General features: G+C 39.8%; 4 protein-coding genes and 2 long non-coding RNA genes across 16 annotated transcripts; all 6 read right to left on the bottom strand.

Moving 5' to 3' along the window:
• Positions 1-4,591: 4,591 nt before the first annotated feature.
• Positions 4,592-10,159, bottom strand: LOC131257682 (uncharacterized). Of its 4 annotated transcripts, XR_009177542.1 has the most exons (6): positions 9,727-10,063; positions 6,802-6,838; positions 6,306-6,427; positions 6,103-6,166; positions 5,099-5,263; positions 4,592-4,906 (listed from the first exon to the last, which is right to left on the bottom strand). XR_009177542.1 is itself a non-coding variant. In XM_058258475.1 (5 exons), the coding sequence occupies exons 1-4, from the start codon at positions 9,955-9,957 to the stop codon at positions 6,104-6,106; spliced, it is 453 nt and encodes a 150-aa protein (XP_058114458.1). In that variant the 5' UTR covers positions 9,958-10,063; the 3' UTR covers positions 4,592-4,906; position 6,103. The 4 variants fall into 4 exon arrangements, 3 of the variants coding, with proteins under 3 accessions (XP_058114458.1, XP_058114459.1, XP_058114457.1); XM_058258475.1 differs by lacking the exon at positions 5,099-5,263; XM_058258474.1 differs by lacking the exon at positions 4,592-4,906 and having other exon boundaries at positions 4,926-5,263.
• A 16,366-nt stretch (positions 10,160-26,525) lies between these two features.
• LOC131257681 (brassinosteroid LRR receptor kinase BRL1-like) lies at positions 26,526-31,086 on the bottom strand. Its single transcript, XM_058258473.1, has 3 exons — positions 30,718-31,086; positions 30,538-30,629; positions 26,526-30,429 (listed from the first exon to the last, which is right to left on the bottom strand). The coding sequence occupies exons 2-3, from the start codon at positions 30,568-30,570 to the stop codon at positions 26,779-26,781; spliced, it is 3,684 nt and encodes a 1,227-aa protein (XP_058114456.1). The 5' UTR covers positions 30,571-30,629; positions 30,718-31,086; the 3' UTR covers positions 26,526-26,778.
• Positions 31,087-54,460: 23,374 nt separating this feature from the next.
• LOC131257675 (putative disease resistance protein At1g50180) lies at positions 54,461-60,483 on the bottom strand. 3 transcript variants are annotated; one of them, XR_009177536.1, is made up of 3 exons: positions 58,707-60,482; positions 56,898-57,023; positions 54,461-54,882 (listed from the first exon to the last, which is right to left on the bottom strand). XR_009177536.1 is itself a non-coding variant. In XM_058258469.1 (2 exons), coding segments are annotated over exons 1-2 (2,655 nt in total). In that variant the 5' UTR covers positions 60,304-60,483; the 3' UTR covers positions 56,900-57,022. The 3 variants fall into 3 exon arrangements, 2 of the variants coding, with proteins under 2 accessions (XP_058114452.1, XP_058114453.1); XM_058258469.1 differs by lacking the exon at positions 54,461-54,882 and having other exon boundaries at positions 56,900-57,023; positions 57,650-60,483; XM_058258470.1 differs by lacking the exons at positions 54,461-54,882; positions 56,898-57,023 and adding an exon at positions 58,232-58,408 and having other exon boundaries at positions 58,797-60,483.
• LOC131257673 (disease resistance protein RPP13-like) lies at positions 55,355-77,401 on the bottom strand. 4 transcript variants are annotated; one of them, XR_009177535.1, is made up of 3 exons: positions 74,602-77,401; positions 70,131-70,319; positions 69,679-69,978 (listed from the first exon to the last, which is right to left on the bottom strand). XR_009177535.1 is itself a non-coding variant. In XM_058258460.1 (2 exons), exon 1 carries the CDS (start codon positions 77,299-77,301, stop codon positions 74,641-74,643), a length of 2,661 nt encoding a protein of 886 aa, XP_058114443.1. In that variant the 5' UTR covers positions 77,302-77,401; the 3' UTR covers positions 55,355-55,665; positions 74,606-74,640. The 4 variants fall into 4 exon arrangements, 2 of the variants coding, with proteins under 2 accessions (XP_058114443.1, XP_058114444.1); XR_009177534.1 differs by having other exon boundaries at positions 69,736-69,978; positions 70,126-70,319; XM_058258460.1 differs by lacking the exons at positions 69,679-69,978; positions 70,131-70,319 and adding an exon at positions 55,355-55,665 and having other exon boundaries at positions 74,606-77,401.
• A 14,952-nt stretch (positions 77,402-92,353) lies between these two features.
• LOC131257680 (uncharacterized) lies at positions 92,354-93,186 on the bottom strand. Its single transcript, XR_009177541.1, has 2 exons — positions 92,936-93,186; positions 92,354-92,777 (listed from the first exon to the last, which is right to left on the bottom strand). It is a non-coding gene; the product is annotated as an uncharacterized LOC131257680 (long non-coding RNA).
• A 795-nt stretch (positions 93,187-93,981) lies between these two features.
• Positions 93,982-95,786, bottom strand: LOC131257679 (uncharacterized). 3 transcript variants are annotated; one of them, XR_009177540.1, is made up of 4 exons: positions 95,716-95,786; positions 94,878-94,956; positions 94,440-94,779; positions 93,982-94,135 (listed from the first exon to the last, which is right to left on the bottom strand). It is a non-coding gene; the product is annotated as an uncharacterized LOC131257679 (long non-coding RNA). The 3 variants fall into 3 exon arrangements; XR_009177539.1 differs by lacking the exon at positions 95,716-95,786 and having other exon boundaries at positions 94,440-94,550; positions 94,642-94,779; positions 94,878-95,644; XR_009177538.1 differs by lacking the exon at positions 95,716-95,786 and having other exon boundaries at positions 94,878-95,644.
• Between the last annotated feature and the right edge of the window lie 31,104 nt (positions 95,787-126,890).

The following is a 126,890-nucleotide window of genomic DNA, read 5'->3' as shown; positions in this document are numbered from 1 at the left end:
CTCTCCCAAAGTAAGTCTTCTCCTCCACTCTCTCCATTTTTTCCAGTGAGTAGCGTCCGTTTGAGTAGCGGAACACATCCGAACTCGACTTGAAAACTTAGCTCAAACTCGGCTTAAACTAGCTCGAACTGGACTGAGCTGCTGGTCGAGCCAAGCACGAGCTACTGTTCCAAGCTCGAAGGCCAAGCCGAGCCGAGCACGAGCTGAGACTCAAGTTGTCCGAGTCAAGCATGAGCTAAGCAAAGCTCGGCTCGACTCATGTACACCTCTACCCATGACAAATCCACTCGTCCATCAGTTTCTAAACATCACAGTAAGACAGGACTCCAAACATCAAGCATATCCAAAATTCACATACATGCACCATATATAGAGTTGTATACAAACCGATCTAGCTCAGTTAGCTCGCTCGAATCAACTCGGAAAAGCTCGACTCAACTCAGATCAAAACTGTGTTTGAGCCGAGTCGAGCCAATTTTATTGAGCTCGAAAATTTTCGAGTCGAGTCCGAGCTGGACCGAGCTGGACTCGACTCAGAGCTTGAACCCGACTCGATTCGACTCAATTTTTTGACTAGGTATATATATTACAAAACATTTAAAAAAAAAAAAAAAAAAAAAACCCTAGCCCACTTGATTCTAGGCCGTTCTCCAGCACTCGACCCTAAAAACCCAAATCCACTCCAGTTGTCCAGCAGCAACGCCCAACCCAGACTCTCTCTCTCTCTCTCTCTCTCTCTCTCTCTCTCGCCGTTCTCCAGCGCATGAACAACGACTGGCGACCACTCTCCTCTCCTCTTTTTCTCATCGTTCTCCATCGCCCGAATGGCGATCGATGGCTACTCTCCTATACTCTCTCTATTATTCAGCGTCTGCCTAGACAACCGGCAACTGAAAGGTACTCTCCCCTACTCTCCTCATCTCTCTATTTTCTAGTGTTTGTCTGATTAACATACCCTACCTAACCACTGGCCTAGTGGCAATATGGGTCAATCAGATAGTCAGACCCCACCCGAAAACTCGAACTCAACTCGAACTAGACCGAGCTGTTGACCGAGCCAAGCCGAGCTGCCAATCCAGGCTCGATGACTGAGCTGAGCCGAGTCGAGTTTGAGCTGAAGTACCTTGCTTGCCGAATTGAGCCGAGCCAAGCCGAGCCGAGCCAAGCCGGGCAAAGTTCAACTCGGATCGACCCTGTACACCTCTAACCATATATAACTGTGCCCACACATATATACACAACATATTGCTATATATAACACCATGTATGTTCAAGAGATGGACATGTGCCACCCACGTCTTCAAAAAAAACCCACATGTGCCACATAGGTTAGAATTAATCTATGAGTATATATGGGATGTCTACACATGCCGACATGACTGATATGTACAGGAGCACACATGTTTGCTCATACAAGATGTTTGGTACAGAATCTTTAACAAACAACAGACAATACAGCAAAATAGTTTAAACATACAAGCCTAGTGGATCACGTTAGTGGGGCCCACAACATCAGGATACACTTAACATCTAGTGGCCAATCTAATAATACACATCAAGTTAATATTTTATACATCAAGCCAATCTGGATCTTTCAATTCATATGCCCTAAGGTGCATAGAGCATAGCCACACAATCTGTAACCTTAATAATCTATTTTTCGGTCTTTCACTTTGGAGTGCTGATCATTTTATTTTCAGCCGTCCATTTGATGGCTGCCAATTTGGTGGTTATGATGAACGGTCTAATTTGGCATGCATGTAGACCATAAATAAGGAAAGCGAGTGTAGGCATCTTTTGACCCTGCCCTAGTTGAAGTCCCTGTACCACGTGAACTAAATAATCAAAACCGTTCATTTGATATTTCAAACAGCGAATGGGCCAAAATACAGTGTTCACACTGGTTGGACAGACGTAATTAATTAATTGATAGAATACAAAACGGAAAGTAAAGGACAAAAATAAACAATGGCTTGCATTCAAGGACAAGCTACCTATTTATTAAATGGTTAGGAAGATCCAATCAAGTAAACTTTAATTTTCTAAGTGATAAATGAATCCGGGCCACTCATCAGATGGGTCACCGACAATACAGACATCTTTCTAACTGTTTTTTTTCTATTTTTATTTTTTATTTCTTCAGACAAATGGTTCGCGTCAGGAGTAGGCAAGCCTAATTTTGGGCTGAGGTATGTTCACAATCACAGATAGTCAAAAAATAAAACATTGCCAGTAGTCAACATGCACCCATCATGATGTATGTGTTTCATCCATTTTTAAAGATCATTTAAGGGCTCGATCCCAAAAATTAGAGATATACAAATCTCAGGTGGACCACACCACAGGAAAACAACAGTGATTGGATATCCACCATTAAAATCATCCTAAGGCCCGCTGCACTGTTTTTTTTGACATCCAGTCTGTTGATTAGGTCATACAGACCTAGATAAAGGGAAAAAACAAATACCAGCTTGATCCAAAACTTTTATGGCCCCCCAAAAGGTTTTTAATGGTTGACGCTCATTCAACACTGTTTCCTGTAATGTGGTCCACTTGAGATTGGTATATAACTAATTTTTGGTCTCATACATAAAATGATATGTAAAAATATATGGACGGCATGGATGAAACACATACATCATGGTGGGTCCCTCAGAGCACCGACCACCAGCCATTGGCTGGTGGCAGGGGAGGAGCCAATCCGTTTCCCCAAAAGAGCACCAACCAAACGGCTGGGATCGTTGGATGCAGGATAATTCTCAGCTCAAGGTTCATAGACCCACCAGATGAACAGCCCGGATCACTGATTTGTGAGCCCCACCAATTCCAAAGACAACACTAAATCGCTGCTAATCCTACATGCCAAAGCATACACTCAGACTGCGGTTATGATTGTCCCAACAACCTGCAGTTTGGACATAGTTCATCTAGCTTAGGTATGAGGACCCATTACAAAAAAAACAAAGAGGCCTGACTTCATTGAGCCCCCAACAAATCAAGACCGTTGAGAGTTCCAAAAACACCACGTAGATGGCTTCTGATAAGGATCTTATTTTTTTCTACAATTCTTGAGGGCCCTAGCTTTAAGTGGACCCAATTCTCATGTGAAGGTTATAAATGCGTTTACTCATACAGCCTTCTCTTCTCCAAGTTTGCAGCTTCCAATACACATGTAGCCAAGCTTGTATGGCTAAGGACCAACATTTACCAATGTTTTCAATTGAAGACCCTGACCTAACAAAAATCTGGGCCATTCATCCAGCGTGCCCATGATGTACCTGGCACAACAATCAGGCCCGTTTGCAAATTGGATGGGCCACATAGCGTTTAGAGACTTAAGGAAAAAGGCAAACAATCCACACTCAATACGCATATGAGGGCCACATAGCACATCCACCAGTGGGATCTGCCTGATGCACGATTAAGATCGCACGTGTGCCACACCAGAACATGTGAGTCAATTCCCTTAGTGGGGCCCACCTGAAATTTGGATGCGCCTGAAACTTGGTCTGACCCCTCATCCAGGTGGGACACACATAATGGATGGGCTGGATTTGTGAACCACATCTAGGTGGGCCCAACAAATGATTATGAATGTTTTAATGGAGGGTAACCCCTGTCAACTTTTGTATGTGGTGTGGCCTACAAAAGTCACGGATTGATTTGAATTTTAAGCCCGAGGCCCACCATGGAATGATGCATCTGACTGATGGGATAGATGTTCAACACGCATCACGGTGAGGCCCACACAGCTCGACCTTATGGGAAGTTCCCATGAGCTCGACCGCATAGAACCCATATATATATATATATGTGTATATATATATATATATATATATATATATATATATATATATATATATATATATACACCCCGGACGGATTAAGTGTTTTATCTGCGCTGTTAATCGTTTTTCTCGAATCATTTTAAGTTATGATGCAAAATATTAGGCAGGTACAAGTCTTAAGTGGACCACAAAGTAGGGATTGAACGTCCACCATTAAAAAGTTCTTGGGAGCTGGAGAAGTTTCGGATCAAGCTTATATTTGTGTTTTCACTTCATCCACATCTAAATGACCTTATTGATAGGTTGGATGGTAAAAAAACATCACAGTGGCCCTCATAAAGGTTTCAACGGTAGGTGTCATTATCACTGCAGCTTCCTTCAGTGTGGTCCACTGGACCCGTGGACCTGCCTTTCTTTGGTAAATAACTTAAAATGGTCTAATAAAAGTGATTAACGGCGTGGATAAAATACTTACAACACTTTGGGCCCCACAGAGCCCTGCCCGGACAGATTACCGTCCATATATATATATATATATGGGCTTCCTGTTTTGACCTCATCCGTTAGAAGCCCGCTAGGACTCGAACCCAAGTCACGCATAGGGAGAGCAGTGAGGGTAAGGTTGGCAATGGGCATGGTGACTCACCAGACCATGTGAGACTGGCCCAGCTCTGGACTGAGCTTGCACCTCTTAGGTTGGCCCACCGGGTGGGCTGGGGAATGGCATTAATTGCACCGGCTTGGGCTCAGGTCCTTTTAGCCTGGCCCGACTTAATGTGCACATGAGTCCTATGCTACAGATATCAGTTTCAATCACTTGCCACATCGCATTTCGAATGTTAGTTTTCACTTTTCTCATTGTCAAGTTCTTTGTGCATGTACAGTCCAACTGATCAATGGATGGATTAGGAACACTCACCTTCAGAAATAGGGATTTACTTGTGCTGATCCGGCGAGCCCAAACCCATCCCATTGCCTCCCCTATAGGAGAGCCGGCGTTGTAACTAAATGCACAATCCATGTGGTGACTTTCCACCTTTCACATGAAGAAAACCGATTGTCATTTCCCAGGCTGGCTATCATCTAGAGATGTGAGCTCATATTCCCTACCATCTTCACTGCACATTTAACATATGTTAGGGGTGATCAGGACCGTTCAACTGGTGGGTCACCAAATGGGTGGACCATAGCACAAAACCAGGCCACGAAGTTAGCTCATACATGAGCAGCACAAAGGAAGAGTACAGGAAATATTAGCAAAAGAAAGAAAAACCAAGTAACAGTCCCCAGTCAATGGTTGGAAATCATACTAATCAGGCAGCTGGCATTGTCTTATCACCCGCATTCAAGGACTCTTTCAAGGTAGCAATTAATCGACTTGGGAAAATGGATATCAAAAGGCTTGCTTTACAGCTTTGCATGAGCCCACCAAAGATAACAAGCATTAGACAGTCAATGCACAAAAGATCTGTACCCTGGAAGCATAACAAGCTATTAAACCAAAGACACAAATTTTAATGCCGAGTGCAGTATCAACCATCTTATACTAGGGAGAAATGATCTGGCGTGCGAGGGTCATGCACAATGATGGCAAAAGTCCAACAACATCCAATTCCCATCTTATGATTTGAGTAGAACCCTATCAGACAAGTCATTACTCAACTTGAGTCCTGTTATACCCACCATTACTGATAGATACACCCCTTCTACCAACTTTCAGTAATGCAATTGAATAGAAGTTGTACCATTACAATACTGATGATTCATAGAAGGGTGTGTTAGTCAACCATGGTGGGTATAGATAACAATTCCCAAACATGAAAAACAAGGGTCTAAGGTTCTGTGATATTTACTGGTCTGCAGATCCACATTCTCCTAGAGGCTGAAGTAAGATAATGGAAATGCTGCTAATATTTAGCTCTTTCCATTATCCAAATGTTATGGTTTTTCCATATGAAAAAGGGAATAGAGTAAAGGCCACATTTGGATCCATCTATTGGTCAATCCAGGATTGGCCAATACTTGCATTTTACACTGAATTCGTGAGAAAAATCAATTTAAAATGCGTGTATTGGCCAATCCTGGATTGACCAATACAAGGATCCGAACGGGCCCTAAGTAGTTGCATCATTCCATGGCTCAAAACCCCTCTTTCCAAAAGCAAGGGATCACCATTGAGATAGGATAACAAAGAGGAAAGTTAAAAATGAAAATTTCCACCATCTTATTTGAAGAAGAATCCCATAGATAAAGCTCTTGTCGATGTATTAAATGAAGAGATTACAGAAGTTATGTGGAGGAGTTTATTAAGTACCTCAGAAGTTCTCAGGGCTGTCATCTAATTGTTTTTCATCTTCTATATCCACCTCCAAAATCTCCTGAGCAAATTAAAAAGTATTTTATTTCCGGTGTACCAAAAAGCAGTAAAACAGCAAGCAATGCAGCTAGCAGACTCCTTACATGTTCTTGCAAAGTAGCAGAACTTCATCTAATTATGGCAGGGAAAGAGTAACTTACAGGGATTCTATTTTTCAGGTAATTACCAAGCCTCGCTAAAACCATGGATCGCTGGTGCCAAAACCGACCTCTGAGGGTGAGCTTCACAAAGGGCCCATCCACTTCAGCGAGCTCAGCTTCTCCTGAAACCCTCCACATTCAAACCATGGTTTGAAAACTTTATAAACTTCAGCCAAGTGCAATGAGGATGGAATCCCAATTCCCAAGCCACACAAAACTCAGTTTGAGTACTCCAATGAAATGACAAATCTTATGACATTATCTGACTTTTTAAGTCTTTTGCGTACTCAGTCAAGTTTTTCAAGTGTGCGGTAATGTTTTTGTTGGGTCTTAAGAAATCTGAGTCTGACCCTGACCCTTAATCATAGTCTTGACCTAGTTGAGTCAACTGGGTGAACTTTCTATGCTATTGAGTTTTAAAGTACTGATTCAGTAATCATTTTTACACCAGAAATACCAAGCAGAAAAATCTTTGAACATGTAGCTCAAAATTTACCTGTCATGCCAACAGAAGTATCAAATATCTGTGCAAACTGCAACACACAAAACATTCAAATACCCTTAAAACCTTTTACCAAAAATCCTTATAGGAATAAAATTCATAATCATAAGACTGATGGTGACAACAACAAACCGTTGCAGTTTCATCAGGCATAACAAATCCAAGCACCAACAAGAAAATATCAGAACATTTCATCTCCTAGTCCTAGCTATAATGATGCCAGTTTCCTATATCTCTAATTGAGAAAATTACTAACTTGACTTCTAGCATATTAATCATTCTAAAAGGAAAAGCATATGCTAACTTTCACATATATCCATTTCACCTACAACAAAATTCTAGTGATCGGTCCATGGGAACATCAATAACAGATAAGGGAAACCTAGTTTTGTGCTAGAAATGTTAAAATATGAAGACGGTGATGGACGTTTCACTCTAGATAAGATATATTTAACCTAATTTCTGACGCAGGGAAGGACGTGAGGTCGAGCACCGTCTTCCTCAAGAGGATAACTATTCCGAATCCACGGAACTTCTCTGGACTCCTCACAAAGACTTCCTGAATCCACGAGGAAAGAAAGCAAGAAAATATAAATAAATTCTAATTAATTCGAAATTAATTGATGAATGAATAAAAACGAGTTCACAACCCTTTAAATAGGGATACCAAGCAATGGGAGAGAAATCAGAATCAAAATACGACTAAAACTCCTAGAATTCGCGACTTACTATAATAGTAAACTTACTATTTATAGACGGCTGTGATGTCTACTAGTGCACAAGGTTTTCAGCCAAAAATAGTAAGTGTCCCATTTGGCTTGACCAAGCTGTTCTCCTAATTTTTCTAAGCTCTTTTCACGTTGGGCACAACTCCTAAAGCCCAACGGATGAAGATTAATAATCAAACTAAAACTTACTATTTATAGTAAAAACGAAAGAAATGACCATCAATCTGGCGGTATTTCGCAAATCTGGCTTGGGCAACCTAGCGTAGTGGGGTTGGTTGGCTAAAGTAGCTCGTTCTACCCCAAAATCATATATTTTACATCCGATAACTCATTCCGGATTGCGAGATACGCCTGATTTAAGGTCCGACGGTCCTAATCACTTCTGTCGCCAACCGGGCCTTTTCTTATCCATCTTGGCCATGTAACTGTCCGCGACCCTCTCTACAACAATTTCACACAAGAAATGGTTAAAATTCCAGGAAACAACTGCTATCTGATTTCATCCATCAAATAAAAAATTACTTGAAACCTAATTTCACACGAGAGTTTAAGATCTCAAGGAAATGACAGATATTTACTCCAACCATCAGATCGGCTTACAGATATGCAATTTTGACATAAGAAACATTTGGCAATCAACATGCACATCTTTGTGCAAGCACAAGTGACAACTTGGCGCACGTGTACAAGATCCCAGCCAGGCAACACAGTAGGTATGCATCCTGGTCCAAGAATCAGGCCAGTTCACTCATTAGGTGGGCTACAATTGTACATTGAATGTGGGTCATCAGCCAGCTGTCCATTTCTTTCATATGCATGTCGCCCACCTGATGAATGGACTAGCCTGATTTTGGGGATGGGAGATATACACAGCAAGGCTCACCACCCACCAGATGAACGGTTAGAACATGCATGTGTACCATGTTGATATCTATGCCAGCTTGTAGTTTTCGATGTATGATTAACATTTCTCAAGAACAGATGTCCCCTCATCCATCATATCAGATCAGGGAAGCCTAAGGTTTTGTTGATGCGCTATTGAATTGGATTGCAACAATAAGTTCATTAGATTGGAAATGGCTTAAGTATAATTAACTTGGTATTCTTGACAAGTAAGTAGCCCTGAAATTGAATTGCATCATCCCTTTCAAATCCAACTTGAAACTAATGCAATCACATTTTGAGCTAGGAAATGATAAGGTAGAGCCGGTGTTGAACCGTAATAAGGCAGAGCACCAATTAGAGAGGAGCAAGTGGCATCTAGCACTTTTCAATTTTTTTTTCTCTATTTTTATTTATTTATTTTTGCTTTTAGAATGCCACATTGCATACACTGATTGGTGTTCTACCTTATTAGAGCTCAACTAGTTCAACTATATCATAGATCTTTAGAGCCTAGTCTCTCTAGGTGGATACCAAGGTCATTGCAAATGAGATATTATACAGGCTTAGGGTGAGTGTTTATAGAGTACGGACCCGACTCTCACATTGTACACGTGGGGGGCCATGGTTCAGTCCATCCAAACCATCGATAGGATAGCTTCAATCACAGTGGCCCATGCACGAAAAATCCCCAGGACTTAGGAAATGCAGCAACGCTTCACAGTCAACCATTACATATGATCTTTGAATCTGAGGGAATTTGGGTCCCCACTCATGACTCAATGGTTGACACTATGTTTCAACACTGAGGTCATGGGTTCGAGTGCCCATATGGTGTATGGGTGTGAGTGTGTAAGCAAAAGGAAAGGAATTTTCAGTGGCCATCGGCAGTAAGACCCATCACAACAGACCACCAGGATCACTGAAGCATGGACCCCACATGTAGAAACTGAAAGCCCAAACGAACCATCTGGACCTTCAGCCGGAGCAGTGTATAACACGAGTGTATGGTGATATGATCACACCCAATTCATCAAATTGACTACTGCAATTCAATTCATTAGTCCATCCAAACGCAGCCTAAGCACTAAAATCTCAACAGATCAGATAGCTAAAACCTAATTTTAAAATCAAACAACAGAAACAACACTTCATCTATCAGAACAGAATCTCAAGAAAACCTAATGCGGTTCAATAAATCGCTAAAATCACAATGAAATACCACTCCATTAGCCATTTATCTGTCATTTTCATACATGGAAGAGAGAAAAAAAACGAGAGTTCGTGGGGATGAGATTCTGCAACTTGCCTCAGACCGAGCATCGAGTAGGACCTGCCGGATGTTCTCCTCCGTCAGATCGAGAGGAGGAAGTGCTGCCGAGATCGGAGATCTCCGAATGGTTCTTGAGGGTTTGGATCTTAGGATTAGGGTTTTGAAATTGCTGGATTTGATGAAGAGGTTTGGAGAAGGAGATGAGGAGAGGAAGGAGAAGGCGAGATGAGGAGAGGGCAACGGACGGTGGTGGATTTTTAACGCCATTTCTTCTTTTTTTCTTTTTTCTTTTTTTAAATTTCAACGGCTCGGATTGGACGTTATCGTCTTCTTCTTCCTTCTTTTCTACCAAAAGCGCGCCAATGGAGATAAGAGAGGAAGATGAACCATTTTGTTTAATACTCTGCGGAGAATTCGATACTCCGGTACACCTGCACACGGCAAACGTACACGTGGCATGAATTTTGCCTTAATCTAAAATGGCCAAATAAAGGTCCCCACTGTAGATGGATTGTGGCCTCACAATTATTCTGGATAGGATGATCCTGACCCTAGATTATTGGGAACTTATTCAGTTGAGTTTAGATGGTTGGATTTTATTTTTTTTTCTACTCTGTTCATCAGATGTCCACCAATCGACCATTTTACGGTCAGATTTCGCTGGGACTTTTGAACTGTGACCGATCTACGATGTGGTCCCAGGCACAGGAAGTTCCTGTGGTGGAAAGTTACGTGGAGCCTACATATATGTGTTTCATCCATGCCGTTCATCCATTTTTAAAGATCATTTTATGGCTTTATCCCAAAATATATAGGGATATAAATCTCATATGGACCACACCACAGGAAAACAATAGTAATGGGATATCTACCATTAAAATCATCCTAAGGAACACTACTGTTGATTAGCTTCATACAGACATAGATGAAGGGAAAAAACAAAGATCAACTTGATCAAAAACTTGTATGGCCCCCAGAAAGTTTTTAATGGTCTACACTCATTCAACACTGTTTACTGTAATGTGGTCCACTTGATATTGGGATATACCTCGTTTTTTGTCTCGTGGCTAAAATGATCTAAAAAAATAAATGGACGGCATGGATGAAACACATACATCATGGTGGGGCCCACAGATCACCGACCATCAGCCATTGGCTGATGGCAGGGGGAGTAGCCAATCCGTTTCCAGATTCAAGACTCATCACTCATGTGATCTACATAGCACGAAACAGTGATAACGGAAATGTCCACCGTTGAAACCTTCTGGAGCTAACCATCCAAACCGTTCGTAGTGTTATTACCACTCAGATAAGCATTAGGAACAAATATCATACTGATACAAAACTTCTATGGCCTCACAAAGTTTCCAGTGGTGGTCGTTCAATCCCTGCTGTTTCGTGTGGGCCTTAGGAAAGTTTCAACGGTGGCCATCAATCTTCCCGCTGTTTTGTGGCGGGCTCCACTAAAGCTTTGGATCGGGCTCATGCCTTAAAATGATATCCCCAAACGGATGGACGTTGTGGATGCAACACATACATTATAGTGAGGTTCACATGACTTGGTGACGTCACTTTAGTAGGGAGTTTAGCTACTCAACTGTACCCAATAGGCGTCCCTGAAGGCTGCGGATTCGCGGGTGTACCACACACTATGGCTGAAAGTCCGTGACCAACCTGGCATTGGGTTGGGATTGGGCTTGAGCAGGATGTATCGGGTTTAGTCTCGGGCTTGAGTTGAGATATCGGGTTCCCTTACTCAACCCAAACCCAATCAATGTATAAATTATTTATAAATTAATTATAATTGAGGGCGGAACATCTGTGTTGAAGGCACGGGAAATTTCAATGCTGTCGAGTTTCATTGGTCCACATCATTTACGATGACTTAAGCTAATAAGATACGCCCAGATCCATAGCTCAACTGGCAGACTGAGTGGAGATACCTCGTTTCAACACTTTGAGGTCTTGGTATCGATCCCTAGTGGGGGTGGCTAACATGGCTAACATGGAGTGTGTGTACTGATATGGGTGTGTACTACCAAGCTAACTGTTAAAAAAAAAAAAAAAGCTAATAAGATACGCCCAATTTTTCTCTCCCAAATAGATTGCTTATATACAATGCGGCTTTTAAAGGAGTAGTTATTCTATATTTTAGCATGTTTGTTTAGAAAATATGAATTTCTTTACTTTAAATAACTATATATATAATTAATAAAATTATAAGTATAAAAAAATAAGACGTGTAATGGAAATATAATATATTAATGTAATAATGAAAATATTAACGTATATCTACCCGACCAACTCGGCCAATCCGACCAAGCCCACTTGGGTTGGGCTTGGGTTGAGAATTCTCACCCTGAGGTTGGGTTAGGGTTGAAGTATAGGAACCTTGGGTTGGGCTAAGATTGAGCACCAACCCGACCAACCCGCCCTACTTTCAACCCTACCACACACCGGCTGTATAGCTGGTGTATTCACGTCAACTAGTTCTGTGGGTCCCATAATGATGTATGTGTTATATCCAAACCGACCATCCATTTTTGTGGGCCCACCATGATGTTTATTTGCCATCCAACCTATTCATAATGTTACATAGCCCTGGATGAAGAGAAAATACAAATATCAGCTCCATCCAAAACTTTTGTCGCCCTCAAGTAGTTTTCAACTGTAAGAGTTTAATCCCCATATTGTAGTCAGTCCACTTGAGCCTTGGATCTTCATTTTTGGGCTTATATCCTAAAATGATAGGAAAGAATGGATGAACGGTAGTGTGGATAAGACCATATATCACGGTGGCCACCCAAATAACAAGACTAAGTGGTAGCAGTTGGAGCATATGATTCAACTCCCCCACCCACGTGGGCTAACAGTTACATGAAATTAAAAGAGTTGTTATGAGAGTTGGCACTCACTCATTGAATCTAGCACATGAAATTAATTATAACTGCTTGTAGGTATAGCTTCTTGTAATCATGTCTATCTCTTTTAAAAGATGGCCCCCAAGGTTCTGTTGGATGGCTATAAGTGAATTCATCACGCAGAGGACATTTTCTTTGGGGGTCATTTGGTTGAAGATAAATAGTTGTAATTGGTAAATGGACACACATGAGCAAAATGAGTTATTTGGTTGATAATAAATAATTGTAATTGGAATTAATGTAGAATGAAGTGCAGTGAGATTATGTGATTTGGTATCCTCTGAAAAGGTTAAGAATCAGATGCACATGATAGAAACAGTTAGATTTTTTTTAATGTGGGCTAACTTTTATGGCCAACCCAAGGCTAAGAATTTCCTTAGGTTTAACCAAACTATATATTTCAATGGGCTTATTATAATTTTTATGTTAAATGTCAAATGTACTAAATTTTTTTGTTAGCTTGTTAGTACACCCACTGTCAGTTCACACACGACTGTCAGTGCCCATGGGTGGTGAAATCCCACCATGGTGGCGTGAGTGTGTGTGCGTGTGTAAAAAGAAAAAATGTACTAATTTTTTTTTTCTTTTTTGTTAGCTTGTTAGTACACCCACTTTCAATTCACACATCACTGCTAGCCACTCCCACTAGGCAATCGATACCAAGACCTCAGTGTTGAAACAAGGTATCATTCACTCAGTCTACCACTTGAGCTATGAATCTAGGTGTTCAAATGTACTAATTTCTGCTATTAAGACTATTGTATTTGTTTGCCTAATTTTATTTAGTTCCATTCTTGAATTCCATTGTATTCTAATTATTGGCATCCAAAACAACTAGGCTTGTTGGGTTTTGGGGATTAAATGATATGGAATGGTATTAGATGGGATTAATACTATTATTGCACAATAATTGCATATATGGAAATACCATGGTATTTTAGCCATCCAATCTCTATGTTTGAGATAAAATTATTGTTACGAGAAAAATATTGTTTAAGCAAATTCTATTTGATGGACCATAAAATTGTAATCAATGAAAATGTCCGTCACTAAAATGTCACACACATATATAACCAGAATATCACACATAAAAGGCATGGATGGGTGGACAGTATGGATAAAACACATACATCAATACGGTCCCACATGTGTAGTAGATATTAAAATGGAAATTCTGCATGGGACCAAATGCAATTCCATTCCACATAGTCTCAATCCTTACCATCCTCCTCAAACTCCAAATAGATTTTACATGGGAGCAAATCCTATTCCATCCCACCTAATCCCATCTAACCTACATACCAAACAGGCCTTCAAGATTTCAATTCATATCGATTCCATCTACTGGTACTTTTGGATTCCAATGTATTCAATTATAAACATCCAAACAAGCCAGGGGCCTGTTTGGTGCAAAGGAATAACTCTTGTTAAGTGGGATGTGACGCAGGGATAAACGTGATGAGGATAACTACTCCGAATCCACGGAGCTTCTCTGGATTCCTCAGAATCCACGAGGAAAGAAAGTATAAAATAGAAATAAATTCTAAGAAATTCGAAATTGATTAATTGATGAATAAAAACGAGTTCACAACCCTTTAAATAGGAGTACCAAGCAATGGGAAAGAAATTAGAATCAAACTACAACTCGAACTCTTAAAATCCGCGACTTACTATAAATAGTAAACTTACTATTTATAGACGATCGTAATGCCTACTAGTGCGCAAGGTTTTCGGCCAAAAATAGTAAGTGTCCTATTTGGCTTCACCAAACTGTTCTCTTTTAAAGCCTGATGGATGAAGAGTTATAATCAAACTAAAACTTACTATTTATAGTAAAAATGAAATTAAAACAGGGTAAAGACCGTCAATCTCATATATTTTACGTCAGATAACTCATTCCGGATTACAAGATACGCCCGATTTAAGGTTCGATGGTCCGGATCACTTCTGTCGTCGCTCCTGTTAAGTGAGATGGAACTTTAAAATCTCTTATAAGAAAAACCTTCTCTCGTATCAAAGCTAGGGTTTCAAACATGGAGTCCTGCGCTGGTACGGACGATGAAGTAGAGAGGAATTTCTGCAATCCCTCTCAGATTACATCCGCTAGAACTTGGATTTTCTCAATCTTTTGGATTTCCCGTGAAAAGCTAGTTCCTATGTGGGGAATCGGGGTGGGGCCTACCTTGTTTGTGAGGAATCCTCTCCGTCCATCTATTTTGTGAGATCATTTTAATGCATGTGACCAAAAACGAGGTTGATCCAAAAATCAAGTGGGCCACACAAGAGGAAACAATGGGGATTGATTGACCACTATTGAAACATTTATATGGCAACAAAAGTTACAGTTTTGTTTCACGCTAGGACTTTTTGTGTTGTCGGTTCATCCGAGCAAGAATGACCTTATAAACATTGGGATATAAACATCAAGGTGGAGCCCCACAGGTTTCAATGGTAGGAATTTCTTTCCCCACTGTTTTCTCTTGCATGGCTCACTTGAGTTTTGGATCCACCTCACTTTTAGTTGCATCTCCTAAATGATCTCACATAATGGATGGATGGGGTGGATTCCTCACAAACATCAAGGTAGGCCCCACCACATTTTCCCGTAGAACTTCCTGCAAAAGGCTTTCACAGGAGATGTCCATTTGACCATTAGATTTCCTAATTTGGTTTTAAAGATTTTATGGAATCAAAACAAGTATTTAAGCCATACCTATATGACCCAGACATGAAAGTGAATAAATTCGCTCTCATGGAATTAGGAGAAAATCCATTGTACATGGTATTTATTACAAAAAAAAAAAGGCTTTCCATCCCACTTAATATCAGTCAATCCCTTGCACCAAACAGGCCCCACGTTCTTTTGCCTATACTGAGTTGCTTAGTTGTACCACTAAATGCTTAAATCATTAAGCTGTGTGGATCCTACCCTGATGTGGGAGTGTCATCCAACCCATCCTTTAGATGAGACCCATGTTAGGCCCTGTTTGTTAAATATGAAGTCTACCGTCATATTTCATATTCAGGCTTCAGATTTCAGATTTAGGCTTCAGATGTTAGATTCAATCTTTAGACTTCTGTTTTAACAGATGGGGCCTAAATCTGAAATTTGAATTCAAAAAACTTGTTTAGTAATTATGGCGGAAGTCTAAAAATTAAGTACCGAATTTGAAACAACCTGTTTGTTAACAAACATAAGAAATATAGATATGTTAATTTGACGCGTTTGCCCCTATCTCCTATTTGGAAATATTTTACATTATAAAGAAAATATTTTTTATTAAATAGAAATAAAATTATTCTATTTAATTTAAATAAACTAAAGTAATTAACAGAAAATTAAAATATCATTATTCATAAAAAAAACAGATAAAATATCATTGTTCATTAAAAAAAATAGATAAATTTCTTATATTTCCACACAAATATTTCAAATAAGGACTTTCAATCCTCACCTTTTGGACCCACTTGATTATTGGATCCACCTCAATTTGGGTCCCATGTCCTAAAATAAACTCACAAAACCAATGGGCAGGGGGATTTCTCACAAACATAAAGGTGGGCTCACCGACGTTCACCAGATTTCCTAAAGAAAGCCTTTCGCTTGAAGTTTCAGCGTAAGGATTTTGGGTGGGGCCCACTATGATGTTTGTGAGAAATCCAACACATCCATCCATTTTTTAAGATAATTTTAAGACAGTAGACCAAATTGAGGAGTATCCAAAACTCAAGTAGGCCATACAAGATGAAATAGTGGGGAAAGGAATGCCTACCGTTGAAACCTTCCTAGACTACGCCTTGATGTTTATATTCCATCCAAACGGTTTATAAAGTCATTTTGACTGAGATGAAATAAAAACATCGTGAACTTAAACCAAACTTAAACCAATCGAAAACTTTTGTGGCCCTTATAAATTTTTAACAGTGGACGGCACACTTGGGCTTTGGATCGGACTCCTTATTTGGGTCATACCTTAAATTTATATCACCAAATGGATGGACGGTGTGGATACAACACATGCATCATGATGGGTCCCACGTAACTTGGTGACGTCACTTCAGTAGCTATTCTCACTAATCAACATGTTAGTGGCTAATCTGCGTCTGACGCGGATTTCCTGCGGAACCTTTGGCATGGGTTTCCTGTAGAAGGATTCTGTGTGGGTCCACTGCAATGTTTTTGAGAAAGTCACTCTGTCCATCCGTTTTACGAGCTCATTTTAGGGCGTGTGACAAAAAATAAGGTGTATCTAAAACATAGTTGTGCCACACGAGAGAAAGCAGTAAGTATTAGTGACCAACATTGATACATTTATATGGCTATAAAAGTTTTGTATCGACTTAAATTCTTGGTTTTCTTCACTTCATTTCAGTGAAAATGACCTTATAAACGGTTTGGATGGAATAAAAACATCAAGGTGGAGCCTAAGAAGATTTCAATGGTAGTCATTCCTTTTCCTACTGTTTCATCTCGTATGGCCCACTTGAGTTTTGGATCCTTATAATTTTTGGATATATGTTCTAAAATGATCTCAAAAAACGGATGGACAGGTTTGATTTCTCACAAAAATTACAGTTGGCCCCGCCCAGAATCCTCGCTCAAAACCTCCTGTTTTCGCAGGAATCCGCGTCCATCCGCGTCCGGCGCTGCTAATCCGCGTCCGATCTGGACGGGAGCGGATTGGCCGGTGTGGACCACCAGCCAATGGCTGCTGGTCGATGTTATGTGGACTCCACCATGATGTATTTGTTTCATACATGCCGTTCATATATTTTTTTAGATCATTTTATGGTCCTAGAGAAAAAATGAGTGATATAACAGTCCCAAATGATCCACATTACAGGAAACAGTGTTGAATGAACGTCAACCATTAAAAACATTTTCGGGTCATATAAGTTTTGGATCAAGATTATCTTTGTTTTTTCCCTTCATCTGAGTCTAATTAACAGATTGAATGTTGAATAAACTGTACAAGGGGCCTTAGGAGGATTTTAATGGTAGATATTCAATTACTATTGTTTTCCTGTGGTGTGGTCTACCTGAGATTTATATCACTCTCATTTTTGGCATCGAGCTCTAAAATGATCCAAAAAACGGATGAACGGAATGGATGAAACACATACATCATGGTGGGGCCCAAAGAGTACCGGACATCAGCCACCAGGCCGGTGGTAGGGGGAGTAGCCAATCCGTTTCCGGCCGGTGTACCACAGCCAGCTACGTATCTGGTGTATTGACGTCAGCAAATTCTGTGGGTGACATCATGAAGTATTTGTTATATCCAAACCGTCTATTAATTTTTCGAGCTAGTCTTAAGGCTTTACCCCAAAAATAGGGCAGATCTAAAGATGAAATGTATCACACTGCAAAAGGTAGTGGGGGATTGAACGTCTACCATTGAGTTTCGGATCAATATGAAATTTGTTTTTCCTATTTGTGACCTCATGAACAGATTGAATGGAAAATAAATATTCTGGTGGCCCTACGAAATTTTTAACAGTGAAAATCATTATCCTGCTGTTATTTTTGGTGCGGTTCATTTGAGCTTTGGATATGATTCATTTTTTGCCTAATGCTCTATAGTGATCTCAAAAAATGGATGAACAGTGTGGATATAATAAATACATCATTTTGAGCCCACGTAACTTTGATCAAACCGTTTTGCACAACTCGGAGCTGGGCAGCGTAGCTGCGTAGGCACTCGTCTTCCCACGACACGTATCTACTCCCACGGCACCGACCCTTGGCTGGCGGTCGGTGCTCTTTGGGCCATCACGATCATCTATTTCGTTCATCTATTTTTACTAATCATTTTAGGACTTCACACAAAAAACGAGAGGGATATAAATCTCAGGTGGACCACACCACAGGAAAACAATAGTGATTGGATATCTACCATTAAAATTCTCCTAAGGCCCACTGTACTGTTTATTCAACATCCAATCCGTTGATTAGGTTAGATGAAGGGAAAAAACAAAGATCAACTTGATCCAACACATTTATTGCCCCCGAAAGGTTTTTAATGGTCGACTTGAGTTTTATTTAATTTTCATTGGTTTTTATGGTGTGGCCCACTTGAGTCTTACATGTACTTAATTTTTGGGATCATGCTCTAGAATGATTTGAAAAAGTTGATGAACAGTGTGGATTGAACACATAAATCATGGTGGGGCTTAAATAAGTCTCACATGTTAAAAGTTAGTTTTCTATGAGGCAAACAATTTAAAAGAAAAAATAAAATAAAATTTCATAGTAACTTAAAAAGTGGAATACTTTTTGAAGCAAAAATAATTTTAATAGAAAAATTTACGGAGTGCATTAAGCATTCACCATTAAGCCAGACTCTTATTGCCCAAAGAATTCGATGAAATACTAGGACATTTTCTCAATTCTGTGTTAAGTGTTAATTTTAAGAGTTAACAAACAGCCCTTAGTTATAAATATCAAAATCAAGTTTAATCTACGGTTCATATGAATCAAAGCGAAAAATGAAGAACGTTGGAGACCACCATAGAAACTTGAAGAGGGAATTGTGTTCCACCATGTTTTTGACAAGCCATCTAATCCATTCATCGGTTGTGCCTCACCAGGATGAAGGGACACCAAAAAGTCAGATGGGGCAACACCATGTGGATGTAAATAGGTCCTAGGCATGATTGTGCATTGTTACCCGTCTCATGTGTTGTCTAAGTTTTATACTAGAATGATTTTAGGTTATACAATTGAACATTAGAAGGCACATCAGATTAACAGTTTGGATTTCACATGTATAGACATCATGGTGGTCCCACACAATTCTAATGTATGGTAATTACAATACGTGGAAATGTATGTGAGGTGGGGCACACTGAAAATATGCACCAGCCCAAAAACCATGCTGATAGACTCTTCAAGTAAGGAACACCATGAGCATGCCAGGGCCTAAATTTCGAAATTGGATTGCATGATGAGTAATGATTAACTTATGTGGGCCCCACCGTGATATATGTGTCATATCCATGCCATCCATCCATTTTTTTCAGGTCATTTTAGGGCACAGTCCCAAAATTCAAGAATATCCAAAGCTCAACTGGACTACACTACAGGAAAAAGTGTGAATTGAATATACGTTGAAAACTGGTTAGAGTCCAGGGAACCTTTGGATGAAGCTGATATTTGTGTTTTACCTTCATCCACATCTTTGTAAGCTTATGAATGGATGAGATGACAACTAAACATCACTGTGGGCCCTAGGAAGGTTTCAATGGTGGGCATTATGCCTACTGTTTCTTGTGGTGTGGTCCACTTAAGCTTTATTTATGCTTCAATTTTGGGCTCAACCCCCTAAAATGAGCTGAAAAATTAGATGGATGGCATGGATAATTAATCCACATGTACATCCATGGTGGGCCCAACAGAGTTTAGTTAGTAGGCCTATTTGTATACCACCAAATAAGTTACTTTTTCTATTTGCAACAATAGATTAACTTATTTGAAATAAGTTAGTTTGCTATAAGATCAATTACAAGTAACTTTTTCACTTAAATGTACTTAATCAGTTCAACTTAATAAGTAGAAACCAAGATAAGCTACTTGAGGCAGAAGTAATTTATCTCAACTAAGTAACTTAAGATCCAAACTCCCCTTAAATCAATATGGGCCATTATTTATTTATTTTAATTTCTAACCACCCGTTTTGAATAAGCCAGATCAGACACCTGTCATCCAACAAAGTTGATGAGAAATCGGTCACCTCCATTTTCTTTTAGAAGGCAGTTCTAAGCCTATTTTAGATTCTTAAAACAAATAATTCGGATAAAGAAATGTTCCCAAACACCTTTATACTTTAGAATAACTTCTATTTTGAAGGAGGACCGGTCTAAGTAGCTTCTAATGACATCATCAATGCATCCTTATAAAAAGACTAGTACAGTATAGAATAATAAAGAATAAATAATAGGTAGCATTTTTCTTTTTTTACTTTTTTAAAATTTGAATTTGATATTAGGAACTGATTGTCACCCAAAGTAGGTTTGATGCAAAGCTTTTTCAAAGGCCCCTGAGGCGTTGCACGTGAACTTTTGTCAATTTTCCCTGCCAAGATGCCATGCGTACAAGAAATTCAAACTTTGCAAAACCATAGAAGACCTACTGCATGGAAATCAGTCGGACCCACTCTTTAAAGTGACCCACACCTATTGTTCTTTGGTTTTGTGATGCAGTGATGGACGTAATGAGGTCCAGCACCAGCACCATCTTCCTCAGGGGATAATTATTCTAAATTTATGGTGCTTCTCTAGACTCCTAGTAGAGATTCCTCGAATCCCACAAGAAGAGATGGAAAATGGAAATAAATTCTATAAAATCTAAAATAAATTGATTGTTGATTAAAAAAAAAAAGAAGAAGACAAGTTTACAATCCCTTAAATGGTAATATGAACCCTAGGAAGAAGTTTTAGGATCAAACTACAACTAAAACTCCATAAAATTGTGACTTACTATAAATAGCATATGGCCATGATTTCCACTAGACTTCATGGTTTTCAGCCAAATATAGTGTCCTATTTAGCCTAACCATGTTGTTCCACTAAATTTTCTAAGCCTTTTTCATGTTGGACACAACTTTTAAAGTATCATGGATAAAGAGTTATGATCAAACTAAAACTTACTTTAAATACTAAAAATGAAAAAAAAATAAAAATAAAAATCAACAGTCGTTCTGATAGAATCTCACAAATTTGGCGTCGGCAACCTGAGGTTGTGGGTTGTTTGGCTAAAGTAGCCTCTCCTACCTAAAATCATATATAGTACGTCGAATAACTTATTCTAGTTTGTGAGATATGCCTGTTTTAAGGTTTTAACGGTCCAGATCACTTCCATCTCAGATCAGGCCTTCTCTAGTCGATCTTGGCCATGAAATTGTTCGCAACCCGCTCTACATCATCTTGGCAACGTGGGTCTCTTGATCATGAGTGGGCACTCTTCACATAATATTCATGGTGCAGCCCATCTTTTGAATAGCTGGGATGTACTAAACGAGTAACAGCTATGCTAAAAAGATGAGACTGTAGGTGACAGTTCAAATGGATTGGCTGTGTGTGAACATTGCCTGTTGAATAATAAATCTGTTAGAACTGTTAGAGGAGGGGAAGCTTAGGGACAAGCTAGTTGAATTATTAAATTCTAGTTATTATACAAGTAGTTGGTATGTCACATGCAATTCCTGTGGAGAGGGAGAGGGGGCTGGGGCAGGGATTACCCATTGCGTGGGGGGCAGGTTAATTACATACATTTAAAGTCAGAGTGCTAGCTGTTGGCATAGGCCAAAGAGGGTGTGGCTTACACACAAGGTTATCTGTAACTAAATAATGGTGTAGACTATGAAAGAGAGAGAAATAGGAATGTAGGCTACTTGGGATAGACTGTCTTTGTAAAAGAAAGAAATTGTTAGGGTGAAGTGTTAGTCATATGCCAGCAATTAAGCAACTATATTTTCAAAATTTAAAAATATTTGTAATATTATTTAAAATGTCTTTCTATGCCCTGTACATATTCAATGTTCATCTTATTAGAAAACGCTAATTGCATTAGAGAAAATGTCCATTTTTTAATGGTTCAAGCACCAAAATCTCTCACAAATGGAAAATTTGAGCTGAAAAATTAGGGCTCATTTGAATCATAAATTGTTTTGTTTAAGCTATTTATGACTCAAGTAACTTATCTTGATTTCTACTTATCTAATAGATAAATACATCTAGAGGGTGTTTCAATCTTAAGTTATTTAAGATAAGCTAATTAAGTTTTAAGTAGCTTATCTTAATTTCTATTTATTAAACCAAAGTAATTATGTAACTTTAAATAAAAAAGCTACTTGTAATTGACCATAAACCAAACTTACTTATCTCAAATAAGTTATTTATTTACGGTCGTAAGTAGAAGTAACTTACTTGATGGTATCCAAACAGGCCCTTAATTGTCCACATACTTAGCAGCCAAAAAATAGAAAAATTGGATCGTTTTTAAATCTCTTTCAATGATCTCCCTCATTTTTCTCATCTTTTATTAAAATTTCTTTCAATTTTTATTTATTGATGTGGGTCCACCTTTAATATAGCCCACCGCGATATGTGTATTGTATTCATGCCATTCATCCATCTAAAAATAAGACAGATCAAATGCCCAATTTGAGCACATTACCAGAGATAATGGTGATTGAACATCTATCGCTTAAAACCTCTCACAGCCACAAAAGTTATGTATTAAGCTAATATTTATGTTTTCCTTTTGTCTAAGTCAATGTGATCTTATGAACAGGTTGGATAGCAAATAAACATCATGTTGAGCACTAAGAAGATTTGAATAGTAGGGATTATTATCCCTTCCAATGGCATAGTCCACTTGAGCATTCGATCTGCTTCTTTTTTGTGTTTATGCTCTAAAATAATCTGTCAAAATGAATGGCCAGCTTAAATTAAAAGAAAAAAATCACACAACAATTTTATATATATATATATATATATATATATATATACACACACACACACGGTGGGCCCCATATAGGCCATTACGGGACTTTCCATCTCTAGTTAGGTCCTAGTGGGGTAAAACTCAATTCGCGTCCATCTACATCCAACCATTGGAAAAAGGCCAAACATTTTAATGGCTAGAATCTTCCAATTTAGAAGATTCTTTCAACTGGGGTGGGTCCATCCATGGTGACTCAAACAGACCAACGGTCTGGATTACCGAACCATGGGCCCTACTTTCCAGAGATGAAAATCCAATCCGCCTTTTGGCTACTGAAGCGTTCAGTATCCAATCCGCTCCCGTGAGAATGGGGATAGGGGAGAAGCAGAATAATCCCTTTGACGGGGTCTGATTAATCCAACGTCTTTGTTGAAATTTGACTAAAATGCCCTCACCCCCACGCTCTATCTATTCATACCTCCTTCATTGACCCAAGAAAAGAAAAAGGGGCAAGCTGGTCTTGTTGTCGTGCACGTCCATCCATCCTTCTAGAATTTTCCTTTTTTCCCTGCACCTACTCACGTGCACGTCACGACCCGCACGTGCAAAGAACCAGTAGGTGGGTTTGCTGTACTGATGATGGCAGGCAGCATTCATAAATCAACGAATACCAAACTCTTGAAGAAAAAGGAGGAATTCATGATGTATGATTCTCCGACGGAGGACAATCCTTCATATCCTCGACCCTTTGGTTTCTTCATGTAGTGGGCCTATGGTTGATCCGAACCGTTCATCTAACTTTCTTTCACTTGAAGGATTAGAATCATGAAAATCATCTCGATGGGTGAATCACAACCCTTTGAATGGTGACCTGTAAATGTACGGTTGAGAAAACGAATATAGCAATGGCCCACTGTCAACTTAAACAAGGCTGGAAATAAGATAGGAAGCATCTTTCAATCTGTTAGAATTTTGGGGGATGGTCCAATGGTGGGGCCCACCAGATCAATGTTTGGATGCGTATAAGGTGGACCCCACTTGTACGGACTGCAAATCTATACTATGCGTATCACTATCACACGTTGGAGGATGATGCGATTCTCCAGAAAATTAAAATACATTCACAGAAAACAAACACACAGAGAGGGAGAAACAGGCAACTTTCATATTTGAGAGAAATTTTGATGCTCTGGCGTAGCGTGATTGTTGATACACAGGCACTAAAAAATTGTACACGTGGCATACAATTAATCAAAACGAGACAGTTCAAATAGCAGGCTTATATTTAGGTAGGTAATCAAATGAAAAATTACAATGATTCGATTATTTTAATAGCACGATTGGTGGACATGTAATGAAAGGTTAAAACGAAAAAATAAATAAAATCGACAGTCTAAATTCAACCACAAAAAGGCCCATTAATTATAGATTAAAATCATCTTATCAATTGGAATTTTGACAGTTTCGTCTGAGTGAAGGCGTGCTTTGTGAACATGTTTTGAGTGTCTGTCTATCAACCATCACACACTGTCAGAGTATCAAATAACTCCCCTGCATATATACAAATCCAAGAACTAATCATTTCTTCAAAGAGCTGGTAAACTAATACTTATCTACATAATCTCTCTTCCAACAATTGATAATTTGATAATTGCATGTGTAACAGTGAAATTAACATAAATTACAATTTTAAATATTTTTATTAGGTCGGTAGATATTATTCACAGGGCGGCTTATTTTATGCGATTAAGAGCGCCGATTATGATTATGAATTTGGACGGGCCATGAAATGATGGGGCCCACCTTGAAAGATTACTGAGATTGGTTTTCGGTGATTTTTTATTAAATTATGTTGACTGGGTCTCTTTCATTAGCAACTTTGACATTATTAGAAAAAACAAACTTGATTAGCTAATTCGGTTTGAATAGGATGTTTTTATCTGATTTCAATGATTTTTTTTTTTTTTTTCTTTTATCAGAAACAGTGTTAGGCGGCAATGACGGAAAAAAAATAAAAATATGAAGATCTTGAAACTTATCTAGAGTGTGCAAGCGTGCATGATACACATTCATGCCGATCCCGACGGTCCCATTTTCGAGCTCCATATTGAATGGAGGATAGCCAAAAAAAAAATTAGAAATTGAATGATCTGGATGGTCTGATTTTGCACAATTGAATTTTGGCTGCTCACATTTTAAAAAATCATGATCACTGATTGGACAGTTAAGATTATCAATTAGTGTGATTTTGGGATGCAGATTGCCTAATAACCCAGTGACCTGAGTCTGTGGGACCTACCATAATGTATGTGTTTTATCCACGCCATTCATTTGTTTTGCCAGAACGAGGCAGATACAAAGCTCAGGTGGTTTGCTGTCTTCAAAGATTCCACTGCCCATTTGAGTCACAAGATTTTGGTGTCTCTCAATAATGTACCTCACACGTGTGGATGATTGTGATGATCCAAGCCAGTCTTCCCACGTGCTCTGCAATTGATTGGCCATAAATAAATAAAAAATCAGTTTTGATTGGACCATCCTAACCACCAAGTACTAAATGTGAGCCATTGCTGACATGTCCATTTGCGAGCCAGCTATTAAAGAGTCTATTCAAATTATCAAATGAAGTCTCCATCTTGTCCTTGTATGCCCCACGTGTGTTAACCCATTAAAAACAGTTAAAGAGAGATTGTTAGATATCAATATCTGGATTTTCTCTTTTATCTGATTTGAAAGGATCTTGATTAGGATTCTTTCATTTTCCATCTCCCAAAACATAACCAACTTGAGTTAGGTACAGATGTTCAAAATCTCAGTGAAATACCTGATTTGTTGTCTCATGACTGCTTTTTGTTGACCAGCCAATCATGGGTCTGCAGATAGATAGTTAATCAGAAAATAGACATACACCTTATCTGATCAGGAGCAATGACCAATCCAAGTAGGGGCCCACTAGATGAAGGGTGCAGATATATAACTGCTTCTGAGTTCTGACCAGAGCTTTCCTAAGAAGCTCTGTTAGCATGAGTATCCCAAATCAAACTACAGCTTGTTTAGAATCACTCTGTTTGGATCTCTTTCTTTCCTCTGTTTTCATTTTTCAATCAGCAAAACAAATGCCACTGATTGCAACCTCAGAACTGAAAAATGAAACAGACCCAACAAGAATAACAGAGAAATCTTGTACTTTACAAGTGCTTAGATCCACATCTTGTCCTTTGATCAGTACCTCCCATTTTTGCTGCTTTTGGGTACAGGAACAGTACATTGTGTCCTCTTCTAATACTAAAAGGTGGAATAATGGGTATCTGAAACATTAGAATAGAAACAAAACCCAAATGATTTTCAAACCTCACCTTTACTTTCAAATGCTGCCTCCACCATCACATGAAAGTAAAAGGAGAAAAAAAGAAGGCCTTTGAATGAAAACATAAAACTATGATATGAAACACTGAAGGAAGAAGACAAAAGGGAAAAAAGAAGTATAATGAGATGGTGAAAGGAAGATAAGAGTTTGAATTTGAGGCAACCAAGGACCCTTCTTTTCTTTTCAGCAAACATGGGTCCTTTCAGCCTCTCTACAGTAGTTCTTCTTCTTTGCTATTTACAGTAAAAACAAAATGTTTAATGGCTACTATATCTGATTAATAGCCACCTGAATCATGGTTGCTGCGGGTAATCCAATTCAATTGAGAATCAATTTTCCATTTTTTGTGTGAATTATGGATCTTTCTCCCGTGATTCTGATTCATCGATGACGCTGTCTTTTAAAGAGAACCCGTCAAGAATATCACTCTCCGAATCTGTTTGCAGCTCTTTGAACATTGCCATCACTTGAATCATGGTGGGCCGTCTGAACGGTCGGTCATCTAAACAATCACATGCAATCTTCAAGTATTGATAGAGCTCAGCCTCACCGGATTTCTCACCTGTCAGCTCAGAGTCGAATATCTCACAGGCTCTCTTCTCCCTCATGAGCTGCTTCGCCCACCCAACGAGGTTGTTGTCACCAAATTCTGTTGGATCAATGGGCCTCTTGCCTGAAAGAAGCTCTAGCAGTATGACACCATAACTGTAGACATCTCCTTTCGTCGTGCACCGGAAACTTTGGTAGTACTCCGGCGGGACGTACCCAGGGGTCCCAGCGAGGGTGCTTACACTTAGATGGGTGTCGAGGGCATTCATCAACCGGGCCATGCCAAAATCAGAGACTCGGGCCTCTAGATTCTCATCAAGAAGGACATTGCTTGATTTCATGTCTCTGTGAATTATGTGCGGAATGCAACTATGGTGAAGAAATGCTAGTCCTCTGGCCGACCCAATTGCAATCTTCTTTCTGGTTGCCCAGTCGAGCTTTGAATTCCCTCCCTTGACTCTCCTGTCATGAAGGACCATCTCCAAGCTGCCCCATTTCATGTACTCATAGACAAGAAGCCTCTCGTCGCCGATCTTGCAGTAGCCCAACAAAGGGACGAGGTTGCGGTGCTTGATCTTGCCGATTGTTTCCATCTCTGCTGTGAATTCCCTATCACCCTGGCCTGTCACATGGACAAGCTTCTTGATCGCAACTGTGCACCCGTCCTTCAACCGGGCCTTGTAGACGTCTCCAAATCCGCCGGATCCTATCAGACTTTCGGAGCTGAATCCATTTGTGGCTTCGAGGAGGTGTGCGAATGTGAGCTTCCTCAGTGGCTTCTCGAATGTGGCCACATTGATGCTTAGAGGCTCAAGAACACCTGACAGCTTCCAACTGCTGCTTCCAGAAGTCGGTAGGCTGTCGATGTATTGTTCCCGTTGCTCCTCTGACTTCTGGAACTTCTTCATTCGATACAATGCGAATGTCAGAGTGATTACAAAGAGAAGAGAGATGGCAATGCCGATCACGACGCTCCCAGCCATAGACTGCCTTTTCCCACCCGAATTTGAATTTGAATGGACTTTTGAGGCTGGACTGCAAAGAGGCAATGGGACTCCACAGAGGCCGGAATTGTTTTCGTATCTTGACGAGGGGAATGTCGTGAGCTGGCCGGAGGATGGGATCAGGCCGGTGAGATTGTTGTTGGAGACGTCGAGATCACTGAGAAACGAAAGCGTTCCCAACGATGCTGGGATGAATCCTTCAAGGCTATTGTGAGAGAGATCAAGGACTCCAACCTGCTTCAAGCCTCCAAAGCTATCCGGGATCATTCCCATAAGCTTGTTGTGCCCCAAGTTCAAGACTTGTAGATAGTACATGGATCCAAAGTCATCTGGGATAGTCCCCGACAGCGAATTGTAGGAGAGATCAAGGTAGATCATGCTATAATTGCCCGAAAATGAGTACACAGTCGTTCCAGTGTATACCCTCGTCGATGGGCATGAATGGACAATTGGATAGTCCAAGAGCCGCTCCTTCCGGATCCCCTCGAATTCCAGCAGCCCCCCAGCTCCACGACAAGCTGTCCCGCCCTCATTCCTCACGAATGCAAACTGCTTCCCAGACACAACCCCAGGGACAATCTTCCCTGTCTGGATGGCAAGCCATGGTGGGACAGCCCCCAGCAGTTTGTTGCTGTTCAGGTCAAGCCAGATGAGGTTGCTGCAATTGCCGAGCTCTGGAGGGATCTCCCCACTCAGCGAATTGTTCCCAAGTTGAAGAATTGCGAGTTTCTGGAGGTTTCCGATCCCAGCTGGGATTCCTCCAGTGAGGAGATTGTTAGATAGGGAGACCCAAATCAGATCCTTGCAATTGGTGAGCGACAGTGGGATCGAACCAGAGATAAGATTGTTGTTGAGAATCAATGTCTGTAAGCTTCTTCCACCTGAGCAGAGGCCATCAGGTATCTCACCGTCAAGGCTGTTAGCCCAAAGAACCAAATCGGTGAGCTGTGGAAGCTCCCAGATCACCGAAGGAACCTGCCCACTAAGTTGATTGAAGCTAAGATCGACAGTCCTTAGGCTCTTGCAGTTGCCGAGCTCCGAAGGCACGGCCCCAGATAGGAAATTTCCGGACAGGAGGATCTTCTGCAGAGAATCAAACTTCGAACAGAACCCAGCTGCAATAGTTCCATTGAATCCATTCGAGCTGAGATCGAGCACTTCCAATTGCGAGCAGTTCCTCAGCGACATAGGCACCGAGCCCGTGAGATTGTTAAAAGCGATCGAGAGGCGTTTCAAAGATGAGAGAGTGCTGATCACGCTGTCGATGAAATCGCCCGATAGCTGATTGTGGCCGAGATTGAGGATTTCCAAAGATGAACATGAGGCAAATGAAGACGGGATTCCACCGGAGATGCTGTTCTCAGAAAGGTCGAGCTCCTGGATAATGCCGCACAACCGCCCCAATTCTAATGGTATCTCCCCCGAAAATTGGTTCTTCGCCAAGACCAGCTTCTGCAGACTTCGGAAATCCCCCAACAATAACGGAATCTTATCTTCGAGCATGTTATGGGAGAGGTCGAGCATCTCGAGCTGCTGGCAATTTGAAATGCTTGCCGGGAACCCGACACCAGAGAGTCCATTGTAGGAGAGATTGAGCACTGTAAGATTAGTGCAGTTGCCGAATCCGATCCTAGAGAATTCACCCGACAAGTTGTTGTGGGAGAGGTCTAAATGGTGCAACGATGCCACCGATCCCACCAAAAAATCCTCTTCAATTCTCCCAGATATCAGATTACAAGATAGGTCAAGAACCCCAAGATTCCCACAAGACGCTCCAATCTTCCCCAGCTGACCCGTCAGCTTGTTATCGGAGAAATTGAGCATATTCAAATTGTGGCACTTTGACAGTGAGTAATTCAACAACCTATCATCTGAAATCCTGTTGCGGGACAGATCAAGCACCAAGATCGACGGGCTGAATGGGAAGATCCCACCAGTGATGGAATTGCGAGAGACATTAAGCGACAGCAGGCTGCTGCATCGGAGCAGGAACGATTCGGAGACGGCCTCAGTGAAGTTATTGGAAGACAGATCGACGGAGACGAAGCTGCAGGGGGTGGAAGCTCTGCTTCCATGAGAGAGATTCCCGTAGAAGAAATTGCCGTGCAAGCTGACGTTCTGAAGATTCTCCACAGCCATCAAATGATCCATCTGGAGGCGGCCGACGAGGCCGGCGCCACTCAAATCCAGTCCAACGACACGGTCGCCGGAGCAGATGACGCCGGTCCAGTTACACGGGCTCTCCGAAATGGAATTCCAATTCCGCAAAACGTCGTTCGGATCTTTCTCGACGGATGAAGAAAAGAACTTCATCAAAGCGTCGGTGTCGGGAGAGGCCGACATCGCCGCCATCGGAAAACAGCCCAAGAGAAGGAAATACAAACACAACATAGGAAAAATACCAGCTCTGATCAGTTCTTCTTCTCTATCTCTTCGCCTTTGAAGAGACGCCTGCGAAATCGGATTTCAAAGATTATTGAATTCAGAAAAGGAAAAAAAAAAAAAAAGAGAGAGAGAGAAAATCGAAATAGATTTGAGTTTTTTCGTTGAAATTGAAACCTTGAAATCTTCATGAAATCTATATGAACTCATTTTCTACATTTTCCCGATTCTTCTTTCTATAAATTTCTCTTTCCGCCTTCCAAATCTATCTGCAAAAATCATTTCCACTTCTCAGCCACCATTAGAAAAATACATTCAAAAAATAATAAAAGCAAATAAGAAAAAAGAGATAAATACCGTAAATCTCCGACCGACGGATGATCTAAGATTCATAACACTCAGTCCGAATCAACGGCTGAGAGAGAGAGAGAGAGAGAGAGAGAGAGAGAGAGAGTCGGGTTTGAGTTATGTAGGAGAGAAGGAAGCAAGAGGAAGAGAGAATACTGCAATGCCGACAAGTTGCAGAGAGAGAGAGAGAGAGAGAGAGGAGAAAATCGAGATTTTTTTTTATTTTTATTTTTTAATTTTAAAAAATAAGAGAGTCTTCGGTCAAACGCCGGATTTGATTCTTCGAGGGCAGCCTTTTTGGCTTTTTTCTCTTTTCTTTCGTTTGGCATTTCTGCTTTCCATGTAATTCTATATTTATACAACTAATTACTCGGGCCTAGATTTTGTAGTGGATTTTACGCGGGTTTTCATTTTCTATACTTGGGTCCCACTTTTAAGTGATCTGAAACGTTGGTGTGATGGGTAAAATATTTGATGGTGTAATAAATAAAATTAGGATAGATTAGATCATCACAACCGTAGGTTATTATGGATTTTATTGGTTAAATGATAACCGTTGATGTTTCTTGTTTTTATTAACTGTTACTTTCTGTGCCACTCGGTGGGCGATTTTTTGGTGGGTGAAACTTTTATAGTGGATCCCATGATATCAGTGGTTTGGATCCATGGGTGGTGGGTCCCATTGAGTAAATATGATGCACCGGACGCAGATTGGGTACTCCCCGCCTGTATCTAGCAAGGAACGGACGGGCTTTGAGGGGCCACTGTGATGTATGTGTTTTATCCATACCGTCCATCCATTTTGAAATATCATTTTAGAATTGAAAGACAAAAAAATGAGGCATTTACAAGGGTCAAGTGGACCACTCATTAGTGATTGAATATCCATCGTTGAAAACTTTTTGGGGACCATAGAAGTTTTGTACCAAGCTAATATATTTCTCATTCATCATCTAGTTACATGTGACCTTATGAACAGTTTAGGTAGCAATTAATCAACATGGTGGGCCCTAAGAAGGTTTCAACCGTGGATGTCATTATCACCGCTGTTTCTGGCGGTGTGGTCCACTTGAGCCTTGGATCTACCTCATTTTTGGGCTTGGATACTAAAATGATATGGAGAAATCGATGGACGGTGTGGATAGATGCATGCATCAAGATCGCCCCTCAGAGCTTTGTCCATTCCTGGCTAGGAACCGGCGGGTGTAGTACTCAATCCGCGTTCTGATGCACCATGCTCCGTTTCTTTCTTTCTTCCCTTTTGTTTCATCAGTGCATGGAGATCTTCCCATACACCTAGTTGCATTTGGAATCTATGACATCAGCATCACCTATCTGGACCGTCCATTACGTTCAATAAACAATTATTTAAGTACATAGAAATTTTCCAAATAACCGATGTTTCTGTTCATCCGTGACTGGATGTATTTTCTGTAAACAATATTATCTATCAATTTTCATTCCATTGAGATATTGCAGTTTTGGACAATCCAATCAATATAATTTTTTCATAGAAGACTACAAATGGTGAATTCGATTTAATGAAAGGTCCAGATATTTTTTTTGGATGCAAAAGAGTCCAAATGAAAAGAGGTGTATGGAAAGGTATTAATACCATTTTCCTTGTTTTATATAATTTTGGAACATTGGCGTGTGTTTGGGGGCTCTTCTTAGGGTTTTCTTCGTACTTCTTTCCTAAGTTTCTCTTGTGCTTAGACACGCGCCTTGGTACGCGGAAGATCAACATTTCTAAATAAATGCCCTTTTGGTTTTTGAAAAATTACATGTCATGCCCAAATTTCTTGGTACGTCTTGGTTGCTTTTGCCGGAGGTGAATTGCCTAACGTCGAAAGCTGGGTGGGATCCGTCATGATGCTTGTGAGAAATCTATCCCGTCCATCCTTTTTAATGCATCATGTTAGGATATGAGACCAAAAATGGGATGGATCCAAAAATTAAGTGGGCTACACAATAGGAAATTGTGGGGATTGAACTCCCACCGTTGAAATATTCACATGGCAAGGCTAATATTTTTGTATTTTCAGTTCATCTCCGTGGAATGACCTTATGAACGGTTTGGATGGCACAAAAACATCATGGTAGACCCAACGGTGGGAATTTCCTTCCACAGGTTTACCTGTCGTGTGGCCCACTTGATCTGCTTCATTTTTGGGCTAGTGTCCTAATATAATCTGAAAAAATGGATGGACGGTGTGGATTTCTCACAAACATCATGGTGAGCCCCACCTAGCTTTCTACAGAAGGAACTTCCTACCTCGGGCGTCGAAGGCAATCTGCGTCCAATCCGCTTCCGGTTATGGCTACTTAATCAAGAGTGCCAGCTGAGATGGCTCATCTGACGGGCCCACATCCAAATGGGATGGAAAGATCAGGACCATTAGATCAGTGGCCTGAATGATGGCAGTTAAGGAAAATACAGCTACAATCTGGAGTCAACGGTCAGGATCTTTCAATCTTCAAAACTTTTGAGACATGATCCATCCATGATGGGACCATCAGATCAATGATCCATCGGGTCTAAGGATGAGAAATTACAGCTTACAAAAGAAGATGGCCCACTTTCATTTCTTTTTTCCATGAAACGAGCAATCCAACTAGATACTAGTCTATGACAATTAAATACTAGACCATGTACATTGTATCAGCCGTCCATCTTAATAATATAAATTTATAGAATTGGAATACAGTGAGTATTTCATACGGAATGTTAACTTTTCAAAGTACCACAACTTGTGGCAGTATACCATTTTTCCCGCCAACATTCCACCCGTGTGGAAAATCATAACCATGAAAACGGTAGGCCTTACCATGAAGATCATCCTTCTAAAAAATCAGGCTCATGATCTTACTAAGTATGCCACACCTGTATATTGACTCAAACAATATCTGTCCATTGATTCAAACAATGTGGTCCACTTGATGAGTGGAACACTCTGTTTTTTTTGTCCCTGGTGACCTTCATGATCAGGCCCACGGTTTTTAAGGCACCGATGTTCTCCATACACGGGCCATGTCAGCGGAAAAGATGGTATGGTAACACAAGTTGTGGTACCTTGCGTGTACGTGATCGGTTCTAGTGAATGATATTCGGATTCGTCCAATTTTGTAATGTATAAGTATTTTATTGGTCAGATGTGTTACTGTTTAACTGTCTACACCTGTGTGTGGTACTTCAAAATATATATATATATATAATAAAATAAAATATAGGTTTGCTATGCCCACACGGGTGTGCAACCTAGTTTATTTGTGGGTCAACCCATATGATAAAATTGCATATGTGCCCTCGATAATTTTATTTACATCCCACCGGATGCATCAATGAAAAAGCGTTATATGCATGCATCATGCCTAGAGCTCATGCTGAGACCATTAAGACGCCAGGTGTAAAATAAGAATTTTGTCATTTTTCATATGGATTTCATACCTATATTCACACATGACGCTTTTTAACTAATATTTGATGGAATCTATCCAACGCTCCCATACATGCAACTGGTTTCTAATTAGGCCCATTGATTGGATGAACTATGATTAACGAAATAAATAACCTAAATTATAAATAAAAATACTTTATTTTTTTAAAGGATTGTATGATTGCACTAAATTACATGGAATAAAATGAAAATTTATATTAACTTAGCCTAGTTGTGAATGAAATTTACATGGGGTCGTTTATACACGTGTGCTTAGAAAACATTAATAAAATATGATGGAAGCATATGTTTTTAAATTTTTTAATTTTTTGCTTGTTGAGTCAATATTTGTTAATCTCTTAAGATGAGCGTCGTAAGGTGAGCCCGACTAATCTCAGCCGCACGTTTAAGAAGAGGTGGTTGGAGTTGGATAGGCAGCCAATCCGAGTCTACTAACTACGCAGAGCATGCGTGCGAGGGCACGTTTTTTCTGTGCATTGCCGTGAGATTCGGCAATCTTTTTCTTACAATATATGCCGCAATTTGATACTCCGGCTGAGTACGACGCTTGATGCTCAGACACTCAAACATGATATGTAAGGAATATATTGACTAACATTACCTCACTAAATTCTGTGGCTTTCTGTCTATAGGTTACAATACCAAAATCAGATCGGTTGAAGAATCGTAGCCTGTTATTGATGGACAAGTACTGTTTATTGAAATCAGACCGGTGGATGTTTTCATTTTAAATGTCTATCAATTAGCTAGTCAGCTAGGGCTCAAGGTCCGGCGGGTTGGATGGGGTTGGTGCTCAACCCTAGCCCAGCCCAAGGTTTCTATACCTGATCAACCCTAACCCCAACTCAACCAAACCCAACCTCTGGTCGGAATTCTCAACCCAAGCCCAACCTAAGCGGGTTTGGTCGGGTTAGTCAGGTTTTTCGGGTGAATACATGCTAATATTTTTGTTATTACATTAGTTTATTATATTTTCAATATAGGTCTTATTTTTTATATCTATAATTTTATTAATTATATATGTAATTATTTATCATAAATGACTTCATTTTTTTAAAATAAATGAGCTAAAATATAGAACAACTACTCCTTTAAAAGTCGTGTTATGTGGCACGCAATCTATTTGCTCGTGAGTCTTCAAATATGACGTGGACCAATGAAACTCAACAGTATTGGAATTCTTGTACCTTCAACATAAACAATCCACTCTCAATTATAATTTATAAGTTCATATATATATATAGCCTAATGCTCTGTTGCACAGTTCGCACGGAATAATTGCTAACTTTTTTGAGAACTCATTATATTGATGTGGTTCACAAATCTTGCATATCCATATGTGTGTCTCACTTAGATGAAGGGTCAGACCAAGTTTCGGACACATTCAAATTTTAGGTGCGCCCCATGAAGTGCTTTTAGATGGTATGGCCCACACAAGTCACAGATTGACTTGATTTTTAAGCCCTAGGCCCACTATCGAATGGTGCATCTGACTGATGAGGTAGATGTTCGACGTACATCATGGTGGAGCCCACAAAGCTCAACCTCATGAGGAGTTCCCATGAGCTCAACCATATAGAACATTTTCCATATATATATATATATATATATATATATATATATTTTTTTTTGATCGGATTCAAATTGGCTCGGCTAACCTGAGTAGGACCCAAGGTTTATCGGGTTAGTATTTGTATAGCCCAAGCCCGACCTAATATTGGGTCAGTCACAGTCACAAGTCGGTTGGATTAAACCCACCTGACTTTCATACTTATAGCCAGCTAATCACACTAGCATAATTTTATATTTTATGATCTACCTAAGCTGGGGCCCACGAATTGGGAGTTTAATTTGAATAATTTGTATTCTACATGCAATTTCTGAATAACTTGTAAGTGAGTGCATATCATTCATCACACTGACAGAGTATTAAAGTTTTTGCCATTGATAGTCTGGCAGAGTATGACGATTCAAATGCATGCAATCAAACGTCATTAATGCGAAAAAAAATTCGCTGTCACTGTGTACAAATTAATTGGATGATCCTAACTTGTGGTTTGAGTTTGTGACCGATTATTACTTCTCATTTTAACCGTCCATTAGATGTCCTTCGATTGGCCAGTTAAAATTTTGATTTGACCGTTAATTTTTTGTTACATTGTCCATCTAAGTGGAGCCAGTGATTTGGACGGTTTGATTTGAATTACACAAATGCCAAGTACATAATTCATGGGTGAATGTAGATCACCTGTCTCATTTTACCCGAGCATGTATGTTTTCACCAACTCTTTTCAAAGCTGCCAATCCAATGCTTCCAAAACAATCAAATCGGCTGGGTTTGAATCTTGTGGAATTATACGATGCTCTGAATGTGACATGTTGATACACATGCCGCATATGACCTTGATCCAGATGGTCCAAATTGCGTACACCCATGTGGACGGAACTTACTCAAAAGATATACTGAAACGACAACCTCAAAATCTGTCCGTTGGCGATCAAACAAACCATTAGGAAGGAAACATTCAACGGCTGAAATCCAGCAAGCGTCCATCAACCTTGTATTGTAAAAAATTGTGCAATTAACGTCGGGTGAAAAAACCCTACAATAAGACACATGGTTTATGTGTTGTATATCCAAGCCGTAGGGCTCACCTTGATGTATTTGTTGTATATCCAAGCGGTTCATCAGTTTTTCCATCTCATTTTATGGCATGTTCCTGAAAACGAATCAAATAAAAATCTGAAGTGGACCACATCACAAGAAACAATGGTGATTAAACACCCCCCATTAAAAAATTTCATAGGACCCACCGTAATGTTTATTTGCCATCCATCCTGTTGGTAAGGTTAAACAGACCTAGATGAAGTGTGATCCAAAAGCTTTTATGGCTCACAAGAAGTTTTTAATGGTAGGCATTAAAGCAAGAAGTTTTTAATGGTGGGCATTAAATCCCTTCTATGTGGTCCACTTGAGATTTGGATATGCTTTATTTTTGGCACCATGTCCTTAAATGAGCTGAAATAACTGATGGACGGCGTGGATATATAACAGATACATCAAGGTGGGCCCCACAGTCAGTAAAACACCCACTAACGTGCAGCTAATCTTCTTCCATGATTTTCACTGTGTGGATCAAGATACAATAGGGACCGTTCATGCAGTGTCCATACGTGAATGCGTAAGATTTACCGTACGCCCCCTTCGATCAGTACCATTTTCGTTGTTTTAAGTGATTGGAAGGGCATTTATAAAGATAGTGGTTTTGTTTCTACGTCAGGGTGGCCGATTCCTCGCGAGAAGCGCCTTAGATTCCTCTACACGAGGGCTCCTGGCTTTAGTTTTATTCGGCAGAGAAGAGCGGAATCCTCGCAAGAAGCCGGCGATTCTGAGCCGTTCTTTTTCTGAGATGGACGGATATGAAAAAAGATGAAAAGGGGTTGATCCCCCACCTCTGACCCACCTACTTGCTTTTTTCTGGCAACAGTTGTGCACGAGCGTCTCAGACCGTCCTATTCTCAGTCGTCACTCCACCTACATCTCCACACGCTCCTCACCTAATTACAAATCTACCCCTGCCACGTCACATGGTACAAAGTATTCTATGATCCTCGGCTCGAGTAGGAGATTTTTATGCTCGAGCGTGGAGTGGATTCTCTGCGGGGGATACCGTGACGTATGTGTTTTATCCACGCCGTCCATTCATTTTCCACGCTGATTTTAGGATAGTTTCGTTTCGGGTTTTGGAAATTGGGCCATCTGTTCTCTCGTTGATCAAATCAACGGTCTGGATACAATGGACCCGCATATAGAAAATCTACACGCTAGATGCCCAAGGAATAACAATATGCTGTGCCCGAGGATCATATGATTCTTCTTTTTTCTTCTGCTTTCTTTTTACAAGGCCACACGCGTTTAGGAGGCAGCTCGTGTAAATGCTACCACACGTGTAACATGGTAGACGAGTGCAAGATCCAATCCAGCCACTAGGTGAATCCCACCACGTATTTATTCATTGCTGGAAATGAAGTTGTAACAGTAATTAAGTGGAAAACAATATCAGAAAAAGGTGGACATGCTAGAAACAATTTGTTTCTTAAATTGTAGCCAACCTGACCAGTGGACCAATCTGATTTTCTAGAAAACACATCCATGTAGTGTTACCCATCCAATGGATGGATTGGATCTCACATCTTTATACCATGACGGCACACATACGGTGTGAACATGACATACCTTGCACGTGAATGCTCGGTTGGCAGAGCTTTCCTTTGGAAGTTATTCAAAGTCTTCAAAAGAGTGCGTTTGGTGGCACCAAATATCATGAAATTTCCATGATTAATCAATCTACTTTAACGACAAAATTTCATGATATTTCCTGATATTTGGTGCAACAAGACGTACCCAAAATAAACCATTTAAGAATTTAATGCCATGATGAGGTGATTGACAGCTTTTGTGGTCCATTCTTACTTTGGTAGACTGAACCAACTTTAATTCATTTTTGCTTTGCCGTGAAAAATTCTTTTATTTTTATTTATTTGCTTATTTTTACAAGCTTTTGATTGCTGAGTTAACTTAATACTTTTGGATTAAATTGTAATTGAATCAAACTTGCGTATTTTCAGATTAAATTGTAATTGAATCGAACTTGCGTATAGTGAGTGCACTGTTGGTACCAGATTATAGTCATTGTATTTTGGAAGTTTTTGAAAACCTGTTACAATTGAGACATTAGAGGAGTGGAGAAATTTCTATTTTAAGCTGAGTAACTCACCTCATACCGCGGCTTAATTATATAAATTTTTTATCTCATTTCTTTTATTTTCTTTTTAATTTTTAATTTTTAAAAGTCTATTTAATTCAAAAAAATATTCTAACAATAGTAGGTGTATTATCAATTGAAATGGTCCATCGTGCTAGAGCAGTCGAGAGGTCATTATATAAAAAATGACCTTATCAAGGTCCATAATATCCTTTAAAAACTAAAAATGGAGATGGAGTGGGTACTATTCCCATACATCCTTAGCTAAGAATGTATGAGAGCCCCAATGGGCCACCTTAATGTTTGGATTTTATCCACACTGTTCATTCATTCCATATTATTTTAGAGTTCATGCACAAAATATCGAGTAGCTCAAGGCTCAAGTGGAATACAATATGACTGTTGAAAATGTTTCAAGAGCCACAGGAATTTTGAATCAAGCTGATATTTGTATTTTTATTTTATCTAAGTCTATGCCAACTTATTAACAAGTTGGATGACAACTAATTAATCATCACCATAAGCATTAAATAGGTTTTGAAGGTAGTTGTCATTATCACCACTCCTCCTATGGTGTGGTCCACTTGAGCCTTGGACCAGCTTAATAGGTTTCAAAGGTAGTTGTCATTATCAACACTCGTCCTGTGGTGTGGTCCACTTGAGCCTTGGATCGGCCTAATTTTAAACTTATATTATGAAATGGGATGCGGATTTTTGACAAAAGCCTTTCGCAGGAAGTTTTTGCACTGGAAACCTAGGTGGGGCCCACCTCAATGTTTGTAAGAAGTCCACACAGTTTATCCATTTTGTGAGATTTTTTTAGGACTTGAGGCCAAATGTGAGTAGGATTCAAGACTCAAGTGGGTCGCACTAAAGGAAAAGTTGAGTAGGGAAATTCCTACCATTGAAACCTCCCTAGGTCAATAGTGATATTTATATGCCAGGCAAACCGTTTATAAGGTCATTACCATTGGGATGAAGTGAAAATACAAAAAAGTTAGCATAAAAAAAAAAAAAAAAAGCTTTTATATCCATAAGAATATTTCAACCGTTCTCATTGGATCCCCACCGTTTCCCCTCGTTTGGTACACTTGAATTTTGGATCCATCTCATTTTTGTTCTAATAGTCTAAAATGATCTCGCAAAGCGGATGACGGAGTAGATTTTTCACAAACATGACGTCCGGCATCCTTGCACAGGAACTTCCTGCAAAAGGCTTTAGTTGGAAATCTGCGTCCTCTGTAATGATATGGTAAAATAAATGAAATGAACACTATAGGTAAAACCCATGCATGATTACAGCCATATGATCCCTTTTAATGCTAGCTAGAAATGAGTGGGGTGGGACCCAATTCATGTCCCTCCAAAACAGATTTAAAATAAATAAGTGCATTAACGGTGCCTATGAAATAATTCATGCGAGAAAAAAGAAATAGGCATGGCCCACTTGCATGTATATAGAGTTGAAGAGTTCAACCATGTTAATTTCAGGAATCCGAGACGAAGCCAAACCCATGTGGGGACTTCCGTTAGAGATATGATAAATGACCCTTTGATGGGACCCACCTTTTAGACTATCAAGGTTGATTGATCTGCCACCACAGACCATTTCTGTGGTAACCATTAATCTCATCCGTGACTATGATTCTCCGTATACTGTATCCTATCATACAATTTCCTTCCTTATTTTTCATCACAAGATTCAGACTCCCATCAATGAATATTTCTGTCAATTGTCAACATCTCATTTCGTGATCTAGGGATGACTAGTTATCCCATCTCCTTCCATATATACCATTAAATATCATATCCCTACACTGCCAATTTTACTCGTACCAGAAATCCAAACCGTCCATTTTCATTTCCACTATCCAGACCGTTAAGATCATCCAATTAATGTAAATCTGCTTTAACCCACCATACTTAATGGACCCATTATTTCAACGGTCTGGATTAAGGTACACATTTGAAAGGTTATGAGTTGGGATGCGTATGGGAGATAGTAGTCCAGCTGTGTAGGTTATAAAACAAGGTCAGAAATTCCGCATGATGTGTTTGGGGATGATGGTACGGCATGGGACCAAGTACACGGGCGTATTTATCGGGCCGTCCGTTTGTAGTTTCCCATTGACTAATGATTACGTGACAATACACGTGTCTCTCTCTTCTCTCTCTTGTTTTTATTGTTTTACGAGATTGCACGTGAAGACTATTAATAACGTCTTTTTGATGGGAATCTCGCGAGTGAGATGGTGAGCACTCCTTCACACGCGTGGAAAAGTCACACACGTACCAGAGACCGTTCAATTCGTCAGGCTAAATCCACAGTGGAGATTTTCTTTTCTCAAAATCATGATTTTAATTTATACAATCAGCAGTAGGTCAAACGCATGTGCAAGAGGATGGACGGTTACTATAAAAATGTGGCCCACCAGGTCTTTAGATCTGCATGCCTTTTAAAAGAGGTAATGAGGTATGTGCGGCCATAAGAATGCATCGGATATATCATATGCTTTCCAAATAGTTCCGTGTACAGCGAGGCATCTTCTTTATCTCACGCGCGCGATTTCCACTTATACGTGACCATGACTAAACAAAACGGTACATTCAGGAGCGCATGCTTGATATTTTAATGCTGGAATATATTGTATGATCCGCGAGACGCTTTAAATAGTGTACACGGATTTCAGATTCTGGAAAGTAGGGTCTATGGTTTCGTAATCTAGACCATTGGATTGTTTTAAATAACGTCTATGGACAATATTTCGGAATTCTTCCCAATCATACAATATTATGATTTTCATAAATAGACGACAATTGGATGGTTAAGAAAGGAACGCTTGCATATTGAACTAAAAAATGTCAACTTTTGATGAAGAAGATATTTCTATCTAGAAGAAAATTTGGTAACGTTCATCCATGATGGATGGAAGATAAGAATGGTCTGGATTAGTGATTCATGGGCCCTAATTGCTAGAATTCAAAATATGAGTATTCTATGAAAAGCTTCCTCTCATATGTATAGTGGTCCAACGCACGCTCGGTCCGATCTGGCTCGTACATGCCGACCACTTCTTTTAAATATAGGTGGGATCATTGGGTACGGACTCGGATTCGGTGGGTGGCCCCTCAGTACCGACGTCACTACTGGTAGGTGCTGGGTGGGGCCACAATGATGCATGCGCTTTTATCCATGCCGTTCATCTATTTTGTCAGCTTATTTTGGAGGCATGGCTTTAAATGAGACAGATCATAATATCAGGTGAAACAAACGGTGTTGATTGAAGGCCTACCGTTAAAAACTTTTTAGGGACCAATGTAAGGTTTATTTGCCATTCAACCTGGTGATTAAGTCACACGGACATGGATGAAGGGAATATACAGTGCTTTTGAGAAGTTTTTAATGGTCGGTGTTCAATCACCATTGTTGTCTATTATCTCTGGTCTACTTGGGATTTGAGTCTATCCCTAAAATGAGTTCGAAAAATGAATGGATGGTGTGGATAAAGGACATACATCATAGTGGGCTCACATAGCGTTTCCAGCACCAACCAATTCAGAGTCCATTGGGTACGCATAAGGACATGATGCACCATTCTGTAAAAAGTGGTCCCATGGTTCAATGATATAGACGGCTGATCTGATAAGAGATGCCTCATATGGCTTCCAGACAGAAATTCCTAGTCATCCAATTTTTCATTCCTTCCTGTGGACTGTGGTTGTATTGTTAGTATCATTTCTTAGAAGCCTATTTAGAGGGCACTCGTCAAAAGATCAGATTTTCCAATCCAGATGACTTTTGAGGCATCCACCAGCCATTTTGGTATCAATGGTTCTAACTCGGATTGCTTGCTCGGGCATTTGTTGGACTGAGTAATAGTTTTTATTTATTTATTTTAATTACGCATTGAGTTTTTGGATGCCCAGATCTTGTTGATCCAACGGTTGAGAGGGCATGGATCAATGTTCTTGATTATTTTTGTTTGTTGTTTTCTAAACAGAGTTTTTGTAGGGGCAATCATCCATTTCATTTTACCAAGAAAATTATTATTTAATAAACCCAAACCCAAAACCCAAAACTCGCTGGTAGGCTTGATTTAGACCAGGCTGGAACCTTGAAAGGTCATTTTATCGACCATGGTGTAACTTACCCTCAAGGAGAGCGTGTACTCTCGAACGCACGGCCACAACATATTTATTCACACACATTCACATCGTCAACACGTGACACCCATCTCAGATGCCTAAACATGCATGGGTGTGAGAGAAGTGCCTTTAATCTCTTTTCCCTCCATTTATTTATTTAAGAACATTAGCACTTTTAAAATTACAAATTCCACCCTACCCTAGAAAAATGTTTTTGGATGGGTAGACATGAGCATGGGAAAGAGATGATTCCTTGGTGTGGGTGATTTTTGTGCAATGTGAATCTCATCTTTTCCATGCTTGGAACATTATCATAATGAAATGGGGTTTTCAAATTTCAATAGAAATGCATATAATATTAACATGTGGGATGTGGCATGTAAATGGTCCACATGCATGCATGCACGATCCAAGGGAGTTTCTCTTCTACATGTTTTTGTCACACTTGCACTTGTTATATGGGGTGTGGGTGGCATGAATGTTGGTGTTCTTGGGACAATTTCATCAAAGGAAATGAATATATGGGGCATGAATGTTTGAGCTTAGGTACACCAAAATAAATGGAAACCTACTCTCTCTTGTTTGTCACCTTTTCAATTATTATTTTTCAACAAAATGATTTTCTATAAATCCAACAAATTTCACTAATTGGGTGAAGTTGTATTCTTCACTTTTAACGAGGAAATTTTTGATACACTGATAAAGTGTGATGATTGATAAGCAAGCACAGTAAAAATTAGGATCCTAACTCTTGCTTGGGTGGTAGGCTCTTAGGAGTTTCAACACCGGGTCAAGGGCTTGAGTATCCATACGTGGTGAAATTCCACCAGCGTGAGTGTGTGTTAAAAAGAAGAAAATAAAAAAGTGCCCTAAAAATTAGGATCCTAACTCTTGCTCGGGTGGTAGGCTCTCAGGAGTTTCAACACCGGGTCAGGGGCTCGAGTACCCATCCGTGGTGAAATTCCACTAGTGTGAGTGTGTGTTAAAAAGAAGAAAATAAAAAAGCGCAGTAAAAATTACACATCTAGCTTTTTGACTAATCAAACGGTGGAGAATGTGGGTCACACCATTGGATTTGATTATCTAAGTTTTTGATTGATGGAAAATTGGTGAATGGTTTGGGTCCAGTTCCATGGCTCATCAGCAGATATGCATTTCAACAACATAGACATCATGGATTCCAGTGCCTGTGTGGCGTGGATGTTGGTGTGGGTGTGAGCATTGTGTTAAAAAAATGGACAATTAAAATGAAAATTAGTGAACAACCAAATTAAAATGAGAATGTCAATAATCAAAGGTTAGAATATCGTTTAATCAATCATGCTTTTGGAAGTTGATCCATGTACAATGGGACCTACAATTTTGGACGGTTTAAATTTGAATTAGTGTATGGTGGGTATACAATTTTTAAGTGCCTGAGTATCAACCATAGCCCTTCATTTTCAAATCCTCTTCATGCATATATTAGATAGGCCTTTTGTCTTACCTGTTAGTAAGGAAGAAAATAACATGGCCAGCTATCTACCGTTCCATTCATGACTAGTCTTCTCGCATTATTCTTTTATTGTTTATTTTTCTTAGCCTAGAATCTAAATAAATAAATCTATTCCGTGTTACTTTTTCATTTCTTTTTAATATGTGTTTTTTAGTGAAAAAGAACTATATGATGGGTGTCCTACATAGCCATTCAATTCTGACAAGTGGAACCCATCTTTCTGTAATCTAGACCATTGGTTTGTTTTTGCGCACCATGGATAAACTATTCCTAAAAAAGATATCCTCAATATGATAATCGAAACTTTTCAACTTCTGGGTAACAAGTGTTCGAGAAGTGAAACTCAACAATGGTCCACATTCAACTGGAAATGGTCCTAACAATAGGGTATTTTAGACCCGTTGCAACAGACCAACGGTGTGGATCACCAAACAATAAGACCCTCTGATAATAGTTACTGTTGGTGCAAAGGAGAGAGAGTTTCCTTTCTTTTCTCCTTGGAAAATGAAAGTAATGTTGTGTGAAATATGTGATAATGAAAGGGAAGAGCTTTACTAAGTCCATGGATATGAGATCTAAGCCATCCATCAGGTGGGTCACACCCTTTTTATTCTCTAGAACAGTTGGATCGACACATGGGCCAAGTTTAATAAAATAAGTAGAAGGATGAAAAACGTGGGGCCAGTTTTCCCAATGCGTCGGATGAATGGAAGTGGATTGCCTGTGCCCCATTATCGGAAGTTGTGTGGGCCACACAGAGATGCCCGTGACAAATCCACTCCATCCATCAAATTTGCAAGACCAAAATGGGACAGGAATCTAAAAATCAGGTAGATCCAAAACTCATGTCGGCCATACCATGCTATACAGTGGATATTGAACGCCCACTATTGAAAACTTCGTGGGGGCCACAGAAGTTTTGTATCAGGATGATATTTGTGGCTACAGTTCATAAGGGTGGTAATAACCCCATGAACGGTTTGGATGGCATACAAAATTCATGGTTAGATCCAAGAAGATTTCCACTGTAGACATTTCTGTTCCGATTGTCTCATTTGTGTGGCCAACCTGAATTTTGTATCTTCCTGATTTTTAAATTCCTATCCTATTGTGGTCTTGTAAAACTGATGGACGGAGTGGATTATTCACTTCCATCTCTATGGGCCCCACACAGCTTCCAAGTGGCACATGAGGGCATAGACAATCGGCGTCCCGAGTAGACCAGCCTGACATTGGTGCCTGGGATATAGTTGCCATGTACCGTCCTCACACATGAGGTACCTTATTCACACGTGTGGAGTTATCAAACCCATGAAAAGGAATATGGATTCTCATCTCCAAACAGATTAGCTAACACATGCACAACAAGGAATTTTTACGGCAAAATCCTCCAATAATTCCGGTTTCACCCAATACTCCCTCCAATAAAATTTCCAAATAGGTGCTTTTTTAGGGGGGTAATTATCAGAATGCCCTCATTAGTTATTTTTCCTTTAAACATTTTTGAAATCAAGAATCGTGGGGCCGACATGGTATGCGTATAATGACCTCCAACCCATGCAGCACAGTCTGCCAGGTCTAATCATAAGGTGGGCCACACGATAAAATCTACTATACAAGTCACATGCACCTTATTTAATGATTTGACTGCTTGAATTTTTAGTTAGGATGATTATCGTGCTGGGATTCGTGCATTGGACAGCTTGTTTTGTCTGTCCAATGGGCCAACCATATATAATGGCGTCCAATAGCCGATAGGGTCTTTTCATAATAATTGGACACTCAAAAAATGACACTAATCCAATTATGAAGTGGACCACTCCATGAAAAATAATAAACATCCATGCAAAACCCTCCAAATTCGCATGATAGTCTATATAGTGATTGGTTCAGCTTGATTTTTGAGACATCCAATTTTCATGGTGTACATGAGTCTAATTGAGTCAAGTTGGACACAGCTCGACTCAGCTCAGCCACTTGCTGCCCCTACTTAAAGTTGGCTCAGCTCGGTTCGGTCAGTAACTCGGGTACTTCAAGCCGAGTTTGATCCAAGATCGCCTGTGCAGTATTTTCACGAATACATGGACTGCACCTTCAAAATCTCACTCTATGTAAAACAATAACAATGGTTTTACAGGTATTTCATCAAACACCTTCTAAACAATATAAAAATCAAGAAAAAAAAGGTATTTGTTTCATATACATACCTTTCTTGCCACCAGCCACACTTTGTTAAGTCATTTCATCAAACATTTGGTGAGCAACATCATTATTAAAGTAATCGAGTCACCAAATTGGTTCAATTTGAGTACGATTCGAGTTGGGTTCAATCCTAGTCGAGTCGATGTCGGGTAAGCTCGAACTCGATTCGAAATTTTTTTGAGCTAAAAAATTCAGCTCGACTTGGCTTGAATTGAGTTTCGAACAAAGTCGAATCAAGCTTTTTTGAGTCGAGTCAAGCAAGTTAACGGAGCTAACTCAGTTTGTGTACAACCCTAAGATTGAATAGGTTTCGATAACATACACACTATATACTGCCGTGAGATAAAGGTAAAAAATCAATAACTCTTTTGCAGTGAATTTTGGAAACGTAGAGGGAGGCATCTGTAATATTTTAAAATTAGAGGAAGACATATGTAAATGTCACGTGAGGGGAGGTAGGTGCTATTAACCCTTTTTGTTCTTAATAGGATTGATAGGCAAGGTAGTTGCGGTGGGACGCGGATTGCCTGCTGACGCTGTCATTAGCCAGTAGTTGCCAGACAGTGCTCTGTGGGCCATACCATGATGTATTTGTTTTATCCAGGTCATCCATCCATTTTTTGGATAATTTTGATGCATGAGCCTAAAAATGTGGCAGATCCAAATATAATGTGGACCACGCCATAAGTAACATCGTTAATTGAACGCTGACCATTAAAAAATTTTTGGGGCCACAAGTTTTGGATGAAGCTGACATTTGTGTTTTTCCTTCATCCAGGTCTGTGTGTGACCTAATAGACACGTTGGATGGATGGACAATGAACATTACAGTGGGCCCCAGGATGTTTTTAATGGTGAGTATTTAATCACCGCTGTTTTCTTGTGTTGTGGTTCACTTGAGAGTTGGATGTATCTTAGTTTTGGGATCATCCTTTAAAATGATCTGAAACAATAGATGAACGAGTGTAATACATACATCATGATGGGGCTCAGAGAACAGCATGCAGTAACCAGCCTGCTACTGGCAGCGTCAGCTGGCAATCCGGTGGGCATGTACTTTTTGGTGTAGATGAGGTTGTAATGAGACAGATATGAAAGCGTGTTCGTAGCAGTTGGATGGTAGCACTGAAACGTATGATTGAGATCCGGGGGAAACACCAACGTCCACGTTGTTGCCTTGACTTGTACCAGAATGCCTTTTCTATCACTCCCTTGTATTCTATTGGACCTTTTCTAGTTTCATGGGTCGTGTTTGATGTGTACTAAAACAAGTGGGGCCCTTTGTTCATTATACCAGTCGGACGCCGTTTGGCTGATGACCCCAACACCAAAAAGCTAGTTGGTGTCAAAGTTTTGTGGGCCTCCATAATGATGCGCATGTTTTATCCACATTGTCCATCTATTTTTTTCTACTCATTTTAGGGCATGAGCTGAAAAATGAAGTAGATCCGATGCTTACGTGAATCACACCACAAGAAAAAATAGTTGAAAACTTCTAAGGTCACATCAGTATGGGATCAATCTGATATTTGTGTTTTTTCTTGTTCTATGCCCATATATATATATATATAAAAGTTGAAAATTTATTGGGACAAAACTCATGCAACTTTTTGAGAACTCATCATACATGATATGAGTCCAAAATCTAAACGGTCCATGTGATGCAGTACCCCATGAAATCTCTAAGGCCCAACTTTTACTTTGATCCAAAACTTTAGTGGGCCATGAAAAAAGAAAATAGTTTCGTCCCTCGATTTGCATTTTTCTTTACTATGGCCCACCAGAGTTTTAAATTAGGGCGAAAATTGGTCCCTAAAGGTTTCATTGGATGGAACATCACATAGGCCATTCGGATTAGACACCCATGACACGTATGCAAAGGTGTGCATGTGCACAAGTGTACTGGTGAGCATGCCTCTCTATCTATCTATCTATCTATCTATCTATATCACTGTAGCATTGGGAAGGTTTCATTGGTGGACCTTATTAACCATATAGGGTGGTCTTTTTTCTTTTTCTTTTTTTTTTTTTTTTTGTGACGGAGCTTGCTTGAGCATTGATGCTTCAAATTTGAGCTCATGCCCTAGGATAAGCTGACAAAACTGATGGACAATGTTAATAAAACACATACATCGTGGTAGGGCATATAAAGCTTTGACAACAGTTACCTGGCTGTGTTGGGTCACCAACCAAATTTTGTTTGACCTAGATCATCCATGTTACCCTGAAGAAGGGTTCCCAAAACTCTTCTAAAGTGGAAGATCATATATGTCAAATCATCGGCCCTCTATTTTTGGACCTTTGCTATATTTTTCTCTAAACCAAGTTATGAAATATTGATCTATGATATTTTTGAAAAAATTTCTCCATTCACCATAGAGTCCATAAGAGCAATGGTTTGGATAACAAGAGCATGAGCTCCATCAATACAGGCTAGTTGCATCAAGACATTGTTTGGAGAGAATGGAGTTTACTCTTATAAACACCCTCTAATTACAGTAAAACATCTATACCTCTCTTAATTATAGATATGTAATTCTCTTTTAAATTTGTTCCTTTTCACACTTGATCAATAAATCAAGCTAACATCTCATGTTAGGGACCGAAATGTCATTTCCTCTACCATCTACTTAACGTGGGTTCGAGTCAACCCAAGTGACTTTGTTAGATAGTAGCAAACTCTATCACAATATTAGCAATAACAACATTGTCATCCATGATATCTTTAATCAGCCGATATAGACCATCTATGAACTTTCTCTTTGTGGTCATCATCGTTCATTGATAATATTTGTTGTTGATGTCTTAAATCTATCAATAAAAGGGTCTGTTGATGCCATCAACGAACCACTCGATGACATCGAGCAGATGTCGATGCCATCAACAGATGCTCAATCCTATGGGGAAATTTAAAAAATCTATATCGGTTCCTAGAATGTTTTAGTGTTTCTACTCAATGACATCAAAGGAAGTTTGATGCCATCAACAAATCCTCGATGGGTGTCGATGCCATCGAAAGTTCCATCAAATACGTGTGCAAAATTGCATAAGTGCACAAATTGTTTCCTTTTTTTATATCAAGTGTAATAAGACTTTGGGAGAGAGAGAGAGAGAGAGAGAGAGAGAGAGGTGTATTAGGGCTTTTCAAATCATTCCTAAGGGTTCAAGGGCATAGCTAGGGCTTGTGGAAAGAGATTCAAATCGGTATGCTACTATCTCTTATAATGTCTGCTTTATAGTGCATTACTCGTCGCTTTGTGCCGTTGTTTTTTTTCACAAAAGGGTTTTTTCAGATAAAATTCGAATAGTTCTGATAATGATTTTGACATCTCTATTTCCCATAATATACATGTTATCATTATTCATGTAAACTATATCACCATCATATAATTGATATGTATAAAAATAATCTTAGTGTAGTGTCATATAAAATGAAATGTTGAAATTTAAAATCCATTAATGGTTTAAATTCTTTATTGAATTACATTAATAAGATTTTTCCATCCTCAGAGGAATTACCTTTTCCCAACTGAGTGTACCTGGGAACCCTTTAAACCTACTACTTAATGATATAAATTAGGTTTAAAAAATTTAAATTAAGAATTTAAGTAGTTATTCTATTAATAATTCTAATGCTTTCTTATTTTATGCCATTTCAACTTGGATGTTTTTTGATTTCCCACATTTGGTGCGTTTTATCAATAGATCTCCCTCTGACCATTAAGGTATCACTAGAAAATCCTTCACATGTTTTTGGATGAAACTATTCAATAAGGAACATGGACCCGGCTAATTCTAATTCTATATTAAGATTTGAATTATTGCCTTTAAATATTCTTGTCAAGAGGACTCCATTCATTTTCAAGATTCATAGTTGTTATGTAAGAAAAATCTTGTTTCACATTAATTTTCCTTTACATATGTTATATAATTTGTCTTTAAAAAAACTTTCATAATAGTTTGATCATATATGTTGAGTAAAACCAAATCATCTAATACAAAAAGAAGATTCACCATATCTATCATGTTTTTCTTCTAAAAAAGCTCATATTTTATCTTCTTTTTTTTTTTTTTCATTCAATCAATTACAAATGTAGAACCTTCCTTTATTAACACCACATTTATCTTCAATTTATGTAATATGTAATTAAATCCATCGAACTTCTGACACCTTGAATTTAGTTGAACCGGATCCAACCATTTAAAAAACAATTGCAACATACACCAACACCAATCTTGTGATAAAAGGATTTTTAACATTTGACTCTAATTCTAATTATTACAAGAAACCCCTGTACACACGATCAACGTAGGCAAAATAAAAGAGTTAAAACCAAAACATAAAAACTATAGAGAAAAAAGAATAAATCACAATAGAAAAGAGTTAAACCAAGACCTAAAAATCTTAGAGAAAAAGAAAAGAAAAGAAATAAGAGGTACAAAAATTTACCTGTTTCAATAGTATACCGACTCTATACTTATATATGTGTATGGAACAAAAACTTAAAGCTTTATTCTTCACAAAATTAAAATAAATCAGGAGTGTAAGGCTTATTTTTCTCTTCCATTCTTCCGCTATACAAGGAATGACTCACTAAGGAAGATCTAAAAAGACCCATTTTTTTTACAAGTTTTCATCCTTTTTACAAATAATACACTACCCAAGAAGAGACACTTGCCAAACTAGGCTTTACCTTACAAATAAAAGAGGGGAGAGTTGAAGGCAAGTTGTTTCCTAATGAAAATGTGTATTGCGTAAACTGCATGGTATAACACCCACCAATTTAACATGGGTCACACGCATATGAGATAAAATTAATCCAAGTCATCCTTGATGTGGCTTAAATTTAAGCCATACAAAAATTCCAAAATACCACTGATTTGAATTAAAAATCTCATTTAATATCCCATAGAATCTCAAATGCCATCGCTCTCCTAAGATTAATTGCGTAGACAAAAAATGTCATTGGCTTCTTTTATATAGTACGGATATATTAACAATTTAAAAATGTTTATTAACTCATAATAAAAGTTTTTAAATCTGATAATATTTGAAAAATAATAATCTCACCGTACTGTAGAAGATAAGACGGTCCATGTAGCAGGCTAAATTGAAATATGTAGAGCCATCAATCAGTGCGTGTGTCAATTGAGATTGAGCATCTAATGTTTAAGATAAAGTTGATAGGATGATCCTAGCCATTCAAATTGTGGCCTTCAGAATGATGGTAGTTAACAAAAACTGTTAATAGTTAATATTTAGTGATGACAGGGGTTTGGAAACGATGGAACTGAATTTCAAAAGGCTGGCAATGGGCCGGCTAGCCCAATCCATCTTTGAACTGGGCTAGGACTTTTGGGTTGGCCCATGGGCTGGATTGGCTCAGCATTCATGGTCCAATCAGTTATTGGATCTTAGCCCAACCCGGCTTCATATGTACATACCCTGTATCCTCCCAATATGCCTCTCTCTCTCTCTCTCTCTCTCTCTCTCCATTTTTCTTTTTCTTTTTTCTCAAAGAAGGAAGGAAAGAAAGAAAGACAAATGTTCCTTTATTCTTCTAAGTCTTCTATTTCTCTTTTGCTTTTAAAAACGCAAGTATACATGCTAGAGGAGGGAACCTTGTGAAAGGGAACCGATGGCAAAAATGTGAAAATTCAGGCTTGGACTTAGGTGGGCCATATCAACAATTTGGGCTGAGCTCGGACTGAACTATTTTGGCAGCCTGCCATGAGCTTGGGCCAAATTTAGACTTAGATTGAAAAATGAGGCCCCCAATAAAGCATTTGATAAAAAGCAAGGGTCGTGAGCTTGTCCATGCCGTAAGCCTGTTGAGTTAAACTCTATGAGGTCTACCTTGATGTATGTGTCTTATCCATGTGGTCTACCCATTTTTAAAGATCATTTTGAGATACAAGCCCAAAATTGAAGCATATACAAAAATCAAGTGAGCAACACCACAAGAAATAATGGGAATTGAACGTTTATCCTTGAAAACTTCTTTAAGGGCCAAACTTTGAATAATAAAGCTGATATTTGTGTTTTCTTTTAATCCTTGTTTGTGTGACCTTATGAACATGTTGGAGGACAAATAGACATTATTGTGGGCAGTACAAATATTTCAATTCTGGACGTCATTATTCCCACTATTTTCTGTGGTGTGGTCCACTTGAGCTTTGGATATGCTTCAATTTTGAGTCATTACTAAAATATGCTGGTAAATGGATGGACAGCGTGTGCGCATGGTAGAGTTTACTCATAATACCAAAGCGTACTGAGCAACTCAGTACGTAATCCACTCTAAAGTCATGCAAATCCTAGCCCTTGATTTAGCTGCATTAATGCTCTAATCAACATCATAAAATTTATACTCTCCCATCTCCAACCATTCATGACATTGGCAGGACTCAAACCAGAATTTTACTTTCTAAAATTTCACATGTGTCCACAGCATTCTCCCTCGACCCACCAGCCACACAAAAGCTGCAATTTTTGAGGGAAGAGTTTCATGATTATTTCCTTTTTGTATTAATTTACTTTTAGACTACTAATTCGACTTGATGAAGTTGATACTTGATAGACTTTCTTGGAATTTTAGACTAGTCCCGACCTTGGCTTGGGCAGATGCTGATCCATTGATAGGATTTGGATAGGTGGCTAGCAGATCTGATCCGGATCCGACCTGTTGACAGATCCGACGGGGTGGGTCTGAATCCACTATACAGGTCTGCTGGGGCAGGCCTGAATCTTAAGATGTTGATCCTTTAATAATTAAATCGGTTCCGGATCCATCTTGATTCGATCCAGCTTCAACCTGTTGACAGGCGTACGTAAGACCACACTAGGCCCGTGTAGCTAGGGATGTCTATAGACTCCGGAGAAAATAAAATTTGAAAGAGGGACAGAATCAAGAACACTCCCGACCTATCATGGTTCTGAAACAAGGAAACATCAGCTTCCAAATCAAACGGTTGCATGTGGGGAAGAAAGGCTATTAATTCCTCAATTTCATTGTCTTTCCAATTTCTATTGAACATAGGAGTCCACACTCTAAATTTCCGTGTAGAAAAAAGAAACGATCAGCTGCCGATATATTGATATTCAGAGAAAGCCGGGCAAGCAAAAGGAAGGAGAGTTGAAATGGTGGTTCTCCACACCATCTGTCCACCCATCTAAAATTATTACCATTTCCCACTAAGAACGAGGCATTTGCGAATACAACGTTGGACAGTTTCATTATTTCTTTCCACGAAGCTGAGGATCTATAATTGGATTTATTTATTTATTTTAGTCCAACCCCCTTCTTCTCATTTGGGTGCATGATTAGACTTGGGAAAGAGCAAACTGGAAATAGAAGTATTTGCAAGGAAAAGATTCCTAATAGCCATGGTTTATCCAAACAATGTTTTGAAAGACCCCCTTTACACTCATTCAGAGGCCGAGATGAAAATAGTTATTTCAATCTATGCTTCTACGAACTATCCATGGCCTAGTGGTTCAAGCCCATGGCTCAATGGTAAATGAGTTTTGTTTCAGCATTAAGGTCTATGGTTCAAGTCCACTTCTTTTTTTTTTTTCCTTTCCTTTTTTCTTTTTTCAGAAAGGTGGGAGCACGCCACCTGAAACTTTGTTGATGGTAGGAAATTTACAACTTTCATGTGGGCATCACAAAAATATTCGAATCTCACCTATCATATACTCCAATGAATAAAAACTATACAAAAAACAAAAAATATCCTCGAGATATACAATAGCTTCAGGAAAAACAAAAAAACAAACCAAAACAAAATAGTGGGACCATCACAGGCCCAGTGAAAAGATCCCTCCGAAGAACATGAACTTGACGGGAACAACAGGGCCATTCCCAAAGAGTAGACAGGCAGACCTTCAACAAACATTGTTTCCCAATATCAAACCACTTGAACTTTTCATCTGCAGCCAATCATGATGAGCTTGAATCCCACAGACGGTTGACGCATTTTGGGAGGACCCTTGTAGCATTCCAGACACTAATTCTACAGATTGAAACTGATTGAACAATAGGAATGGAGCCAGCTGCTGAGAGGGAAAACATGGTTGCACTATCCAGTTCAAAGTCCATCTTACCTTTAGGAAAAAAAAAAATCCATGATTTAGTAATATCGATTGTTGAGATGCATTTGAGAGCTAAACACAACTTCACATTTCACAAAATTAATAATGACGCTTATTAATAAAAACCGAAGGTACAAAAGAAACCGATAAGATAATCCTCCAAGAAACCTGATGTCAAAATATATCCTTCACAACTCATGAACTCCATTGCATGAGACTAAAGATCTCATCATCCCCAAATGAACTGATGAGGAAAAGAAGTTAAAGATCTTATGTTTATGATGCTAAAGACCTTTAGCATCTTAAAGGATAAGATCGTTAATATTCTTTCCTCATCAGTTCATTTGGGGGGTTGGTATTCCTCTTCGGCAAGCATGTGAGTTATATCATTAACATCAAGAGAAAAGGAAAGAAAGAAAGAAAAGAAGAAGAAGACAGAAACGGGCATCAGAAAAACCTGATACATCAAGAATTTCACTGATGATGATAGAAAATCTCCTCCTCATAGAGGATAGTCTATGTCTCAGTTTCATGATAATTATCTATTGCAAATCATGCCTCCACAAGCTTTAGACAACCCCAAGCTGCACAAATTCTTCAGGAACTTTTTTTTTACACACTCACACAGCCATCTACACCACATGGGCACTCGTTCCCCTGATCTTAGTGTTGAAACAGAGTCTGTCTACCAAACAGCACAAATACTTCAGGAACCTAATGCAAGGTAAATTTCCAAAATATACATTCTTCCTCTACTTCTTGATCCCTCCATCAGCTTCCGTTATCTATCATATCCTGTATAAGTTCCACAGATACAAACATAACAATAAGGTCCCAGTAACCAAAATAGAGGCAGCATAAGCATAATGGGTGGCAGAAACAAGTACAATGATGGGGGTATCCTAGTATATAAAATTAAATTTTTATTAATTATTTTTTTAAATCACTCCAGAGTAACAATAATCACCCCTGTTATATACATCACATTTAAGAAGATCAATATCTGACCCATAAGCAAACTCAACTTAAGCAACTGAAAGGTGTAAACAAAGAGATAGATCAGTGAGGATGGAAGATGCCCTCAAATTGGAAGTTCCTAGTCCTTCGATTAGTGTCCTAAAAGTAAACGCTTAAGGAAAAACAAACATAGAAATATGCCTATGGAAAAGGCCAAAGATTGGGAGGTTAGTAACTTTCACTTGGGTTAGGTTTCAATAGAATGAGAACTAGTAATTGTAGACATATTACAGATGCAAATTAATTTTCATCTTCGTTAGGTTATCACCATTGCTGTTTAGTATTGGCTTGAAAGTTTGAGCTGACCATAAAATTCAAACTTCTCGGTTCATCAATGTTCTCTGTCAACAACAAAAATTAAGGTACTGCCACTAAAAGGAATGCAAACAAACAATTATATAGAAGATGAGCATATGCAAAAGAAATCAGGCTGGCCCACTCATAAGGCAGTCTCGCACAAAAAAAGTATCGGCAGTTTAAATAAAATTGCCAATTTTTCCAATTGAAGAGACGTGTGGCCTGCCTTGTTAGTTGCAATCTTGATTTTTACACACAGTTGTCTTCACAAGATCCCCTTTGTGAATGACCATTGTTCAAAAATCAATTTGATAATAAGTTGATGCTGACCATCCAATCAAAGACTTTTAAACAGAAAAAAGGTCCACAGTTCAAATTTAACAAGGAAAGGTCACTGATCTAACAATTAAAGTTGTCAAAACCAATGTGAATTTATTCAATATTCCACCAAAGAAGGGTCAGGTCAACCAGATGGACGATAGTGGTTTTATCTAACCATACAGCGAGTTATGCATGTCAAAACTGGAGGACTGCTAGCATGGTTTCATCCAGAAAAGGGTCTTGGTTGAAGCATTTTTTTCAAACAATTAGTGTGCAGATTTCTATATAAAGAAATAATTAAACACTTCACAAAATTATAAAAAAATGATTTGATCAAAGTTGAAGTATGGATTAAGAGGTAAATAAAAATGAAGTGGGGAAAGAAGTCTTACCAATTAACCACTTGCAAAGACATAGAGTGCCACTGCTTAGAATCTGTTGGTTTCATCTAACCATACAACAAGTCGCGAAAAGGGTCTTGGTTGAAGCATTTCTTCAAACAATTAACGTGCAGATTTCTATATAAAAAAATTAATTAAAAACATTAGAAAATTATTAAATACTGTGTTACAAACCATAAAAGTAATGGACAAACTATAGCCGTAGAGAGTTTCATAGCCAGAACTTAAAAAGAATAAATTGCTTGATTTTTACACGACCCACTGATGATTATATGAAATCCATTAGTGACCACATGAAAACTTAGACCTGGGGCCCAAAATCAAACCCATCTATGATTCAGGTTGGCCACACTAATGGAAACAGTTTGAAAGGTAAGCATTATGCATTTCCAATAGTTTGGTCCACCAGAATGACGGATGGAGCTGAATTTTGGCTACTGTGCCTTTAATGGGGTAAAGCACATGGTGGTCGGGGTGGATTTCACATAAAAAGCACGGTGGGGGCATACTTGAGACAGTGACCCATTTGCTAGCATGGCAGGAGTTAAGAAAGTTAAGGGGATTGTAATGGGAATGTACAGGATGGTAATTAAGCTAATTGAAAACGTCCTTTTTTGTAAAAGACATTGGAATGTAAATTCTATATAAATTCCCAAAAGAAAAAAAAATAAAATGATATGATTATAGTAAGTTGAAGTATGGAATAAAGAGGTAAAAAAATGAAGAGGGGAAACAAGTCTAACCAACTCCATATCATCCTATCGCTTATGTCGATGGACGGTATATGCCGAATCTTATACCAATCCTCTCCCCCGTCTTCTTCAAGCCTTGCTCTGAATTTAACAGGCATATTCCACAACTCCAATTTGTTGAGGGTACTCACGTGTTGCAGTCCTTCCGGAAGCTTCTTCAATTTCGTGCAGTAATGGATCAGTAAATGTAAAAGACTTGGCATAGATCCTTCCTCCACTCTCCACTCTTCTAATAGATATAACTGACGAAGATGTAAGGATTCGAGTCGAGGAAACCCTTGTGCAGAGCAAGCCATTTCCTTTCCCACATATGAATCAGGATAAAATCTGAGAACGCGAAGGTTTTTCAGCTTCTCCAACGTCGCCATTGGGTCTTCCTCTAAACGTGAATGTTTCAATGTGAGGTTAGTGAGGTTTGTTGGGAAGAAACTGGAGTCGGGTAACTTGCTTAAACGTGCTTGCAAATTGAGATAGTGGAGGCAGTCCAGATTGACAATCGATTCGTACAATACCTCAGCATCCGTTTCTGTATATACAAATATTCCTAATTTTCTAAGATTGGTGAGCTTTCCCAAGCAACCCTTCATCCATTTGCCAGATTTTACAATTGATAGAGTCTGAAGGCTATTTATCCGGTCAAGCCTTGGACGCCCTTCTATCTCTACTAAACATTCAATACTCAGCCGCTTATTTGTACCCTTCACTTGAAAATGTCTTAACTGTTGCATCTTCTCGATTGTGCTTGGTACTCTCAAAAAAAAATACGATGTTACAAATAGTGTTTGTAAATTGGGAAGATTGCCTATTGACGATGGGAGGCTTCTTAAATAAGTGTTTGTACAGCCGAGGTATCTCAAGTGGATTAGTTCACCTATTTCCCTTGGTAGCTTTTCAATGTCTGCACGGTGTATATACAACACCCTAAGCAATTTAAAGCTTCTAAAGAGAAACTTCACTTCTTTCCTTTGAAGCCATGCATCCCTTTCAATGTTGTAGATCAACACAGAACGAAGGTGCGGAGTGGAACAGCTTAAGGAAATGTACTCACTTAAGTTGTTATGGTGAATTGCAAGTCGACGGGCTCTAGATGCAGGAGGAGCATTTGCATTGATCCCACTGTGAACTTGAAGAAACATACCTTCCTTAGCTTGTGATATGGAGAGATCTCGTAAAAGATCGTGTATGTGACAACTTTTAATATTCCCGCTTGAACTTCTTTTTGCTACCTGAACCATGCTTCTCTGGATCAACTCCTTTAGACAATCTTCGCCAACCTCTTCTAATGTTTCTTCCCCTCTCTGTTGAAGAAACCCTTCAGCAGCCCACATTTGAATCAGCTCCTTGGCACGGAACTCGCGGTCCTCTGGAAAATTGCCCAGGTAGAGAAAACATGGTTTTAAATAATAGGGAAGATCTTTATAGCTCAAAGATAATATGTGGGAGATTTTCACTTCTCCTTGGATGAACTGCCAGCTAAGGCTCTTTCGTATATTCTCCCACTCCCTTGCTTCTTTCCTTGCTAATAGCCCTCCGATGACAACGATGGCAAGAGGTAGACCATGGCATTTGTCCACAATCACTCTTCCCAATTTCTCCAAATGATCTGGAGGGCAAATGTTATTTTGCCCTGGGAATGCTTTCTTGCAGAACAAATCCCAGCTTTCATCTTTTTCTAGAAATCGCGGTTCGTGGAGAAGGCTTTGAGCATGTAAAGCTACGTCTTTGTTGCGCGTGGTGAGCATGACCCTGCTTCCATTATTCATATCAGGGAAAGCATCCTTGAGAGCATCCCATGCTTCCATTGTCCATATATCATCTAATACCATCAGGTATCTCTTCCTTTGCAAATACAAAGAAATTTTATGCCTCAGCTGAAAGAGGTCCATGTTCTTGAGATCCGCTTCTGAGATCACCATATAGCGATTTATGATCTTGGTCAGAAGATCTCTCACACTATACTCTTGTGATATACAAATCCATTCACAAGAGTCAAAATGTGCATTCACACGGGTGTTATTATAAACTTTCGTGATAAGAGTGGTTTTACCGAGACCACCCATTCCGACTACAGAAACAACACAACGCCGCGACTCCCCCTCCATCAATTGGGCCACCAATATCTCCATATCTTTCTCAAACCCAACAAAATCTGATTCTTGAGAAAGAGGAGAAGTGAGCCTCCATTCCTGGAGGCTTCGACCGGCGGAGCTCGTCCCTGCTCCCTGGCCTATACTTTCAATTCCGTAAGTCGACCTACTTTCGGAGATGGTACGGATTTTATTCTTTATCAGCTCGATCTTCGATCCCACCTCATGGCGAGGTTTCAATTCATTGGAGATGCAAGCGTTCCTTTTAATGCAGCCCACGAATCCAGTTCGCCTCAAGATAGCTACCTTGAAGAGAAAGGTGTCGATGACGTCCTCAGCATCATATGCAACATCTCTCACATCCCCCACCCACCCCTTAACTCTTCTATCTCCTTCTTTTTTGGCATCCGCGTCTTCCAAGAAACATTGCATCCGCCTAAATTCCGCCTCGAGCCATTGGACTTGATCATCAACCCCATGTAATAAAATGACTTCTCGAATGAGTGGGTCAGCGAGTTTTCGGAGAAGGATCTCGACAACAGACTCAACAATGGCCATCTTTCCTCACTCTTTTTTCTCTCACAGGAAAGAAATTCAGATTAAAGCTTTGTTTCTCTTCAGTTCAAGTTGCAGGTCTCTCTGTTTACAGAGGCCTACTTGACCGGCCACGAGACAAAACAATCATGGCTCGCTGCTACTCGATGGTTGACGTTGTTGTTCAGTTGATGAACCTGGACCGTCCATATCCTGTGGACTTTACCGACGATGATCCTCCACAATCACGCACATGTGAAATTTTAGAGAGTAAAAGATGCTGGCTTAATTCCCCTGCGTTTGGCGCTTGGGATTAGGTGGGATGGAATTGCATTTGGTACCTTGCCAATTTCACTCAATGTTAGCAATTTTTGTAGGTCCCATTATGATATGTGGGCTATATCCACACCGTCCACCCATTTTTCGAGATCATTTTAGAGCATGGGCCAAAAAATAAAGGTAGATCTAAAGCTCAAGTGGACCCCTCACAGAAAGCAGTGGGGATTGAACACTTTCCGTTGAAAGCTTCTCTGGGGCCACGTAAGTTTTAAATATATATACTTCATTTTTAGGTCCATGCCATAAAATGAGGTTACAAAACAGATGAATGGTTTGGATAGAACACGTGTGATTCTCAATAGTTTCAAATCACAGTAAGTATATCTATTCAATGTACGGCAAACCAAAGACCCAATCCCAACATCTTACCAACGTAACATGAAATTAGGCTTATCTTGGTAATAGGGGAATACCTGTGATAATTACATTTTTTTAATCCCATCCCATGGGCCAAACACCCAGTATCATCAATGGTTGGAGATGCGAGAGCATGAGTTTATTGCTGTTGACTGGATAATTAATACAGCCAGATAAGGGGCTAGAATTTATTGCACGGTATATTTACTGCCACTTGAATTTAATTACTAAATTAATTTTAATATCTTTAATTAGGGAATGTATGTAATGTTTGACACAATGGTTGTAATAAGCCAGTTGAAATATATGTTTTATCCGAAAATAATAAAATTCGAAGTCTTGGATGGGTTGCACATCATTAGTGGGTCATGTGCCCAATAAAATAAATATTTTACCCATGCATGCCTGGAAAGGAGTTTAGACTTAATCCACGCTCTCAGTGTGGATTTCAATCCCCCAAGGGTATTCGAAACCACGGTTACTTTGTGGTGCCAAACATCCAAGGGATTTGAACTCCCCTCAAATCTCCTCAAATCCCCCTAAATTCATGGTGCCAAACACCCCTGGAATTGAAGCATATCCATAGGTCAAGTGGATCATATAAGAGAAAACAACTTGGGATAATGACCATCCACCGTCCACAGCCCACAACTATGTTTGCATGCCATCCAACCTGTTCATTAGGTTATAGAGACATGGATGAAGGGAAAATAGAAATATAAGTTTGATTGAAAACTTCTATAGCCCCTAGAAAGTTTTCAATGGTACACACTCAATTCCCACGGTTTCTCCTATGAGTTCATAATCTTAAAATGGCAAGATAAGACACATGAATGATGTGCCCACTTTTATAAAATGAAACCTACTGCAAAGTTTTGAGAGTGGATTAAGTGGTAGCTGGGAGCTTACCTTGATGATGTGTTGTATATCCATGTTGTCCATTGGTTTTTCTAGCCCATTTTAATTAGGCAGATCAAATTCTCATGTGAACAACACCACAAGAAACCATGATGACTAAACACCCATCATTAAAAACTTCCTAAGACCTATTGTAAGCAGATCTGTAATGTTTTTTTCTTCATCCAACCCGTTGATAAGGCCAACCATATCTGGATGAAGGTAAAATACAAACATATGCTTAGATCCAAAACTTTTGTAACCTACAAAAAGCTTTTAATGACCACTTAATACTCTTTTTTTTCCAATGGTTTGATCCACCTGGTATTTGCATCTGCTCAATTTTCCATATAGCTAAAATAATGATATGAGAAAATGGATGGAAGGTATAAATATACAACACATTCGTCATAGTGGCCCTCATGACCAGTGTAACACCTAATCCGCTTTCCAAAGTTTTGGCCGGACATGCTTTCACACCAACTCGGTACAACCCGTTTTCCCAATGACAGAGGGAAAGGTTGAGAAGTAAGTCGTTGGAAGTCGGTCGTTGGATTGCCTTTCCTCTTTCTTAGATATTTTTCTTCTCTTTTTCTTTTTCTTTTTTCTCGTAACGAGGCATAAGCACCTAATTAGGTCCTACTTAAAAAAATCTTTGGGCCTCACTATATTGTGTGTGTTTTATTCACTCGGATTATCTATTTTTAAGGATCATTTTACAAAGTGAAACAAAAATGGGGCAGATCCACATCTTAGGTTGACTGCACAATAAAAATTCAGTGGGGATGATTATCCACAATTAAAAACTCATTGGAACTACAAAAGTTTTGGATCAAGCTGATATTTATGTTTTCATTTAATCCAAATTTGAATGACTTAATCAGCAGATTAGATGGAAAATAAACATTCCAGTGTATCATAAGGAAGTTTTTAATGGTGGTTGTTTAGTAACCATTGTTTTCTATGGTATAATTTTGAGTTTCGATCTGCTTCATCTTTAAGATTTTGCCATAAAATGAGATGAAAAAGCTGATGGACGGCATGGATATACAAAACATGCATCAAAGTGGGCCCCATGCGCAGGGAAACATCCGCTAGAGTGTTACTCACGAAAACACAATCCCCTAATGGGGGGACGCGTCTGGCTTTTTCTGTTTTTATCTTTTCTTTCCTGCTTTTATATGACGCATCTACCACTAGCAGTGGCCTTTTGGCTTCTAATGGTGCTGTGCGTCACCAAATTTTTATATCAATTCAAGCTACGTGTATACCATACATTAGGTCTGTCTTCCTTAATTTAGACCTCCGTGCATGAATGGTTGGGACTGCGGATTGGACAGTCGGTCGATGCCTTTCCTCTCTCTTAGGTCTTTTTCTTCTCTCTTCCTATTTATTTATTTATTTTTTAAAATTTTGCTTCGTAACGTGGCATGAGCACCGAATGTAATTACTACTGAGTAAGATCTTTGACCTCACCAAAGTGTATGTGTTTTACCCTCACCATCCATCCATTTTTCATGATCGTTTTACAAAGTGAACTAAAAAATTGAGGCAGATCCACATCTTAGGTGGACCACACAATAAAAACTCACTAGTGACAATCGTCCAAAATTAAAAACTCATTGGAATTACAAAAGTTTTGAATCAAGCTGATATGTATGGTTTCCTTTTATCCAAATATGTGTTACTTAATCGGAAGGTTGGATGGAAAATAAACATTCCAGCGTTTCATAGGAAGTTTAATTTTAATGGTAGTTGTTCAGTAACCATTGTTTCCTATGACATATTCTTGAGTTTAATCTGCTTCATTTTTAGGATTTTGCCATAAAATGAGCTGGTAAAACTGATGGACGGCATGGATATACAAAACATGCATCAAGGTGGGCCATGGTCAGGTAAATATCCCCTAGCGTATTACCCGAAAAAACACTAAATCCTCAAGGGGTGACGCGTCTTCCACACTATCATTGGCTTTTTCTTTTTATTTTTTCTTTTCTGTTTTTATATGACGCGCGTTTCCTACCGTTTTTCTTCTAGTGGTGGTATGCGTTAGTTATTTTTAGCATCAAAGCAAGTTATGTTGATGCATATATCACATTCGTCTTCATTAGTTTAGATAGTGCCAATGGTTGGGGCCCATGAATAACAATTCATCAAAAAATGAGGTCCTACGCAATTGATTGTTAGGGTAAAAATGCACTGAACATGATGACTCAAAATAGGAGTAAGGCTCCCATCAAAAAGGCTTGCTAAGCCATAACTCACTTGACCTCAAAAGTCAAGCTGAATTCAACCAGCATCAATACGCCTCAATTCAAGACTGACTCCGACCTCGGTCTGACCAACCGAGCTCAACCTCGACTTCGGTCTGCCTATATTTGAGGTCGATCTCGACCCAAGTTTAAGGTCGAGCTTGGCTTTACACCCTGACCTAGTTAGCCACCGACCGCTTAGAATCTACTAGAAATTTCTCATTTAGATTCTCTCTAGGGATCTCGAAGGAACAACCGCACTTCTTCAAAATCAGCTTCCTAGTATGATACGGTATCGGATAGCTGATTCATTGCTATACCTAACACCACCTCCATGGGACCTATATATATATGCCCCTTCCGCAAAGAAAGGTACGCAGAATCTCTCACCCAAAACCCATCGATATTACTAGACCCAGATTCCTAACCTGACTTTGGCATCGGAGGGTCCCTTGCTCTAGCCAGGGTCTCCTTTGTCTTTTTCCTATGCAGGTACTCAAAGGTCTAAAAAGGGTGGACCAGATTTTTGCATCAACAATTGTCATCTTTGTAATGACTAATTAATTCTCAAAAGAGTTAACGGTAATGTTGTACTTTATTTCTGATAAGATGATAGAAGGGCGACATGTGATGTTACATGAGAAATATGAAGTAGATAAAAATATCTTCAAAATACTTAGAATGATTTTTGTGGTATCGTAGCTGGCATAAATATAATTTTACGGGTCAATGGGTGGTCACTAAATGATGTGGTCAAGTTACTTAAAAGGTTTAATGACTGAAGAGAAACACAATAGAGTAGTTTAATATACAAAAGACAACGGAAAGAAATGAATTTAGCTAATAGAAAAGGAACCATCACAAAAAGATATGTAACAAGAGAGGGATTTAGAAATGCTTTTCTACTAGGTAACCATTGTGGTAATGAAAGAAGAATATGGATGAACAAGTTGAAATAGAACTCTATAAACAGCCGAGGATTCCAACATAGAAAAATTGGGACAAACCAATCCAACAACAACTAAACAATTCTATCAATTTATCTTTTATGTTAACTTATTCCATGAGTAGTGATATTTTTTAACTATAATCTACAGTTGTAATCCAAATCTATGCTCATATGTTGAATTTGAATGAATATAAAACAAAGACCTATATATATATATATTGCATCTAACTATACAAGTGCATTAGTTCTCAACTGTAGGGAAATGGTTGCCATAGTAACTGCAACTTTGAGCTGCCAACACAACACTACTGGCCAGTGGGGACCGGCGAGTTCTTCAGCCCTTGTTCAAAATATCTGGACAGTGCTGAGTATTCTCTAGCCCCATTGTCACCTTTAAAGTGTTTGAGGATAATGTGTTAGTAAAAGAGCTTTTTTGAGGACAATGTGTCGGTTAGAGAACTTACTGTGAGTGTTCTCAGGCATCATTATCACCCTTTGGGTGTTTGATGACGATGTGTTGGTAGAGCTTTCTGAGACTAGATGGCTAAGGAAGCATGTGGTGCACCCTAGTAGGCGGTAACTTAAGACAGCCCAAAACATGGGGTGGGCCGGTATTTTGGTAAATGGGTCTATTTGAGATGTTGATGAGATTAATGGCTGTGATATTGGAGTTAGTGCATGCCTTTGGCATCTCATCCATTGAAATCCAACGAAAAAAAAAAAAGGTGTAGGTGAAAAAGATATGATGGATGTTCACTCCCCAAGTATAGGGTTGTGATGTAGTAATAAACTCGGTGAAACCGAGGTCGAATCCCAAGGGATTGAAACCTGTACATAATCTGAAACTAAATAAAACTAGAACTAGACTAAGATGAAATCTCAATCGATTGTAATTTGAGGAATAATAGTGAAATAATTATCTAAAACTTAAAGAATTCAGGGAAAGAAAACTAGGGATTCAGAGGATCTACTTGTAGAGATCAGGGAGATCTTAGGCCTGCTTAAAGAATCATGGAAATTAAACTGAACTTCCTCTGATATAATTTTAAAGAGATGAAAGGTATATAAATTAGAATGGATTCCATCACCAAATCATGCCTAGGAGACAAAGCAAACAATACAATTAAACTAATTACCAACCAATCATCATGCTATGAAGGTTAGGAAGGATACTGTCATCCAACCATGCCCAGGAGACGATGGTGAACAACAAGGCTTCCTGACGTCATAAATATAAAAGGAAAGGAACATGCTCAAAGCTATCACAGACCCATTGTAATTTCAGTCACAACAGACCATTAAAAGCTAAAAACATTCCCTTAATAATCAAACCACAATCAAGTTCAATTCACAATTTAATAGTTAAATCAAAAAAATAGAGTCTCCCATCTCACTACAAGCTTCACCTCTTAGCCCTAGCTAAGAGGTTTAGCCGATCACGGGCATGATTAGGCTAAAATCTCTTAAAATATCATAAACAGCAATAGAAAGGAAGAAGGAAAGAAAAACTTTGAATGATGAAGCCGTCCACTCTCTCTCTTCCTCCCCCTTTTCTTCTTCCTTCCCTTTCTCTCTTATGCTTCACGTCCTCCCCCCTGATCCCTGCAAATTCCCGCTGCCTTTATAGCTTCTGATGATGGTGGATGGAAGACCCTTCCCGCGCAAACAGAGGCAGTGGAGAAAATCCAGGCGCACGCGTACGTACTTTGCGCAGCGAAACAACACTCGTCTCATTTAAGTCCCTTCTACACAGAAACAAACCTCCTCACCTTGGATAGAGAAGCACCTATCTCCCCATTTCTCTAGTGTTTGGACAATTCGGATTGGCCATCCGACCCTCTCTATGGATATGCAATAGCTCGGAAAATTCGGGTTTCTCCGGACTACATAAACAGAGCTTGCGTAGATGGTTATGTTGGCTCACGGTGGGGTCCACAATCTGACTTATCAAAGAAATCCATTCCATCCATTGAATTCATGACGAAAAATCAGTAGGGGATGACTAGTTTTTATTTGTATTCGGTGTGACCCACGTGATTGATCATACGACCGTCCGACCTCTATTTGGACGATTGAAAATCGTTTCTCGCTTCCTTCTTGAAATCTGTCACCTAGACCATGGTAACATGGACCGTGGGAATCTGATGGATGGTCCAGATTTATCATTTGGAGAGCGAGTGGGGCCCACTGATGAAAAACGGACGGACAGCGTCCGTCTACTGTTGCTGCGGAAGAAGAAGACGGGTCAGCCCGTCTTTGACCGGGCTGACCGTCCGGTGCACGGCCGGTGCGTGTACACTATGTACACGCACTGTACATGTAGGGTCCACTGTGATGTTCGTGAGACATTTGCTCCGTCCATTTGCTGTGTCACTCCATTTAAGGCGTTGAGAACAATGTTGAAGCATTTTCAGATACCAGGCGGGCCCCAAATCACTGATTTATGGGCTGATCTGTCCGTTGGGCCACTTTCAGAGGGATCCAATGGCTGAAATTTAATGTGTACGGTTAGTTCATGATCATCAGGCCATATATAAAGTTTTGAGCCGATCAGATGGTAGGAACCTTGTGATCTTGTATTATGGATGTCCTTCAGGCCTGTTTGAAGTGAGTGGCTGGAATTTCTCTGATCTCTGGTACGTAAATCCTCAATCTTGGTCCCATGGAGTCCCATCCACTACCTTGGTGATGCCAGAGATTAATGGCTGTGATATTGGAGTTAGTGCATGCCTTTGGCATCTCATCCATTGAAATCCAACGAAAAAAAAAAAAGGTGTAGGTGAAAAACATGTGCCGGTTCTCACATAGGAGGTGAATTCACGATGGTGAATGGCTATATGCAAACGGTGAGAGTTTTCTGATTTTGAAAACAGAGTTGTTTGTATGAAAGTTGCCCACAATAGGTGTAGAAGGTAACTAAGCCCAAATAACCACAATTTATTATGAATTGTTGCTTCTCCTTTTATACATGTTTATTTGTATGGCAGTTTGTATCATCCAATAAAAATAGGAACCTTGATGAGTAAATCAAGAGTCCATTCAAATTTCATCTTTCAGTAATCTTGCCTCTAGGAGTAATTCATATAATTTTAATGCCTTGGACATGTTTAGATCCTGGTTTTTTAATATATATATATATATATATATATATATATATATATATATATATATATATATATATATATATATATATATATATATATATATATTTTAATTCCTGCTTGCACGAGTAATACTTGTATGCTGATGTTTTTTTCAATGTTATATGTTGTGGGGAGTGATAGAAAGAGGCAGTATACAATCCTGTCCGCTCAAAATTTGTTGTTTGGTCGTTTAAGCTACAGATATGATGGTCCTGATAAGGAAGGGCCCACATAAAATAAAATAATAATAATAATAATAATAAAATCCCCCAAATTGGAGAAGTCTTGACCCATAAGAAACATGTGCCAATTCATGTTCAATAAGAAAAGGCTAAACATTCCACATCATAGGATCTTTCAATATACAGGATTTTTGGGAACATGGGTGATCAGTAGGGAAGCCCACCACACAGAGGATATTTCAATATAATTATAAATAATTATAAAAATTATTTATAACTTTTAGGTTATTGATTTAAGTTGTTTCCCAAGAGGAGATTCTCCCCCCAATACCCTAAAAGATGACTTTTGAGAGGGATATGCAGTTAAGTTGTATCCTACTCGATTGAATGTTCAAATCAACGACTCTTTCTAGCTAGTATAATTAATATCGACCAACGATTTCAAGAAATTGCTTAGGTGATTAGACTCATCCCATAGAAGTGATTTTTCTTCAGAGAGAGGATGGACAGTCAAAGATGGTGTTGATTTTTCTTCAGAGAGAGAGAGGATGGACAATCAAAGATGGACTCGTATGTGATGCAGGATAATTAACCACTTACTCTAAAAGCTTGAATTGTTAGAGTATGGCGAATTAATCCCTTTATCTCATATCCCAGGCCCCATATCTCATGGGTTAGGACCTCGGCCAAACTCCCTTCGTGGGCCCCAAATCACATGGGTTGTCTACCTCGAGTGTGTCTCCGCATCCCACGGGCTACCCCATTCGAGCCCGGTGTAAAATGCGCATTACTCATTCTTGGTAAGGAGTCTCGAACACGAGACCTCCCCCGTGGGCCCCAAATCACATGGGTCACCCACCCCGAGTGTGCCCCTACATCCAACAGGAAACCCCACTCGAGCCCAGTGTGAAAATGCCCCTGCATTAGTACAGTAGACAATGACTATGCCTTTTCTAGTGTAATAAATATGCATTGTCCATTTTCTTGCCTTTTGATTGGGTGGTTCAAATCATCTTCTCAAAAGTGATTTTTGAGAGCAATTGATAATCAAAGGCAGTCCTCACATGATGGATGTCTAGAGATGATGGAGCTTTTCAAGTATGATAGATATGGATTGCCGATTTCTAATCTAGTGATTAGATGGTTAGGATTACCGTTTCAGAACAATGGAGCATGTAATTAAGTGATCTGAACTGTTGATAATATTAGACAAATCTGGATACCCCATAAAATAGGCCATAAATGAAAAATCATGGAAGCCCTCCTAGGCATATATTGTAAAGAAATTGCTACCTATTTCAGTTTTTTAACTAACATATTACAGGCAGGCAATGCCTATAGTTAAATAAATCAAATCTTAATTGAACAGTTTCTGCGAATTAAAGTACGGAACATATAACAACTATTAGCACATGTTACATATCAAAAGATCTGAAACAAAACATCCATGCCCTCCCGTTACAATTACAAGATATAATCCAAACATTTCATCACCATCTAGTCACCATTCCACGTTTCTTCACTTTGTCCGGTCACTTTGCATGTGCAGATCATTGCAATCTCTGCTGTGAGAAAAATGTCTGGAAATAAAAATTGTGATTAAAATTTGAAAGTTATATGCTAGAATTTGTTTGCTCAAATTTTATAAAAGAATTCAAAGAATATACAAAATTTATAAAAGAATTCACAGAATATACAAAATTTATAAAAGAATTCAAAGCACATACCTAACTTTAGAAACTAATCATAGATAGAACATGAAGTATAGGTTCGTCGGGCATTTGGACCAAGTGTCTTGACGCTTGTTACAAGTGGGGCCAATAGTTCTAAAATCCAAACTTTGATTTGATAGGCGCTGCCATAGATGGAAGATGCTCCAAAAGTCTTACTGATCGAATTTCCTAATCTGTCAATCAATGTCCTACAAAAGACAGGTTAAGAAAAAATAATAAATCAATTGCCTGGAAAAAAAAAAAAAAAAAGATGGCCATAGATTATATGGAAAGAATTCTCAATTAAATTTTCTTGAGTCATAACAAATAGATAACTCTTTATTAGAATATTACTAACACGATTATAAATTTCAAACTACTCATCTAATATGAGCTTCAAATCATAGAATGACTGCAAACAAATCCAGACGCATAGGCTTCTCAATGAGTTCTCCATGCACAAACAAAAACTAAGCTACTATAATTATACATTATACATGCTATGATGGCAACTATCATATGTGACTAAAAAAGTCCGAAAACATATGAAGTAAACATAAAACAGGGGTTAAGCCCACATGTATGTGGAATTGTGTCCATTCACATGTCAATATGGAACATGTGTGAGATCCCAGCTTTTCATTAGATGAGCCACATGCAAGAATCAGTCTTTCAATCCTAAAGTGTGGCACAGTATACAAAAGAAATGATTGGCTTTATTTTTTTCTTTTTTACACACACCCTCACACCCATTGGCTTTTTTTTTTCTTTTTCTTTTTTTACACACCCTCACACCTACACACACCACATGGGTACTCAAAACCCATGAAGCGTTGAAACCCACAATATACAAAAGAAATGAACGACTAATACAGCTCTTCCTGAACATCAATTTGTTTCATACAAAGTGGTCCACCCAAGGAAGAAACGCTTGATTTTTAAGTTAAAAGTTCTAAAAATTTTGACCTACTGGGTGGAAAGGTCTTACCTAACACTCTTATGCTACATTGGTGCATGTGGTTGTATTTGGTTGGGCAATGCTCCACACACATGGGCTTTGGAAACCTCACCTGCAACTTATGCTTGGTCCAAAAATCAGGTCAGACACAAATTAGCTAGGTGAGCCAATCGTATACGAACAAAATGGACAATCAACAATTAACGTACATGATGGCACATTGAGCAGATGACCTGAATTTTGCGCCAAAGAAGCTATATAGTAGCCCCCACCTGATGAGCAGCTTGGTTGAGAATATGTGTAGACTCTCATCAATTGCCTCAAACGAGCAAAGTAACATCTCCAATAAAATCTACAGACTGTGAATCAAATCTCTAGTTAAAGCCTAAAAATGATGTGCAACTATTCATACTAAAGCTTTATATATATATATATATATATATATAATCAATTCAATACTTTGGCAGTGTGACTTTTAGTAGTCAGAAAATGTACATGTGCTATACACATACGTCTAAGTTAAATAGTCTCTGGGAATTACTGTAACTAGTCGTGAACCCCAAATCAGATTGATTGGATATTTGGATGACACTCATTGCTGATTGATGGGTATATTTTTGTTGAATTCAGGCCATTTCATGTTAAAGATCCATTGGCTGTTTATCAGTCTGAAGTGGTTTCCACAATTTGAACCTCTAATTAAGTAACACCCTAGAAACATAGAAACTTCCCGATGGAATGTGGGTCTCCTGTGTTGCATATGCCATCCAACCCACTCGTGAAGTGTGATCCACTGGGATGAAACAAACCAAAACTAAAAGTATTCCAAAACAAAGGTGGGCTAAATTAACCTTGTGAACATAAATGTGTTAGGCATGATTAGTACATTGCTCCCTCTAGTGTCCCACATGAGTTTTGGGTCCGGATGTTTTATAGATGTATTGTGAACAGGAGGAGATGCACAAGATGCGTGGTTTAGATTTCACATACACACCATGGAGGCCATACCCCTTATACATATGGTAGTTTACTTGGGGAGTGAACAATGTGCATATCCATTTGACTTGTGTATGTACCATTGAGTGCATGCAAATGAACCATCACACCTTCCCAAAGCACAAAGTTTTTCTTGTGTAATAAAGCATCCGGTGAAAACAAGAACTTTTTATTTATTTATTTATTCGATAGTGGAATCAGACTCTTCTTTTTTTAATTGATAATAAAATTTGAGTGTATAAATTTCATGTGGGCGCCAAAAAATAACTGGGCCTCACCTATCGTATGGCTCCATTTACAGCTCCAAATAAAAGACATACTATAGCAACTCATCAGCAAAACAGAGTACATAAATGTGAAAATTGTCATACTTCCATCCAAGTGGGGTTGGTGGTACTCCACACTATAAATTCCATGGATCTGGTGTGGATGGAGGATGCTCTTAGATTGGAAGTTCCTAATCCTTTGATTGATGTCATAAAAAATAAATGCGCAACGGAAAAACAGATACAGAAATAAGCCTATGGAGAAGGCCAAAGATTGGACAGTTAGAAACTTACATTTGGATCAGGTTTAGAAAGAATCAGAACTGGTAATTGTAGACATAGTAATTGTCATGATTCCATCCAAGTGGGGTTGGTGATACTCCAATACAATCTAGACATTAAAAATCAAATCTCTGGTTAAGGCCTAAAAATGATGTGAAACTACTCATACTACAGCAACTCATCAGCAAAACAGAGTATATAAATGTGAAGACTGTCATGATGCATTTATTCCATCCAAGTGGGGTTAGTGATACTCCACACTATAAATCCCATGGATCTCAATGAGGATGGAGGATGCCCTCAAATTGGAAGTTCCTAATCCTTCGATTAGTGTCCTTAAAAGTAAACACTTAAGGAAAAACAAATATGGAAATATGCCTGCAAAAAAGGCCAAAGATTGGGTGGGAGGTTAGTTAACTTTTGCTTGGGTTAGGTTTCAATAGAATGAGAACTAGTAATTGTAGACATATTACAGATGCAAATTAATTTTCGTCTTGGTTAGCTTATCACCATTGTCGTTTAGTATCAGCTTGAAAGTTTTGACTGACCATAAAATTCAAACTTCTTGGTTCATCAATGTTCTCTGTCAACAACAAAAATTAGGGTACTGCCACTAAAAGCAACCCATGCAAACAATTATATAGAAGATAAGCATATGCAAAAATAATCAGGCTGGCCCACTCATAAGGCGGTCTCGCACAATAAAAAGTATCGGCAGTTTAAATAAAATTGCCAATTCTGCCAATTGAAGAGACGTGTGGCCTGCCTTGTTAGTTGCAATCTTGATTTTTACACACAGTTATCTTCACAAGATCCCCTTTGTGAATGACCATTGTTCAAAAATTAATTTGATAATAAGATGATGCTGACCATCCGATCAAAGACTTTTAACCAAAAAAAGGTCCACTGTTCAAATTTAACAAGGAAAAGTCACTGATCTAACAATTAAAGTCGTCAAAACCAATGTGAATTTATACAATAGTCCACCAAAGAAGGGTCAGGTCAACCAGATGGACGATAGTGGTTTCATCTAACCATACAGCGAGCAACGCATGTCAAAACTGGAGGACTGCTAGCATGGTTTCATCCAGAAAAGGGTCTTGGTTGAAGCATTTTTTCAAACATTTAGTATGCAGATTTCTATATAAAGAAATAATTAAACACTTTACAAAATTATAAGAAAATGATTTGATCATAGTAAGTTGAAGTATGGATTAAGAGGTAAATAAAAATGAAGTGGGGAAAGAAGTCTTACCAATTAACCACTTGCAAAGACATAGAGTGCCACTGCTTAGAATCTGTTGGTTACATCTAACCATACTAGTTGCGAAAAGGGTCGGGCAGATTTCTGTATAAAAAAATTAATTAAAAACATTACAAAATTATAAAATACTGTATTACAAACTATAAAAGGAATGGACAAGCGATAGCAGTAGAGAGTTTCACAGCCAAAACTTAAAAAGAATAAATTACTGGATTTTTACATGACCCACTGATGATTATATGAAATCCTTTAGTGACCACACGAAAACTTAGACCTGGGGCCCAAAAATCAGACCCATCTATGATTCAGGTTGGCCACACTAATCAAAACAGTTTGAAAGGTAAGCGTTATGCGTTATCCTCTACACTATTTCCAATAGTGTGGTCCATTGGAATGACGGATGGAGCTGAATTTTGGATCACGTGCCTATAATGGGGTAAAGCACATGGTGGTCAGGGTGGATTCCACATAAAAAACACGGTGGGGCATACCTGAGCCAGTGACCCATTTGCTAGCATGGCAGGCGTTAAGAAAGTTAACGGGAATGTACTGGGAATGTACAGTATGGTTATTAAGCTAATTGAAAATGTTTTTGTAAAAGACATTTGAATGAAAATTCTATATAAATTCCCAAAAGAAAAAAAAAAAAAAATTGATATGATTATAATAAGTTTAAGTATGGATTAAAGAGGTAAATAAAAATGAAGAGGGGAAACAAGTCTAACCAACCTAGCTCTGGCGACGAGAGAATGTGCCACTGCTTACTATATCATCCTATCGCTTATGTCGATGGAGGGTATATGCCGAATCTTATACCAATCCTCTCCCCCGTCTTCTTCAAGCCTTGCTTTGAATTCATCGGGCATCCTCCACAACTCCAATTTGTTGAGGGTACTCACATGTTGCAGTCCTTCCGGAAGCTTCTTCAATTCATCGCATTGACCGATATTTAAATGTAAAAGACTTGGCATAGCTCCTTCCTCCACTCTCCACTCTTCTAAATGACTTAGCTGACGAAGATGTAAGGATTCGAGTCGAGGAAATCCTTGTACAGAGCAAGCCATTTCCTTTCTGATATATGACCGATTCAGCAATCTGAGAATGCGAAGGTTTTTCAGCTTCTCCAGCATCGCCATTGGGTCTTCCTCTAAATAAGAATATTTCAAGGTGAGTTTGGTGAGGTTTGTTGGGAAGAAACTGGAGTCGGGTAACTTGGCTAAATTTCCTTGCAATTTGAGAGAGTGGAGGCAGTCCAGATTGACAATCGATTCGTACAATACCTTAGCATCTGCTTTTGTATCTACCCATATTCCTAATTTTCTAAGATTGGTGAGCTTTCCCAAGCAACCATCTTCCATCCATTTGCCATATCTTACAAGTGATAGTGTCTGGAGGCTATTTATCCGGTCAAGCCTTGGACGCCCTTTTATCTCTACTATACATGGAACCAGCTTCTCATTAAAAGTACTCTTCACTTGAAAATGTCCTAACTGTTGCATCTTCTCGATTGTGTCTGGTACTTCTATATTATAAGAAGATGCTACAAATAGAGTTTGTAAATTAGGAAGATTGCCTATGGACGATGGGAGTCTTTCTAAAGAAGTGCCGGCACAGCCGAGGTATCTCAAGTGGATTAGTTTACCTATTGCCTTCGGTAGCTTTTTAATGTATGCACCGTGTATATACAACACCCTAAGCAACTTAAAGCTTCTAAAGAGAAACTTCGCTTCTTTCCTTTGAAGCCATGCATCACTTTCATTGTAGATCAACACAGAACGAAGGTGTGGAGTGGAAGAGCTAAAGGAAGTGTACTCACTTGAGTTGTTATGGTGAATTGCAACTCGACGGGCTCTAGATGCAAGAGGAACATTTGCATTCCCACTGTGAACTTGAAGAAACATACCTTCCTTGGCTTCTGATATGGCGAGATTTCGTAAAAGATCGTGGATGCAACAACTTTTAATATTCCCGCTTGAATTTCTTATTGCTACCTGAACCATGCTTCTCTGGATCAACTCCTTTAGACAATCATCTCCAACCTCTTCTAATGTTTCTTCCCCTCTCTGTTGAAGAAACCCTTCAGCAGCCCACATTTGAATCAGCTCCTTGGCACCGAACTCACGGTCCTCTGGAAAATTGCCCAGATAGAGAAAACATGGTTTTAAATAATAGGGAAGATCTTTATAGCTCAAAGATAATATGTGGGAGATTTTGACTTCTCCCTTGACAAACTGCCAACTGATGCTCTTGCGTACATTCTCCCACTCCCTCGGTTCCTTTACTGATAAGAGCCCTCCAATGACTGCGATCGCTAGAGGGAGACCATGGCATTTTTCCACAATCTCTCTTCCCAGCTTCTCTAAATCCTGCAGGCAACCACCATCTCGTACTAGGATTAATGTTTTTTTACAGAACAAATCCCAGCTCTCTTCATTGGTTAGAAATCGCAGTTCATGGGGCTGGCTTAGTGGATCTGCATATAAAGCTACGCCTTTGTTTCGTGTGGTGAGCACGACCCTACTGCCATTATTCACATCCGGAAATGCATCCTTCAAAGCATCCCATGCTTCCATTTTCCATATATCATCTAATACCATCAGGTATCTCTTTTCTTGCAGATACAAAGAAATTTTATGACTCAGCTCAAAGACGTTCATTTTCTGCACTTTCTTGAGATCCTCTTCTGAGAGCACCATATGGCAGTATATGATGTTCTGAAGAAGATCTTTTACACTATACTCTTGTGATATAGAAATCCATTCACAAAAGTGAAAATGTGTCTTCACACGGGTGCTATTATAAACTTTCCTGATAAGAGTGGTTTTACCGAGACCACCCATTCCGACTACTGAAACAACACAACGCCGCGACTCCCCCTCCATCAATTGGGCCACCACTATCTCCATATCTTTCTCAAAGCCAACAAAATCTGGTTCTTGAGAAAGAGGAGAAGTGAGCCTCCACTCCCGGAGGCTTCGACCGGCGGAGCTCGTCCCTGCTTGCTGACCTATATTTTCAATTCCGTAAGTCGACCTACTATCGGAGATGGTACGGATTTTATTCTTTATCCGTTCGATCTCCAAGCCCACCTTATGGCGAGCTGTCACCTCTTTGCGGGTGAAAGCGTTTCTAATATGGCCCACAAATCCTCTTCGCCTCAAGGGTGGTGCTACCTTGAAGAGAAAGGTGTCGATCACGTCCTCAGCATCGTATGCAACATCTCTCACGTCCCACACCCAGTTCTTCACTCTTTCATCTCCTTCTTGTTTGGCGTCTGCGTCTTTCAAGAAACATCGCATCCGCCTGAATTCTGCCACAAGCAATTCGACTTGTTCACGAACCCTATATAAGAGAATAGCTTCTTGAATGATCGGGTCAGCGAGTTTTTCAAGGAGGAGCTCTACAACGGACTCAATAACGGTCATCTTTCCTCACTCTTTTTTCTCTCACAAGAAACGAATTCAGATAAAAGCTTTGCTTCTCTTCAGTTCAAGATGTCTCTTTATTTACAGAGGCCAACTTGACCGGTCACGAGACAAAACAATCATGGTTCGTTGCTGCTCTATGGTTGACGTTGTTGTTCAATTGATGAATCTGGACCGTCCATATCATGTGGACTTGACCGACGATGATCCTCCACAGTCATGCACATGTGAAATTTTAGATAATAAAAGATGCTGGCTCAATTCCCCCAGTGTCATCAATGGTTGCAGATGCGAGGGCCTGAATTTCTTGCTGTTGATTGGATTTTTAACACCGCCTGATCAAAGGCTAGAATTTATTGCATGATATAATTACAGTCGCTTTAATTTAATTACTGAATTAACTTTAATATCTCCAATTTAATGTTTGACATAATGGTTCTAATAAGCCACTTCAAATATATGCTTTGTCCGAAAATGATAAAATTCTAAGACTTGGACTGGCCGCAAGCATAAAATCATGTCCGAATGACTAACCAACTATTTTAACCATTAATTTATATGGATAATGTTTGGATAGTACTGATCATCATATTAAAGTAATTTATACTAATGCAATTGATAATCCATCATTAGTGGCTCATGTGCCCAATTGCAAGTCCTGGAAAGATTTTAGAAGTCCACGCTCTCACAGTGGATTTCAAACTCTCAGTCCGAGGGGAATTTGAAACACCTTACTTTATGGTGCCAAACATCAAGGGATTTGAACTCCCCTCAAATCTCCTCACATCCTCCCAAATTTATGGTGCCAAACGACCCCTATAGTTAAACCATATCCATAGTTCAAGTGGATCATATTGGAGAAAACAATGGGGATAATGACCATCCAATATTGAAACCTTCCAACGGCCGACAGCTATGTTTACATGCCATCCAACGGCCGACAAGACATGGATGAAAGGAAAACACAAATATCCTCTAAGAAAGTTTTCAATGGTACACATTCAATTCTCACGGTTTCTGCTATTGTAATCTACTTCCAGCTTTGGGTATGCTTCAATTTTGAGTTTATACTCTTTAAAATGGTACAGAAGAATAACAGATGGACCGCAATGGATAAGATACATAAATGATGCGCCCGCTTTTATAAAATGAAACCCTACTGCAAAGTTTTGAGAGTAGATTAAGTGGTAGCCGGGGCATTACTGTGGAGCTTACCTTGATGATGTGTTGTATATCCATGCTGTCCATCCGTTTATGTAGCCTATTTTAACTCACGGTCTTAAAAATTAGCTAGATCAAATTCTCATGTGAATAACACCACAAGAAACAATAATGACTGAACACCATCATTAAAAACTTCTCAAGACCTATTGTAAGCAGGTCTGTAATGTATTTTTCTCCGTTGATAAGATCAACCATATCCAGACGAAGGTAAAATATAAACATATGCTTAAATCCAAAATTTTTGTAACCTACAAAAAGCTTTTAATGACCATTTAATACTTTTTTTTTCTAATGGTTTGATCCACCGGATGATTTCCATATAGCATCGTAAAATAATGATCGGAGAGATGGATGGACGGTGTGAATATACAACACATTCATCAAGTTAGCCATTAGACAAGTGTAACACCTAATCCGCTTTCCAAAGTTTTGGCCCGACATGCTTTCCCACCAACTGGGTACAATGCGTTTTCGCAGTGACAGAGGTAAAGGGTGGGAAGTCAGTCGTGGAATTTGCCTTTCCTATTTAGATATTTTTCTTCTCTTTTTCTTTTTCTTTTTTCTCGTAACGTAGCATAAGCACCTAAATAGGTACTCCTGAATAAGATCTTCAAGCCCCACTATATTGTGTGTGTTTTATCCACTCCGATCATCTATTTTTAAGGATCATTTTACAAAGTGAAACAAAAAATGAGGAAGATCCACATCTTAGGCGAACCACACAATAAAAATTCAGTGGTGATGATTATCCACAATTAAAAACTCATTGGAACTACAAAAGTTTTGGATCAAGCTGATATTTATGTTTTCCTTTTATCCAAATTTGTGTGACTTAATCAAAATGGTGGATGGAAAGTAAACATTCCGATGTGTAATAAGGAAGTTTTTAGTGGCTGTTGTTAGTAACTAATGTTTCATATGGTATGGCCTTGAGTTTGAATCCTCTTCATTTTAGGATTTTGCCATAAAATGAGCTGTAAAAACTGATGAACGGTATGGATATACAAAATATACATCAAAGTGATCACTATGGTCAGAGAAACATCCTCGTCTAGATGGGGGAAATACCCTCACCTAGCTTTCTTTTTTGGCCCATGCACGTGTAAGAATGTGGATTGTCAGAAAACGTAGGATGAATGGTCAGTTAAGTTGGTACAGTGGGACACGCCATAACCTACCAAAACTACCACTTCCAGACTGTTTGCTTGCCAGAAATCCAATGGACGGGGTGGATTCTTCCAAAAATATCACTGTGAGGCCCACCGAACACATCAGCGTGTCTGCGTAAGCTTTACGCACGTACCGAGAGATCCAATTTTTCGAGCGACTGTGGCCCATAATCGTTGATCGTATGGCTGATCTGAATCGTCTATCATGTAGGCCATCTAAAAACGTCTTAAGGGACGTTATTTCTTTGGAAAGAAAGGAAGGAAAGTGGCTTTTTTTTTTCGCATGGGTTCTTGGCTGTGTAAACGACTTTACGCATGGTTTCTTAACTACGTAAGCAAAGTCGGTTCATCCGACTCCAAACCGACCTTACTCCCTGTTGCTATAAAAGGAGACGTGAGAAAGAGCTTTAAATCATCCTTGGCTAGGACGTGAAGAGGAGCACAAGAGAAAGAGCCGTGAAGTGGCCCTGCTTCATTGGGTTTTTTCTTTTTTCTTTTTCTTCTTTAGTTTTGTTTCTTCAATGTTTTTCTTTAGAGATTTTAGTCTCATCATGTTGAGGATGGGCTAAACCTCTTAGCCCTTGTAGTGAGATAGGGAATTTTTTTTATGCCTTTGATTCATATTTATGAACGGATTTTGATTCTAGTTTGATTATAAGGAATGCCTTTAGTTTTTAATGGTTTGTTGTGACTTAAATTACAATAGATCTACGATAGCTTTGAGTATTTCCTTTTCTTTATTATGATTATGAATTTAGGAGGCCCCATTGTTCACCATCGCCCCGTGGACATGGTTGGATGATGAAATCCTTCCTAACATTTATATATCTCTCAAATTAGTTGTGGATTGGCTTAATTTTGTTGTTTACTTTGTCTCATGGGCATGATTTTGTAATGGAATCCATTCTAATCTACATCATTCTTATCTCTTGAAAATTAGATCAAAGGAAGTTTAGATGTGGTTTTAATGATATATCTTCCAATTGAATGAGGATGAGACTCTGAATTTAGTTGTGTTTATGAATCAAGTATAGATCTCCCTGATCTCGACAAGTGGATCCTTGGCACCCTAGTTTCTCACCTTTGAATTTTACAAGTTTAAGTTAAAGTTATTCACCATTCTTTTGTTAAAATTTCCTGGTTTGGATTACATCTTCTTCTAGTTCTAGTTCTGGTTACTTTTAGATTATGTGCAAGGTTCAGTCCATGTGAATTTGACCTCGGTTTTACCGAGTTTGTATTGCTTCAAGAATATCCAATGGATAAAAGGTCGGATCGACGGTCGTAAATTTCTCTAGATGCTCTCCTTACAAGCAACAAGTCCAGTCTAATCAGATATTGACATGAAAATGAAAGACTGATAGAATTGATAGCCGATCTCCACAATTTTAGGCAGGTGTACCCATCTCATTATTAGATGATGGGCTTGATTCTTTAATGCAATGCATTTACACGGTCAGGATTTCTTGATCAGCGGCTCAATCTCACCAAGATGACTAATACGCATGTTCCAAATGGATGCTATCATAGTAGTGCTTACGTGATGAGTAACTCGCTACACTTAGCGTACCGAATAAACTCTGTGAGGTACACCATAATTTATGTATTTTATCTTCTCCATCCATCCATTTTATCAAATAATTTTAGGGCTTGAGACAAAAAAAATGAAGCATATACAATGTTCAAGTGGACCACACCACGAGAAACAATTGAATTGAACATCTACCGTTGAAAATTTCTTGCGAGCCACGAAAGTTTCAGATCAATCTTATATTTGTGTTTTCCTTTCATCCATGTCTGTATGATCTTATGAATAGGTTGGATGACAAATCTATTAAGGTTTCAACGGTGGAAATCATTATCCCCATTGTTTCTTGTGGTTTGATCCACTTGATCTTTGGATATGCTTCAATTTTGAGATCAACCCTGTAAATTAGATGGAAAAGCGAATGGACGATGTGGATAGACCACATACATTCAAGGCAGGCCCAACTGAGTTTACTCATTACGATAGGAGCACACTGAGTAACTCAGCATGCAATCCGATTTCCATAGTAGTGTATCTATTCTCCCAAGACTTTAGACCATGGTATCTACTTGCTTCAAATACTCTTGTAAAGAAGTCGTGGTACACATTGTTATGAATGAAAGCTCTACTTCTTCAAATACACCATGATATCTTATCCTTAATTATTGACTCTTCAAGTCGCTAATTTATCATATTGTGTGGAAAAAATTGATCTTGATAGTATGAAAACTATTTAGGGAGGGACCATGGAAAAGTACGTAACATTCATTACTCACTCTGTGGGCCCCAATTTTCTATTGACATTTCAAATTGGACAAGAATTGGGTATTACCTTCACCAGGACCTAGCTAGTTAAAGTGGCCTTGATAGGGGCTCTATGGGGCCCACCGTGATGTATATATTTTATCCACACCACTCATCTATTTTGACAGATAATTTTAGAGTATTAAACGAAAAAAGAGACAATTTGAAGGCTCAAGTGGACCATACTATAGGAAGCAATGGGAATTAAAAGCCTACCATTGAAAACTTCTTTGGGGCCACTAAAAGTTCTGGATCAAGTTGATATTTATCCTTTCCTTCATCCAAGTCTACGTGACCTTATTAATAATTTGGATGGGAAATAAACATCACCATGAGTCCTAAGAAGTTTTCATTGGTAGGAATTTAATCCCCACTCCATGTGTTGTGGTCCACTTGAGCTTGGATCTTCTTTCCTTTTAGGTTCATGCCCTAAAATGATTTATCAAAATAGACGAACGGTGTAGATAAAATATATATATTATAGTGGGCCCCACAAAGACCCTAATAGGACCATCCATATCTAGCAAGGTTCTGGCACGGATTATACTTATCCATGTCCTTTCAACTTGCAACTTTATACCCTCTTTCGAGGAAATAGACTGTCACGGTAACATGGAAAGATATTAAGGCAGTGATCCATCTGCCACCCAATAAACCCCACTATATTCCTCACCACAATTAAGCTTCAAGTCACTATTATGTCCCCCACATTATTGGTATTCAAGTCATTACTTTTAAGTCGGTCGTCGTAGTTTGAATTCTATTTATGTAGGGACTACTGAAAGGTACTTACATCCATTTATGACAGTGTGGGCTCAACTTTTCTATTGACTTTTCAAGTCACCTCTTCATCCTTATGTGACAAAAAGTTGGCCATGATAGTATAAAATATATTTAAGTAGGGACCATGGAAAGGTTTACATTCATTAGTCACTTTATGGGCCCCACTTTTCTATTGACTTTTCAAGTCACTATTTTGGCCTGATGGTCAAGGAAGAATGGAAAATTATTAACATATTGATCCATACACCACCTCATAAACCTCATTTTCTTCCCCTCCACTATTGAATCTTCAAGTCGCTAAGATGACTTTTTCATCATTAAGCCCAACTCTGCTTTAAGTCGATCATAGTAGTGTGAATGCTATTTGGGAAGGACCGAAGGAAAGTTACTTAGCATCCATCCATCACATTCTGTGGTCTCGCTTTTCTATCGACTCTTTAAGTCAATATTTTGTCCTCTTGTAAGGAAAAAAAATTGGTCATAATATGTGCCAAAGTTAATTATTAAGGTAGAGAGCATTAAAAAGTATCTAACATCCATCTATCACGTTATGGGCCCATCTTTTTTCTTGTTGTACCATATGTTTTGTGTTCACATTACCAATCCTAAGGCTAGATAAGGAGGCTTGTGTCGAGTTGGCAACCAAATCAAAATTTCACAACTTCTATCATAAATCCCCATTAGCTCTTTGGATTATTACTTCCTTTTGGGAATAAAAAGATTGCACCAAGCACAATTAGTGAAATGTATTAAGCAAAACATGGGATAGTATTTTTAATCCACGCCTAACGTCAGCTGCTAAGTGGAAGCTTAGATTCCCATGAACAAAGAGGACTAGGCTTAAACTTATTATGTATTTGGGTTGTGCGGGCACGCTGGATCATATATCAAGCTTGATTATTGTATATATCATGTGTTTGTAACATGTCTTGTATAGAATATTATAACCACCATCTTAAATAGGTCATTGCTCAAATTAGACTCATCCAACAATCCTAACCATCTAATTTGTGCCTTCAAATGGACCAGTGAAAGGAATCTTGTGTGTGACTTTTGATTATTTAATTGATATGCTAACCCCTTGGATGTTGCTTCCAATTGGATTATTGACATTGTCCATAACAGGTCCATCAATCCAACTATTAACATTATTTAATCAAATTGGGTTTTGGTTATGGTCCATACAAAATGTGGCCAAGTAATTGGATGGTCCAGATCAAGTGCATCTCCTAAACTGTAGAAGGTATTGAATTTTCATGTGTGGTTCATTCACTATCAATTACATTGGTTGAAAATAAGCTTGTTGTTTTGTTTCAATTTCTTTAGGAACACCCTTATTTGAGATGCCTGCAACTAGAGCCTTCTAAAGTATGCCTGGTGTGAGAGGATCCTCTCCACCTTTTTTTAGTGTCATAGTATAACTTCGGCCTAAGATCTGTCCCGACCTAGCCCCACTACAAACGATGAATTACATAGCGTTCTGGTCATCAGAAAATGTAGATGTTCCAATGTGCGCCCACTGTTTGGTAATCTTTATTCTTTGATATTAGCCTCCTATTATGAATGGGGGATGCACCAGAAACCTCCTAGCTTCTAGTAGCATGATGTATACATTCAACTTGGGAGGCTTTGGGCAATGGCGCATCTATTGTGGGTCCTACATCGTCAACGGTTTGGATCATCAGAAATAAAATAAATTTTAAGTGGACCCCATAATGCACAATAAATAGTAAGTTTTAGTTTGATTATAACTCTTCATCCACTAGGCTTTATGAGTTGCGCCCAACATGAAAAGTGCTTAGAATAATTAAGAGAAGAGAGCATGGTTCGACCAAATGGGACACTTACTATTTTTGGCCGAAAACCTTACGCACTAGTAGAGATCATGACCGTCTGTAAATGGTAAGTTTACTATTTATAGTAAGTCACGAATTCTACGAAATTTAGTTGTAGTTGTTGTTAAAACAGATGTCTTAAATTTGTTCGAGTTGCTCGACCAGTCGAGGGACTGGCTCGACTAGTCAAAGGTCCCTTCGACTAGTCGAAGCCTGTTCGACTCAAAGTCCAACAACAATGTATTTGAGATTTTCGAGATGCTCAACCAGTCGAGAGACAGGCTAGGCCAGTCGAAGGAGTCCTTCGACTAGTCGAAGCCCTGGCTCGAATAGTCGAAGGTTATGCAGATGGTGCGCGGACTCTACGCGGACTGCGTAAATTTGAGGCAGTTTTAGAGAGGTGCGTAATTGGAGTATCCTAAACTATAAATAGGAGTTTATAGGGTCAATCTAAGGTATTTTAAGGCTTACAAAAGGTTTTTCAAGTTCTAAAAGGGTTCTAGGGTTATCAAAGGGTGTAGTAAGGGTGAGATTTGAGGTTGTTCGTGTTACGCCCTAAACCTAGAGATCGGACTCACAGGAATCCCGATCGCCGAATCCGGTGCCGATAGCCTCCGTAGTACCTCATTCTCGGCTCACAGCGCCCATTCGCCAGATTCCGATCCTGGGATCCTACAAGGAGGATTTTCTAACGTACATTTATCTCGTAAGAAGCATAACCATAAGTTTACCCAAATCATAAAGGCATCATCACATATCCACTAATATAATCATTTGAATATAATGCTAAAAGGAAAATACATATATCGAAAATCAAAGCTCCAGGGGTTTGCTGCATGTATCTATCATGCATAAGCTTATAGAAAGCTTAGTGTGTAATGAAAGTGTGTGCGCAAGGTAAGTGTCAAGTAAGCAATATCAGAAGCGGAAATACTGAGAAGCCCATAAATCATACAATATCAGGAATATTGACAAGTTCATAAATCATACGATATCAGAATTCGAAAACATGCTGATAGACCCATAAATACCATTAGTCTTATCTAGGCTATGTGATACAAAAATATAATAAAATTAATATCATACATTGATGAAGCAATGTAGATCAGTTATGCAATGTAGAGATAGTGAGGCAAATATCAGATGCCGATGATGCAGTGCAATATGCGATGTGAATGAAATGACTAAGCTAGAGTGAAGTCGAGATGATAACACGTAGTATCGCAGGTTATGGACTCCATCACAAGGGACTTCTATCCAAACCAGTCCCATACCTAAATTTGGATGGTCAGACTCAATATAGTTGACTCCTGATCTCAGGTTAGTCGCGCGCCCAACCGAAATCCTTGCCATTAGAAGGTACACAACAATTAGTTGCACACCACCAGCCTGAGTGGATAGTGAATGAATGAATGAGTATGCAACTCCTACTCAATAAGTTCACATATCAGTATGGTTCCTCTCTGGAAAATCACTGGGGTCTATTACACTCCAAACCAGATCGTCGCCCCATCGCGCGCAGCAAAGCGAGTGGAAGAGACCTCACTATCCGTCTGCCAATATCAGGCCCGACTCGTCGATAGCGGACCCATTCCTTGAGCTAGTCAAACTCAGCCTAGCTTTGCCCCCTCCTCTCGGGCAGGTAAGGCCGCATCCCTTTCTAACTGACCACGACATAGTGGGAGACGCAGCCAACGGTATACGGCCATCATGCGCTCATGCATCTACTCGGTCTAGACGTTGGAGCAACCTTTAGAACCAAGAGGGTTCTGTGACTTTCATTTAAGGATATCTATAACACCCCATGTAGTTTAAATTTTCGGTGTCCCATCTAGCCATCTATAATATGCATGTAGAGGCTACAGCCTTGATGTCGCTAGGGTGTATGGTAATCATAATCACACAATGCGAGATGCATGAGTCACACAGTCCAATCATGCATTGATCCTGCACATACCGTGCGCTCATGTGAGGCAACTCCGCCTATCAAGGAGTCCCATAACAACCGACACTATGGCATATGCAATGGTTAATCATAGCAAATATGCAGATGATGCGTATGGGCATGTATCATGATGCTATGCTGTCACATATTCATAATTGGCATCGACAATCGACCTAGACAATGTGGACATTTAACAAACATTGCCCCCAAGGAATGGCCCAAATAGAGCCTAACATACAGTGGACCCATGACCTCACACAAGGGTCAAATATATAACACCATGAGCCTCCCTCAAGAGCTTAATACACATCACGATGGGCCTTTCACATGGGCCTAACATACATCACAATGGGCTCCATCGCCTGGCCCTCAAATGCATCACAATGGGCTTCATCACATAGGCCTCATAGACATCACATTGGGCCTTAAACACGGGCTAAATATGCATCACAATGGGCCTCAAATACCAACCGTATATACGTCACATTAGGCCTCGATAATCGAAATCGGCATTGACAATTGGAATCAACCTCGACAATCAGAATCGGCACCAAAAATCAGCATTGATAATTGGCACCGATAATCAGCATCGATAATCGGCACCAAAAATCAGCATTGATAATCGGCACCGATAACTAGCATATAAACAAGGCGAGGTCCATAGATGAACAGCTGATCAACCATAATATAAAAATGGCCCTCGGCCGTGGTTATATCAAATCCGATACCACGGAGCCATCTGTTTATGGCGAATGGGGCCCACTGGTTTGGGTTAACCCACTAAGAGAACGATGTAAAGCCTAAGGGAAGGTCACAATAAGGACATCTAACCATCATTGCCCCATTAATGTAGACATCTAACCAACATTGCTCCCAAGGGGGTGGCCCACATAAGGGATTCATATACAACATAGTGGCCACGCATATATCACGTTGGGCCTCATTCATGGGCCTCACATATATCACACTGGGCTTCATACGAGGCCTCAAGTGTATCACAATGGGCCACACCCACAAGCCCCAAATACATCACAATGGGCCTCGCCCATGGGCCATAAATGCACCACCATGGGCCTTATACATGGGTCTTATATACAAGTGGGCCACACTGCTTGGGCCTCGTATGCATCAAATGGGCCATGTGTCTGGGCCAAACAATACAAACAAGTGGGCCTCGCACATGAGCTAAAAACACATCATGATGGGCCTCATGGGTGGGCCGCACCAATGGCCCTCAAGTGGGCTTAGGCCACACCAAAATCATTTCAATAGCTGCAGGTGTAACATGTGTATCACCACTGTACCCTATCATCCCATAGGGCACATGGCCCACATAATGATGATCAGCACTGTCCAAACATTGTCCAGGTAGATCAGCACCCTCCATACATTTTCCAAATAAATCAGCACCATCCATACATTGCCCAGCACGTCCAAACATTTGGATAGCACTGTCCAAACATTGTCCAGCACCGTCCAACATAATCTGGACGGTATGGATGAAATAATACATCATGGTGGTGTCCACGTAGTGGCTCACCAGAGATTTGAATCGTCCTCAGTTAGGCTTAGCATTAAAACGAGCTTCCCAATGGATGGACGGTTTGGATGGGATGCATCCACGCGTGGGACCCACAAAACTTGCTGACGTCAATCCAGCAGTGGGTCCCACCATCAAAATGGTTGGACGGTCAGTGGGTCCCACGTGGTGTGCCCCCCTCCCTCGATACATTCCATATATATATATATATATATATATATATAATATTATAATATACTACATATAACCAGAACAGGAACGTCCAGCGTCCAAATGGACGAATGGACACAACACATACATCAAGTGTAGCCCCACACGTGGGGTGGGTCCCACCGTCCAAGGACGGTGGTCACACCACGTGTATGATGGTGTCGCCCATCTAAATGGATGGATGATGTGGATGGGTCCCACAGACCCCACGGTCAGTTCACACTTCACTATTACCCACACATCGCCATCAGTCACACGTCACTGTCAGCCACACACTCCACCGTCAATCATACCTCACTGTTAGCCACACACTCCACCGTCAGTGTTGAAACGAGGTATCTCTCACTCATTCAACCACTTGAGCCATGGATCGGGGTGAGTAAATACATCAAAGAGGGCCCCACCCACACGTGTGGGGTGGGCCACGTCCTAGATGGACGGTTGGGATGACATATAAACATCATGGTGTGTCCCACATGGATGGGGTCCATCGATAGATGGCTTGGATGTAAATACCATGGTGGGCCACACACCTCATCATCATCATTACCATACAAAAGAGAGAGAGAGAGAGAGTAAAGAGAGATCGGATGGTGGTGGAGGGACCCTGCCACTATGGGCCCTCCATGATCACAATACATACATAAAAATGGGTCCCATCACAAGTGGGCCTTCTAATAGAATATCAACGGTGGATCACTCACCTATTGGCCTCCTTCTTAGTCCTATGGAACGCTGAACTCCTTGGCTTTGATTTCAATGGAAGATGATGAAGTTTTAATGGTTGAGATGGGAGATGAGAGGGTAGGAAGTGGGCCACATTAGAGCTTCTCCATGAGGGCTTGGGAAGCTCATACGTTGGAGCTTGATTTACTTGGGAATGAGTTTGAGAAATGAGAAAGAGAGAGAAAGAGGGTTGTAAGGAGAGAGAGAGAGAGAGAGAGAGAGAGAGAGAGGGATGGGTGATGGAGTGATGGGTGAGGTGAGTGATGAGTGTGTAAGAACTTTGTTGACTTTTGGGGTAATTTGTGTAAGAGGGGTATGGGTTGTGCAAGGAATTGTTGACTTATGGGGTTGCTTGGGGATGGGGTGTGAGATTATGTGTACTTGGTTAAGGTGATTGATTAATTGATTGATTGATGTGGCATGTTGTAAAGATTCTCTTAGGTTTTGTAACGCGCGACATTTTTCTCGAACTGAACGTGGGCCCACATCTCCTGGCCCGGGTATCACCTTGGTGTGAGAGGCGTGGCATCGGAACCGAGGTGACGGCGCGATCGCTAAGGTACAAGTCTCGGGTCAAGCCGACGATGGAATACGGGATACGACTTAGGATTGCGCGCAAATGCTATCTATGTATCGCGGCTCGCCGGAATTTGACCGGGAGGATTGTGGAAGCCTAAGGAACGATACAGGCTAGGATACGGGTCTTACAGTTCGAATCGGGTAAGTCATCTCTCATTGTAATTTCTATTTTCATAGTGGATTTCTGTCACTTTGTGCCGTGGTTTTTTCCCAAAAGGATTTTTCATGTTAAATCTTTATGTTCTCTTGTGATTACTTGATGCTCTTAGATTACTATCCTAAATCTAAATCTATGTGATTCCATAGACCAAATCCCAACAAGTGGTATCAGAGCAATTGTTGGGGCACAGATCTAAATCCGAGGGATAAGCACTAGGTATGATATTGAGAAGTACTCAGGGAAAAATAACTTTAGGTTATGGAAGATCAAGATGATTAGTTCCTTAATTAAGCAAGGCGAAGATGGTGCTCTTGAAGAGAGAAATTCTACTATGATTGATGATGATTAGAATACTCTTGATAAGAAGGCCTTGTTCTCGATCCGTTTATGTTTTATGGGTGAGATTCTCTATAATGTCATGAGGGAGAACACTGTAGCTAAGTTATGGCCAAAGTTAGAAGATGTCTACACGAAAAAATCCTCTGAAAATTGCATACACTTGAAGTGACGGTGGTATAACTTCAAGATGGCAGAGGGCGGAGATCTGAAGGCTCACATCAGTAACTTTAATAAATTTGTTTGCAAATTGTTGGATATGGAGGAAGTGATGAAAGATGAGGAACAAGCATGTATGTTGCTGAATTCTCTTCCGACATCGTATGAGTCATTGAAGGACATAATGTGCACCATGAATAAAACCCTTAGTATCAACACCGTTATCTCAACCCTTCAAGGGAATGCCATGAGAAAGCTTAACAGCGACATGGGGACATCTTGTGATGCACTGTTTACGAGGTGCAAAAATTCTGAACAAGGTACAGGATCTTCAAGTTCTGGATCCAAATCCAAGGGTAAGGGCAAAAGGAAGTTAAAGTGCTGGAACTATGGGAAGGAAGGACATGTAAAGAAGGATTGTACAAATCCTAAATATAAGAGAAGAATCTGAGGCTTCGTACAGGAAGGCCAACGTTGTCACGTTAGATGGATCGAGTAGAGGTGATAGTGATGTCTTGCATGTGTCTACAGTCAAATGCCCATATGATGATCGTAAGGGCGAGTGGATTCTAAACACAATGACATCTTTTTATATGACTCCTCATCAGAGTTAGTTCGCCAGTTACAGGGAGTGTGATGGTAGACAGATATTTATGGGCAATGACAGTGCCTGTAATGTTATGGCTGTTGGTATGGTATGTGTCAAGATGTTTGATGGGACAGAGCATACCCTGACTGAGGTAGGGCATGTTCCTAACATGAAGAAGAGTCTGATTTCTCTTGGTGCACTCGAAGCTATAGGGTGCAGGTTCATAAGTATTAATGGTGTCCTTAAAGTATCGAAGGGGGCACGATTGATCATAAAAGTGCAACGACTCGATAATATTTTTGAAACTTCTTTAATAGCTTAGTATCCATATTTAAAGGGGTGTAAACTCATTTATTTGATTTATTAATTAATTTCAGATTTTATAGAATTTATTTTTTATTTTTCTTATTCTTTTCCTTGTGGATTCGAGAAGTATCTATGAGGAGTCCAAACACTACAAGAAATTTCACTTTTACCTACGAAACATTTCGTAGGTAAATGATATTATTTCGTAGGCAAAGAGTTTTACCTACGAAATATTTCGTCAGTAAACTCGTTGGTAAAAAGTCGTGGCTAAAGACTTTTACCGACGAAAAAATGTCATCGTCGACAATGGTAAGACTTTTACCAACGAAATTAAAAACTTTGCTGAGACTTTTACCTACAAAGTGTTAAGACTTTTACCTACGAACGTTTTCGTAGCTAAAAACACTACAAGAAAGACACTTTTACCCACGACAATTTTCGTAGGTAATATTTTTGCCAACGAAAATTTCCGTCGAAAATTTCGTTGGAAAAACTTTTACCAACGAAAAAAAATTTCGTTGGGAAAGATAAGACTTTTACCAACGTTGTTTTTCACAGGGAAAATTATTGACAAATCTTTTTACCTACGAGTATTTTCGTAGCTAAAAATATTTACAAAACTTTCACCTACTACCATTTTCGTAGGTAAAAATATTTGCAAACTATGTACCTACGAACATTTTCGTGGATAAAAATATTTACAAAACTTTTACCTACTAACATTTTCGTAGGTAAAAATATTTTCAAAAACAAATATTTTGTTACAAAACCTTTACCTACTAACATGTTCGTAGGTAAAAATATTTTCAAAATCTCTACCTACGAGTATTTTCGTAGCTAAAAATATTTACAAAATGTTTACCTACAAATATTTTCGTAGGTAAAAACGTGGAGGAGACTTTTACCTACGAAATATTCTGTAGGTAAAAGTCTCTTTCACCACAAAATTCCTCATATACACCTGTCATACTCTTCCTAGTATACACCTGTTATATAACATATTTCATCGTATTCACATTCACATCCATCTAAACCCAAACTACGTAGATCCATCCAAACATAAACTAAAAGAAAAGGAAAAGCAGAGAGAAATTAAAAAAGTGACGATGCATTGGTAGGTTAAGAGATCATAAGAAGAATGCGTACAAGGAGATTCATATGCATGAACAACTTGATGGAATAGAAGAGAATGTCGTCCGTTAATCATTTTGTTAAAAACAAGAAAGATTACAGTGAAGCTATAACAAATATCCTTGGTGTTTTTTTTTTTTTTTTTAAAGGATAACTAAATCCTCAGGTAGAAGTTTACATAATTATTGTTAATTAAAATGAGATCAAATCATTTTTAGGTGTCTACCAAATAAGGCCTAAGAATGTCTAGGATTTTGTGACTCTCGGGTAGAAGTTTACCTCGTTGTGCTCTTCTTGCCCCATTTACAGTAGTATAAGCTTGAACCCAAGATGGCCACCCCTACAAATGTTGTCACTCTGGCGAGGATCGCAGTTTTTGTTGCTTTCCTATTGTCCCCTGTTTTAACAGTGAATTCTTTGTATTTCAGTAACAATTCTACAACCAGCCAGCTCTGCATAACAACGTACACTTCCAAGTTTTCATAGGAAACCCTTTATCAGACATAAAATCTAACCATTCCCTATGAAATACTATGCCAACTCTAACATCACCTGAAAAACATAAAATTTAATCATTCACTTCTTTGAATTTTTTTTTATAAATAGGTACATGCACCATAGAATTCCTTTCAATTCTTTCCCAGTATCCAAACAAATTTTCTGGATTCAACAGAATCACATTTCCCATGCCCAAATGTGACAAATAGAATCTTTCTCCAAGGATTTGGCTTCCTACAAAATCAAGTCTTTAGGCCCGTTGAAGAAAAAAGGTTTGCATTCATACAAAAATGCCACTGAATAGTATATACAATATCAAATTTCAAGATTTATATTTTCAGTAAGCAAGTGATATTGAGATGAAATCTTTACCTGGGAATGCATATAGCTCATTCCTTGAGTAAAAGAACCCTGATGAGCAATCTAGCAAATTCATTTACCATAGAAACAATCAAAAGACATTATGACATTATGATAAGCTCATGCAAATAACACTCAAATCTACTATAACCATGTGATGTGAACATGATAATAAATAAATAATAATAAATCATAAGGGTCTATTCAATTCCACCTAGTTGCTAGGGCCAGGCTACACTGCGACCACATCCTTCTTGCCAGATCCATCACCAGCCTTGGCAGGTCCTATCACCCTCTCAAAAGTTCCACTTAAAGAATTATATATATATATATCTCATAACCTAAAACATATACCCAAACCGGTGTATAACCAAAAATGAAGAAGATGTAAATTTTGGTTACCTCCAGCTGCAATGGCAAATCCATCCCCAAAAATCAATACGAAAGAAAATAAAAGGGTGTTAGTTTAAACTCCTAAAACCTCAAAATGTAGGAAACTTTTACCAACTCAAAAAATGAAGACCAATATTACTACTCTTCTCCATTAAAAAATAACAGCGGACTTCTTCCCATTGCACGCAAGACCATTGGCTATATATTACTTGCAATCGATCATCAATAGGACAATCAACAAAAAGAAAAAAAAAATAGAGACTAAATGTAAAAGAGTCATTGTTCAAAGGGTTGTGATATTGCTATATAAAGGAAAAACTTTAGTCGTGGATGAAAGGTTCACATTCTTATATCAATGACATGGATACCATTAAAATTTAAAATTGTCACAAGGAATTACGAAAGTTTTGCAACAAATCAATATAAAGAGCATTGCATCTATGACCCAGATTAGATTCCCACATATAAATGGAGCTTACCTGCTTAGCTCGTTTCCCAAATACAAAGAGCATTGCATCTATGACGTTGCTTTTACCACTTCCATTCGGACCCAGTACCGCTAAAAAACTCTATCGATAACAGAAAATTCAAATGAGACAATAAACACCTGAGTCAAGATGGAGTGCACCAAGCAAAATTGTGTGAAATTCACACTCAAGTAACCAGAAAGGGACTAGATCCAGTGCCATTGGAGGCATGGGAGGTACCATGCCCCATGTCATTACTGCACATGTGACATGCATGCACTAGATCCATAAGCCAACGATAATTTGATTGGCTTATGCACCTGAACAGTGAACTATTTGGCACAAGGACAAAAAAAAAAAAAGAGTAATTAAAGGAAAGAGAGATATAAGACTTACGGGCACATGCACGGACTATAGATTCTACATAATCTAACTTTCTCAAAAAAACCTTCCGGTAGTCTCAACATAACGCATATTTGGCTTGCTGCGAATGGAACGAATATTAGTCTGCAACAAATTCCAGATGTGGTTTAACACAAATAAGCCTCTGATCTTGAAACAAATTATCGACTGATGAAGAAATCATTCTAGCATTGACCTCAGTGAAAGGACGGTGAGGATTTGGATTGTAGCATGCAAGAACAGCCACAGCTGCTTCCCTGTATGCCAACCTCAGCTTTAACTCCTCCAGAATTTCAGTACTATCTTCTTGACCGGTTTCAAACGTACCCTTTTGCTGCAAGTGGGTAGATTGAGAACATGTGTACACAGTTGAATTAGTGAAACACTATAATTATCCATGTAAGTGGGAAAAAAACAAAACAAAACACCTACCCTCTTCAAGGCTTCCAACAGTTCTTCTCATCCAATGTAGTCTAAATCCTTTCTAGCAGTTAAAATTCCAGGTTCATTCCTACCAATCAGTTGCAAGATGGTTTTAAAAAAATCTCCTAATGGGAAAATAGAAACAATTCATTAGGAAGTAACTAAAATATATTTTGCAGCTTTGCGCCAGTGAAATCTACAGTAAAATCTGCAGTTTCTAGTAGAAGGATCTCCATTTCCTCCTCTGACAGGAAATAATACAAAGCAGATGGACCATAGGAGAAGGTAGCTTTTATGATAAGGTCCAATAACTAAGGGACCAAAAATGAGAACTAAAGAACCAGCATCATTTGAACTAGGTTCCTCTACTAGAACATGTTATGACCAATCTAGAGAAAAGCCCACATGTTATAAATAAGCAGACGTAAAATGACAAAGAAGTATGAAGGCTTATCAACATCTGTCACTGCCACAAGTTTTGAGCATGCCAAACTACATGGTTCAGTGGTTTAAATTGTTGATGTGATGCACTCAAAAAAAAGAAAAAAAGCCAAGATTGCCAGATCCTAGTCATTGATATTTGGCCAGTTTTCTATTGAGTTCGAACTATCACTATTTTTTCTTTCTTAAATGTGTACTTCTTGGCTGGGTATTGAAGGGTTGGAATATTTCAATCTTGAGGAACTTTGGTGTGTGGGTCATCAACAGCGAAACCCATCATATTAGTGGTTTGGATAACTGAACCATGAGCCACACTAGCACAAACTCAAGGCATGAAGATCATATAAGAATTGAGGCTCAAAACAGGCTAGACTACTACTTCCTTTTTTTCCACCATCTCTATTACCATGGTGATTCATCCAGCCCACATGGGGGATGCAAGAGCACAAAATCTGAGCTCGTTGGCCATCATACCTACAGTAAGGATAAAAGAAAATCAATCTGACAGTTTATGCTTTGAAAAAAGATGGAACTATCCAATCAAATAACAAGAGAAAAAGCTGTCTTTCAAAAGAAAATAAATAAATAATAAAATGATAAGAGAAAAATATCAGAACTAGCGAAAGCCTTCTCATATATTTTCTAAAATTTGCAAAATTCAGAAAAGTTAATCAGGTCATGGCTTCTGTTTGTTTTTTTACTTATTGAGGTACCAAATTCATGGAAAAATAATCAACAAACGTAAACATAAAAACAGAAACAAATAAAATCATCTCAAAAACCTAGTTTTGCCTCTTGAAAATTGATACATATCACTCGCTCTCAAATTACATTCATTTGCTATATCCATCCATATATATATGGATAAATGGATGGATGTGTGTATGTGTGCCTAAATGAGAAGAAGCAAGAGCATGTCCACAAGCTATAAATCACCCTCGCCTTGTATGCAAACACATGATTTTTTTTTTTTTTTTCAATGGTGTAAGCAAATGCATGATTAGAACATTTAAAGCTACAAAATTTGAGAAACCGTAAATGAGAAGCGCAAAACCCTGATCTATCCCATACACAATTCCTAACTTAGTGAATGATTTTTTTTCTCTTCATAATGAATAGGAGAAATGATTCACACAGTCCACTCCTTCCCACCAACCTGTCATGTTTGCTAACATCCCGCCTATGAAAAGATGGACCCCACCAAATATCACCTGCTGTAAAAATCAGGTTGACCTATTTACTTAGATAGGCAACACCTGTTGGTGGACCCTGCTGATTTTTGGATGTTCTACACAAGTGACAGATTGACAAGAAAAATAAGATTTTTGTGATCACATATAATAAGAGTAATCATGGGCAAAAAGGTTTTCTGGATAGTAAAATAGAAAATGTTTAAACTAAAGAAAACCCACAATCGCCACATAGGTTTGTGTACATACATACAAACATACAAATACATACATCTTAAGTATATACAGATATACATATATGCATGTGTGTATATGTATGGAATCAAAGGAGCAACGTGAGTTTTAATTTTGTTTAAACATATGTATGTATATACATATATGCATGTGTGTATATGTATGGAATCAAGGGAGCAAGGTGAGTTTTAATTTTGTTTAAACATACATACATACATATATACATGCATACATACATATCTGGAAAGCCCAACCCTTGTGGAAATGTCATGTTACCATCTCAAGATGGTGTATTGTAGGGTAACAAATGGGTTCAGCTGGGCCAATGCGGGCCATGATGAACTTAAGTTAAAGAGAGCACATGAGGTAAAGAACCTAGTCCCAAGCCAGCCCAGACTGCAGGCCAAAGATCGCAGCCATCCTTGTTGTCATCGCTTGGCTGGGTCAGGCCATTGACCCAGTGGGATCTACCAAATGGAAGGCTAGCAATCCTCACACATTACAAGTGGTGCACACTTACAATTGAAGAGTTTGTTGAATCATTTCAAAGTGCCATTTACAATGATGCTGTTTGTTTCTGCATTTTGTTCTTTCTAGTTATATTTGACTGATTTGTAAATACTTATTGCTACCTTGTTTCTGCCATGAGACATGAAGCTTTTGTAGTTTAGAGGTGGATTTTTCTGGTTTTGTAGTGATGTTTTCTAGATTGGATTCTTATTACTACAAAGTGGTTTGCCTTGTTTTAAAAGATTGTTTTTGAGCTCCATTTTCCAAGAGATGAAAGACTGGTAAAAGGAGTTTTCCTTTTCCCCTTTTATTCTGTGTTGCTATGAAAGTACTGGATGCTGTACTGCTTTGATTTTTTATTTTTTTGGCTTTTCTCTTTTGAACAGATAGATGCTTTGGCCTTGTTTTCAATCAAAGAAAACAGGGTATTTTCCTTCTTGCATAGAACCTAGTTTTTCTAGATTCTGTGCTTGAAAATCCTCACATTACAATTCATATCTCATCTTATACAAGGTGGGTCTTTTTCCTTTATGTATATGTTTCATTTAATTGAGAAATCCAGATAGATGTTGAATTTTCTTTTATCATAAATCGTTCAACAAACTGCCTCTAATTAGGTTTGTTCTAATGGTAAAAAAGTTCTATTGGAGTTTAGCTGTTTTATCTCATCTTATACAAGGTTTTTTTTTTTCCATATATCTTTCATTTAATTGACAAATCCATATAGATTTTGAAATTTGCTAATCCTAAATCGTTTGATAAACCTCTTCTAATTAGATTTTTTTGCTAATAATAAACAGTTTTTCTTTTGGGGGTTTAGCTAGTTGGGTCCTTTTCCTTTAAGCATAGATGCGTTTCATTTAATTGAGAAATCCATATAGATGTTGAGTTTTCACTAATCCTAAACTGTTCACTAAACCACATCTAATTTGATTTTTTGCTAATAGTAAACAGTTTTATTGGGAATTTGCTGTTTCAAGCCTTCAATTACCATTTAAAACCTCTGATCTTTCAAACTGCAGATCTGCTCCAAAAAGTTTAGAGGAAGGTTGTCATTTGAGCTATGGGCCTAAGTGCCTTTGTGGGTTTTGGGCTAGTTTGATGGGAATCAAGGAGCTGCCATTGCAATTTTCTTTTGATGTTTTTGTCTTTTTAGCCTCATTATCAAGAGAAAAAAAAAATCAAAGACAAAAACATCAATGTGGCTTAGCCTCATTAAGCCCTTCTCTTGATTAAAATTTCCCTGCAATTGTATGGAAGTACTAGAAGGGTAATCCTATCTGTAGTCATGTCCTAGACTTCCATCAATGTGGCTTGTATCCCCACTACCTGTGTCTGTAACTTTGCATTTTAGCTTCTTCTTCTTCTTCTTCTTCTTCTTCTTCTTCTTCTTCTCTTTCTCTTTCTCTCTCTCTCTCTCTCTCTCTCTCTCTCTCTCTCTCTCTCTCTCTCTCTCTCTCTCTCTCTCTCTCTCTCTCTCTCTCTCTCTCTCTGTTTCTTGTCAAAGATCCTCCTAGAACCTTTTCTATTTCCTCAATCCACCCCAGACCCATTCTTCTTCTCGAGTTTCTTTACAACCACTGTTGTTAGTCCGTATACACCTGAATCCTGCCTCTAATGGCCATTCACAATCCTAATCCCTTGCTACTTCCAAGCTTCTAATTCTCTGAAGGCATTTCCCAAAACGAGCCATATTTCTATGCTTACCGTTCCCTAACCTTAGGCCTCATGTCCTCTCGAACTTATGGACATGCTTTTACTTAATAAGATGATCCATGGCCTCCCTAACCCTCACCAAGAAAGTTTCTTCAATGCCTTCTTGTCTACTAAGGAAGGAACATTGCATCTTAAACAAAGACATGAAGTAGATGCAAGGATTTGCTTCCAAGTTAATAATTTACGCTCAACCCTCTCTGTGATTTCCTTTAATACTCTAGAGCCTTTCCACTGAACTCCCTATATCTCAACTTGGCAACACCCCACGAATGCTTTTGCAGAAACGGCCCATGAAAAACATTATGTTGATTTGTTCTTTCCATATAGCCGACAACCTTGCTAGCATGGATAACCTCGATAACTTCTAAGCCCTTCTCCACTGACAATCTTATTTACCAGGCTTCTAGACAGGCCCTTGTAGACTCGGGCATCGCTCAAGCTCTATGAATGCTATGGAAACCTCTTTGATTTTTGTCATTTTGCAAGTTTGTCTCATCTCCCCTACCATGATTAGAGATCAACTTCTTCCAAAGATCGATGGATTTATGCGTAATGGAAACAGATCTAATGTAAATACTGCAATACTGATGTTTAAGTTACAAGATGGAAACAGATCCAAAATGGAACCTTGAGAATGGCAGGGAGATAAATTGTTGTCGCATGTATTTCACGAAGAAAACTAATCTAAAACAGAAAATCCAATGGTAGTAGTAAATGTCAGAAAGAAGCATATACCTTGTTTTTTCTTGAAGTTCTTGCAATGGCGCCTCTCAATCTAGCAACGAAGAGGAAAACCAGTAGTCCCAGATGCACACGAGAGAGAGAGAGAGAGAGAGAGAGAGAGAGATTTGGGGTTTTTTTTTGGGCGGGCGTCTGTTTTGATTTGGGCGGGCGTCTGTTTTGAGAGCGCGCCCAAATTTGGGCCGGGGTCTGGTATGGCTCTTTGGGCCCCACCATGATGCGTGTCAAACATCTACCCCATCAGTCAGATACATCATCCCATGGTGGGCCCAGGGATTAAAAATCAAATTAATATATGACTTGTATGGGCCACACCACATACAAAAGTTGAGAGGGGTTACCCTCCATTAAAACATTCATAATTATTTTTTGGGCCCACAGAGATGTGGTCCGCAAATCCAGACCATCCATTATGGGTGTGCCACTTGGATGAGGGGTCATACCAAGTTTCAGACGCATCAAAATTTCAGGTGGGGCCCACTAAGTGCTTTTATATATTTTAGGCATGTCTTCACATGATTTTAGATGGTATGGCCCACTGGAGTTCCGTATACGGTTGATTTTTGGGATATCCCATAATTTAAAGGGGATCAATCAAATGCATGGTGTTGATGTTTGACACACATCATGGTGGGGCCCACACAGCTTGACCTCATGGGGACGACATGGATTAAACACATACATCATGGTGTGGTCCACCTGAGATTTATATCCCGAAAAATGGATGAACAGTGTGGGTTGATCCTGAATTTTCAGTAAATCCAAAACTCAAGTGGACCATGCTACACGAAACAGTGTGGAATAATGATTTCCACGGTTGATACCTTCCTTGGGCCCATAGTAATGTTTATTTGACATCCAACATGTTCATAATATCATGAAGATATGAATAAAGAGAAAACACAAAAATATATGAATTATTATGGGCCAATTATGATGAAAGTGTAAAATCCACTTCATCCATCATTTTCTCTGAATCATGATAGAATGAGATTTAAAAAATTAGATGTATCCATTGTCAAAGAAATGGAGAGAAGATACCACCATTTGTGCCAAAGTAGCCCATGGGTGCAAGATCTAAGTTGTACATCAGGTGAGTCCCATCATGTACGTCTCTGATTCCAGCCTACTACTCAAGTGGATTACATATTTGTATTCCTCGACCATCAAACAGTTGCCCCAAACATATTAGCTATAGAACCTTGCATCACCCATATGCCCCTAGTTTCTTAAATCACAATTTCTTTTTTTTTTCTTTTCTTTTTTGTTGGAAGGTATAATCTCAACAAATGATTCAAAAAGACTTCAATGACCTTGAAGCAGAGACTAGAAAGTCAGATCTTTTGAATCCTCAATGATCTTCATTAGAGTTTGCAAGAATGAAGTCAAATCAACACCATATATAACACGATGATCTGCAATAACATTCACCTGTAAGCATTCACAGTTTTGCCCAAGTGAGTTTGTGGAAGGCTCAAGACTGGAGCTTCCAGGCTTCCAAATAACTCACCAGGTAGAATGTTTCTCACTTGTACATCTGACTTTTTACACCGATCAGCCCATCCTTGGTAGCAACTACAATTGGTTGGGATGCTCCAATAGCCATGATTGCACCCTGCAGAACAGTCCATTACAAATTTGGCAATTAGACTCTCAATTGAAGAGGGGATAATGTATTTGATTTAAAAAAACTAAAACATAGAATCCCCTTGTTTTTCTTTTTTTTCTTTTCTTTTCTCAAAGTGGGATTGTGTATTTGATTTACGTGGTGCAGCATCCAGGAAAGTTCCTGAAGACACAAGAGTCAGGAATTTCAATTTTCACCCATGGCATAGAATCGCAAGCGTTCCCTGCACTTGTTAAAATTAAATGACACTAGCAGTGCCACCGGTCCTTGGACCAAGACATGACCCTGACTGCTTATTGAGTGGACTGCTATTGAATTAGTTTAGTGGGTGTTTATACAAAATTATGCTAACTAATGAAGAAATTTCATGATGCAACCAAATGCACCATTACCCAAAAACAAACACCAATTGGATTATCCTAAATATCCATATTATGGGCTGAAAATGGATAATTAAAAACAAAAATCACCAACACATATATAACAAATAAGAAGAAAATCAACTCTAATATGGTCAGGATTGTTTGATTAGGATAACTTCTGTAGCTATTCCACAATGAGACCAAACAAAATAAATGGTAGGAATTATAGGGGAAAATCATTTCCCATACACAATATAAGGATAAAAGAAAACATGAACTCTGTTGTAAGTGACTAACTAGTGCATATACCGAGTCATACTCATCCAAGTGACTAACTAGTGCATTTCTGATCACCCTTTGTGAAAAACTACAATCATGCAGATTTTCTGTACTCTGAAAAACTACAATCATGTGGATTTTCTATATTTGTTAAGAGGAGTTTCTTCAAGGCATATACCAAGTACTCAAGGCATCGGTTGGCCTAGTTTCTCATCTCTGTTATGCTCTCTCTGTGAGGTTTTCTTGCATTATTTTCAACTGATCTGAGCCCGTGCCAACCAAAATCATAATGTTAAATAGACCCGGCCCTAGTGTGGGGCCCACCTTGAAGATGTGTTTTATATCTACATCGTCCATTCATTTTACCAGTCCATTTTAGGACGTGGTTCCAAAAATTGAACAGATCCAAATATCAAGTAGACCACATCTAGGAGAAATTGCGGTGTTACCAGTCCATTCTGGTTCCAAAAATTGAACAGATCCAAATATCAGGTAGACCACATAAAGAGAGAAATTGTGGTGTTACCAGTCCATTCTAGGACGTGGTTCCACATCTAGGGGAAATTGTGGTAATGGAATGCCCACCAGCCAAGAACTTCCTAAAGCCTACGGACCTTAATAAGGTCAACCAAACTTATATGAAGGGAAAATACAGAGAGTCCTGTTCAAAAAATCAGGTGGCCTCATAATCACCAAACAAATGTATAGCTGTGGAAGGATGAGACATAGGCTAATTATAATATTTTTTTTAGTTGAATTTGTTTTAAGCCGATTTTGTAGCGGTCTATCTCACTTTACAGGTCATATCTAAAGGTGGGCGGTCCCATAAGGGGCTCTATTGGCCCAACACAATGTATATGTTTTATCTAAGCCGTCCATTCATCTTAACATCTCATTTTAGGACATGAGCCTAAAAAAGGAGGCAGATCAAGGCTCAAGTGGACCACACTATAGGAAATAGTGGATATTAAGCACCTACCGTTAAAATTTTATTAGTAATGGTGTGGTTCATTTAGGCCTTAGATATGACTCATTTTTGGGATCATGTCCTAAAATTACTTGTCAAAATTAATGGACGACGTGGATACACCACATACATCACTATGGGCCCCATTTAGCTCTTGGCAGGTGCGGTCGTCTCTTGCTCCGGGGGGTGTGTTTAATACCTATTATGCGCACAAAAACTCTCCTTTTCATTTTCATTCTTTCGGGGTCTTCCATTTCCCTACCCCCCCTCTCTCTCATGCTACAGAAATCTGAAAAGGAGATGGAGAGCTCTCTCTCTCTCTCTCTCTCCATCTCATGCTACAACAAGCTGAAAAGGAGATGGTCTCTTCATACAGTGAAGAAAGAATATCATGCTAACAGAATCTTTCGAAGCTCGACCAGCAACTCATCCACTCTCCTTCTTACTTTGGTACTCACTCTCTCTTTCTCTCTGTTTATTAATTTCTGTTTCGCCCATGGAGGATTTGGGGGTTTGTGGATCTTAGGAATTAGGGAGTTGTGGATTTTGGAAATGGGGGAATTGGGGATTTGAACACAGTTCCTCTGGATTCTAGATGAAATTAAAGTCTTGATGGCCTCATCAAATCTACAATTACAGTTGCGAGATGCCTATTTCAATTCATAAACTGACTTCTGTAAGTGGCAAACTTTCATTTCTTGACCTCATGGTGTGAAGCACTTTGGCTGATTTATATATATGTCATCAACAAAGACGTCATTATGAAAAGCTGTCTTCACATCCAATTGTCAGATCTCATAGTCACAATACGCAACAAAGCCTGATAGAATCCTTACAGATTTTAGCATCGCTATTGGCTAAAAAGTCTCGTGATAATTCATCCCCTTCTTTTGTGTAACCTCGTAGCCAAGCTTTAAATGTTTCAACGTTTCCATCCATGCCAATTTTCTTTGATAGACCCATTTACAACCAATAAGCTTGATACTCTCAGGGAGATTTACCAGGCAGGCTGTCGATGAATAAGATCCTGATCCAGATACAATTCCAATTTGGTACAATTAAATTGAATTCGGATTGATATTTGGATCCATTGAATTGATTTCGGGACATGAAAATTGGATCCTTTTATAACCAGATCCGATTCGAATCCACCCCAATTCGATTCAATAAAGATCCGATCTGAACATCTCTCTACTGTATATAATGTTAGGACAATTTTACCATCGCAAATTGCGCAGGGATTTGAAAATTAGTGAGGGTATTTTTATATTTAAAAGAAGAAGAAGAAGAAAAGGATAAAAATGCATTAATAGTATATTCAGATAGAATTTGGATTTTCGAATCTTCAACAAATTCGAATTCAGATAGGCTTTTTAGGATCCATTGGATATCTGATTGAATTTGGACCTCACTTATTCTTAATCAAATCAGATTCGAACAAATCCAGATTTGTATCGAATCTGATCTGTTTACAGTCCTACTACTAGGGTTTACATATCATTGGTATGCATGGAATCAATTTCAGATTTCATTGCCTTCTTTCAGTTATCTACTTGGGTACTCATAGTAGCTTCAATGAAACACCGGATCCGAATCTGATTGGGCAGATTCCATACAGTATACCAACTGGTGCACATGGTGTCAAATACCAAACATCTCCCACTGTTCATTGGTGGCTAGTGGGAATCCCCATGCACATCAACCAAATGTGGAATGTGCATATGATTCCGGTCTAACACCAATGGACAGTGGGAGATGCACAATGTCACATGTACCAACTGGAATGTCGGAGAGGTGATTAAATGCTAAAAGCAACATGATAGCCAACAAACATACACTGATATCAGCAGAGTATTTTCTGCAACTTAGGAGCTTTAATAATCAAAGCTTTCCCTGTTGTTGGAGTTGCTCCTGTTGAAATATACATAAAATCCAGCTTCAGAGAGATATCATGAGGCAAAAGAAAGAGGAGAGAAGAGAATGGCGGAAAAGACCTGCTATAAGCAGGCAACAACTCAAACACCAAGACGAATCATGGAAAAAATGGAAAATAATCAGATCATGTTTACATCTCAAGTGGGTTTTCAGTAACATGCCCTCATTAAAAGAACAATGCATGAGGTTTTACACAATCCCAGACCACTGCACTTGACATAACTCAGAACTTTGAATCATTCTCTTTGCATTACTGTTGGCAGTGGCCTGAGCAGAGGCTAGCTAATTCTGAAGGCTGATTCTCTCAACTAACTAACTGCCAACTAAAAACTCAAAAAAAAAACTAAATGCCAACTACTGCTATGGAATCTGTGGTATTCAGCAAGTGAATGCAACCCCCAATGGATTCATTTTCTGGCGAAGAAATCTCATGTCTTAAGCGACCAATATTCCTCGAATCTGTAGTTTGACAGGTGACCTACTACCAAATCATTTCTTTTAAGAGACCACAAATATCAAATTGTAGTCGGCCAGAGATCTACACATGGCACGATCTAAACCATCAACTTCATTTGATTTATTTATCAGGTATTTGTATTTTTATATTTATTTATTTATTTTAGGACTGATACACAAGATAGGCATCGGTACCTTTCTTGAAGAAAATAAAGCAAAAATAGAGCATGAGAGAATATACTTATAAAATTTGAAATCCGAGGCCACCCAAGTGGGGCCCATGGTTTTGGGATCCAATTTTTTTATTTTTTATTTTATTTTAACCGATCATCAATGTGTGGGGTCCTGAAAATCTTCTAGATTGCATGATATTGGCCATTCGATAAGTTGGCCCAAAAATATGAGAAGAAAAAAAATGTATATTGATGGTCCACAGACCACTGTCAATGTAGAAAAGGAAGGTCAGTATGGAATTTTAAGAATTGGAAGAGGAACATGGACGAACTGCTGAGATCACTAAAGGATGGACCCCCAAGCTTAAGGAAAATTTAGAGGTTGTTTGGCAATGTGGATTTGAATGCAATTGGATTTTAAAAGTTATCTTCTGACCTGAATTCAAAACTATTTGAAATGCATGTGTATAACAAAAGTATTATTAAATTATTAATCTATTGTACATGTGGCATATTGATGATAGTCCCAAAGTGATCAAATTATCAGATACATTACTAATTTTATTAATAAAATTATCTCAAAAATCTTAACATTGGCCATATAAATCAACTGTTATCAGCTACATTATTAAAATTATCTAAATAATTCAAACATTCGTCATATAAATCATTAGTTAAAAAATGCGCCATAAATACATATTGTTAAAGACATATCTGTACAGCCTACATAGGTTGTTGTATTTGTGTCTTCCTTTGGGTGTTTTTGCTTGTGTGGAGTGATGGGATGGGATCCCACGGAATGGCCTATTATAGAGCCATTGCCTTCGTATGGGCGTGGGAGGGAGAGATTAGGAGGCCAGCATATTAGCCTAATACATGGAGATTATCTCAATGATGTTGTTGTTACAGGTAATCCAACTTATCTATTTGTTCTTATTTGTTTTGGGAATTAATGTATACAATCTACATTGGTTGATGTTCATACACCCTTTTCTAAATTTTTTGGGAATTGAAATAGTTCATTGTAATATGGTTGTTTTATATGCAAATCAATCAGGTGGTGTGGACATTGGTTCCATTTCTTTATAGGCCTGAGCATTTTATGAAGTAGTCAACATCTTTTAATATTCATATATTTCTTTTGTTAATGATTTAAATAATCCCTTCCCTTCTCTAATACAATATATATATGGACACACACACCTGCACATGCACACAGACATATATGTTGAGGTGCATATGAGATAGACACACACAACATCCATGTTGTAATTACAGTTATCTATAATGGCATTTATATTTATAAGGTCGATTATAATCTTTATATGCCATTCTACCCATTCATAAGTGAATCCAACATCCATGTTGTAATTACAGTTATCTATAATAATAATAATAATTCGTTCATTATAGTGCATTCATAATAATTATCATTGTAGTTACAGTTATTCATTATGTGACAGGTTTTCAAGTGAGATGAATGAGTTTCAAAACAAAACAGTCTGTGGTTTTGAGAAGCGATTCCCAAGATGTATGTGTGTTTCAATGGCCATCTGCACCTTGAAAGCATACAATGGAAGGTAAGGAAAGTCTAAACCATTGGAGTGACCTGGCCATTTAGACAGGCCGTGTTTATGTATTTGCTCAAAATTAATGGAGCAGACCCAGATGTGTGTCGGAGCTATCTGGATGAGCGGGGGTCCCTGGAAGGTGGGAACCGCTGTTATGACCATGATGAAGCTGTCTATTTCCTATGGACAGCATTGGAGGGGCCTGACCATTTGGACATGCCGTGTTTATGTATTTGATTGAAATTAATGGAGCAGACCCAGATGTGCGTCGGAGCTATTCGGAAGAGCGGGGTTCCCTGGAACGAGGGAACCGCTATTATGACCATGATGAAGCTGTCCATTTTTTATGGATAACATTGGAAGGGCCTGGCCATTTGTGCCGGATGGCCGTGTTTATATCTGTATTTGCAGGGACCATACCCTTAACCTAAACCAAAACCTATGACCTAAAACCTTAACCTATAACCTAAACCTCAACCTTAACCTAAACCTAAACCTTAACCTAAACCAAAAACTTAAATCTAAACCTAAAACCTAAATGTATTCTCAAATCCCTAAACCTAAACCTACACCTAATCCTAATCTTAACTCCCTAACCTAAACCTATACCTAAACTTGAAAACCCAAACATAAACCCGATCCCGAACCCGAACCCGATTTCCTAAACCTAAACCTTAACCTATTCTCAATTCCCTAAACCTATATCTTATAACCTAAACCTAAACCTAAACCTATACCTATAACCTTAACCTAAACCAAAACCTATGACCTAAAACCTTAACCTATAACCTAAACCTCAACCTTAACTTAAACCTAAACCTTAACCTAAACATATAACCTTAACCTAAAACCTAAAACCTAAACCTAAACCTAAACCTAAAACCTAAATGTATTCTCAAATTCCAAAACCTATACCTATAACCTAAATCTATACCGATAGCCTAAACCTAAACCTTAGCCTATAACCTAAACCTAGACTCATAACCTTAACCTAAACCTATTCTCAAATCCCAAAACCTATACCTATAGCCTAAACCTAAACCTTAACCAATAACCTTAACCTAGACTCATAACTTTAACCTAAACCTATTCTCAAATCCTAATACCTATACCTATAACCCAAATGTAAACCCGATCCCGAACCCTAACCCGATTTCCTAAACCTAAACCTTAACCTATAACCTAAACCTATACCTATAACCTAAACCTAAACCTTAACCTAGAACCTAAACCTATACTTATAACCTTAACCTAAACCTAATTTCAATTCTCAAAACCTATACCTATAACCCAAACCTAAACCTTAACTTACAGCCTATACTTACAACCTTAACCTAAACCTATTCTCAAATCCCAAAACCTATACCTATAACCCAAACCTAAACCCGATCCCGAAACCGAACCCGATTTCCTAAACCTAAACCTTAACCTATAACCTAAACCTATACCTATAGCCTAAACCTAAACCTTAACCTATAACCTAAACCTAGACTCATAACCTTAACCTAAACCTATTCTCAAATCCTAAAACCTATACTTATAGCCGAAACCTAAACCTTAAGCTTAACCTATATCCTATACTAACAACCTTAACCTAAACCTATTCTTAAATCCTAAAACCCATACCTATAACCCAAACCTAAACCCGATCCCGAACCCGAACCCGATTTCCTAAACCTAAACCTTAACCTATAACCTAAACCTATACCTATAGTCTAAACTTAAACCTTAACATATAACCTAAACCTATACTCATAACCTTAACCTAAACCTATTCTCAAATCTCAAAACCTATACCTATAACCCAAACCTAAACCCAATCTCAAACCCAAACCCAATTTCCTAAACCATTCCCTAAACCTATAACCTATACCTATACCTATAACCTAAACCTAAAACAAAACCTATAACCTAAACCTAGACTCATAACCTTAACCTAAACCTATTCTCATAACCTATAACCTATACTTATAATCCAAACCTAAACCCGATTCCGAACCCGAACCTGATTTCCTAAAACTAAACCTTAACCTATGACCTAAACTTATACCTATAGCCTAAATCTAAACCTTAACCTATAACCTAAACCTAGACTCATAACCTTAACCTAAACCTATTCTCAAATCCCAATAACTATACCTATAACCCAAACTTAAACTCGATCCCAAACCCGAACCCGATTTTCTAAACCTAAACCTTAACGTATAACCTAAACCTATACCTATAACCTAAACCTAAACCTTAACCTATAACCTAAACCTATACTTATAACTTAAACCTAAACCTTAACCTATAACCTAAACCTATACTTATAACCTTAACCTAAACCTGTTGTCAAATACCAAAACCTATACTTATAGCCGAAACCTAAACCTTAACCATAACTTATAACCCATATTTACAACCTTAACCTAAACCTATTCTCAAATCCCAAAACCTATGCCTATAACCCAAACCTAAACCTGATCCCGAACCCGATTTCCTAAACCTAAACCTTAACGTATAACCTAAACCTATACCTATAACCTAAACCTAAACCTTAACCTATAACCTAAACCTAGACTTATAACCTTAACCTAAACCTATTCTCAAATCCCAAAACCTATACTTATAGCCGAAACCTAATCCTTAACCTTAACCTATAACCTATACTTACAACCTTAACCTAAACCTATTCTCAAATCCCAAAACCTATGCCTATAACCCAAACCTAAACCTGATCCCGTACCCAAACCCAATTTCCTAAACCTAAACCTTAACCTATAACCTATACCTATACTTATAGCCTAAACCTAAACCTTAACCTATAACTTAAACCTAGACTCGTAACCTTAACCTAAACCTATTCTCAAATCCCAAAACCTATACCTATAACCCAAACCTAAACCCGATCCCGAACCCGAACCCGAACCCGATTTCCTAAACCTAAACCTTAACCTATAACCAAAACTTATACCTATAACTTAAACCTAAACCTTAACCTATAACCTAAACCTAGACTTATAACCTTAACCTAAACCTATTCTCAAATTTCAAAACTTATACTTATAGCCGAAACCTAAACCTTAACCTTAACCTATAACTTATACTTACAACCTAAACCTAAACCTATTCTCAAATTTCAAAACCGATACCTATAACCCAAACATAAACCCGATCTCGAACCCGAACCCGATTTTCTTAACCTAAACCTTAACCTATAACCTAAACCTAAACCTTAACCTATAACTTAAATCTAAACTCATAACCTTAACCTAAACCTATTCTCAAATCTCAAAACCTATACTTATAGCCGAAACCTAAATCTTAACCTTTACCTATAGCCTATATTTGCAACCTTAACCTAAACCTATTCTCAAATCCCAAAACCTATACCTATAACCCAAACCTAAACCCGATCCCGAACTCGAACCCAATTTCCTAAACCTAAACCTTAACCTATAACCTAAACCTATACCTATAGCCTAAACCTAAACCTTAACCTATAACCTAAACCTAGACTCATAACCATAATCTAAACCTATTCTCAAATCCCAATACCTATACCTATAACCCAAACCTAAACCCGATCTCGAACCCGAACCCAATTTCCTAAACCTAAACCTTAACCTATAACCTAAACCTATACCTATAACTTAAACCTTAACCTTAACCTATAACCTAAACCTAGACTTACAACCTTAACCTTAACCTATTCTCAATTCCCTAAAGCTATAACCTAAAACGTAAATGTATTCTCAAGTCCCTAACCTAAACCTAAACCTAAACTTGAAAACCCAAACCTAAACCCGATCACGAACCCAAACCCAATTTCCCAAACCTAAACCTATAACCTTAATCTAAACCAAAACCTATGAACTAAACCTTAACCTAAACTTATATCCTATAACCTAAACCTAAAACCCAAATGTATTCTCAAATCCCTAAACCTAAACCTACACCTAATCCTAATCTCAACTCCCTAACCTAAACCTAAACCTAAACTTGAAAACCCAAACCTAAACCCGAACCCGATTTCCTAAACCTAAACCTTAACCTATGCTCAATTCCGTAACGCTATGAATAATTTTTTATATTTTATTTATGATGTTAAACTTATATGTATTTATGCATGGATGAATGTCATGTGGATAAGATTGTTTATGTTTGGATGGACGTAGCTTATGTTTTGATGAATGTAGTTTATGTTTGGATGGATTTACGTAGTTTGGGTTTAAATGGATGTGAATGTGAATATGATGAAATATATTATATAACAGGTGTATAACAAGAAGAATATGATGAATTATATTGTAACAGGTGTATATTAGGAATTTCGAGGCGGAAAATTTAAAAAAAGAAAAAGTTTTTACCTACGAAATTTTTCGTAGGTAAAAATCTCAGAACCGTTTTTTACCTACGACATTTTTCGTAGGCAAAGCTCTAAACGGTGTAAATATTATATTTTCACCTACGAACCATCTCGTAGGTAAAAGTCTGATACACGTTTTTTACCTACACACATTTTCGTAGGGATTATATTTTTACCTACGAACAATTTCGTAGGTAAGAGTGTGATACACATTTTTTACCTACGAACATTTTTGTAGGTAAAGGTCTGATACACGTTTTTTACCTACAAAAATGTTCGTAGGTAAAGGCTGCAACTACATTTGAAATTTATGTTAGAGATTATATTTTTACCTACGCACCATTGTGTAGGTAAAAGTCTCCTACACGTTTTTTAGCTACGGAATGCTTCGTAGGTAAAAGTCTCTCAAATATGTTTTTACCTACGAAAATAGTGGTAGGTAAAAGCCTCATAGACGTTTTTTGCCTACGAAATCGTTGGTAGGTAAAAGTAAATGAGATTAAATTCAAAACACCCTTTATCTACGAACATTTTCGTAGGTAAAGACAGCTTTTACCTACAAAATTATATTTCGTAGGTGAAACTAAACTTTTAGATTATTTTGAATTGAAAATACTGTTTACCTACAAAAAGTTTCATAGATGAAAATAGCTTTTACCTACGAAATTAAATTTCGTCGGTAAAAGTAATCTTTTCAATTATTAAAATTCAAAACACCCTTTACCTACGAATATTTTCGTAGGTAAAGATGGCTTTTAAAAGTAAACTTTTCATTTTTAATTGAAAACACCCTTTGCCTACAAAAAGTTTTGTAGGTGAAAATAGCTTTTACCTATGAAATTAAATTTCGTCGGTAAAAGTAATCTTTTCGATTTTTAAAAAAATTCAAAACACCCTTTACCTACGAACATGTTCGTAGGTAAAGATGTCTTTTACCTACAAAATTGTATTTCGTAGGTAGAAATAAACTTTTCGTTTATTTTGAATTGAAAACACCCTTTGCCTACAAAACGATTCATAGGTGAAGATAGCTTTTACCTACGAAATTAAATTTCGTCGGTAAAAGTAAACTTTTCGATTTTTAATGTATTTTAAAATTTTAAAACACCCTTTACCTATGAACTTCTCATAGGTAAAGATGTCTTTTACCTATGAAATTATGCTTCGTAGGCAAAACTACAATTTTCGTGTCTCAATCGAAGGAAAAAGTGAAAAGACCCTTTACCTACGAAAATTTTCGTAGGTAAAGATGACTTTTACCGACGAAATTTAATTTCATTGGTAAAAGTTTACTTTTGCCTATGAAAATAAATTTCGTCGGTAAAAATCATATTTATTTTTCTTATTCTTTTCCTTGTGGATTCGAGAAGTATCTATGAGGAGTCTATGAAAGTTCTGTAGATTTTGAACAGTTATCCCCTTGAGGAAGACAGTGCTCGACCTCACGTCCTTCCCTACGTCATAAAGTACACAGGGTTTCAGAATTACCATATCCCATGGGGCAAGGAATTATAAGCATGTGGGTCCCAACTAAATACTTAAATTAATAAATCGATGGTAGAGTTGAGTTTTAGAGTGTTTGAACAATATGGTCCACTTGATGAGTGGATTTTTATTTTTTTAAAGTTATCGTCGTGATGAGGACCCAATCCTCAACCAATAAATGTATCAAATCTCTCACATGTGTGCGGCAATGTTACATGTGTTGAAGGCCCTGTTTTTCACACGTGCAAATATGTTGATAAGTTAACCCATTCAGATTTCAACATTAGCGCTATCAACTGATCGAGAGAGAGAGAGAGAGAGAGAGAGAGAGAAAATGTAGTCTTGTAACAAAAAACTTTGTAAGGCCCACCGTGAAGTTTGTGTTATATTCATTTAGTTCATCAGTTGCTTGAGCTCATGTTAATACGTTTGCTTAAAAATTAGATGAATTCATTACTTATGTAAGTCTACAAATGTTTTGGACGGCACATAATCATCAAGTGGGCTCAAAATGGTTTCAATGATGAGCATTTCTATTCATGTTGTTCCCGATGGTGTGGCCCATTTAGGGTTTAGATTCACGACATTTTTTGGATTCATTGCATATAATATGGGCGGGAGAAATTGATGGCCGGAGTGGAATCAACATAGACATCATGGTGAGGCTCATGGAGCATTTGTTTACACAACTCCTTCTAAAAACACGTTGTACGTAACCCTTAAAAGGGTTAGGCATGAGGAAACTTGCCCAGAATTGTTCCTAAAACCTTTTTAAGTAGAATGTAAAACCCTCAGCCTCTGTGGGCCACACCATATTCTATATGTAAATCCTCTCAGTTCATATGTTGAGAGATCCATATGCACAAAATACTTAACTTGATAGGGAATTGAAGCCACAACGTTGAGAAGAATGTAAAATTGCTCCTAATACGTTCAAACATAGCCATTAATGACTGCACGTAATCATTCGTGGTGTGTTATTAGCTGACATGGATGGAGGATTTCATGTGGATCAGATCCAATCCATCCAACAGATGGGCCACCTCATTTTAAGCATTGATACCAAACATAGCACTGATCCAATACTCAAGTAGGTTTAAATATAAGAAACAGTGTAAAATCTGCCTGGTGCGGCCTGTTTGAGTTTAAGACCGACCCAATTTTTACTTAGGTTAATATGCAGAGGCACCTGATGGACGGCGTGGATCTAATGCATTCTCCCCCACATAGTGATTGGGTAGATGGTCAGGCCAGGCCAAGTTTTGTTAAGCCTGGCCCATTGTTCAACGTACGCCTGGGACCAGCCCAGTCTGTGAGGAGCCAAAATAGCAGTTGGGCGAGGGTTTTTTGGATGGACCAAGGGCTTCAAAATAAATATGACCTCTCAACAAAATAAAATGAGGTTTTGCATATTGTATATATTACAGAATTACCCTTCCTAATGGGCATGGTCAGGCTGGGCTGACAGGCAGTTGTACACGGTCTAAACCTGGGTGCTTGAGATATGGGTGTGAATTTTAAGATGGGCCTAAAAGCCCCACAAGTAAGTTACAGTATAGTTACATTTTTAGATCAAAACATTCTCTTGGATGTTATTAAAAGCCTTGTTTGAGATTCACACTCTTAGCTTGAAAATTGCATAGTTTCTTCCAAAAAGCCCCAACTTTACTAAATCACTCTAGTCTACATAGTATAAGCCGTTACCTAGAATTCCCTAAAAAATCACTACCATAATCTCAACTTGATGGGTGTCATCTTAGACATATGCTCCAACCACAATGAGAACGTCTTTGGGAAGAGTGGAGAACGTCTAGTCGAAGAGTGTTTTTTTTCGTTTTCGTTTTTTTTTTCTTTTTTGTAGTTTTTATTTTTAAGAATATATATATATATATATATATATATATATAAAGGTACTATGCGCTCGACCTCATGATAAGCTCCCGTGAGGTCGAGCTGTGTGGGCCCCACCGTGATGCGTGTCGACCATCAACACCGTGCATTTGATGGGTCCCCTCTAAATTATGGGATATCCCAAAAATCAGCCGTATATGGAGCTCAGGTGGTCCATACCCTCTAAAATCATGTGAAGACACCGTTAAAACATATAAAAGCCCTTGGTGGGGCCCATCTGAGTTTGAATCTGCTGAAACTTTGTCTGAACTCTCATCCAAGTGGGACACACATAATGGATAGGCTGGATTTGCAAAACACATCTTGATGAGCCCAAAAAATGATTATGAATATTTTAATGGTGCACGGCCCCTCCCGACTTCTGTATGTGGTGTGGTCCACAAAAGTAATGGATTGACTTGATTTTTGAGACCTAGGCCCAAGATGGAATGATGCATCTGACTGATGGGGTAGATTTTCGAAACGCATGACAGTGGGCCCACACAGATCGACCTCATGGGACGGACTCGTGAGGTCGAGCGCATAGTACCTCTCTCTCTCCCGTCCCATGAGGTCGAGCGCATAGTACCCCCATTAAAACATTCATAATCATTTTTGGGCCCACCGAGATGTGGTTTGCAAATCCAACCATCCATTATGTGTGTCCCACTTGGATGAGGGTTCAGACCAAGTTTCAGCAGCATTCAAAACTCAGGTGGGCCCCACCAAGTGCTTTTATATGTTTTAACGGTGTCTTCACATGATTTTAGATGGTATGGCCCACTTGAGTTCCGTATACGGCTGATTTTTGAGGTATCCCATAATTTAGAGGGGACCCATCAAATGCATGATGTTGATGGTCGACACGCATCACGGTGGGGCCCACACAACTCGACCTCATGGGATGATCTTGTGAGGTCGAACACATAATACCTTTTCCCATATATATATATATATATATATATATATATATGTATATATATATATATATATATATATATATATATATAGTATTGTACAACATAGACCTCAGCCCTGTCCAAGCCCGTGACGAACCATAACAGTTTAACCCCAGCCTGTAAAGTGGTAGACAAGACCTAATAGGATGTCTCAAACAGCTCTGAGTGATGAGCCAGTGTACATGATCTGAACCATTTGTTTGGTGGGTCCTACTATGGATTGGCAAAATCATGAATTTCTCACCCATCTGACACTGAATGAAGGTTTGGAAAAGAATATTGGCAGTGTTCAGATCAATTTGAAAAGGTCGACCGCTAGGACCGTTATGATTGTTTGATGGATGCCTTTTGGGACAATGGACAGCAACAAATTAGAAAATTGAAAGAGACATGATCAGTAGTCTGGATCACGGACTACTTTCCCTCGTTTCCATTTTTGTGTGGGAGGGAGCAGATGATTAAACTCCTCAGGTTTTATTTTTAGCTGTAGAAGGCCAATCTCGCATTCAAATGTGTAACTTAATTAACCCAAACCCAATACCTGCGTCCAAATGTGTGGACGTCCATAGCATTGTGTGTATTCCATCTAATCCACACATCAGATGAGTCCCACAATAATGGTGAAAATCCATCCTAAAACTTTCTAATTCTATACATATATCACCATATGTCCACACCATTGTATGCCTGCACAGAAAAAGGACAAAGGAGACCCTGGCTAGCGCAGGGGACCCTCCGATGCCAAAGTCAGGCCTGGACTCGGGGTCTTAAAGTATTGAAAAGTCTTTAGGAGGAATTTGTTTTCGTACCTCTCAAGGTGAGGGCCCCCCCTTCTTTTATAGCTGCTGGGGCATTTAATCGTACGAGGATTCTCTTCCTGATATTGTGCGCGAGATCTTCTCCTGGGATCACGGGATCTTCTCCTGGGATCACGGAAACAGGATCGTGTCCGTCTCGTGCCTTCATCCGATCCCGTGAGCTTCGGGATCGGGAATCTTATCCCAAGACATCCGGAGTGCGGCTTCATCTTGTGACGGTCGATCCGATAAAGAGGTCCGCCCGAAGCATGCCCGAGACACTGACGACCCTGACGACCCGTCGGGGCCGACTCAACCTTTGCCTCGGTCTAGCGAATAACTCCTCGGATTTGACACATCCTTTGGTGGCCCGAGGCATTTAGTCCGAGTCTGCGGACTTGTATGTTTTGTCCCCAACAAGAGCCCCCTAAAATTTAAGTGTTTTCATATGACACTGAGGAGTAGCGAGTGCTGAGTCGGTTCATAACTTAGTCCGAGACGAGAAGTAGTCGTTAAGCGCATTCATTGAGACCTTTGATGGGGACGGTTCAGCTTCTGACATCGTATGCGCCGTCAGCCTTCAAATCGCAGGTCCCGCCAATGAGGATTGGACACGTAGTAAAGCTATTATTGTTGCTAGTCGGCGTGCGCCACGTGTCGAGTGGGGGAATCGATGCAGGCGTCGAATCATTTCCCTATTAATGTCTCCGCCGTAGGGCGACCTTATAAAACGTCAGGGGTCCCGCACTTCGAACTTTTACTGCTCTTGCCATTCTCGCTCTGCGTTTTCTCTGGGATTTGCGTAGCCTTTCATCTCCTTCCTTTCTTCTCTCTTTACCGTCGGCGCTTCTTTCCGCCACTGTTCCTTTCTCTCCGGTGAGTTTCTCCTTCCTCTTTATTAGATAATAATAATGGCGGATAGGAGTTCTCAAAGCCCCCAGGTGGGAGTTTCCGGAGACGAAGGCGAAGCGCAACGTTTTTGGAACGTTGCGGAATCGCCTTCTTTACTAACGGAGATAGCAGTGGATGCCAACGCTGCTTGTATGCCTGAGAGAGTCACCGACGATCAGGCGGAGCGCCCTGCTTCCGTCGTTCCTTCCCGTGGCGGGTCATCCTTATTAACCCGCCCGGGGAGGCCCAACTTACCAAGGGACATGGAGGAAGATGAAGAGGAAGAAGATGAAATTTTAATCGCCGGAGGAACCCCTGACCCAGTTCTTGCTGATGAATCGGCGCAGGCCGAGTCTGAAGGGGAAGAATCGGGGGAAGATTTAAGCGGTCCGGTTCCTTCAGTCTTGACTAAGGCGGACTTGGACAGAATCCGAGTCGGGTATCATATCCCCGAGTCGGTCATCACGTATCTTCCTCGCCCGAATGACCTGCCGGATCACCCTCCTGCTGGGGCAGTCGCAATTTACCAAGTATCGATGCAGTGCGGCTTGCGTCTGCCCCTTCAGACCATCGTCCGGGGAGTTTTATCTCGCATACAGATTGCCCCGGGGCAGATAGTCCCGAATGGGTGGAGGAACTTACTCGGATGTGCGGTGTTGTGGGCTGAGATGGAACAACCACCACTTACAGTCGACGAGTTTCTCCACCTGTATCAAGTGCGGGTAAATCCGAACTACCCTGGCTTCTACGTCTTCTCTGCTTGGCGAGGCGGAGGCGGTTCCATGATAACCGACCCTCCTACTTCCAACAAACATTGGAAAGAGCGTTGGTTTTGGGCATGTGGTCGATGGGAGACGGATGAGTCCGGTCCCACGAGGCTCGTGTCCTCGGACTTTCCAAAGAGCAGGGATCTTGGTCTTCTTTTTTTTTTTTTTTTTTTTTTTTTTTTTCGAGACGAACTTATGTCCGGGATATTCCAAGAAGAAGCCGGCTCTGAAGATCGCCTCGGCTCGGATCAAAGAGTTGAAGTCGTTGGATCCAAGGGACAGGTCTTGGAGGTGCTTCTTCAGCTGGAGCGCCTTCACCTTGCAGGTCTTGACTCGGAAGTTACAGGTAATTAAGAACGAAAGTTCTGCTGAATTTTCCAAATTTCCACCGACTTACTTCGCCTTACTCTCCTCCTTTTTTTTTTTTGCATATCCGCCTGAAGCTCGTCCCAACCTAAGGATTGTCCCCGAACCGAGATGACTGGAGCTCGTCCTCGCCTTAGGGCAGTCACGAAGGAAGGCTCCTCCGCGGTCAGTTCTTCTTTCGGAGCCTCGGCCACCGAAGAGGCAAAGGGTGCCGCGGAAGGAGAAAGAGCCAGCGAGCTTGCTCCTTCCGTCGTCGTGATTCCCGACCCGGACGAAAGGGCGGAAGAGACGGCGATTGCTGCTTCGGATCCTCAGGCGGCACCTGACTCGGCACGCGTTGAGACGACGGTGCCGAGTCGGGAAGAAGAGACCGGGGCCACGACCTCAAGGGGGGAGGAAGAGACGAGGACTGCGTCCTCCCGAGGGGAAGAGACGAACCAGGAGGGGCCGTCAATCCTGCAACAAGTGGTGTCGGGGATGGTTCCTTGGGCCTTGGCCCATGGGTGTGAAAGAGAGTTCGTGAAACTCTACAACGCCCCGTCATCGCAGACCGTCAGCCACGCTGCCCGGATGCTTTTTGAACTCGCTCCTTGCTTAATCAAGGCCAGCAAGGAGCTATCTTCAACTCATCGGCTGCAGGCTCTTCTCGCGAGGCTTCGGTCTGAGGCCGAGATCCGGGTGGGCGTCCTGACAGGCGAGGCGTCCCTTGCTCGGAAAGCTGCCGAAGACGCGAGGGCAGAGGCGGCTTCTTCCAGAAGGGCCCTGGACGAAGCGAAGGCAGAGGTCGCTCAGGCACTGGTTCGACTCTCCAAAGCCGAAGAGGAGAATCAGCGAGTTCTGGCAGTCCATGCTTCGTGCGCGGATGACTTAGCTCGGGCTAAGCTTGAGGCGGCGGAGCGCATTCAGCAGGCCGAGGAGAAGACTCGGGAGGCCGAGACGGCTAGGGACCAGGCCGTCCAAGCATTCCTTGAGTCGGCCGAGTTTGAGGACGAGAGGGATCGCCTGTTCCAGAGCGGATATCTGGAGTGCGTCAAGGATATAAAGAAGTCTTTTCCTGACCTTGACCTTTCAGAAATCGAAGGCGGGGCAGCCTCAGAGTCCGAGAATCCGGACGCCGCCGCTGAAGACACAACTGCCGGGGACGGGGCCGACGCATGAAGACTTTGGTTTTTTTTTTTATATGTATATATTTCTTTCGCTCCGATGTATTCGGTTGCTTTTGTACTTACACATATTCGGACGAATGAAAAAGCATGTCTTTATTCATTTGACTCGGCCTTACTCTTCCTCGGGGTCTTTAAACATCAAATAGCAAGCTAAGGATAGTAGACCTTGAGGTGTTCAGCGTTCCATGGATGAGGCAATGACTGTCCGTTTAAGTCTTCCAACCGATATGTTCCTGGTCTAATGGTGCCCGAGACGATATAGGGTCCTTCCCAATTGGGTCCCAGTGTACCCGACCCAAACTCCTTAGTGTTGGAAAACACTTTCCGAAGAACCATATCTCCCCTTCGGAATCTTCTAATCTTAACTCGGGTATTGTAGAACCGAGTCACTTGTCGTTGTCGAGCCTCCGTGCGCAGCCTCGCCCTTTCCCTTTGTTCGTCCAGAAGGTCGAGTCCGAGTGCAAGGAGTTCTTCATTCTCTTCCGCATTGAATAAGGTGATTCGAGCCGAAGGTAATCCGATTTCGACGGGAGTGACTGCTTCTGAGCCGTAAGCGAGTGAAAACGGAGTTTCTCTATGGCCGTTCGGGTTGTAGTTCGGTAAGCCCAAAGAATTTTCGGGAGCTCTTCGGCCCATGCTCCTTTGGCTCGGCCAAGCTTGGTCCGAAGATGTTGCTTGATAATCTTGTTAACTGCCTCGACTTGTCCGTTGGTTTGAGGGTGATGCGGTGATGAATAAATATTCCTGATCCCGAGGTTCTTGCACATCTCACGAAAGCTCCTATTATCAAATTGCCTTCCATTTTCTGTAATAATGGACAATGCTGCGCGGTACTCCGAATCGGCAGATAATATTTTTCCATACAAACTCGGTGATCTTCGGCCTTGGTTATTTTGGCTAATGGTTCTCGCCTCGGCCCACTTCGTAAAATAGTCCACTGCTACCACAGAAAACTTGGTCTGCCCTTTTCCCATAGGGAGCGGTCCTATGAGGTCGATGCCCCATTGTGCGAAAGGCCAGGGACCAGTCATCGGTGTCAGTGCCTCGGGTGCTTGCCTCGGAATTGCCGCAAACCGTTGGCATCTGTCGCATTTTTGAACGAGCTCACGAGCGTCGTGTTGGATAGTGGGCCGGTAGTATCCCTGTCGTAAGACCTTGTAGGCGAGGGATCGCTCCGGAGTGGTTTCCGCAGATTCCTTCATGAATTTCCGTAACACATAGTTTGCCTCACTGGGTTTGAGGCACCGCAACACGGGGCGTAGTATCCTTTCTTATAAAGGGTCCGTTGAGTATGGTGTAACGGGAAGGCTCGGATCTTAATTCGTCGGGCCTCGGTGCGATCCTCGGCAACTTTCCTTCGTCGAGGTATTGGCGGATTGGATCAATCCAGGATGGTTCAGTCGATTGTATTGACGGCCTCGCTAATTGGCTCGTCTACACTTGGTTTGGCGTATTCGACGAGGCGCCGTCTGTGGGAACATCTTCTTCGGGCGAGGCGAGCTTTGCTAGCAAATCGGCTTTGCTGTTTTCCGTACGAGGTATCCGAGTTACACGACAGAATTGAAATCTGTTGATAAGCCCTTAGCCGGTCTTTCCGTGTCTGGTATACACCGGGAACTTGGTTAACAACCAACTGAGAGTCGCTGAAAACACTTAGGTGCGTGACCTCCATGCTAGCGGCGAGTCGGAGGCCGAGTAACAACGCTTCATATTCCGCCGTATTGTTCGACGCTTGAAATCCAAGTCGTAAGGCATACTGTATATAGGTATGATCGGGGGTTTCCAGCACAACCCCCCTGGCCTTCGAGTTGGAAGAACCGTCGACATACAGATTCCATGGAATAGGGCAAGGGGAAGCGGTTGAGGTGGGCACTGCATCGATCCTTGGCACATCGTTCACTGAGAGTTCGGTTGAAGGTGTTCCTTCGGCGATAAAATCAGCTACGGCTTGTCCTTTGATTGCTGCCTTTGGTCGGTATTGAATATCAAACTCACTCAGCTCGATAGCCCATTTGGTGAGTCGGCCGGAAGCTTCTGGTTTTTGCAGTACCTGGCGAAGCGGAAGGTCGGTCATTACAATGATGGTGTGGGCATGGAAATACGGCCTAAGCCGCCGAGAGGAAGTTATTAAAGCCAAGGCCACTTTTTCCAAGCTTGGGTATCTCGTTTCTGCTGGCAGTAATGCTTTGCTGACATAGTAAACCGGCAGTTGCTTTCCTTCAGATTCTCGTATCAAAGCCGAGCTAACCGCTGCCTCGGACACGGCTAGGTAGAGGAGCAACGACTCCCCTGGTTCGGGTTTTGATAAGAGAGGTGCAGAACCGAGATATGATTTTAATTGCTGGAATGCTGCTTCACACTCTTCCGTCCAACCCATCGCTTGTCTTCCTTTCAATTGTTTGAAGAAAGGGAGACATTTATCCGTAGCTCTGGACAGGAATCGATTAAGTGCTGCGACTCGTCCGGTCAATCTTTGGACGTCCTTAATGGTTTTGGGGGATTCCATATCAATCAGAGCCTTTATCTTCTCAGGGTTTGCCTCTATTCCTCGCTAACTGACTAAGAAACCGAGGAATTTTCCGGAGCCTACTCCAAAAGCACATTTACTTGGATTCAGCTTCATCCGGAACTTCCGTAGGATTAGAAACATTTCTTCCAAATCATTCACATGATCCGCCGCGTGTATGCTCTTGACAAGCATGTCGTCGATGTATACTTCCATGGTTCGGCCTATAAGTCGAGCAAAGATTTTGTTAACTAACCTTTGATAAGTTGCACCGGCATTCTTCAGACCAAATGGCATCACTCGGTAACAATAAAGACCTTTGTCGGTGACAAAGGTAGTTTTTGATTTATCTGTTTGATGCATTACAATTTGATTATATCCCGAATAAGCATCCATGAAGCTAAGGAGCTCATGTCCGGCTGTACTATCTACTAGCTGGTCTATCCTCGGAAGCGGAAAGCTATCTTTGGGGCAGGCTTTATTCAAGTCGGTATAATCAATACAGACTCGCCACTTCCGTTGGACTTCTTTACAAGCACGACATTCGCGACCCACTCTGGATAGTGTATTTCTTCTATGAAATTAGCCTGGAGTAGTTTGTTGACTTCTTTCTCGATGATGGCGTATCGTTCAGGGCCGAGCGGTCGTCGCTTCTGTCGGATCGGTCGATATGACGGATCGACGTTAAGCCGGTGAGTCACCACGGAGGGGTCGATCCCTTGCATATCTTCATGATTCCAAGCGAATACGTCGGCGTACTTTCGGAGCAGGGCGATCAGCTTTTCTCTCAAAGGGGACTGCAGAGATGAGCCAATCGCACCGTCTTGGATCCATCTGTTTCGACTAAGGCGATTGAGACAAGATCTTCGACCGGCTGTCCTCGTTCATAATTCTCGCCCGAGGGTCCAACGATTCGATTGTTAATATGTTGGTCGGACTTTTGTCGGCGGCTCCTTTTACGGCTATCATGTAACATCGCCTCGCATCTTGCTGGTCTCCTTTCGATTCCTACTCCCGACTCGGTCGGGAATTTCATTGAAAGATGGTATGTGGATACCACGGCCTGGAGGAGACTCAATGAAGGTCGGCCGAGTATCGCATTGTATACCGAGGGTTGATCGACGACCAGGAAGTCAACCATCATCATCGTCTGATGTGGGGCACTACCAGCGGTGAGTGGTAATGAGACAGTTCCTTCAGGAACTGTCCTCCGGAAAAACCGATCAATGGTGTCCGAACGGCGCAGTGTGGATCGTTCGATCCCCATTTTGTCGAACGCCCGGGTAAATAACACGTCTGCAGATGACCGTATCGATTAATATACGAAACACCTTTCGGTTAGCGATAGTCAGATGGTGACAATCAATGCGTCATCGTGGGGGTGATAGATGCCTCGGGCATCTTCTTCGTGAACGAGATGCAATATCTTTCTCTTTTCTTCTCCTTTGATGGCCGATCTATAATCATGAGCTCGAACTGAGGCTGACTAAGTTTTCGTGCATGATTCCTTCGCGCGTTGTTTGAGTCGCCCCCACATTGTGGACCGCCGATAAACGACCGGATTTCTTCCATAGGATGACTCTCGGTCGGGCGCGCCTCAGATGCCCCAGCTTTGACCATATGTTCTCTGAGTCGGCCGTCTTTTATGAGTCTTTCGATCTCTTCTTTTAAGTGACGGCAATCACTTGTGTTATGCCCGTGATCGCGATGATAATGGCAGTACTTATCCTTATCCCGCCGATTAGGATTACTCCTGAGCTTACTGGGCCAGCTAACAAAGCCTTCGTTTTTTATTTCCATCAGTACCTCTTCCCGAGTCTTATTCAGGGGAGTATATGTGGAAAATTTTCGATCCGGCCGTTTTCCTGACCTTCGCTCGTCACGCGCTTGATCCTCTTTGCGTTTCCTTCCCCCGGCCGAGTCGGCTTCTTTTTTGGCCGACTCTTTGGCCAAGGTTTTAGTTTCACGCAGGATTCGCGCTTCCTCGGCGTTGGCATATTTATCGAATCGCGCCATAAACTCTGCCAGAGTGTCGGGCGGAGTTTTGTCTAGAGATGCCAGGAATGACTTATCCCTAACTCCTTGCATGAGTGCATTGAGGGCCGTTTCTTCCGAATGTTTTCGAACTTGAAGGGATTCGAAATTAAAACGCTTGATGTAATCTTTCAATAGCTCTCCCTGCTTCTGAACTAGGTTATTCAGATGTGCAGGGGGCTTTAATTTCTTCTTTCCACCGATGAAGTTGGTGAGGAAGGCGTTGCTTAGCTCAACGAATGAACCGATGGACTTTGGCTTCAACTGTTTGAACCACAATCGAGCTACATCGTCAATGTAAGAGAAAAGGCCCGACACATTACGCATCCGAGGCATCATGGAGTTCCATATAGGTTCAAGCACTCAATATGCTCGGTCGGGTCGGTCTTGCGGTGAAAGGAGTGATTTGAGGTAATCGAAACCTCTCGGGCAATCGGGCCTTTAGTTACCGAGTCCACAAAGGGGGACGCTTTCGCGTCGGACCCGGTTGAATATACATTCCGTGCTTTATGTCCGCCATCTCTTTTGCCATCTCTTCCCGCACTTCTTTTTGAAATTTTGAATGTCGGCTTTCCAAGGTTCATTGCTTTCGCCGTGCCTTCCATGGAAGGGCGATTGCGCCTTCTTCGTTCTATTTCGTCTTAGAAGATCGATCGGGGAGGGAGGCGTTGGTCGATCGCTATGAGATGGTTCGACCCGCCTTGGGGTTGGCTCGGCCGGAAGGACTGCGGCGCGGAAGGTTGAGGATCAGCCGCCGCCGCCGGTACGTGCGCTGTCTCCCCTCGAGGATGCGGGAGTGGTTGCATTTGCTGCTGAATTCGTTCCAGCATCTGTTTCATCGTATTCATATCGAACGGATTTCTTGAACCTCCTTGTCCAACCGCCCATCGTCGCGACCCCGCTTGTTGCTTGTTCCGGTCGCTCCTCGTCGGCGGTTGTTAGGTGCGTTCTGGGCTGGGGGAACGGTTGACCGGGTGGCCCTGTAATCGCGTTCTCATTCAAATCTTCTTCTGGGACCGTCCTTCTAGTCATCACCATTGGACTCAGTATAGAGGTACGGGATGGCTTTTTGCACGTTCCCACAGACGGCGCCAAACTGTTGATGCAATTATCTGGTTCGTCCTCCTGGACCCTTGTATGCCTGCACAGAAAAAGGACAAAGGAGACCCTGGCTAGCGCAGGGGACCCTCCGATGCCAAAGTCAGGCCTGGACTCGGGGTCTTAAAGTATTGAAAAGTCTTTAGGAGGAATTTGTTTTCGTACCTCTCAAGGTGAGGGCCCCCCCTTCTTTTATAGCTGCTGGGGCATTTAATCGTACGAGGATTCTCTTCCTGGTATTGTGCGCGAGATCTTCTCCTGGGATCACGGGATCTTCTCCTGGGATCACGGAAACAGGATCGTGTCCGTCTCGTGCCTTCATCCGATCCCGTGAGCTTCGGGATCGGGAATCTTATCCCAAGACATCCGGAGTGCGGCTTCATCTTGTGACGGTCGATCCGATAAAGAGGTCCGCCCTAAGCATGCCCGAGACACTGACGACCCGTCGGGGCCGACTCAACCTTTGCCTCGGTCTAGCGAATAACTCCTCGGATTTGACACATCCTTTGGTGGCCCGAGGCATTTAGTCCGAGTCTGCGGACTTGTATGTTTTGTCCCCAACACATATATCACCATATGTCCACACCATTGTAAGTAATGAAAATCCATACTAAAACGTTCTAATCCTAGACAATGATTAGATCGGCATTGCTTCCCAACTTGGTGGGGCTACCGTTTTGGACATATTAGATTAGATCAGCATTTTCCTTCCAACAGAATGGCATGATTTTTATTTATTTGTTTTTACGTTTCCCATGATCAGCCGAAAGAAATGGACATTAGTTGCCTCCGCCTCGCCCACCCGAAGTTGCTATGGTCGGAAGCTAATGGATCCCACCTCTATGAACAAAAAGAATGAGGCGGACCCAGAACTCAAGTGAACTGGGACGAAATGCCTACCATCGAAACCTTTATGGGATACACAAATTTTGGATCAGGCTAATGTTTTTGTTTTGATTTCATCTCAGTTAGAATGACCCTGTGAACGGTTTGGATGGCATATAAACATCATGGTGGGCTTGAGAACGGTAACAGCGGTAGTCATTTCCATCCCTACTAGTGTGGCCCACTTGACTTTTGAATTTATCTTAATTTTTGAATTATGTCCTTTCATGAGCTGGAAGAACTGATGGACTGGGTGGATTTTTCAAAGACATCACGGAAGGATGTAAGTAGCTTCTGACCAAAGGAACTTCACGTGGGCATGGGACAGGCAAGTGGCCATCCTAAGAAACATCCCGACTCAGTTGCGAAAAGCGTCAAACAAGCAAGTTTTGATATCGGAAGTAAATCCCTACCCCGGCCAGGACAGACTAGGTCTAGGTCCAGGGCAAGAGATATGTGAGGCCCACTGTAATATATGGAGCATGGACAGACTAGGTCCGGGCAGGACATCTGTGGAGCCCACTGCAATATATGAAGCTTGGACAGACTGGGTTCCGGCAGGGGCCCACTGTGATATATCGATCTTATCCACACTGTCCATATCCATTTTGCTACATCATTTTAT

The sequence above is a fragment of the Magnolia sinica genome, chromosome 10 (assembly GCF_029962835.1).
Source record: "Magnolia sinica isolate HGM2019 chromosome 10, MsV1, whole genome shotgun sequence".
Classification (NCBI taxonomy): domain Eukaryota; kingdom Viridiplantae; phylum Streptophyta; class Magnoliopsida; order Magnoliales; family Magnoliaceae; genus Magnolia; species Magnolia sinica.
Note: the sequence above shows the minus strand (reverse complement) of the source record. Positions and strands in the feature narration are given on the sequence as shown.

Bases quoted from the DNA above. Each gene is read 5' to 3' on its own strand.
- LOC131257682 (XM_058258475.1), bottom strand. From the start codon at position 9,957: ATGGCGTTAAAAATCCACCACCGTCCGTTGCCCTCTCCTCATCTCGCC. The intron at 6,839-9,726 runs GCAAGTTGCAGA...TGTGTGTTGCAG, and splicing joins TACTCGATGCTCGGTCTGAG to TTTGCACAGATATTTGATAC. The intron at 6,428-6,801 runs GTAAATTTTGAG...GGAGGGTTTCAG, and splicing joins TACTTCTGTTGGCATGACAG to GAGAAGCTGAGCTCGCTGAA.
- LOC131257681 (XM_058258473.1), bottom strand. From the start codon at position 30,570: ATGAGTTCATATAGATTTCATGAAGATTTCAAG. The intron at 30,430-30,537 runs GTTTCAATTTCA...CCGATTTCGCAG, and splicing joins GATTTCATGAAGATTTCAAG to GCGTCTCTTCAAAGGCGAAG.
- LOC131257675 (XM_058258469.1), bottom strand. From the start codon at position 60,303: ATGGCCATTGTTGAGTCTGTTGTCGAGATCCTTCTCCGAAAACTCGCT.
- LOC131257673 (XM_058258460.1), bottom strand. From the start codon at position 77,301: ATGACCGTTATTGAGTCCGTTGTAGAGCTCCTCCTTGAAAAACTCGCT.